Source organism: Pan troglodytes, chromosome 6 (genome assembly GCF_028858775.2).
Source record: "Pan troglodytes isolate AG18354 chromosome 6, NHGRI_mPanTro3-v2.0_pri, whole genome shotgun sequence".
Taxonomy (NCBI): Eukaryota; Metazoa; Chordata; class Mammalia; order Primates; family Hominidae; genus Pan; species Pan troglodytes.
In genome coordinates, this window is record NC_072404.2 from 31900415 (window position 1) to 32044302 (window position 143888).

Sequence of the window (143888 nt, forward strand, 5' to 3'; positions counted from 1 at the left end):
CCTACTTAGAGCCTGGCTCTGTCACCTGTTACCATGTGGCCTTCAACAAGTCACTTAAACTCTTAGATCTCAGTTTCTTCATTTATCAAATGGCAAAAACAAAATCCATCATGCTGGTATAATGGGGATACTTTTCTACAAATAGTAAATGCATGCATTTTTTACTAAATATCTTGTCTATATATATGTATACAAATTATAAACTAACTATAGATTTTCACAGCAAACATACCCAGATTAAGAAAATGTAACCAGCACCTCATTCCCTCCTAAGAGTAACACATCCTGACACTTAACACGATAGACTAGTTTTGCCTCATTTTGAACTTGATCTAAATGGAATCTTACAGTATGTACTCCTTGTGTCTGGCTTTTTTTATCCAGCATGATATTTTCTCTAAGAAATATCCGTGTTGTTGTGAGAAGCAATAGATTATTCCTACTTATTATTATACAATATTCCATTGTATGTCTTTTAAAAAATATATACCATTGTATATGTATATATATATTCCATTGTATGTTTTTTTAAAAATATATACCATGGTATATGTATATATATTCCATTGTATTTTTTTTTAAAGTCTATTTAAATAATATTCCCTTCAGTCTACTTCCTCCAAGGCCAAGTACTGTGTTTTTTTGTTTTGTTGTGTGTATGTGTGGGTGTGTTGTTTGTTTGTTTGTTTTTGGAGTCTTGCTCTGTCGCCCAGGCTGGAGTGCAGTGGCACGATCTCGGGTCACTGCCACCTCTGCCTCCCAGGTTCAAGCCACTGCATTCCAGCCTGGGAGACAGAGTGACACTCCATCCCAAAAAAAAAAAAAAAAAAAAAAAAAAAAGGTAGATATTACTATGAGAGTTATTACCTTACCATCATCATTGTTACGACTACAATAACTCAGATAACCCAAAGCAGCTCTGTTCTCTTGGGCATATTAGGAGAGCACCTCCCAACATATTCTTAGGAGGATCTGTAGTTTCTTCCCCTAAAGGAGCAATTAATGATGGCTGTGCTGATCCCACAGTTCTCCCCTAGACCCCCTCTTCACCATCCCCCTTTCCTTCTCTGCCTTTCATCCTCCACCTTTCTTTACCCATTCCCCCCAACTCCTCGCCTCAAAGCATCTTGGCTGTTTTCTTCTGGGAAATGTGGTAGTCTACAGCGAGACCACCTCAATTAAAGAAGAAACCAGAGGGCCTCCAAGAAAGGGGAGCCAAATGAAATGCTGTTTCCAAAAGCATGTATGTCTGTATGATCACAGCGGCTTCCAGAACACCCAAAACTGAAGAAAAAGTGATGCTTAAATTATGTTTGAGCTTTGATGATACCTGAAACTCAGAAAATCTTTAATCATCCACAGCAAAAAATGAGCTTACTATGTATACTTGCTTAAAGTCCTTGCATATGTAGACTGATTATCCAACCTCCCTCTCGTTTCCATCATTGAGTATCATGAATTTGTATTTGAATTCCTTCTCTTTGTCTAAACTTTGAAGGTCACCATGTTTCTATTCCCCGTCCCATATCACCACCAACTTTTGCTGGATGCAGTATTGTTCACATCAGTAGATCTAAAATATTATCTATTATTATAACCCTCTTAAAGACACCTATACTCCTGTGCCCAGGGTTGCTGAGTATTCAGGATTCTCCATTACAATCTTAATCTTGACTTTCTCTTTCATCGTTCCTATAAATTAACTTATAATTTTTCACACTAGGTGTCCCAATTTGGGGTTCTGAAAATATGGTCTATGTGTCTTTCTATTCTCATTTCAAAAGAGGCCAGAGCAATTTTTCAATATCTTACATACAAAGAGAAAGGGAATGTTTAGGGAAAGATTTCCAGGACCTCATAACAGTTCCCTACTGTTCTCTAAGATGGTTGTTAAAAAGCTCACTTTGTGAACCCAGGTGGCCAGAAAATCAAATCAAGAAACTAGAGTATTGTATTCACCAAGCTGTTACACTAGAGCAGACTGAGCAACTTGGCTCAGCAGGCCATGGGCATCATTCCTCCTTGGTGGCTCCTCTGGAAGTCGTGGACTCTTGCTCCACCTCGCTTTTCTTCTCCATCAAATGGGACTAACAAGGACATTGTGAAACATAATTGCTGTTTATGGAGAGCCTCGGCATCTGAGATGAAAGGCATTTGAACCAGGTAAAGCTTGTTCAAGATGAGTTAATGCTTTGATTAGTGGAGTTCAAGGAAGAAAAGTATACCCCATGTCATCTGAGAATGATCCTGCTGGCTGGGAGAAGCAAGGTTTCACTTTACAGAGGACTTGTGGGGATTTTTTTGTTCTCTTTTAAATGGTGTTCACAATGCTGGAATTTCTTTCCATGCTTGACGTTAGAGGAAATCCTCGAACACGAAGGAAAATCTAACTCGTTAGAACCATGGAGACATTCAAATCATTTTTTCCATATAGCCAAGCACATAGTAAGTGCTCAGTAAAGATTTATTCCATGGCCCAATAAATTATTTGCTCAAATCTGGCCCAATGTCCGGAAACAGGTCCAAAGATTGACATAGCTGGGCGCACTGGCCACACCTGTAATCCCAGCATTTTGGGAAGCCCAGGCGGGCAGATCATGAGGTCAAGAGATCGAGACAATCCTGGCCAACATGGTGAAACCCCGTCTCTACCAAAAATACAAAAATTAGCTGGGCCTGATGGTGTGCGCCTGTAGTCCCAGCTACTCGGGAGGCTGAGGCAGGAGAATCGCTTGAACCCAGGAGGCAGAGGTTCTAGTGAGCCGAAATCACATCGCTGCACTCCAGCCTGGGTGACAGAGCAAGACTGCATCTCAAAAAAAAAAAAAAAGAAAGAAAGAAAAAGATTGACATAACACTTTCAAAAAAAGAAAGAAAAAGATTGACATAACACTTTCAAAAAAAGAAAGAAAAAGATTGACATAACACTTTCATATCAAAAAAAGATGAAGAATCCAATGAAACACATGACATGATGATTTTGAGTTATGAAAAATATTCATGCTCCATTAAGAATCATTTAGAAAGCCACTCACATATTTCCACAGGCTATGCATGCAAACAACAGCAAACTGACACACAGTTCAAGTTATTTGCAGTATTGCGTCCATAGAGAGAGAAACTCTAAAGTTCTGTGACAGATTTTTAAACAAAACATCAGAACTTACACATCCTCATTAGTACAAACCTCAGGAGGCTACATCTTTATTCCAACAATGATATCATTGTTCAACGCATTTTAAAATTCCTCTTTAGAAACACTACACAGAGCTAGCGGCCTGTTCTTTTTAATATCGGCTGTAGTGGCAAATCTTCATATTTGGAGGGTAAATTTGATTCTTGTAGATAACAAAAGGGCATTAGGAATTGGTTGGTGATTGAGAATCCTAGATTATAAACCAAAAGGGAAATGTGATTGCCATGTAATAAGAATTTATTTTCTTACATGGCTTTTACACTGGCTCTAAAAGCAAATCCAGAGAAATAGTTCCAGAAATGATTTTTGAGGGTTGATTTAGTAAATCTATCCACTCCACAGAAGGGACAAAACAAGCAAGAAGAACGCATCATAAGCATCATTACATCTAACATCTGTACATTAGGGTCTGCATTTACAATGTATCTAGCATAATAGTGCCTCATTTACGTTCGCATCTGCCCCCACCTTGGCCTGACCCATGGTTCAAATAACCTCAAAGGTATCTACAAAATACAATACTGAGGGCCGGGCACGGTGGCTCACACCTGTAATCCCAGCATTTTGGGAAACCAGCCTGGCCAACATGGTGAAACTCCCTCTCTACTAAAAATACAAAAATTAGCCAGGCATGGTGGTGCACACCTGTAATCCCAGCCATTCAGGAGGCTGAGGCAGAGAAAATGCTTGAACCTACAAGGCAGAGTTTGCAATGAGCCAAGATTGTGCCACTGCACTCCAACATGGGCAACAGAGCAAGCCTTTGTCTCAAAAAAAAAAAAAAAACAGTTTTTTTGTAGCCCTCTATAATTGATATATTTTTAAATAGTCAATAATAAAAATGTATCAATATTCCTCTATTGTATCAGGAACAGAGAAGTCATCTTTCAACTAGGTGACATTGTAGTGAGTGAAACCTCCTCATCATATACAAAGGCTAAACCAGCAGAGCAAAGGAGGAAAACAGGAAGTTAAAAGGCCACGAGAAATGTGAGATCTTAAATCCAAATCAAATGTCTTTGTTCTTTGTTGTTACCCTTAGAGTCATTTCTTTTTTTTTTTTTTTTTTTTTTTTTGAGACAGAGTCTTGCTCTGTCACCCAGGCTGGAGTGCAATGGTGCGATCTCAGCTCACTGCAACCTCTGCCTCCCAGGTTCAGGCAATTCTCCTGCCTCAGCCTCCCGAGTAGCTGGGATTACAGGCACCTGTCACCACACCCAGCTAATTTTTGTATTTTTTAGTGGAGATGGGGTTTCATCATGTTGGCCAGGCTGGTCTCCAACTCCTGACCTCGTGATCCACCCACCTCAGCCTCCTAAAGTGCTGGGATTACAGACGTGAGCCACCGTGCCTGGCTGAGTCATCATTTCTTAACATTTCTTACAACCAGTCCTTTTCACTAGACTCATTCATTGCATCAGAATATCTACAACCTTGGGCAAATTACTGAACCTGGGTAGGGGAAGAGGGAGAATATCTACAACCTTGGGGTTGAGAGGAGGAGGGAGAATATCTACAACCTATTAAGACAACCAGAAGCAACCACAAGGATTCCTAGGCCAATACTTCTAAGCCAATTCTGGAAAATATCATAGAGAAGGGTCGAAGTGGGGTTTTCTGGTAGCACAGGGAATAGTGGTACACACAGGAAAGAGTCTATGTCACTGGGCTTGTATTGTCTTGCAGAGATAATTCATTCCCCAGTGGTTGTCAAAATAACATACCAAAGATCAAAATCATAGCTGTTTGTGCCTGTGGCTGTTTGCACATGGAGGTCAAATGGTGTTCCCTCATTTACCATGGGTAGTAGGGCATAAATGTCCTCTAACTGTCCCAGTTTGCATGGAACTGTCACGGTTTTAGCACTGGCAGCCCCACGTCCCAGGAAACTGCTCAGTTCAAGGCAAACCAGAACAAACCATTGGTCAGAGGAAAAGGAAGCCCACATGAGGCCATAAGATATATTTCAGCTGCCCATCGAGAATGGAAGCCAGCAATCCTGACATCAGCCATTAGGTCATTTTGTTCTACCTGGCTGGTGTTCACCTCCAAGAACTTTCCCAAGCTTGTGACCCAACATGGTAAGAGAAGAAAATGACAGTAAGCTCTGGGCCCCCCACTGTGGTGTGAAGCTTGAGCTATGCCACACTGCCTTCCTGGGCCTCAGAGATACAATGCGTAGGTGAGGAGCTGCACCAAATCAGTGTTTTCAAACTCCAGACAACAGTTTGATTTTCATGGGCCAGGAAATCAATGTAGTGGCTTGCAAACAGCATTTTAAAATAATAGAATAAAATGGAATATGTGAGAGGGCATTGCACGTGGCAAGGAAATATTGTTTGTAAAATATGTTTCAGCTACATATCTATGTCCATGTGTACTGGGTCTCAGTGTAAAATCTAGTGCTTAGTGCGGGTTGCAAAGTCCATATATGGAACAATCTCCAAACTTTCTACCAGCTCCAGAATTTTGTATCCTACAGAAGTCATCCTAATAATTTCTTCTCTTATACGTGTCACGAGATTTGGTAACTAGAGTGCGTGGGACTTCCTTCACTGGGCATTGGGTTATATTATTTTTATAAACTGTTTTTCTCTTTTATTATTGTAAGGAAAAGTTGTCCTTCACCTATTTATAGCACCCAGCACGGAGTCTTACAGTTAGGTCACTGTCAATAAATGGTTCTTATCTCTTTTTTTTTTTTTTTTTTTTTTGAGACAGTCTCACTTGTCACTCAGGCTGGAGTGCTGTGGCACAATTACAGCTCTCTGCAGCCTCGACCTCCCAGGCTAAATCAATGTGCCTGCCTCAGCCTCCCAAGTAGCTGGGACTACAGGTGTGTGCCACCATGCCCAGCTAATAATTTTTATTTTTTGTAGAGACAGGGTCTCCCTATGTTGCCCAGGCTGGTCTCAAACTCCTGGCCTCAAGCGATCCTCCTGCCTCAGCCTTCCAAAGTGCTAGGATTACAGGCATGAGCCAAATGCCCAGCCAAGAAATGTGTCTTATATTCCAACATACCAACAAGAACACACTCAAACATCATCATTGGTGCCATCTTCCAGCTCCAGCAAAAGCAGAAGTCCCAGGGCTGGATGGTTGTCCCAGACAGCAAGAGCATGGGCTCTTGAACAATTTTGCCTTTCAACTGGAGAGAACTCGGCCCAGTAAAGGCCACAGTGATGCAACAGCAGCCACTGCAGACGCAAGTCTGACCCTGAGGTAAGATGCTGTTTCAGCCAGGTGCGATGGCTCAGGCCTGTAATCCCAGCACTTCGGGAGGCTGAGGTGGGCGGATCACAAGGTCAGGAGTTCGAGACCAGCCTGACTAATATGGTGAAACCCCATGTCTACTAAAAAATACAAAAAAAAAATAGCTGGGCATGATGGTGCGTGCCTATAGTCCCAGCTACTCAGGAGGCTGAGGTAGGAGAATCGCTTGAACCCGGGGAGGCAGAGGTTGCAGTGAGCTGAGGTCGCACCACTGCACTCCAGCCTGGGCTACAGAGTGAGACTCTGTCTCAAAAAAAAAAGAAAAAAAAAAGACTCTTTTCAAGAACAACCTGGTTCAACTGCTGAAGAGATGAACACACAAGGGAAAAGCAAAGGAGAAAAAAGAAGGAAAAGATAGATCTAGAATGAAAAACAGGTACGCACTAATCACACACCAACGATGACTTCCTGTTTTTGTTTTTGTTTTTGTTTTTGAGACTGAGTCTCACTCTGTCACCCAGGCTGGAGTGCAGTGGCACAATCTCAGCTCACTTCAACCTCTGCCTCCCGGGTTCAAGTGATTCTCCTGCCTCAGCCTCCTGAGTAGCTGGGACTACAGGCACGTACCACCATGCCTGGCTAATTTTTGTATTTTTAGTAGAAACAGGGTTTCACCATATTGGCCAGACTGGTCTCGAACTCCTGACCTCGTGATCCACCTGCCTTGGCCTCCCAAAGTGCTGGGATTACAGGCATGAGCCACTGCACCCGGCTAATGACTTCTAGGAGGGTGAAATATGACAGGCACTGCCTGCGCATTGACAGGAAGTATGATTTTATGGATTGTCACTCTATAATGGCAGGGTATAGAAAGAATAAAGGTTAGCAATTTTTACATAACAAATCTATTAGGGAACCCTTTTGTTTTCTATTCTGCCCCGCCACCAAAAGTTATGCAGGAATTTCCATATAATCAGGACTTCAAGTAAAAATTTCTGCATCCTGAAAAGGAAAAATGTCATTTCCTCTTAAATCACACTTATTTCCATGGGTAATTCTGAAGTTTGTTAAAAGGACAGAAATGGAGAAGGTTCATATTTATGGTTCCCAGTCTTTTAAAAAATTAGGAAGTGAAATTGCTTTTCCAAAATATAAGAACAGATCAGAAATTAAAACTTAAGAGGCCCACTGCAGTGGTTCACGCCTGTAATCCCCGCACTTTGGGAGGTGGAGGCGGGAGGATCACTTGAGTCCAGGAGTTCAACACCAGCCTGGGCAATATAGTGAGACCCCCCCCCCCCCACCACCACCGCAATCTCTTCAAAATGACATTTAAAATGTATTTTTAAAATTAAGACATTAAAACTTAACTTTTTACAAGCATAAAATTAGGCCACATCACGAGCATGGCTGGCCATGGGATGGGCTCATGCCCAAATGAGGGTGCCCAAGCCCCTGGGGCCACATCCCACACAGGGGAGGAAACTCCATCCCAGTAAGAGAAATGACGTGATATGGACTTTGCTGGCAGGGGCGAGGGGTCGTCCAGGCGGGTGCGGAGGGACACAGTGTGTGGAGACAGGCAGTTGAGCTGTTCTAGCCAGGACCTGCCGCCTTTGAAAAACAAGACCTAAGGAAACGACCACAGGCTCAGAATCCCAGGCTAAGCTAAACAGCTCGATCTCAGGAAAGAGGAACTGATGCAGTTGAGAACTGGCCGTTCTCTTTTCTGCTGTCTGTACTTTTTATTATGTTCCCTTAAACTACTTGTTACGGGAACTTAATTTTTAACAACTATGTAATAAATCCAACAAAACTATGAAACTAACACCTAAGTTCCTCATGCTTTTTCAGTACCCATCGCTGGACTCCAAATTTCCAAATTCCCAAATTCCCAATGAAGGAACCAGCTCCTCTCTCCCAGCAACACACGCCGCTAGCCTGACCAGGGCGGAATGTTTTGGGGTCAAACTTATCCAATCAGCCGAGGGTAGGGAGAGAAATGGTGCCCCAGGGACCCAGCGTGGCTGCTTAGACAGCGGGGCTGAGGGTAGGCAGGGGCCACCAGTCTGCGTGACCCCTGCAGTTTCAGGAAGTACGACAGCAGGAAACGGGCAGAGCTCAGATGAGACCCAAGTCCTGGGTGCAGCCTGGAAGTCTGATTCCAGACGAACAAAGAGACAAATACCAACATGGATTCTGGCAGAGGGGAACAATACAGGTGCCCAGTGAGTAAAACTGGGGCACAAGAGGAAGGTTTAATTACCAGAAAAAGATAGCAGGTACTGAATGTGGGGCAGAAAGTGAGGGAGGATGGGAAACAATTGCCTCTCTTGCTAAGACCCAGCACAGAGTCCTGCACGTGGGAGGAAATCAATAAAGATTGGCTGTTTCTGTAATTAACTCAGCAGCTTATTCAGCTCAGCCAGGTCTGTTGAGTCTTTAAAGAAACTGGATCAGTGTTAAGGCAGGGCTGCAGCCCTCCTGCATCAGAATCACCCGGTGGGGGTGGGGGATTGGGGCTTGTTGAAAATACAGATACCAGGGCTCTGAAAGAGACTTAATCGTAACCTCCTGGGCCTGGGGCCCAGGAATCTGTATACCACTGGGCTACATGGCTGTACCTGTGGGTCGCCTTGTTCTATTGGAGAAACTTGTTATTGTATTGGGTACTGTTTGCCTTAAATTTCAGGTTAAAATTAATTTTTCCCCCAATTGAGCAAAATAGAGGCAGTGACAGTATTCATATGAATGTATCTGGTGTGATTCGTCCCATTTTTTCAGGTGGAGTTTATCTCATTCCCTGTCTCCACACTGGACCGGTTTGCCCAGATCTGTTTTTACCTACAGGGCCAGCTGCAGGGCTGGGCAGTCCCAGTTTCTGGTGCAATCCCAATGGCAGGAATCTCGGCCCTACCCTCTACACACTGTGCTGATAATTAGGTCATCCTTTCCAGACTTGACATCCCAGGCCCAACCATCCCTGCTCCTAATTGTTCCCTGAAGGTGCCCCAGAGCTGGAGTACCACGGTGAGCCCTGGGGGTCCACAATACCTCTAGATCCCAGCATCTCACCTGCCCCCACCATACTGACCTAACACACAGGAGTGGGTGACTGCCTTCACTTCCCTCATTCGAGTCTTTCCCTAATTCAGAAACAAATATGTACTGAGCACCCACTGTATATATGCCAGGCACTGGGTTACCAAAGTGAGAGAGGATTTGAATTCCTGGGGGTCTCCATTTCTCCACAAGAGTATTGGTTTGGTTTGGTTTTTCCATTTTGATGGTAATCTTTTTTTTTTTTTTTTTTGAGATGGAGTCTCACTCTGTTGCCCAGGCTGGAGTGCAGTGGCATGATCTCGGCTCACTGCAAGCTCCGCCTCCCGGGTTCACACCGTTCTCCTGCCTCAGCCTGCCGAGTAGCTGGGACTGCATGCACCCACCACCACACCTGGCTAATTTTTTGTATTTTTAGTAGAGACGGGGTTTCACCATGTTAGCCAGGATGATCTCGATCTCCTGACCTCGTGATCCACCTGCCTCGCCCTCCCAGAGTGCTGGGATTACAGGCATGAGCCACCGCGCCCAGCCTGATGGTAATCTTTTTTTAAAAAAAATTGATATTCTGCCATATAATTTTTTTTTAATTTTTGAGATGGAGTCTCACTCTGTTGCCCAGGCTGGAGTGCAGTGGCACAATCTTGGCTCACTGCAACCTCTGCCTCCCAGGTTCAAATAATTCTCCCTGCCTCAGCCTCCCGAGTAGCTGGGATTACACGTGCCCACCACCACACCTGGCTAATTTTTTATATTTTTAGTAGAGATGGGATTTCACCATGTTGGCCAAGCCTGTCTCAAACTCCTGACCTCAGGTGATCTGCCTGCCTCGGCCTCCCAAACTGCTAGGATTACAGGCATGAACCACCACACCCAGCCTCTGCCATATAATTTACAGTCTGTATTTATATTCATAAACATTCTCTTCAAGTGAAGGCCAAATGATATCATGTGGTGATGAACCATGAAGAATCCAAAATCATTTAAATAAAGTGCCCAACATTTTGTTATCCAAGCTCAAAGGAAACTTGTAGCAATCAAAGCAACATTCTCGTGTTCATGGACCCCATTTTGTACCTACCATTCTAAAAGTTTGTTATGAATATGGCAGTGAATGAACAATGAAAAATCTTTCTGTTCCTCATTCTAGCAATTATGCAATTAGACACTTCTTAAAGGCAGATTTCCAGCATGTGGCAATGCTAACTTTACTTTTGAGTGAACAAGACAGTTCCTCAGAGTGATCAAGTGGCCTTTCATTAAAATCGGCATTTCAGGAATGCTCAGGGGCAGAGTTTTAATTAACTATGAGGTCGGATTATTCTGAGCTAGCATACAAGGCAAAGCTAACAGGTATTCTCTGCATTAGCACTGAACCCAAAGGCCAAAGACAATAACAATACCATTAGTTTCAGGACAAGAGCATCATCTGTCATATTAAACTAATGTTGTTTTACTTATAAAATACTGGTTTTGCAATGGTGTTTGGGCTTCATTCATACATCAGCTTTGTTTTTATAATAATAGCTAGTACTAATTAGTGCTTGCCACATGCCAGGCACTGTGCTAAACCTTTTTCATGGATTGGCTCTTTAATCCTCAGAACAATCCTATGAGATAGATACTATTTCCTGCGTCTTACCAGTCAGTAAACTGAGGCACAGAGAAATTAACTTACCTGAGGTTACACACCATGTAAGTGACAGGTCTAGGATTTAAACCCAAGTGGGTCTTGCTCCAGAAATTGTGTTCTTAATGCAATGCTATACTGTTTATCATTATATCATTTTATATATATATGATTATATATCACTTTATATATTAAATGATTCCATGATTTCATTTTATATTTTTTACATATTTTTTTACATATTTGAGTAGTTATAAAAACTGCTTAATCCAATATTTAGCTTGTAAAAATTTCTTTTCTGATTTAAGAAAAAGAAAGGTCTATGTACTATTCAAGTGAAAGAAATGCTGTTTTAGGAGAATTTCTGCTCAGAGTAACTGGGACCTGTTCTTTGTTTTGATGTTGTTGTTTTGTTTTGTTTTTGTTTGTTTGTTTTTGAGACAGGGTCTCGCTCTTGTTGCCAGGCTGGAATGCAGTGGTGCAATCACTGCTCACTGCAGCTTTGATCTCAAGCAGTCCTTCCCACCTCAGCCTCCCGAGTAGCTGGGACTACAGGTGCGCACCACCAAGCCCTGCTAATTTTTGTATTTTTTGTAGAAATGGGGTTTCGCCATGGTGGCCAGGCTGGTCTCAAACTCCTGGTCTCAAGCAATCCACCCACCTTGGCATCCCAAATTGCTGGGATTTCAGGCATAAACCACCATGCCCGGCTGGGACCCATTCTAAATCCCAGTGGTGACATGAAGTAGGAAGTGGCTCCAATGCCTGGCTTAGCTCTGTAAGCCTTTCTGATCCTCTCCTCACAGCCCAGCAAGCCCTCCTCACTAGGGAAGGCCTACTGGGTAAGAACTGAGACTCCTGAACTCATCTCCACTTGTCAAGCCCCTGAGCATTCCCAATGCCTAGTTTTCCTGTGAAGTGTTCTGCCGTTAGGTCAGCTCTCCTGCTAGGAATGCAAGCTGGAGTTGCAGCTGACATTGCCATCTTTGAACCCAAAGTATTCCTCATCCCACCCCACTCCGACCTCCAGCCTTCTGCAGGGCATGTGAGTTTCCCAACTCTCTGTCACAGCTGACACCTGACTGTGAGGTCCCAATCAGCACCAGCTTCCTCATCCTCCTTCTTTCCCTTCTCCCTGCCAGACTCATGTTCAGATGCTTCTCCTTTGGCTCAGTGACAGCCTCAACAGCATATGTGATCACACTGACAACTGCCTGGTGCCAACTCCAGTTCACCAGGCCAGTATGACAAAAGTGAATCACACTATTATAACTGCATCAAAATGAGGCAGTAACTCCTTGAAAGAGTGTCAGTAAGATGCAGGTAATAAATGCTTCTGGTCTGCTGGAAGGCCCATGAATTGCAATCCTCCCTCTTTACAATCACAAAAGATATGATGCATAATTACAAGTTAATGGAACTGACTTTTGCATGTGACTTGGGAATTATAAAATTATAAAGCTGAGAGGGTCCTCAGAGTTAGATCACTCCCTGCAAGTTGCATCACTTGTTTACAAATGCTTTTTTGTAGCACAATGGTAAAAAGCACTTTTACCATTGTTTCAGCACTAACAAATGAGCCCCCATAATCTTCATGCTTTTGGGAAGAGTACTGTCCACTGTCCAGTCTCCAACTTCTTTTTTTTTTTTTTTTTTTTGAGACAGAGTTTCGCTCTTGTTGCCCAGGCTGGAGCACAATGGCGCAATCTCAGCTCACCTCAACTTCCACCTCCTGGGTTCAACCAGTTCTTCTGCCTCAACCTCGTAAGTAGCTGGGATTACAGGCATGTACCACCATGCCTGGCTAATTTTGTATTTTTAATACAGATGGGATTTCTCCATGTCGGTCAGGCTAGTCTTAAGCTCCCGACCTCACGTGATCCCGCCTCGGCCTCCCAAAGTGCTGGGATCACAGGGGTGAGCCACTGCGCCCGGCCCAGTCTCCAACTTCTTGAGTGATGAGAGGTGGTTAAGTAGAAGCCAAGTGGCTTCCTGGTCCCTGGATCACAGCTGTGGCATTGCATTCTTGAAGTCAATCGTCCTGTGATGGTCTACATACAATCTTCCTTCCCGATGATGGCAAAGGAGGCAGCTCCCAGCAGGCCAGTTGGGAAGCGTGCTCCAGAACCCATTCCTGCAGCCTGGGACCCACTTCTCTAGCCTTCCATTGGTTTTTATGTTCCTAGTTCCATGCATCAATTTGGTTCTGCTTAAAATACTCTGAATGGATCCTATTTAAGAGCCCTGGCTAATACACCTGCACTAATCATGTCACAAGAACCCTATGAAGGAAGGACTAGTATTCCCTTTTACATTCTGAGGAAAGTGGCACAGGAGGTTAATAAGGTTGCCCCAGGGCTTACTTAGTAAGTGGCGGTTTCTTTAGTAAGTGGGTCTCTGGCTCAATCCATCCCAGTCCAGCTCCACAGGCCACACTCCAAAGGCTTCACTGCCTCTGTCTTAGCTGGGGCTGCTCTAACAAAGTACCATAGGCGAGGTGGCTTAGAAACAACAGAAATTTATTTCTTATAGCTCCAGACGCTGGAAGTCCAAGATGAGGGTGCCAGCATGATCAGGTTCTGGCAAAGACCCTCTTCTGGGTTGAGAATCCAGGTTAATTCTCGAGTCTTCACATGGCAGAAAAGAGCAAGAGAGATCTCTGGGGTCCCTTTGTAACAGCACTAATCCCATTCAAGACGGCTCCATCTATCACCTGAGTATAGGAGTTCAAGACCCGCCTGGATAACATGGCGAAACCCCGTCTCTACTAAAAATACAAAAATTAGCCAGATGTGGTGGTGCACGCCTGTAATCCCAGCTACTGGGGAGGCTGAGGCAGGAAAATCACTTAAACCTGGGAGGTGGAGGTTGCAGTGATCCGAGATCATGCCACTGCACTCCAGCCTGCGTGACAGGAATGAGACTCCGTCTCAAAAAAACAAACAAAAAAAGAGGTCTCCACCTTAACAACTTAATAACCTCCCAAAGCCCCCACCCTAACACCATCACACCGTGGGTTAGTCTTTCAACATACAAATTTGAGAAGGACGCATTCAGTTCATTGCAGTCTCTTCACTGTGCTACTTGACGTAACAGGAATTAATGATGCTTTGTTGAACTTGAATTATTTTTCCAATCTGATGTCATTCCACTCATGATCAAATTCCCTGAAGAGTCTGACTGGCTTGCCATGGGTCTCAGATCTCACCTACCCAAGGCTCCTTGATTGACAGTTCCCTCAAGACTGCAGGCAGTGGAGTCAGGGTAGTTCCCCGAAAGGAAAAGCTGGCAGCTGTTTTCCAATGGCAGGGAAAGGGATGTTGGTCAGACCAAAACAGATGTCCACCACAATTACCAAAACTCGTCTGAGTCTGGCCATTGCTCAAAAGCATCATGGGACAAATAGACAAATGAAAAATGCCCAGATGTTAAGTGGAAACTTGCCTCTCTTCGGTCACGAAATTGTCTTATATGGACCTTGAAGATGGCTCTTGAAATGTGAAGACTTTTGTAAAATGTGGGCGTAGCCTCAAAGCTGCCATGGGGGAAGCCAGGCACTCTGGAAGGGAAGGTAGGAAAGAGAAGACACTGAGGAGCATGACTGGGTGCTGCGCTCAGCCAGCCTCTCACCCCCACCCACTCCATGAGGACCACTTGGAGCACTGGTTGAAACCCCGGCAAAGCTTGGTGACGGCATTTCTGCCACATACTGACACCATAACTAACTAATGTCCTTGGGCTAGAATTGAGAAGGCCTTAGAGATGCCCAGAAACAGCCTGCTGCTTGGACAAATGAGAAACCTGATGGTCAAAACCCCAAATCACAATTTATCCCTGGGCACCTGGTGGATTCTTCCGTTTCCTGGAGACCGGTAAATTGATTTCAGGGGTATAATTCATGTGCACTTGAGTGGTTTCAACTCCTTATCTAATGATTTTAAGTTTTTGTTTAAATATTTTTTTCCAGAATGAAATAAAAAATACCTCTTCTCTCTCTACCCCACACACACACACACACACACACACACACACACACAAAGGGTCTTCAAAAAGTTCATAGAGGCCAGGCACGGTGGTGCACGTCTGTAATCCCAGCAGTTTGGGAGGTCAAGGCAGGAGGATCGCTTGAGCCCAGAAGTTTGAGACTAGTCTGGGCAACATAGGGAGGGCCTGTCTCTACAAAAATATAAAACTTAGCCTGGCATGGTGGTATGTTCCTGTAGTCTCAGCTACTTGGGAAGCTGAGGCCGGGGGATCCCTTGAACCAAGGAGCTTGAGGCTACAGTGAACTATGATCATGCCACTGCACTCTAGCCTGGATGACAGAGCAAGATCCTGTCTACCCCCCGCAAAAAGTTCATGGAAAATGCATATTATGAAAAAACTATGCATAGATTTCAAAAATAAACTGGACTAACGTTATGTGTCTGAGCAGGATCTAGTTTAAGGCACTAAAATGATGAGACATAAGTTTGAAAAGAGCCTCTGTCAGAGAAACATGAATTCTGCTAAAACTGAAGCAAGGACAAATATCAAATTTATGGTGAAGCTTGGGTGGAAGAATGGTGAGATCAATGATGCTTTACAAAAAGTTTATGGAAATAATGCCTCCAAAGAAATCAGCAGTTTGCAAATAGATAACTTAGTTTTTTTGTTTGTCTGTTTGTTTTTCAATTTGTAGAGAGGGGGGTCTCGCTATGTTGGCCAGGCTGGTCTCCAACCCCTGGGCTCAAGCAATCCTCCTGCCTCAGCCTCCCAAAGTGCTGAGATTACAAACACAAGCCACCACACCCAGCCTTGTTTTAAGAAGGGATGAGATGATGTTGAAGATGTAGCCCGCAGCAGCAGACCATCCATCTCAATTTGGAAAAAAAAAAAAAATTCATCTTGCTTGTGCCTATTTAAAGAGGACTGACAATTAACTGCAGAAACAATAATCAACACTATAGACATCTCAACTGGTTCTCAACTAGAAAATACTAAACGAAAACTTAAAGTTGAGCAAACTTTCCATTCAATGGATGCCAAAACCATTGCACCCAGATCAGCTGCAGACAAGAGCAGAGCTTTCAACAGAAATTTAAACAAGTGGGACCAAGATCCTGAAGAATTTCTTTGAAGAATTGTAATAGGAGATGAAACATGGCTTTACCAGTATGATCTTGAAGACAAAGTACGATCAAAGCAATGACTACCAAGAGATAAAAGTCCAGTCTAAGCAAAAGCAGACCAGTCAAGAGCAGAGGTCATGGCAACAGTTTTTTGGGATGCTCAAGGCATTTTGCTTGTTGACTTTCTGGAGGGCCAAAGAATGATAACATCTGCTTATTATGAGAGTATTTTGAGAAAGTTAGCCAAAGCTTCCACAGAAAAACACCCAGAAAAGTGTCACCAGAGAGTCCTTCTCCACCAAAACAGTGCTCCTGCTCATTCCTCCCATCAAACAAGGGCAATTTTTCTAGAGTTTCAATGGGAAATCATTAGGCATCCATCTTACAGTCCTGATTTGGCTCCTTCTGACCTTCTTAATTTTCTAATCTTAAGAAAAAATTTAGGCCAGGTGTGGTGGCTCATGCTGTAATCCCAGCACTTTGGGAGACCAAGGCAGGTGGATTGCTTGAGTCCAGGAGTTCGAGACTAGCTTGGGCAATGTGGTGAAACCCCAACTCTACAAAAAATACCAAAAACATTAGCTGGGTGTGGTGGTGGGAGCCTATAGTCCCAGCTATTCAGGAGACTGAAGTGGGAGGATCACCTGAGCCCGGGGGGCAGAGGTTGCAGTGAGCAGAGATCATGCCACAGCACTCCAGCCTGGGTGACAGAGTGAGACCCTGTCTCAAAAAATAATAAATAAATAACAATTTAAAGGGCATCCATTTTTCTTCGGTTGATAATGTAAAAAAAAACAAAAACAAAAAAAACAGCATTGAAATGGTTAAATTCCCAGGACCCTCAGTTCTTTAGAAATGGACTAAATGGCTGGTGTCATCACTTACAAAGGTGTCTTGAATTTGATGGAGTTTACGTTGAGAAATAAAGTTTATAAAGTTTATATTTTTCATCTTTTAATACCACTTTTCTACGAACTTTTTTTTTTTTTTTTTGGAGACAGAGTCAGCTCTGTCTCCCAGGCTGGAGTGCAGTGGTACAATCTTGGGTCACTGCAACCTCCATCTCCTGGGTTCAAGCCATTCTCATGCCTCAGCCTCCCAAATAGCTGGGACTATACAGGCACATACCACCATGCCTGGCTAATTTTTGTATTTTTAGTGTAGACGGGGTTTCTCTATGTTGGTCAGGCTGGTCTCGAACTCCTGACCTCATGTGATCTGCCCACCTCGGCCTCCCAAAGTGCTGGGATTACAGGCATGAGCCACCGAGCCCTGCCTAACTGGTTTAATTTTATAATCCCTTTCTCCCGAGGAAAAAAAAAAAAGAAAAGAAAATTCAGATTTTTCAAATTTCAGACAAGTGCTCTTTACTGCTTTTACTGAGATTTTTCCTTGCCAATCATTTCCTGGAATTTCTCCATTGATGCCTTTCATTGCTAGTCTCAGCTTTTTGCTGAAGGTTGATTATGTGACTAAAAGTTGGTTGCAAAAAATGTCCCTACATATCACATTTTCCCAAAGTTCTGCTCTTTTTCCAATTCAACCTTCATGGTTTTACTTTTCCCTGCAATATAAGTAATCTCTCAGCTGCTAATTCACAAAACCTCAGAGTTGGTGACTTCTCTCCCCATCTAGTCATTCTCTGAACTGACCAAAGTAGGAAGGTTTCAAGTATCATCTTATGAAGACCCACTTTTCCCAAAGGACACTGTACAGGTGAGACAAGAGGATGTGTTCTAGTCGAGGCAAGGCTTCTGCAGCAGTCAGCAAAGCAGCAGAGTGGTTTAGCACTAGCCAAACGGATGATAGTGCTTTATCTACCTACGTAGACAAAGTCACACCTGGAAAGAGGCAGAAATAGAATAACCCCTGGGCATTATTTATTTTAGAATAGGAAAAAAGAAATTGAGGAAGACTGGGCCTTACCTGATATGCCTGGCAATTAATGAGCAGAGAGCAGTGCTGGTTACCATATTAGCTGAGAGATAAAATGTGTAAGGGAATGAAAGGAGGCAAATCTGCTCCCAACAATGGTCACCAATCAGATTTCCCAGAGTCCAAGCTCTCTGGACATTCAAGGAGAATTTTCTAAAGCTTTCCCTAAGTTGCTAAACCATTGTCCCCCAATAACAAATAATTTATATCAACCTAGAGAATAACTGGGCCTTGTATCAAGACACGGTGAGGCAGGGCACTTGTAAATGATGAATGAGCAGCAGGGCCAGTCACGCTGATATAAACTCAAACCATGGTGGCCACCATCCATTAGGAAGTTCCTGGAATCCCTCCATAATGGGATTTTATACTCATAGTTGTGCCCAACCTTGCCATGGCAGAATCCCCATTTGTGTGCCCAGAAGTGCAATCAAAGAGTCATCCCTGCACTATGATCCTGTCTTGAATTTCTTAGCTATGCGTGACCTTGAGCCTGGGCACTTCCCTTCTTCATATCAGGACATTAAAGGGAAACAAGAAAATATATTTTCTTTTTTCATATTAGGATCTCACAATTTTTACCGCTTCCTTTTTAACTTTTTAATACAATACATTCATGTAATGCCAAAATTAAGATAATGTTTGGGAAAAACCCAAATACCCAATTTACCAAATCACTCTAAAAGCTGGCTGATCAATATGTCCCCCTTTTGTTTCTGCAAAATTAGATTCATAATGTATATGTGATCTGTTCATCTGCTGCTTTCATTTATGATTATGGCAGGTATTTTCTCCTATAAGTTTCATAATCACAATTTTTTACAAAGGGTATATCAGCGTATTGTTGGCCCTAATTTAGTAAATCATTTCCCCATTGTTCATCCAGGCTGAAAGAGTCTTTATCAGCACAAGACCAAAGAAGCTTCCATTTGCTATTAAGTTTTGAGTTGGGAACTCTATTCGGAGAACAGTTGCTCCGAAAGCTCTACGTGACTCCTTCGGATGCAAGAGTGAGGCCAGCTCAGCTGGGATAAGCTCCTACTACAGAAAGATAGGGGGAAAATTCCAGAATCTGGTGGTTCATCATAGAGCCAGCACTAGCATGAAAGGATGAGGTTGCCACCTCAGGGACAAAATGAAAAACAAAACAAGAAAGCCACATCAAAGAACGAAAATTTTACCCATAATTAGTTGTGTTGAATATTGCTTGTTTTTCCCCTTTTAGTTACTGGTGTACAAACTTGTAACATGAACAACAACAACAAAAAACTTTAATCATTCCTTTTTTTTTTTTTTTTTTTTGAGGCAGGGTCTCATTCAGTCACCAAATCTGATCGCAGCTCACTGCGGCCTCAACCTCCCAGACTCATGTGATCCTCCTACCTCAGCCTCCTGAGTAGCTGTTATTACATGCTCACAACACCATGCCCAGCTAATCTTTGTATTTTTGGCGGAGATCAGGTTTTGCCATGTTGCCCGGGCTGGTCTCGAACTCCTGGGCTCAAGCGATCTTCTTGCCTCGGCCTCCCAAAGTGCTGGGATTATGGGTGTGAGCCACCGCACCCACATAATGATTACGTTACTTTTTTTGCTGTTCTTTTTTTCACTGGAAAAAGGAATAAATGCACAAGATTTTTAAAAATCCAGACACAGTATATTGTCTCAGATCTTGACCTCTATCCTTCTGGAATTTTTCTTTGTATATATATGTATATTTACATGTGATGTCCCTTTCTGTTTACACAAATAAGAACACACACTGTATTGCACTTGCCATTTTTATTTGACCTCAGGTCTCAGATTGGTTCATCTTGGCATAGATAATCTACTTCATTATTTGTTGTAAGAGCTGCATAGTTTTTCACTACATGAAAGTGCTATAACCATTTCCCTAGTGTGAGACATTTTCATAGTTTCTAGGGTTTCTTCATATTAAAAATAATGTTGTAACCGTAACATTTTTTGACAGATTCAAGGCAATCGAAAGTCCTAGATTTCCTGAACAGTCTTAAATTAATGTCATAAATGATTTTTAATAGAATAATTTATATAGATTCCAAAAAGGCATTTGATAAAACTTAACATTTTATTCCTGATTTTTTAAAAAGAAATTTCAGTTAAGAAAAAATTCTTTTTTTAATTTTTATGCTTAATGGGGAAATAATGGAAGCTTTTCCATTAGAGGCAGGAAAAAGACAAAGATACCCATTCTCACCATTATTGGTTAAATTGCTCTAGAATTACTAATGCAAAAGAAAGAAACAGAGGTATTAAAATGGAAAATAAGGAGGTAAAATTATCTTGATCTGCAGATGACTATTATATATCATGAAAAACACGCAAAATCAACAGAAAAGCTTTTAGAGGGCCAGGTGTGGTGGCTCATGCCTGTAATCCCAGCACTTCGGGAAGCTAAAATAGGAGGATCATTTGAGCCCAGGAGTTCCAGACAGGAGTTGGAGACCAGCCTGGGCAACCTAGTGAGACCCCTATCTCTAAAAATAATTTAGAAATTAGCTGGGTGTGGTGGCATGCACATGTAGTCCCAGCTACCTGGGAGGCTGAGGTAGGAGGATTGCTTGAGCCCAGAAGTTCAAGGCTACAGTGAGCCTTGATCACACCATTGCACTCCATCCTGGGTGTCAGAGCAAGACCCTGACTCAAAAAAAAAAAGGAGGGTCTGGCACAGTGGCTCATGCCTGTAATCCCAGCACTTTGGGAGGCCAAGGCGGGAGGATCACCTGCGGTCAGGAGTTTGAGACCAGCCTGGCCAACACGGTGAAACCCCTTCTCCATCAAAAATACAAAAATTAGCCAGGCGTGGTAGCACACACCTGTAATCCCAGCTACTTGGGAGGCTGAGGCAGGAGAACCACTTGAACCTGGGAGGGGGAGGTTGCAGTGGGCCAAGATCACACCACTGCACTCCAGCTGGGCAACAGTGCAAAACTCCATCTCAAAAAACAAAATGCTTTTAGAAACAATAAGAACATACAGCAAAATGACTTTCACACCATTGATGAGTGGTAAACTGGCACAAGCCCTTGGGGGCAATTTGGACTATCTATCAAAACTCATTGAGCCTGTAATCTTACTTCCCAAAATTTCTCCTTCAGATATACTGCCCCATGGTTCAGAGACACAGATACAGGTATGTATATGTATACATGTTCATTAGAGCATTTTTTATAACAGCAAAAAGGCTGGAAACAACTGGTTTTATAAGGGGATGCCTATATATGTATGAGCTAGTATTTGATATGAGTACAAAACATTTTTCAAAGAATAGCCAAGAAAGTGGTATCAGTGAGTGTCTCTAAGGAATAAAACCTAGAAAGGATGAGAAGGAGCTTGTTTTTTACCATATGCCTTTTGTGTGGTTGGAACTAGCCATGTGCTCCCAAAACGCATGCCTTAAAATGTTTTCGTAGCGCAGGTAAGACTTTTCTAACAGATAAATTTATTTTCATAAAATCCCAGATTAAACCAGAAGATTAACTTTTAGTTCAAGATAGATGGATCTAGACTGGGAGTGGTGACTCACGCCTGTAACCCCAGGCACTTTGGGAGGCGGAGGCGGGTGGATCACCTGAGGTCAGGAGTTCAAGACCAGCCTGGCCAACATGGCAAAACCCTGTCTCTACTAAAAATACAAAAATTAACCGGGCTTAGTGGTGGGCACCTGTAATCCCAGCTACTCGGGAGGCTGAGGCACAAGAATCGCTTGAACCCGGGAGGCAGAGGCTGCAGTGAGCCGAGATCGTGTCACTGCACTCCAGCCTGAGCGACAGAGCAAGACTCCATCTCATAAATAAATAAATAAATAAATAAATAAATAAATAAATAAAATAGATGGATGTCCTTCGTGCAATACAGGAAAGCCTCTCATTGGCATTAAGAAGACAGAAACAACACCTAAGGATTTTTTTAGAGTTTTTGTTGTGGTTTTTTAGACTTGATGGCTTTGAAATGGTGAAACTATGTCTACTCATCAATCAACTTCACTGGTCAGTGTTTTTCAAGTCCTGTGCCCAGATAACAATTCACGTCACTGAGCAAGGTGAATTCAGGTTGGGATGTAACCCAGGACCAACCTCACTTTTTTGAGGGCTTACAGTGACCCAGTCGAATAGGGCAACACTGACTCAAAAAGTTTGGGACAGGCTAGGCCAGCAGGAAGGAGAGTGAGAACCTTATCTGGGGTCTGTTCTGTTTGCTTCTGCTGGCTCCTCTGGTCACAGTGACCACCATCAGTGACAACACGGTTCCACTCCAAACCTTTCTCATCTCACGTGTTCTCCTCCTCTTATTTCTACTTCTAATATAGAGAGGGAAGCTTGGGCAATTCTGGTGAGTGGCAGGAGGAAAAGAGACAAGGGCATGTGGTGTTAGCAACAGAAAATTCTACAGCTAATAGCAATAACATTTTACCCTAAAATCACACGAAACTAAACTATATTGATCAGTTCCCAAACCCTCGTCCACTAACTAGGCTGCTACACCTAAACCACTAGGGAGCATCTTTTAATGCAAGAATTCTCGGGTTGTACTCTGCTTCACTGGATCTGGGGAAGGACCTGGAAATCTATATTTTTAAGACATTCCCCAGGTAACTCTGATGGGCAGCCAGGCTTGGCAAACATGGACATAAATTATTCAGTTACACCCAAATAATTGTGGCCCATATAACAGTCTAATAAATTTGGATGTGACCCCTTGGGGGAAAAATATCCCAGGAAAAATTGCTATCATAAAGGAATTAAATTAATCCTCAAGGGTGTGTAAATTAATCCCAGTAAACATATTATAGTCACTGCATTAAGTAAAAAATTTTGTCTGCCTACTCAATAATGAAATAAGCAGAGAGAGGACATTTTAAAGCCTGCAGGAGATATTATAATTCAAACACTAGCCTAGAGCTGATAAATATTTTATAGACAATCAATTTTATTTCATTCTACTTGAGAATGAATAAGGGCGTACGTTTTTATTTGGCAACATCAGGGTTTTTGAATTGAATTGGAAGCTTATAGTGTTGGTGAAACTCATGTGAATTTCTCCCTCAAGATGAGTATTGGCAACTTCATAACTAAAAGACACCAGGTCATTTTTTCTCCTCACTGTAAGCCACTTCACGTGACTTGGTCTTTTGACTCTGCTCTGAAGTACAGTGCTGCGAACTGTCTTTTGTAGAGTCCTGTAAAATGTACTTGTTCTCTAGAAACGGACAGATCTATAGATGTCTGGTCCTGGTCCTCCTTAATTTCCTCCTGCTGAGAACCTTGCAAAACCTCACTACAAAGTAAGCCAAAGAAAGTTGGAAAAGTAGGTTCTTTTCATTCGTCAACTTACAGGACCACAACAAAAAGTCTCTGCAGGCGGTAGGGGAGTTTATGGTAAACACCCATGGGCAGTGAAAGTTTGTCATGGGTTTGTTTTCTCATCCTAAATTGAGTAAGATGTTTTGTAAAGGATAAAATCATACAAGCCAAGAAAGCCTTCAGGGTTTGACAAACATATGGAGAGATTCTTTTAATACAAACAGGGAATCTGGACTGTGAAAATTAGGTGTTCTCTGTTCTCAAAAGTGGGAGGACAAGTCTGCCCAACTTCATGTGAAAATGTACTAGAGAAACGGGAGTTGACCAGAGAAACTGGTTGTCAGAGTTTAAACTGAGATTTTTCTTCTAAGAGAAATGGTAACTTTTAAAAAAGATTCTTTCACCCATTTCCAGACCCACTTCATGGCAGGATGCTTACCTTGGATGCTTACATTTGGTGTCAAGATGAAGGGGGGGCCTTTCCTGGATGTCACTGGGATGCCACAGCAGGCCTGTAGAAGTCACATTGCAGGAAAGATGTTGGGCTTCCCAGGAGGAAAAGGGAAAGGGCTGGGGATGAAAGATCAAGCTCCCAGACCATGAGGTTGAGACCTCTGAAAGCCGCCCTTTTGGAAACAATGTCCCCAGAAGACAGAAAACTAAGGAAATTCAAAAGTTGCATGCTTTATTTCAAGACCAAAAATGAAGACTGCCACACAGGGATGTGTCATGCGAATGCCCCCAGCCCAGCCTCCCAGGAACTGCCAACCTGCTTCTGGGCAGCTGTGATAATATTCAGTGCAGACTGTCCACTGCTGGCTGAGGGCATTTTGCTTGAAGAGGGTGTCCTTTTTGGGGATGGGAAGAGAACAGTGTCTAAGCAAAACATTTGAAGAGCGGTAATGCAGAGCCTCTGCCTCAGAGTACAGCCACAGTGGGGCAATGACAGGGACAGCCACCAGAAGCCTCCAGACCCATTCACAACCAACAAGGAAGGGGTTGGGACTGAGGATGACAACCCCCCCTCCCATCAGCACGTGTGCACATAAGAGGAGAGGACACCAGCCCCCAGTGGAAACTGCAGAGATTAGCATCCCAGTACCAACAGCTTTTTTATGATAATCTTGGCTTCTAATTGTCCCTCCTTTGGAGTGTGCGTGTGTTGAGGAGAAAGGGGTAGATATAGTTTGCTAATGAATTTCACATATTTCTGTATATGTGAAATGTGAAATCGAATATAAAGAATGCATGATTCTTTGAAAATTATTTAAGAATTCATATATGAGAATTATGAAAATTCAGAGCCTTTGCTCTTCACTAAGCAAGAAAAATTACAGCAGCTGGGCATGGTGGCTCGAGACTGTACTCTCAGATACTCAGAAGGCTGAGGCAGAAGAATCGCTTGAGCCCAGGAATTCAAGACCAGCCTGGGCAACATAGTGAGACCCTGTCTCTAAAAAAATAATAATAACAAATAAAAATAAAATTAGCCAGGCATGGTAGGTAGCGCACAACTGTAGTCTCAGCTACTCAGGAGGCTGAGGTGGGAGGTTTGCGTGAGTTCAGGAGATCACAGCTGCAGTGAAGTATAACCATGACGCTGTACTCCAACCTGGGCAACAGAGCAAGACCCCATCTCGAAAGAAAAAAGAGAGTACCTCAAGCTAGTCAATGCAAACTCCTTTTGTTGTTGTTGTTGTTGTTGTTGTTGTTGTTTGAGACAGGTCTCACTCTGTCATCCAGGCTGGAGTGCAATGGCTCGATCACAGCTCATTGTAGCCTCAACTTCCTGGGCTCAGCTTCCTGAAGTAGCTGACACTATAGGCACCTACCACCATGCCTGATTTGTTTTTTGTAGTTTTTGTAGAGTTTCACCATGCTACCCAGGCTGGTCTCAAACTCTAGGGCTCAAGAAATCTGTCCACCTTGGCCTCCCAAAGTGCTGGGATTACAGGCGTGAGCCACCACGCCCAGCTTGGCAATGCAAACTTCTACCTCCTTTTCACGTATACAGGTTTTTCCTGCAGTTACTAGAAGCAAAATATTGACCCTGACCTCCAAGAGTTTTATTTTAGATGAGATGACAAAATGCCCACGTAATGATTAAAAATCAGTATAAAGCAGAATGTAACCAGAACCTAAATGGGGCAGGTGTGGATTAAAGCCATAACAGTAATCTAGAGAAAGAAAACATCTCTGGAAGCTAAAGCTACTGCTACAGTGAAAGATTTCATAGAAATGGGACTTCAGTTGAGCTCTGAAAATAATTTAGTTAAATGTATATGGGAACTATGGCTGGGTACAGTAGTTTATGCCTGTAATCTCAGCAATGTGGGAGGCAGAGGCTGAGGTGGGAGGATTGCTTGAGCCTGGGAGGTCAAGGCTGCAGTGAGCTGTGATCACACCACTGCACTCCAGCTTGGGTGACAGAGTGAGACCCTGTCTCAAAAAAAATAAATAAATAAATAAATAAATAAAATGAATATGAGAATGAGATGGAAGTTTATCTGAGAAGAAGTAACAGCAAAAGTTCAGCGGTCAGAACAAGAGGGACTGTGTGCAGGACCAGATTTCTGCCTGGTGCTGTCCACCTTCCATGCGATGGGTAGGAGCGTGCCCCATGTTGCCTGCTCACTATATGCCAGCCCCTGTGCCAGACACACTCACTTATTACCGTGTTACATCCTCACAGAAGCCTTTCCACACCAGAAGGGAAGGAAGGGCTCATAAGGGTTCAGTAATTTGTCCAAGGTTGCATGTTAGTAAGTGGCAGAGCTGGGACTCTAACTGAAGTCAACCAAGTCCAGAGCCTATGCTGTTAACTCCAACACTTTTATATGAATCCATGGTTGGGTGGCCAGTTGGCAGCAGTGAGCAGCATAAAGCTTAAAGATATGTGTTTTTGGCCAGAACAACGTGTAGAAAAGCAGATTGACTTGGCTGGGATAGGCTGGCTGCCCGATCAGCTTAATTCCTGTTTCCCACCCTCCCAGTTTCACATGCTCATGCTACCTGTCCAAGAAATCCTGCCTAAGGTGCCCAGCTGACACTGAGGGAGGTGAGGAGAAATGGAAAAGAAAGAGCCTGTTCTTTTTTTTTGAGACAGAGTCTCATTCTGTTGCCCAGGCTGGAATGCAGTGGCACGACCTTGGCTCACTGCAACCTCCGCCTCCCGGGTTCAAGCAATTCTCCTGCCTCAGTCTCCCAAGTAGCTGCAATTACAGGTGGCCGCCACCACGCCTGGCTAATTTTTATAATTTTTTAGTAGAGATGGGTTTTCACTATGTTGGTCAGGCTGGTCTCAAACTCCTGACCTCAGGTGATCCACCGGCCTTGGCCTCCCAAAGTGCTGGGATTACAGGCATAAGCCACCATACCCTGCCAGAGCCCATTCTTGAGATCCTTCTAAAAAAGGAATTTGAAAGCAAAGACAAAGAAAGGAAAGAGTTAAAGACTTAAGTCTATAAGGTTTTTCACAGTGAATTCTCCAGCATCAGAATTCCCTTGGGCAGGTTGGGGGTGGGGTGGCATGGGGCACTTGTTAAAAATTCAGAGCCCTGGGCCCACAGCTCTCCCACCGAGTCTAGGGGATGGCCAAGGAGCCTAAATTTGCTAGCAGGCTCCACTAAAATGTGAGAGCTATTGGATTGTACTTGTTCCAGAACAAAATCCCTCATACTCACCTAGTTTTCCCTTCTTACAAATATAACTCTTAATCACATTTACTCTAAATGAGAAAGAGTGTTCACTGTCAGCCTGTAAAAATACTTCACATATGTCTTAGGAAAACCTTTAATCACAACTTTCTTTTCTCTGAGCACTTTTTTTCTAATCTTTGGGATTTGGAGCACCGAATTAAAGTCAGTCCTAAATCCTTTTCTAATCAACACTTACATCAAAAAGACTTCATTGCAATTCAATTTGAGCCATTTTCGCCATTCATGTTCAGCCTATTATTACCAAGGAGCTGACCAATGGCACTGAGAATTTTTCACACTGACCAAAAACTGGGGTTCACTGAGTGCCAAGACATGTTTTGGGAGCCACAGGCAGTCACTCGGCTTCCTTTTCTTGCCTGTCTCCTGGGAAAGGTGGGTAAGAAAAATCCCCCTGAAGCCTCTGGGCAGTGAGGAGTACTTTGCCCTTGCCCCTGACTTTGGGAAGAGCTTTCCCCATTCCAGGCCTTTTCCTCTGAAGTTCAGAATGCCTGAATGACCTTCCCCTCCTGCCACTCCCCCAGAAACTCCTAATCATCCTTCAAGTTTTGGCTCAGAAGTAGTGAAAATAATAATCATAAATCACATTTCCCTATTCAACTCTGTCTTAGCTTACTATATAATTTCCCTTTATAGTTCTCATCAAAGTCTTTCATGATCTAATTGTGTCATTATTTGATGAGCACCTATCTATCCCACTGAAAACTACATGAGTGCTGAGACCATTTGCTTTGCTCAGACTTGTATTTATGCCTATTACCATGTCTGGCACATAGCAGGTACTCAGTATTATTGGATGAATTCAGAGGTTTATGTTTACTGAGCACTTAACAATACGTCACGTACTGCTATGTGCTCCTGACACATGATGTGTTTTAATTTTCCCAACAACCTTCTGAGGTAGGCACTATTATTACCCCTGTGGGATAGGTAAGGATGTCAAGGCTCATCGGGGTCTCAGGGATTTGTCAGAGTCACACAGCTAATGAGTGTGGGTGCTTGGATTCAAATATGAGTTTGTCTACCTCTAGATCTCAGCTCTCACCCATGATATTATACACCTACTGTTTGACATAGTCAGCTTCCATAACTGTTACCTTCTTGGACACTCTCTTCCTAGAATTAATTGTTTCCTTCACTGTTTTTTTCTCATAACATTTCAAATATTCTTCCATTGCCACACTATTACATTGCATCAGGATTTAAATATGTGTCTGGGAGCTCCATGAGTGCATGGACCATGTTTTATTAAGCCAGCGGGCCAATTCTAACCACACAGTCCATATGCAGGTGTGATTACAGTACGGGATAAGTGCTTGATTAACCCAGCATCAGTCCCTCTTGATCCATCACTATAGAGGGAGATGCCATTAACCTAAGTGGACAAATTGAGTAAGGGAACAGATGGACAGCTCAGAGGCAGACCCACCAGATACAGAAACCTGGCATGTAAGAGGTGCACTGGGAAAAGGATGGAGCCAGCACACTCAGTGGTCCGTGTAACAAAGGAATGAAAGTAGACCCCGTATCATACACGATACATAAAAAATAATTCTAAATGGGCTGGGCACTGCGGTTTATGCCTGTGACCCCAGCACTCTGGGAGGCCGAGGCGGGCAGATCACTTGAGGTCAGGAATTCGAGACCTACATGGTGAAACCCGTCTCTACTAAAAATACAAAATTAGCAGGGTGTGGTGGCTGGCGCCTGTAATCCCAGCTACTCGGAAGGCTGAGGCAGGAGAATCACTTGAACCCAGCAGGAGGAGGTTGCAGTGAGCCCAGATTGCACCATTGCACTCCAGCCTAGGCTACAAGAGGGAAACTCCATCTCAAAAATAATAATTCTAAATGGACCAAAGACTTCCATGTGAAAAATAAAACTTTCAAACGTATAAAATGAGGAGTAATCACAATGATAATCAAGGAAATTAAAATCAAGGCTATCATAAGATATTCATTTTAAAGCCACTGAATTGGCAAAAATAAAGAAATCTGATAATACTCAGTATTGGCAAAAATATGGATCACTAGGAATTCTTAATCCACTGTTGATGGTTATATATATATTAGCAAACCACTTTAGAAAAAAGTTTGGCAATATCTAAAGAATTATATTTATACTATAAAATATATGTAGCAAAAAATGAATTAACAGGTACAGCTGCTGTAGAAAATAGTATGATTCTTCAAAATTTTAAACATAGAATTACCATACAATTCCACGTCTGGGTATATACCCAAAAGAAGTGAAAGCAGGGATAAGAACATATATTTGTACACTTATGTCACAGCATTATTCACAATAGCCATAAGGTGGGAGCAAACCAAGTATCCATCAATGGATGAATGGATAAACGAAATGTGTTGTGATGTGTGTGTGTGTGTGTGTGTGTGTGTGTGTGTGTGTGTGTATAATGGAATATTATTCAGCCTTAAGTTAAATGGATGGACCTGAGGACATTATGCTAAGTAAGATAAGTCAGTCACAAAAGGACAAGTATTTTCTATGAGGTACCTAGAATAGGCAAATTCATAGAGACAGAAAGTAGAATAGATGTTGCCAGGGGCTGGGGGAAGAGGAGAATGGAGAGTTTTCTTCTGCAGATAACTACTGTCCTTTTGAGTGACAGTTCTTGGCCTGTTACTGGGCCTGGGTGGAAACTGAACATTGGCTATGGGTCATCAAGTCACCATGTAAACCTGAACTGCCTGTCATGAACTGGGTGCTTTCTGACCCATCTAGCCATAAAGTGGGTGGTGCACAGCAGCATTCCATCAACAAATGGAAGTGGTATATACGTAACCGGGCTCGAGCAGGTCCTGATGGCACAAGTAAGTTACATAAGGAAGTGGCTCAAATGCCCATGGTCTCCACTCCTGCCACCCTGCCTTCTCTCCCTCAGCGTGCACCGATGGCCTCATGGGGAATTCCCTATGATCAGTTGACAGAGGAAGAGAAGACTAGGGCCTGGTTCACAGATGGTTCTGCATGATATGCAAGCACCACCTGAAAGGGGACAGCTGCAGCACTACAACCCCTTTCTAGGACATCCCTGAAGGACAGCGGTGAAGGGAATTCTTCCCAGTGGGTAGAATTTTGAGCAGTGCATCTGACTGTGCACTTTGCATGGAAGGAGAAATGACCAGATGTGTGATTTATATACTGATTCATGGGCTGTAGCCAATGGTATGGCTGGATGGTCATGGACTTGGAAGAAACATGATTGGAAAGTTGGTGACAAAGAAATTTGGGGAAGAGGTGTGGATGGACTTATCGAGTGGTCAAAAACTGTGAAGATATTTGTATCCCATGTAAGTGCCCACCAACGGGTGACCTCAGCAGAGGAGGATTTTAATAATCAAGTGAATTGATGACCGTTCTGTGAACACCATTCAGCCGCTTTCCCCAGCCACCCCTGTCATTGCCCAATGGGCCCATGAACAAAGTGGCCATAGTGGCAGGGATGGAGGTTAAGCATGGGCTCAGCAACATGGACTTCCACTTACCAAGACTTATCTGGCTATGCCCACTGCTGACTGCCCAATTTGCCAGCAGCAGAGACCAACACTGAGCCCTCGATATGGCACCATTCCTCGGGGTAATCAGCCAGCTACCTGGTGGCAGGTTAATTATATTGGACCTCTTCCATCATGGAAAGGGCAGAGGTTTGTCTTCACTGGAATAGACACTTACCCCAGATATGGGTTTGCCTATTCTGCACGCAATGCTTCTGCCAAGACTACCTTCCATGGACTCACAGAATGCCTTATCCACCATCATGGTGTTCCACACAGCATTGCCTCTGACCGAGGCACTCACTTTATGGCTAAAGAAGTACAGCAACGTGCTCATGCTCGTGGAATTTACTGGTCTTACCATGTTCCCCGTCATCCTGAAGCAGCTGGAATGATAGAACGATGGAATGGCCTTTTGAAGTCACAATTACAATGCCAACTACATGACAATACTTTGCAGGGCTGGGGCAAAGTTCTTCAGAAGGCTGTGTATGCCCTGAATCAACGTCCAGTATACTGTACTGCTTCTCCCATAGCCAGGATTCATGGATCCAGGAATCAAGGGGTGGAAGTGGAAGTGGCACCACTCACCATTACCTCAAGTGATCCACTAGCAAAATTTGTGCCTCCTGTTCCCACAACATGACATTCTGCTGGCCTAGAGGTCTTAGTTCCAGAGGGAGGAACGCTGCCACCAGGAGATACAACAACGATTCCATTAAACTGGAAAGTTACAAGTGCCACCTGGACACTTTGGGATCCTCCTGTCTTTAAGTCAACAGGCTAAGGGAGTTAGTGTTGGCTGGGGTGATTGACCCCGATTATCAAGATGAAATCAGTCTACTACTCCACAGCAAAGGTAAGGAAGAGTATGCATGGATACAGGAGATCCATTAGGATGTCTCTTAGTATTACCACGCCCTGTGATTAAGGTCAATGGGAAACTACAACAGCCCAAGCCAGGTAGGGCTACAAATGGCCTAGACCCTTCAGGAATGAAGGTTTGGTTCACTCCACCACGAAAAAAAAAAAAAAAAAAACACGACCTGCCGAGATGCTTGCTGAAGGCAAAGGGAATACAGAATGAGTAGTAGAAGAAGGTAGTCATCAATACCAGCTATGACCACGTGATCAGCTGCAGGAACAAGGACTGTAATTGTCATGAGTATTTCCTCCTTCTTTTGTTAAAAACATGTTTATGCATGTATACACTTATACTAATTTTATTTCACTTTATTTCCTATTTTCTTTACCATGTGACATAAGATTTGTTGACCTCATATCAGAATTTAAGTATTGTTAATTTTATGTAATAATATTTGGGTTGATGATTGGTGTGTTTCTGGTTGTATGAAGGGTAGTTGTATTATGTTAGGCATAACTATGACCTTATTATTGTCTTTATTTGAAGACTATGTATGATCTCAGGAGATGTGTGTGGGTTCAAGTTGACAAGGGGTGGACTTGTGATGGTTAATACTGAGTGTCAACTTGATTGGATTGAAAGGATACAAAGTATTGATCCTGGGTGTGTCTGTGAGGGTGTTGCCAAGGAGATTAACATTCGAGTCAGTAGGCTGGGAAAGGCAGACCCACCCTTAATCTGGGTGGGCACCATCTAATCAGCTGCCAGCATGGCTAGAATATAAAGTAGGCAGAAAAATATGAAAAGACTAGACTAGCCTAGCCTCCCAGACCACATCTTTCTCCCATGCTGGATGCTTCCTCCCCTCAAACATTGGACTTCAAGTTCTTCAGTTTTCGTACTCGGACTGGCTCTCCTTGCTCCTCAGCTTGCAGATGGCCTATTGTGGGACCTTGTGGTCATGAGAGTTAATACTTAAAAACATATATATATATATATATATATATATATATATATATATATATATATATATATATGAAGGGGATTTATTACTTCAGACAGGCAACAAGAGACAACAGAAGCCCAGGATTCATGGTGAGCTGGTTTCCCAGGGCTCAGGAAAGCTGCCCAGGTGGATGGAGTCTTCCACAAGTGCTTCACTTGCACAGCAGCTGAAGGTCCCCCAAAAAGTGACCTACCTGGGTTTTATACCCCAGGGAACATGAGTTGCTAGGATAAAGCATTGAAGGACATCCTGTTTCTAGGGGGGAGCTGGAGAGAATTCAGGTTGTTCCAGTCAGTCCCTCCCTATCTCAGGATGTTGCACTCCCAGCACATTCTACAGTTATTCTTGAGAACTGCAAGCAAGAAAGAGGGAGAGAACTGGGCCAGTCCAAGGCCACCCAGAGAACTGTCCCGCAGGATGGTGAAAGGTCTGGAAACTCTGCCAGGGAGGAAGGTGTGCTGGTCTGGAAAAGTACATGTGGGCCTTTTGGAGAGCCTGGTTCAGAAGCATGGCTACTGCTATTGCTTGGCTGAAGCACTGCTCTATGGGAAGTTCACCCTCTTTGAATAAGTGAGCCACTTCAGAAGCACCCCGATCTACAGAACTAGCCTGGAAAAGGAAAAGGGAGAGTATGGGAAACATAAGACCTAACTTCAAATCTTAGAAAGCCTGTTTTATAGAAGTGAGATTCACTGTGAGAAGTTCCAGAGATCAGGCCTCATGGTTAGAAGCTACAGGAGGACTTTACAAACTTTGGGCAGGGCAAGTGCCCAAGAGCTAGGCTGCCTGTGAGGTCCTGGACATGTTCAACCATCTAGATTGTCAAAGAATCAATTGCAGGACTGGAAGCAGGGGAAGCTGGAGGAGATGCCAGCTAAGGTCCTCGCCTGCTCTGTGACAATGATTCAAATGCATCCAGGTGGTAGACACCCCACCTGCCAGGAACAGCTGTCAGTCTTGAAACCACTCAGTCAACACTTATTTTGAGTTGGATTTTCTGATTATTCTAGAACTCATTTGGATCTTGCCATGAACCAAATTAGCCCTTTTCACATTAGCTGCAGTCCCTGGAGTATTAAAAATGCTGCCACGCCTTAGGTTTTACCACTTACGGAGTAAGCCTTGAGTTCTAATAAAACGATGCTTAAAGCAGATACATACATCTTTTTTTCTATATCCTAAACTGTTCATAGTTTGCCACCTCTCCTATAAATGGGTCTACCATCTTTTCAAGATTTTCTCCCATAAGCACTTGAAAGCACTTCTGTAAGCCCCCAAGACACTGAATTGAAAGATTTATATAAACACCTGCAGGCAAATCTCTTTTGAACTTGTCCAAGGCAGAATCATGAGGAAGGGACCACAAAATAAGTCAGCTAATTGCATGTCACTTTAAAACCACTGGATGTAGACTAAAGGCTGCTGAAAGGTTTTGATCAATACTGACTCTGCCTTGGACACCATGAGTAATGTGATGCACGCTGCTCATGTCTTTTCCTGGGCACCTCAATCTGGCAACTTCTTTTCTAAGCAGTAATTAAATCAGTGAAAATTGTATATAGTCATGTGAGTGGCAAAAATTTTTAGCAGCAATCATGAAACCAACCCCCGCCCCACCCCCCACCGCTCAATACACTTTAAAAACCTACAATTGGCAAATTTGAAATGTCAGATCCATGCTAATTTGTTTTGCAAGCTACTCCAAGGAAGCCAGATATCAGCCCGTCCCCTGCTGTTAGATGGAAGGCTCCAGAAAGTCTTGCATAGCTGATGGCAGGACGCAGTGGGCTCTCTCCTCCCTTCCCTGGCACCATTTGGGTGGCATCATTGTGAAATGCTCTTTCTGCCGCTGGTACTGGCATCCTGTTAAATCTCAATTTGACACTCTGGTGTGCGCTGAGTCACAGCAGGTGCAAGACTTAGGTAACTGCTTTGTGCCCACATTTGAATAACTCAGCTCATGAGCAAGTTGGCTCAGGTGTGCTTCCTCCTCTCATTAGCCATGGTTTTCTCAACCCAAGAGCAGTTGACTACCCAGCGTGACCTGAACTGGCTGCTTCATCAAATATTGACAGCGTGTTTGAAGTTCTCCTTTTATTCTTACAAGGCAATTTCCTTCTGTGATACTTTCCTTCAGAAAGTACTGTTTCAAGCAGTGCCCAGACCTGGCCCTGAAACCATGTCTGCAGACTGTCATGGAAGGGAGGCAGACCTTGTATTTGGCCTTAGTAGCACCTCGCCACCTTGCTCCTCACCCAGACTGCCAAGCACAGAGAAGCACATACCTCCTCTGTGAAGAGGGAAAATAACCAGCTGACTCAGATTCACCAAGAACTTAGCAACAAATAATGAGAGCTTTAGCATCTCATGCTTGCTAAATGGGCAGGACCAAGTAGATACTATACCACTTTTTTTGTTTTTAGAGACAGGGGTCTTGCTATGTTGCCCAGGCTGGAGTGGAGTGGTGCAGTCATAGCTCACTGCAGCCTCGAATTCCTGGGCTCAAGCAATTCTTCTGCCTCAGCCTCTCGAGTAGCTGGGTCCACAGACATGTGCCACCACTTTGTCTGACTTGTACCTACTTTTTAAGGTTAACAATGATTATGAATTGGGAGGTAGCTCTCAGACTGACACAGGGACTGAGGCTGCTAATTAGAGAAAGCCAAAGCAGTCTGTTAGAAACAATCAAGGCTTACTAGACACCCATGAGGTTTGCCTTTAACACACCAAGCTGCTGTGTGACTTCACAATGGAATCAAGGGTGAATCAAGGGCTCAGCTTCACTCTACACCTGGCTGGACTGGCCCAGAGGTGCTGCTGAGAGAAGACAGAGGGACATAGAAGTGAGAGGTGGGAAGAACTAGAAGCCCCATAACCATGATGATTTTGTGCAGAAGCATAGAGCTGGGGAATGACCCAGAGGATGTGAGACCCTGTCTCTAAAAATAAAAATAAAATAAGGAGTGCAGAGGCACAATCATAGCTCACTGCAGCCTTGAACTCCTGGCCTCAAGCCATTCTCCCGCCTCAGCCTCATAAGTAGCTGGGACCACAGGTGCACACCACCATGTCCAGCTGATTTTTTTTAAATTTTTTGAGAGATGAGGTCTCAAACTCCTGGGCTCAAGTGATCCTCCCACCTTGGCCTCCCAAACTGCTGGGATTACAGGCATGAGCTACAACGCTCAGCTAAAAAAAAATTTTTTTAAAACAAAAATCATCAGTATATTTCTAGAGCCACACGTGTAAGGGGCCAGATTTTTCCAAGACAAAAATGAAAATGAATGGTGTCAGGAGGGGGGCACTAGTAGTTGCTTGGCCCGGCATTAGAGCCCCAGATCACCATGGGAGGGGAGGAAAGTGGGGCTGGAGACACTGCGCTAGGCAGCTGGCATGGGGCTGGCAGAGAAGGCCGGATTCCTGCCCTGAAAAGCTGGGGCAGTGACTGCACAGAGCCCCTGGTGCAGACAGGCCAGGCAGCTGGCTGCCACAGAAGCTTCTGAACCCCTGCGACTTTGAGGCACTTGGCACTCTCCCCACCCCACTTTCATCGAACTATTATCAAGAGGAAGGAAAAATGTATTTCAGAATCCCAAGAAAACTCCAGAATGAGCCAAATCTTCTTTTCTTGTGTAAAAAAGAAAAAGCAAAAGCAAGCTGAGTGATCAGAAAATGAAAAATTATAAACTGACATTAAGTTTGAAACTTTTGTGAGTGACCTGAAGAGAACAGGTTGGGAGATACATGAGGGCCTCTAGAAAGGAGGCCACCAGGGGAAATCAAGTAACCTAGGGACACAGATATGAGCCTGGCCATCACCCCCTTCTTACCCGGGAGAGAGCAGCAAACCATGACCTGGGCCCATGAACCTGGGAAGGGGGCCTATGATCCTCCTTATCCTCGAAATAGCTGTGTCTGTGGGGACAAGGACCACAGCTTTCCCTCACTGTCTCACTGGCGGCTATGTCTGCTCCCTCCCTGCCTCGGCTCCTGTCCACCTGCCCTGGAGCACCCCCTCCTTACCACAGCTTATCCAGCTTGCATTCAGCTCTCAGACACCTTATTTAAGTTAGGGTCCTTTCCTCAGAGTGCACCAGGCTAACATCACTGATCTGTCCTCTACGCCCACAATTTAATAATAACAGGTGACACTCAGCATTTGACCTTGTGCCAGGCACTGTTCTAAGTGCTTTACATATCTCAGCTCCTTTAATCCTCATAACAACACTATGAGGGAAGTATTTGCCTTCACTTTATAGATGGGGAGCCTGGGATACAGGGAGGTGGAGTGACTTGCCTGAGGTCACACAACTGGGCTAGGATTTGAACCCTGGAAGGCTGGCATCAGCGTCTATAGTTTTAATCACTCCATTATCCTGACTCTCAATTCCAACCTGTCCTATAGTGTTAGATATTAGGATGTGACAGTTAATGTTTAGGCCCTGCTATTTTTTCTTTTTTTTTTTTTTAAGACAGCGTCTCACTCTGTCGCCCAGGCTGGAATGCAGTGGCGTGATCTTGGGTCACTGCAACTTCTGTCTCCCAGGTTCAAACGATTTTCCTGCCTCAGCCTCCCAAGTAGCTGGGATTATAGGCGCCCGCCATCACGTTAATTTTTGTATTTTTAGTAAAGACGGGGTTTCGCCATCTTGGCCACGCTGGTCTCGAACTCCTGACCTCATGTGATCCACCCATCTGGGCCTCCCAAAGTGCTGGGATTACAGGCGTGAGCCACCACGCCAGGCCGGGTCCTACTATTTTAGCCAGAGAAGCCTCCCACAAGTATACTCAACCCTGCCTAACTTCTGAGCCCATCAGAACCAAGGCAGTTCATGGCTGGGATCCTGGCACCCTACCCAGCTCTTACCAGGTCCCTTCCCCAGGGGCTTGGCCATAACTCTGTATCTCCAGCTCCTGGCTGGGGTCCTATCAAAGCAAACCTCTTACCTGGGACCACAGTGCTGCTCCTGGGCTGACTTTGAGTCCCATCTCTATGTGGAATCCTGGTTACTTCACAGCAGTCACAGGACTGGACCCTCTTAATGGTAAGTTGGCCCAGGATCCCCACTTTCCCTCACACTGGACTGCTCTCAACTCATCTTCTCCCCAGCTTCCTCCCACTCCCCATGAGCCCCTGCTTCCCTACAGAACCCACCTGAATTATGACAAGCTCAGATGTCCTATGAGGGCAGGGCTCTCATCCAAGAGGTCAGCACTCTGCACAGCTAGTGGACTGGTCCTGGCTCTTTAAAAGCAAGCTGGTAAATAAAACACAATGAGAGTGGACGCTTCTTACTAAAGGCCACATGAAAGGAGCACTATGAAATCCCTGCCTTCAGAAAGTCAGTCAAGGGCCAGACGCGGTGACTCACGCCTGTAATCCCAGCACTTTGGGAGGCCGAGGCAGGCAGATCACGAGGTCAGGAGTTCGAGACCAGCCTGGCCAACATGGTGAAACCCCATCTCTACTAAAAATACAAAAATTAGTTGGGTGTGGTGGCGCGCATATAATCCCAGCTACTCAGGAGGCTGAGGCCGGAGAATCGTTTGAACGTGGAAGGCGGAGGTTTCAGTGAGCAGAGATTGCGCAATTGCATCCCAGCTTGGGGGACAGGGCGAGACTCCTTCTAAAAAATAAATAAATAAATAAATAAAAGTCAGTCAAGGCCTCTGCTATATCACCTCTCCAATATCTCATTTGCTATCAGCTAACCACACTGTGCAAGCGGTGACAGAGTTGACAGCAGTGTTACTTAGGGAAACAGAAGGGGAATGGTCCGCTAGGTATGGTTTGGAGATTGTGTGGAGGAAAGCAATGAAGACAGAGAGTAACTATATCTAGTACTAGCGTCCCTGGGTGCACCCCAATGTGGCATTTCTTGAAAGTTTATCACAGGGGCTACCGGCAAGCACTGTAAGATTGAGGTGATACGTGAAATTGATATTTTCTTCTTTGCCTCGGGCATTCATTCTCAGGGATACAATGTCAATTCGGAGTTTCCAGGTGAAGCTTTGCCAGAAATATTGCCAATGCTGCCATCCTGGGCTTTTATAAGAACGCATTCAGCTTATGGCCACTAGTGAACACAGCCTTCAGAAGACTGTCAGATTGGTTCCAGACAGCTAAGGAACACATGCGTATATTAATAAGTGGCATTATTTTAAGTAACCTGGACACTAAAATAGTATTCTCCAAAGCTTACTCCAATGGGTAGTAAAAAATATGATAAAGAATGTTGCAGGTAGCAACTAGCTGGGGCTGGTGGCACATGGGTAAAGGAATTTACCAAGACAATTGTAAGTAAAAAAAAAGGCAGAATAATAGGAGAAAGTATGAAAATACATTGCAAGGGTGCAATGGGCAGATCAGCAAGAGAGGAGCTGACTGCAAGGAGACAAAAGTTTGCTGGGGATTTTATAAGAGGGTGCTTGTGCTAGAGAGGGCTATGTGCTGTACTGATAACACCAAGATTGCAGTGAGCTAACTTGCATTTTTCTATCAGCCGAGGATCTGGTGATAAGTCAGTGCAGGAAGATTGTGAGTTATTTGTGCAGGAGGGCTACGTGTCCTGGACCATGAAGAAAGGCAGCCTTAAAGCTTATCTTCTTTTTCTTTTTACTTTCCCCTGCTCCCACCAGCCTAACTCCCCTTCCCTTATTAGGACTCCACATAGAATAAAATGTTCGTAGTCAAGTGAACTTGGAAAATACAGAATCAAACAAAGCTAAATGGGCTTCTTTCCTGCAGAACTTCCCAGGGGAAGTGGCATTGGAGTCTGTGGCAAGAGGAGGCCATCAGAAGCAGCTTTTTCCTCACTTTTTGGTCACCAATCCCTCCTTCACTTCCATCCCCATTTTTTCCCCTCAGAGAGTCCCATGAACTTGGTTGCCCAAAACAGAGCAACTTTAACGTTAACTAAAAGCAAAATGGTCAGAGCACCTCACCTCTATGAAAAGCACACTATAGGAACCCTACTGCAGTAGGCAGTGACTGTCAATGGCAGCTAAAGCTGTTAGATGAAAAGTCTCACAGGGAACTTAATCATAAATGAATCAGGCTGATGCCAACTGAACCCACCCATCAATCCTAACATCACAAAAAGAGAGGCAGCGAGGCAGGATGCCTCCTGATGAGATGCAATGGGAAGTTCCTAGCACCTCCTATGAGGTTTTCTTGCCAAAAAATCCCACCTGATTATGCCTCTAGAGCTGACTACTATCTCTAAGAAATACAGAGGGAAGTGAAATATATTCACCAATGTCATGGGAATGCATTCAACAAAATCCAAAATCAGGGACATCTAAGGAACAAATGGCCAAGTTTCTTCAACAAATAAATGACAAGAAAGAAAGAAAAAAAAAAAAAGGCAGCCTGGCCAACATGGTGAAACCCTTTCTCTACCAAAAAATACAAAAATTAGCTGGGTGTGCTGGTGTGTGCCTGTAGTCCCAGCTACTCAGGAGGCTGAGACACAAGAATTGCTTGAACCCAGGAGATGGAGGTTGCAGTGAGCCAAGATAGTGCCATTGTACTCCAGCCTAGATGACAGAGTGAGACCTTGCCTCAAAACAAACAAACAAAAAGGACGGTAGGGTAAATAATCAGATTTAGTCTTTTTAGATTTATAAGGCCTATCAACCAAATGCAGTATTTGAATCTTGATTTAAACAAATCGACTATTTTTAAAAACACATTAATGAAACAACCAGGGAAATGTCATAACTGGCTGCATTTTTGATTGTATTAAGAAATTATAGTTAAACTTTTAGGTGTGATTATGGTATTGTGGCAATGCAAAAAGAAAAGATTTTATTTTTAGAGATACATACTGAAGCATTCATGGATGAAAAGATATGTCTGGGATTTGCCTCAAAATAATTCAGTGTAAGGAAGGGAAAGAAAATGGATGGCAGAATAGAAGAAACAAGAATAGCCTTGAATTCATAATTGCTTGGAGATGGCTGTTCTATCTAATTTTATATTGAATTTGAAATTTTCCATAAGAAGAAGTTTTTTAAAAAAAATACATTGCTAAGCAGCAAAATGTAGAGAAGGACCTAAAGCCTTGGACATGGGGTCTTAATTTTCTAATAATCCAACCTTTGTAGATGTAGGATGTGGAAATTTCACCTAGAGATTATAAGACCAGGATTTTTATATTTGCTTTCCATCTTTTCTGTCAGTTTTAGAAAAGACAATACCATTAGAAAACAACAATACCATTTTCATAAAGCAGAATAGAGAGCTCCTTTAGAGTCAAGGAAAAATAAAAATTAAAGATAGGCTTTTTTCAGTACTCACTATGTGTGACATATTGTGTTTTGTATGTATTAATTTCCTGTTCAAAATCCTCTAATAGGCTGGGGACAGAGGCTCACGCCTATAATCCCAGCATTTTGGGAGGCCCAGGCAGGAGGATCACTTGAGGTCAGGAATTTGAGACCAGCCTGGCCAACATGGTGAAACCCTGTCTCTACTAAAAATAAAAAATAAAATTAGCCAGTTGTGGTGGTACACATCTGTAGTCCCAGACACTCAAGAGACTGAGGCAGGAGAATCACTTGAACCCAGAAGGCAGAGTTTGCAGTAAGCTGAGATCACGCCACTGCACTCCAGCCTGGGTGGCAGAGCAAGACTGCATCTCAATAAAAATAAATAAATAAAATCAAAACCCTCTAATAGCTTCCCGCCCTTCTCAGAGTGAAATACAAATTATTCACCATAGCCTGTGATGTTCAATATGACTTGGTACATAATACAGCTTTTCCTTCCTCCTACATTGGCCTCTTTCCATTCCTCAAACATGGTTAGTACTCTCCTGCCTCAGGATCTTTGTACTTGCTATTCACACTGCTTGAAATTCTCTTTCCCAACCACCAATAACTGTGTGGCTTTCTCCCTCTTTCAGGTCAGACTTTCCCTGCCCACCTCCTTATGTAACACAGGTAGATGATCCCATCTACATACCATCACTCTCCTCCCCTTCATTCTTTTGCCCCTGTTTTATTTTTCTTCTTAGCACTTAGTATCCACTGAAAAAAAAATCTGTTGTCTGTCTCTCCCAAGTGGATTGCAAGCTCCATTAGATCTGGGGCTTTGTTTTATTCATGGAACAATGTTCTCAGATCAATGCCTTAAATATAGCAGGTGCTCATGAGATATTTATTGAATTAATTAATTAACTTAGCACATACAAAAACCTATTTGGTAAACATGCCCATGTATCTTTGGAGGCTGGAATTATGTGTTTCCATGGTGGCCAAGGTCCTCTAGATTAGCTATGTCTAGTTAAACTGCGCTAAGATGTCTGCAGAGCAGCTGAATGCCTTGCAGTGGAAGAAGACCACACTCCTGGCCTATACCAACCTAAGGGAGGGACAACTGGCCTAGGGCCCTGGCTGAGGCTGGGATGACTGTTCTTTTCTTGGGAAAAGTGAGATTCAATGAAGGTGTAAATAAAGGGTGGCAGTACCTGTAGAAAATAAATTGGGAAGGAATGGCATAGCTGGATGGAGTGTTTGGGGGCTGCAAGAATGCTGTGGAGTCAGACTCTACAGATGGTTTGAGGTTTCCAAATTAATTCATTTTCAGGGAGAGTTAGAAGAGACACAGATGGACAGAAATTCTGAGTGGCAAACATCCCACTGAGCAATCCACTGTAGGAGAAATGGGCCCTGAAAACTGTCTAATGCATTTTGAAGAATTTCACTCTGTTGAACTCAAATGAAATATACAGACAAATCTCTGAAATTAAAATGTTTTATTTGGGAAGGAAGAATTGCAATTTGGGCCATACACACAGACCAGGTGGTCTTCAGTATGTCTGAAGAACAAAGAGAAGGTCAGAAGTTTTCTTTAAAAGGAGAAATATTACATATTGCTCTTTGAGAAAGTTCATTGGCACTAGTAAGGTTTTAGGAAGCTGGCAAGTTTTGCTTGGTAAATGATGGCAATGGGTAAAATAATTCTTAGAGTCACAGGAGGTAGTTTCGGTAGCTAGTAGATAAAACTGGCTTTAGGCTACAGCAGGCAGTTTCAGCAGCAGGGCTTGCAGAGAATTACATTCTTGGAGCAATGTTATGTGCCCTGAGGGCCTTCTCCCAGTGGCCTCTCGTTTTAGTTGGGTAGAACAAAGATGACCCAATTTATTGATCAACTTTCACAACTCCTACCTGAGATGACCTTTTGAATTACTCTTCAGGTTACTATTTGAAGGAATCTTGAGTTTTCTCCAAAGGAATTCAGGTAGCTAAGACCCTCCTTTGGAACTCAAGTCAGATAACTGACCATACTCAAAAGCATGTTGAACACGCTTGCCTCCTAAAAAGAAAGGCTATTGATGATGGGGGTGAGGTACCAGCATAGACCTGGGAACTGCAACACTCTGAGGTGCTAGATTTTGTGTGTTATACTTCAGCCTGAAAACTGCAACAAAACTGTGTTTCCATCTGTAATAGGAGAAAGTAGTGAGTTTATTTGCTTCAGAGACAGCATAGTTGAAACAATAAAACCATGAGAAGGGCCTTGTGTTTTACCTATCAATTGCTTACTTTCTAAAATGTTGTACAACAAAATAACTTGTTAGTGAATTGAATGTTTAAATCAATTAGGTATCCTGCTGTTTAAAAGCTTCCTATGGGAAATACTTTGGTAAACAATCTCTAATTTATACTTTCAAAAATGAAACACATTACCATACTTTGAGTTTTCACATAACAAAGCAACTCTTTATTTATTTATTTATTTTAGATGGAGTCTCGCTCCGTCACCCAGGCTGGAGTGCTGTGTTGTAATCTTGGCTCATTGCAACCTCCACCTCCCAAGTTCAAGCGATTCTTCTGCCTCAGCCTTCCGAGTAGCTGGGATTACAGGCATCCGCCACCACGCCTGGCTAATTATTTGTATCTTTTGTAGAGACGGGGTTTCACCATGTTGCCCACACTGGTCTCGAACTCCTGACCTCAGGTGATCCACCTGCCTCAGCCTCCCAAAGTGCTGGGATTACAGACGTGAGCCACTGCACCCGGCCTATATAAGCCAGTTTCTGATCTGTAAACCATCTTGCTGAATGTGTGTCAGTTATGCCAAATAATCATCTCTTGGCTGGGAAAAGATTTTTCGGCAGGTCCTCAAAGACAAGGACAGACGGCATTCTATTGGGGGTACTCTTTGTTTTAACAAATATTGACACTTTTGTAGGAAACTGATCCAGATCCTGTTTCTTCCTAACTCATCTTGGCAATCTTGAAGGTTTGAAGAGGTGTAGTTCAATAGAATTGTGAAAATGCACTTACCATTGAATTATAAAAAGACATACATCTTGAAGAATAATGTTCTTGGTTAACTGCTGCTTGTAAAACTCACAAAGTAATAAATAATACTGGGACACTGTGATCACAAAGCACTTTCAAGCGGAAATGAGACAGGAAAGAAAGGGAGAGAGGAGAGGACAGAAGAAAAATGCTTCCTAAAAATTCAAATTGCTATATGAAACTTTTTAAATTTTTATTTTTATTGTTTTTGCGACAAGATCGGCTCTGTCACCCAGGCGGGAGTGCAGTGGTGCAATCTCAGCTCACTGCAACCTCTGCCTCCAGGGCTTAAGTGATCCTGCCACCTCAGCCTTCTGAGTAGCTGGAACTACAGGTGCGCACCACCACACCCAGCTAATTTTTGTATTTTTTGTAGAGATGGGGTTTTGCCATATTGCCCAGACTGGTCTTGAACTCCTGGACTCAAATGATCTGCCCACCTCAGCCTCCCAAAGTGCTGGGATTACAGGCGTGCGCCACTGCCCCCAGCCTGAAACTTTTTTTTAAAAGACCCTTTTCAACCTAGATGTTAGTAATAGCAAGGTAACGGTAGTGTGCCTAGAAAATCAGGGAATATTTACTGTAATTCAAAATTCGCATGTACTGTTTTTCTTGTCTGTTTGTTTTTGAGATGGAGTCTTGCCTTGTCGCCTAGGCTGGAGTGCAGTGATGCAATCTCGGCTCACTGCAATGTCCGCTTCCTGGGTTCAAGTGATTCTCCTGACTCAGCCTCCTGAGTAGCTGGGATTACAGGCGTGTGCCACCACCCCAGCTAATGTTTGTAGTTTTAGTAGAGACGGGGTTTCACCATGTTGGTCAGGCTGGTCTCAAATCCTGACCTCAAGTGATCCGCCTGCCTCAACCTCCTAGAGTGCTGAGATTACAGGTGTGACCCACCATGCCTGACCCAATAACTTCTGTTATAAAAGCCTTAGGTTTGTGTTTTGCTGCAGCCTTGTTGGGAGTGGGAGGAGAATGATAAAACGAAGATGGCACAGATCAACCTTGAAGGTGAGACAGGGACAGAAGAAAGGATTCAAGTGGTTTTCTCAGACAAGAACCCACTGTCAGTGCCAAACCGTCTCCTGTGTTCATGCTCCATCATGCTGGACAAGTGCTGGCCCAGAGTGGCAGTATCTCAATGCCCTGCTTCAGCAGTACTCCCTCCTGTACCTTTGCTCCAAGGCTACCTTGAACTCAGCGGCACCCAGAGTCCCCCAGTTTTTACTCAGGGAAAGAGTTCATTTTTTTCCCAGCTTTATTGAGGTGTAATTGACAAATTAAAATTCTATATATTGAAGGTATACAATATGATGTCTTGATATATGATATACATTGTGAGATGATTACCACATCAAATGAATAAACACATCCATCACCTAACTAACGCAATTAGTTACCATTTACGTGTGTGAGTGTAGTGAAGACACTTCAAATCTATTCTCAATGCAAATTTCAAGTAAACAATACAGTATTATTAACTATTATCATCATGCTGTACATTAGATTCTCAGAACTTACTCATCCTATAACAACGTTTGTACCCTTTAACCAACCTCCTAGCCCCTGGAAACCACCAATCCACTCTCTGCTTCTATGAGTTTGACTTTTTTTTTTTTAACGATTCAACACATTTAGCTGGGTGTGGTGGTGTACGCCTGTAGTCCTAGCTACTCAGGAAGCTGAGGCAGGAGGATCGCTTTGGGCCCAGGCATTTGAGGCTGCAGTAAGCTATGACTGCACCACTGCACTCCAGACTGGGCAACAGAGTAAGACCCTGTCACTCAAAAAAATTTTTTTAATTAAAAAAATTTTAAAGATTCTACACATAAGTGAAATCATACAGTATCTGTCTTTCTGTGTTTGGCTTATTTCATTTGGCGTAATGTCCTCCAGATTCATCCATGTTGTGCCAAATAACGGGAGTTCCTTCTTTTTTATGGCTGAAGAATATTCCAAGACTGGACATGGTGGCTCATGCCTGTAATCCTAGCACTTTGGGAAGCTGAGGCAGGAGGATCGCTTGAGCCCAGGATTGGAGACCAGCCTGGGCAATATGGCAAAACTTTGTCTCTACCAAAAATACAAAAATTAGCCAGGCATAGTGGTGTGCACCTATAGTCCCAGCTACTTGGGAGGCTGAGGTGGGCCCAGGAGGCAGAGGTTACTGTGAACAATGGAGATTGCTCCATTGCACTCCAGCCTGGGCGACAGAGCCAGAACCTGTCTCGAAAGAAAAAATATATGTATGTATAGATACACACACACACACACACACACACACACACACACACACATATATATATTCCATAGAAATAGTTCTTATGTAGGCTGGGCACAGTGGCTCACGCCTGTAATCCCAGCACTTTGGGAGGCCGAGGTGGGCGAATCACGAGGTCAGAAGTTTGAGACCAGCCTAGCTAACATGGTGAAACCCCATCTCTACTAAACATACAAAAAAATCAGCCGGGCATGGTGGCACGCGCCTATAATCCCAGCTACTCGGGAGGCTGAGGCTGGAGAATCGCTTGAACCCAGGAGGCAGAGGTTGCAGTGAGCCGAGATAGCACCACTGCACTCCAGCCTGGGTGACAGAACAAGACTCCGTCTCAATAAAAAAAAAAAAAAAAAAAAAAAAGAAATAGTTCTTATGTAATAACAAGAACAAAACAAAAAGGGAAGGAAAATAAAAAACATATCTGTATTAGTTTCCCTGGAATGCCATAACAAATGACCACAAACTTGGTTGCTTAAGATAACAGAAATGGGCCGGGTGTGGTGGCCCACGCCTGTAATCCAAGCACTGTGGGACGCCAAGGCGGGTGGATCACCTGAGGTCAGGAGTTCCAGGCCAGCCTGGCCAACATGGTGAAATCCTGTCTCTATTAAAAATACAAAAATTAGCTGGGCATGGTGGCATGCACCTGTAATCCCAGCTACTTGGAAGGCTGAGACAGAAGAATTGCCTGAACCAGAGAAGTAGAGGTTGCAGTGGGCTGAGATAGTGCCACTGCACTGCAGCCTGGGCAACAGAGCAAGACTCTGTCTCAGAAAAAAAAAAAAAAGACAACATAAATGTATTCTCTCATAGTTCCAGGGCCCAGAAGTCTGAAATTAAGGTGCCAGCAGGGCTGAAGGCTCTAAGGAAGGATCCTTGCTTGCTTCTTCCAGCGTCTGGTGGCTCCTGGCATTCCTTGGCTTGGGACAGCATCACTCCAATCTCTGCCTCTGTCTTCATATCACCTGCTTCTCTGTGTCTTTGTGTGAGTTTTTCTGTCTCTTATAAGGCACTCTCATTAGATTTGTGACCCATACTAATCCAGTATGATTTTATCTCCATCCTTACCTTAGGGTTATGTCTGCAAAGACTCTATTTCCAAATAAGGTCATATTTTGAGGTTGAGGTGAATGTGAATTTGAGGATGGGAGGTATATTCAACCCACTACAATAGCATAGACACATTTGTTCAGCAAACTAAAATTATAACTAGCATTTATCTTTTTAGAAAGCAGATAGAAGGCAGGCAGAGGTTGAGGGGGCTCAGAAGTGGGCCTAGATGGCTGGGGAGTCTCACCTTCTGTTCTGTTCCTGCCTTCTGACAATCAGAAGGCTGCTGCCTGGTTAAGATCAGATAGAGATTCCACAGAGCTGATCATAAAACTAGGAATTAGATAAAGCCAGCAAGGACAAAGAAACAGTTGAAAAGGAATTGTTTAATGATGTGAATTACTAAAGAGAGTATTATAGCTGCTACCAAAAATATAAATGCGCTTAAGGGAGATGATTAAACAATTGAGAGAATTCAGGTGCTAAATTAATGGTCAATTCAAATATAAAAACCCATCAACTTTATTAAATACTGATCAGGGTCACTGGCCTCAAAACTTAAGTTTTTTTCTAGCAAAGGAGCAATAATTAGGCCCTCTGCCAACTGTGCTTCTGTTAATTTTCAGTTATGGGTGCTTGGTTTTCTACCTTGTAAATAATCAGCGACTTTGCCCACAGTCCAACTTACTTACGTGCAGCTTTCCTACTATCAAGTAGTGTGCAATTAGGGAATGAAGATCAATATGAGTGTCACACGTTCACAACGTCATCCGGCAGATACATGTACTGACAAAAAGAGTAAGATGCATCCCAAAGCCAGACAGAGGCCTTTCAAATTCTTCCTCCATCTGGAGATTTAATCAAGAGTACAGCAAAATATCTTCTGCTTTCTTTTCCAAATCTATGTGGTGGTGCTTTTAGGGCTGAAAGCCACAGAGTTAAGCAAGAACACCAGAGTTTGGTCATTATCTAGCGTAATTCCTCACTTGTTGCCAGGGCTTTCAGAGACGCTCAAGGTGCAAAGGGAACTTAGAAATCTGTCCAGTTCAAGTCCTCACTGTGAAGGTGAGCGGCTCTGAGGTCCAGAGATGTAGTAGGTGTTCCTTCTAAAATGACTTGCTTGTGCCAAACTATGATGAGACCTAAACCCCAAGCTCTTTCCACAATATGCCCCACTTTGACCATTCTCACCAGGCAGCATTTCCTAAACACCTAGACTGTCAGGGCAAAGTGCTGCTCTACCATGAACAAGTCATTGAGGTTTGTGTTAGTGTATTAATTCACTATGAGCAGCTAAAAGAATATGTTTAGTCAAAAAAAAAAAGCAAGATACCCAGTAGGTGTTGAATAAGTGGTTTTCAAATGAATGGAATACAGAATAAAATCCAAGGACAGTAACTTATCACATGTGGCAAAGATAGCCATCTATGCTCTCTTCTTGGTCTTGAGCAGAGTTAGGGCTTCCTTGCAGCCTCCCTTTGTTACTAGCAGTGAATCCATAAGGGTCTGCAGCAACCTCAATTCTTGCCTCCTCAGAAGAAAGAATGCAAACAAGGGGGAATAAGACAGAGTGAGAGACTGAGGCAAGTTTTAGAGAAGGAATGAAAGTTTATTAAAAAGTTTTGGGAAAGGAATGCAAGGACATAAAGTATACTTGGAAGAGGGCCAAGCAGACAACTTGAGAGATCAAGTGCATGGTTTGACCTTTGACTTCAAGTTTTCTGTGTTGGCATACTTCTGAGGTCTTGCTGGTACTTCTCCCCTGATTATGCCCTTGAGGTGGGCTGTCAGCATGCGCAGTGGTCTGCCAGCACTTGGGAGAGGCTGCGGGAGCAGTGTGTTTACTGAAGTTGTATGCGTGCTCACTTGAGGCCTTCCTAGAGGAAGATCATATAGCAGTTAAATGCTGCCATTTTGCCTCTTAGCGCACATGCGTGAGCCCACTCACTCAACTCCTGAGATCGTATTGGGAAGCTGCTGATCACCGGTTTCAGGTTTTCCTATCTGTTGGGAGACGGCCTTTCCCTGGTGTCGGCTGTGACCAATTATTATTTTAGAGAAACAGTTAACCATCACCTGATGGCCACCTGACATTCCTCGTGTGGAAAGGGAAGCCCTCTCCTGCCCTGTTCATGTCTGACTAGCTACCTACTATAACACCTCGTCACTTAGGTGTGGCCCTGTGGCCTGGTTCTGGCCAATGAAGTATGAAGTGGAAGTCATGAACACCACTTCCCAGCCTGGCCCATACAAACCTCCTGAGCTTGATTTTCACTCGCTCCATCCACTGGCTGAATGGACAGGACTCTGAGGATCCAGAGGAGCCCAGAGCCACAATAAAAAAAGAGGCTCTGTCCTCAAACGACTTTAAAGGACACGGTCTCCCTTTATTTTACACCCTTTTTCTGAAGCATAAAATAAGCAAGAGGCCAGGTGCGGTGGCTCACGTGAGCTTGTAAACCCAGCACTTTTGGGAGGCCAAGGCTGGAGGATCACTTGAGCCCAGGAGTTCAAGACCAGCCAGGGCAACACAGCAAGACCTTGTGTCTATTGAAAAATACAAAAATTAGCTGGGTGCGGTGGTGTGTGCCTATAGTCCCAGCTACTCGGGAGGCTAAGGTTGGGGGGCATGGCTTGAGCCTGCAAGGCAGAGGTTAGAATGAGCCAAGATCGTGCCACTGCTTTCCAGCCTGGGTGACAAAGCCAGACCCTGTTGGGTTAAAGCACTGAGATTTGGGGATTGTTATAGTGGCTATCCCGTCCTGATTAGTGCACTACGCTTGTGTGGGTTGTTAAACAGAACCAGATCCAGCACTTTGGATCTGATGGACAGGACAAAAGTTGCCAATGGTAGTTCCCCTTTGCTTCCACATGATGTATGCTGTAACCCCCACTGATCAGCCTGACTCCGAGGTCCCCTAGACCCCTTTTCTTTATTCCTTTTCCATCCTCTGCACACACACACACACACACACACACACACAAACACACACAGAGAGAGAGAGAGTGCAATCACAAACCCTGGAACCTTAACCTGAGTGTAAGAATTCCAGTTCACACCAAAGAGACTAGGTGGGAGTCAGCAAACCTACTTAGTTTGTGATTTCCCTGGGACAAGCCTGGTCCTAAATATGTTTCTCATATGAGGAGTCCCAGACTCCTCAATCAGTGGCATGCATTTCACCCTCTACACATCCTGCTTCCCTAATAAGACCACAAGCTCTTGCCTTGACAGTCTTTGTATCCCAGGGACTGTCACCAATGGATGCTTAAAATATGTCTTTGAGAGTAAACAAGGCTGGCATGAATCAATAGGAATCAAAAGCATGCAGGAATCACCAAAGAGCCAAGCAACAAGATAAAGTGCTTTAAATACAGTTAGTTGTTTTTGTGTAAAAGATCAAGAAAGGCATCGTATGAAGGGGCAAAATCCAATACTTCATTTCTTCTGACACTTTGCAGAGAAGAGATTTTGGCAGATTTTACACTTTCCAAAGCTGTGGAAAGAATGCTTGGTTGAAGAAGGGCATTCCCTCTTGCAAAAGGAGGAGGCTGAGTCATGAACAAACAAGCAAAACAGTGCAGAGGAGTGGCGGACGGCAGCAGAAAGTTGACGGATTGTGAATTTCAATTCTGACTCTGCCATTTATTGAGGGCATTTCCTTAGGCAGAGGGTGGCGTGTCCCTGAGCCTCAGTGTCCTCATCTAGACTATATGAAATGGAGATAATTTTAGGAACTCTGGCCAGAGCTCCTAAAACCCTTGTAACTTCCTAAGTGATAAGAGTGATAAAAGCGGCCAGGCGCGGTGGTTCATGCCTGTAATCCCAGCACTTTGGGAGGCTGAGGTGGGTGGATCACGAGGTCAGGAGTTTGAGACCAGCCTGGTCAATATGGTGAAACCCTGTCTCTACCAAAAATACAAAAATTAGCCAGGCATGGTGGCAGGCGCCTGTAGTCTCAGCTACTCAGGAGGCTGACGCAGAAGAATCGCTTGAACCCAGGAGGCAGAGGTTGCAGTGAGCTGAGATTGTGCCACTGCACTCCAGCCTGGGCGACAGAGCAAAACTCTGTCTTAAAATAAATAAATAAATAAATAAATAAATAAATAAATAAAGTGATAAAAGCATCTTTTGTTATGATATTTGGTTTTTATCCCTGGCTACCCTACTTCACAAAGATGCTGTAAGGAATAAATGCACAAAAAGGGGCCAGCGCAGAGCAGGGTTCAGTACATCGTAGCTGCTATTGTGAATACTATGTGCAAGCACTTAGTGATCATCGTCATCATAATGTCCAAAGCAACTTTAAAGTCAAACTTTCGGAAGATTATAAACTAACCAGAAAAAAGCATAAACTCATCCTCTGCATTAAGTATCAGTTGATTCTTCATCACCAAGATCGGTATTACACAGCAAATCACTTCATTCATAAAGCTATTCTCTTGCAAAAGCCTTTGGCAAAATGTCCCAAGAATTTTAATTCTAGTGACTATGCCTGTTTTAAAATTAGCTATACTTAATTCTCCCTCCTAGATGATACAATGTATATCTTAATTTATGTCTTGGAATTTAACAGGCTATTTTGATTAATCATGGAATTTCTACCACAAATTTAAATTTCCTGTGGCTAATATTAACAGACACTTTCTAAAAGAAGGATGTCAAGGTTTTGACCTGTTTTCTTTCTTGCTGATTTGGATAGATGCTGTGATCTTGTGATATAATGAGAAATATATCTTTGGCTGGGTGCCATGGCTCAAGCCCATAATCCCTGCACTTTGGGAGGCTGAGGTGGGTGGATCGCTTGAGTCTAGGAGTTCAAGACCAATCTTGGCAACACGGAGAGACCCCGTCTCTACAAAAATTACAAAAATTAGCCTCATGTGGTCCCAGCTACTCAGGAGACTGAGGTGGGAGGATCTCTTTGGGAGGGTGTCTTCAGCCTGGGAAGCAGGGGGTGCAGTGAGTCAAGACTGCACCACTGCACTCCAGCCTGAGTGACAGAGAGAGACTCTGTCTCAGAAAAAAAAAAAAAAAAAGAAAGAAAAGAAAAAAGAAAAACTCCAAACCCACCATATATACATAGGTCTTTGGTCTTTGTCTCTGGCTCCCGGCCAGAGCGCCTAAAACCCTTATAACTTACAATGTGATAAGAGTGGGAGAGGAAAGGGGCTAGAGATTGAGTTCAGTCCCCAAAGACTAATGAATTAATCAGTCATGCCTGCAAGACTGGTGTGGTGGCTCATGCCTCTAATCCCAGCACTTCTGGAGGCCGAGACAAGCAAATCACTTGAGGCCAGGAGTTCGAGACCAGCCTTGCCAATGTGGCGGAACCCTATCTCTACTAAAAATACAAAAAAAAAAAAAAAAAAAAATTTAGCCTGGCATGGTGGTACATGCCTGTAGTTCCAGCTACTAGGGGAGGCTGAGGCATGAGAGAATCACTTCAACCCAGGAGGTGGAGGTTACAGTGAGCCAAGATTGTGCCACTGCACTCCAGCCTGGGCAATAGAGCAAGACTCTGTTTTAAAAAAAAAAAAAAAATCATGCCTACACAATGAAGACTTCATAAAAAATAAATAAACAGATAAATAAAAGGACAGGGTTTGGAGACCATCTGGGTTGATGCACTCATAGAGATGCTGGGAGGGTGGTGCACCTGGAGAAGTTATGGAAGCTCTGTGCCCCTTCCCCATACCTTGCCCTATGTGTCTCTTCCACGTATTGTATCTTTTATAACAAACCTGTAAACATGAGTAAATGTTTCCAAGTATTGTGAGCCATTCTAGCAAATTATTGAACCTGAGAAGGGGGTTGTGGGAACCCCCAGTGTATAGCCCATCAGTCAGAAGTTCAGAAGGCACAGATGAGATTGGCATCTGAAGTGAGGTCTGATGCTAACCCCAGGCAGATAGTGTCAGAATTGAATTGAGTTGGAGGACACCCTGTTGATGACCCCAGATAACTGGAATCAAAGAATTGCTTGGTATCGAAAACCCACACTTTGGTTGTTACAAGTGTTGTGTGAGAGTATAGAAAGGAGGAAAAAAATTTTTCTGTTTAGAGGTCTACAAGAAATTGCCATGTTTTGTTCATCTCATACCAGGTAGGGGTGGCCATGTTTTAGTGGTTACTATCTTTCATGGCAAGTTATAATTTCACGTTTAAAGGGTTAAGCCCTTTAAATACATCTAGGGACTAGAATGTACTACTGTAAAGTTACTTCCTAGTTATAAATTATTCATTGACTATATCATTAACTGTATGGCACAACTGCAGTTACCTTTTCAGCTTTTCCTTCTACTTGACTGATGTCTACCTCTTTTTCTTTTTTAAATAGAAACAGGATCTCACTATGTTGCCCAGGCTGGTCTTGAACTCCTGGACTCAAGACTGGAGGTCCACCTCTTTTTTTTTTTCGAGACGGAGTCTCGCTCTGTCACCCAGGCTGGAGTGCAGTGGTGCAATCTTGGCTTACTGCAACCTCTACCTCCCGGGTTCAAGCAATTCTCCTGCCTCAGCCTCCAGAGTAGCTGGGACTACAGGCACATGCCACCACACCCAGCTAATTTTTTGTATTTTAGTAGAGACGGGGTTTCACCGTGTTGCCCAGGCTAGTCTCGAACTCCTGAGCTCAGGCAATCCACCCGCCTCAGCCTCCCAAAGTGCTAGGATTACAGGCGTGAGCCACTGCGCCGGGCGAGGTCCACCTCTTACACAAGGTATACAAGTTATCTATGACTATGTAGCAAATTACTCAAAAATGTAGTGACTTCAAACAACATTTATTATCTTAGGTTTATTTCTGGGTCAGGAATCCATGTGCAGTGTAGTCCTCTTGCTCGGGGCCTTTCACAAAGCTGCAATCAAAGAGTTGGCATGGGCTAGAAGCCAACTTAGTCACTTCAAGCCTCAACTGGAGAAGGATCAGCTTCTAAGCCTACTCAAGTGGCTGCTGGCAGGCCTCAGCTTCTCTCTCACTGGATATTGGCCTTGCCACATGAGCCTCTACATAGGACTCCTTAAAACATGGTAACTTCCCTGCTGGGCATGGTGGCTCATGCCTGCAATCCCAGGACTTTGGGAGGCCAAGGTGGGTGGATCACCTGAGGTCAAGAGTTCAAGACCAGGTTGGCCAACATGGTGAAACCCCGTCTCTACTAAAAATACAAAACAGCCCTCTCCCTCCCCCTCCCCCTCTCCCTCCCTCTCCCCACAGTCTCCCTCTCCCTCTCTTTCCATGGTCTCCCTCTGATGCCGAGCCGAAGCTGGACTGTACTGCTGCCATCTCGGCTCACTGCAACCTCCCTGCCTGATTCTCCCGCCTCAGCCTGCCGAGTGCCTGCGATTGCAGGCGTGCGCCGCCACGCCTGACTGGTTTTCGTATTTTTTTGGTGGAGACGGGGTTTCGCTGTGTTGGCCGGGCTGGTCTCCAGCTCCTAACCGCGAGTGATCCGCCAGCCTCGGCCTCCCGAGGTGCCGGGATTGCAGACGGAGTCTCGTTCACTCAGTGCTCAATGGTGCCCAGGCTGGAGTGCAGTGGCGTGATCTCGGCTCGCTACAACCTCCACCTCCCAGCCGCCTGCCTTGGCCTCCCAAAGTGCCGAGATTGCAGCCTCTGCCCGGCCGCCACCCCGTCTGGGAAGTGAGGAGCGTCTCTGCCTGGCCGCCCATTGTCTGGGATGTGAGGAGCCCCTCTGCCTGGCTGCCCAGTCTGGGAAGTGAGGAGCGCCTCTTCCCAGCCGCCATCTCATCTAGGAAGTGAGGAGCGTCTCTGCCCGGCCACCCATCGTCTGAGATGTGGGGAGCGCCTCTGCCCGGCCGCCCCGTCTGAGAAGTGAGGAGCCCCTCTGCCCGGCAGCCACCCCGTCTGAGAAGTGAGGAGCCCCTCCGCCCAGCAGCTGCCCCGTCTGAGAAGTGAGAAGCCCCTCCGCCCGGCAGCCACCCCGTCTGGGAAGTGAGGAGCGTCTCTGCCTGGCAGCCGCCCTGTCCAGGAGAGAGGTGGGGGGTCAGCCCCCGCCCAGCCAGCCGCCCCATCCGGGAGGGAGGTTGGGGGTCAGCCCCCGCCCGGCCGGCCGCCCCGTCCGGGAGCGGGGGCGCCTCTGCCCGGCCGCCCCTTCTGGGAAGTGAGGAGCCCCTCTGCCCAGCCACCACCCCGTCTGGGAGGTGTACCCAACAGCTCATTGAGAACGGGCCATGATGACAATGGCGGTTTTGTGGAATAGAAAAGGGGGAAAGGTGGGGAAAAGATTGAGAAATCGGATGGTTGCTGTGTCTGTGTAGAAAGAAGTAGACGTGGGAGACTTTTCATTTTGTTCTGTACTAAGAAAAATTCTTCTGCCTTGGGATCCTGTTGATCTATGACCTTACCCCTAACCCTGTGCTCTCTGAAACATGTGCTGTGTCCACTCAGGGTTAAATGGATTAAGGGCGGTGCAAGATGTGCTTTGTTAAACAGATGCTTGAAGGCAGCATGCTCGTTAAGAGTCATCACCACTCCCTAATCTCAAGTACCCAGGGACACAAACACTGCGGAAGGCCGCAGGGTCCTCTGCCTAGGAAAACCAGAGACCTTTGTTCACATGTTTATCTGCTGACCTTCCCTCCACTATTGTCCTATGACCCTGCCAAATCCCCATCTGCGAGAAACACCCAAGAATGATCAATAAAAAATAAAATAAAATAAAGTAAAATAAAATTTAAAAAAATACAAAACAGCTGGGCTGGGCGTGTTGGTGGGCGCCTGTAATCCCATCTACTCAGGAGGCTGAGGCAGGAGAATTGCTTGAACCTGGGAGGCAGAGGCTGCAGTGAGCCAAGATCGTGCCATTGCACTCCAGCCTGGGCAACAAGAGCAAAACCTCATCTCAAAAAAAAAAAAAGAAAAAACAAAAAAAAAACAACAACCATGGTAGCTTCCTTCCCCCAGAGTGAGGGCTCCAAGAGGGAGAAAGTGGGAGAGAGGGTAAGCAAGATAAAAGCCACTCCATCTTTTTATAATCTAAACTCAGATATGAAAGCCCACCATTTTTGCCATATTTTGTTTATTAGAAGCACATCACCAGGTCTAGCCCACACTCGAGGGAAGGGAATAATCACTGGACATTATCTTGGGAGTTGCCTACCCTGCCAGGATGCCATTTAAGGTGGTGCTTCTCAAACTAACCCTTTGAAGAATCAACTTTAAAAAAAATTTTTCAATTTTTTGCAAGTCAGCACTTTTGTCAAATAAAATAGAAATTCATTTCTAGAAAAATGAAATTACAAAGGCATTTAAAAAACCCAAAACCTCAGCTCGTCTGTTGATTTTGTAATGATGTCAAATTGCTATAAAAATTTCTTTAGGCCAGGCATGGTGGCTCACACCTGTAATTGCAGCAGTTAGGGAGGCTGAGGCAGGAGGATCGCTTGAGCCCAGGAGTTCAAGACAGGCCTGGGCAACACAGCAAGACTCCATCTCTACAAAAAAAAATTTTTTTTCTTTAAATTCTCAATGCTATTACTTATCTCATTTGGATCAGAAGCAAATCGTTTACACATGAGCATCAGTTTCAGGTCAACCTTTGAGTAGCACTGATTTCAGGATTTTATGAATGCAGATGACTTTTCAAGGCTTTTACAAGACAATGGTTTGGACTTTTCACTTGGCTATTCCTAGATGGAGGATTCTAGAAATAAACCTAAAGAGAAGTTTTTCCTTCTAATTTCATTCCATTCTCCCCATGCTCCTAAAAGTGGGACTTTTTATTGTGAGTAAAGTCAAGGGTATGTAGGATTGTCTCCTGGTTAACACTTTACTGCAAGGTCTTTTAGGTACCCTTGTTCCCACCAGTCAAGAGCCAGAGTTAAGCTATGCTTTTGAAGTGTATAGTCTGAAAGATATTTAACACTATGATTACCAATTCACATTGTAAAATGGTGAGGGGTTAGCCCACTTCCCAACAAATGTTAGAAGTTTGTATGTGCTTCCTGTTCCCAGTCTATTCAGATTTCTCAAAATACATCTCAAGTGTAACCTCCTCAATTCAACTAATAAATATTTTTTTTGAGCATCAACTGTGTGTAAGATTCTGGAGGGCACCACCTTGAAGAAGGCACCGCCTCTACTCTCAATAGTTTTAGAGCTCCCTATATAAACCTTGAAGTAATTTACATCTAAGTATTTTGGCAATTGAGTACATTATTTCTCTTGTTTCTTAGTGTCCCACAAATTTTTATCTCATCTCCCTAGTAAAACCATAAGCTTACGGAAGGAAAGAACTCCATTTCATATCCTTCATGCCTCCAGCACAGCCTCAGGCAGTTAGTAGGTTCTCAGTAAAAAGCTGAAGGCAGCATTTACTAAGCTGAGACTCTAAATCCGCTGTTCAGAGACTAAATGCTGTGAACGGGGTCTTGATAACCTGGCAATCACCTTTCTTCATCCTCTTTGCCACCCCAACCCATCTTCCAAGGCTTAACACAGAGGAAGCAACTTTCCTCTGCTCCCCTGGTCCCCATTCTTTTCTCTTCTTACTACACTAGCCCAGGAGAGAGACGAGAAAGCCAGGTGGAGGGAGGGGCCTTTTAAAACAACTCTTGCTCAACTTTTTACACAACTGCCCATTCTCAGTTGGGCATCCCCTCCTGTCCCCTTTTCTTCCAAGGAAGGGAGCTAAGGTTAGTAAAACCTACCCTTGCAAGGCCCAGTGCTGGGTACTGTGCATGGACAAAGGTGAACCAAACAGGTTCCTTGTCCTCAAGAATTTACAATGGGCAAATCAGACCGATTCTCATCTACAACACAGAGTTGAATGGGCCAACTGTTACAATGTTGGCAAACGGAGAAAGCACGGTGGAACAGATGGGGGAGAGATTAATGCCAACTGGTGAAAATTCAGAGGATGTAGCTTTGGAGCTAAGCCTTGAGGGTGAGTAATACAAACAATGGGTAGCAGGGAGCACTTCCTACCTATGCAGTGCTGTGGTCGGTGGTTTACATGCGTTATCTCATTTGGGGCTCACAAAAGGTCTGCTGGGGAGGTGCTATTATTAGTCTCATTTTACAGTGAGAAAACTGAGGCACAGAGAAAAGGAGAGATTTGTCCAAGGTCGCCCCTCAAGTGGAGGGGGGACTTGAACTCACTGAGGGTAACTGTAGAGCTTGTGCTGTCAACCCTCAAGGAAACAACGGATAAGGAGCAAAGGATACCGAGAGGAGGTCTAGCACTATGCAGAGCACGCCCAGAGAAGAGAGAGGGGTCTGTGAGGCTGGGACTGGGGTGTGGAGAGTGGTGGGATGACTGATCCCAATGGCAACGGTGGAATTTATATGTGAAACTCCGAACTTTACACGAAATATTTCATCTGACCTCAACACATCCCTGTTTGACAGGCTCTATGATCCCCATTTTACAGACAGCGGAACTGAGACAGAGAGGTTACTCTTGCCCACTCTGCCCGCCAAGTGTCCTCACGTTGGGGTGGAAGCCCGTTGCAAGCTGCCAGGCCCCTCGTAGCTGCCCAGTCACTCTCCGCCCAGTCTACACATCCTGTCCCTTCCCACCCAGCTACCCACCACCTAGCCCTCCACCCCAACTCCCGCCCTTGGCTTTCAGCAAGGATGGCCCAGCTCACGGCCACAGGGTGGCAAGGGGCCACTTGGTGCCCAGAACAACTTCTGCTCCCAGAAAACCTTGCGTTCCCCGGACATAAAGAGGCTTTGAGCTCGGGGAGTCCCGCCCCGCGCGGCCCCTCCCACGGGCGCGGGCCCCGGGCGGCAGGGGGCGTGTTCCCGTCGGCTGCGCCCGCGGCCGGGGGCGGAGCTTGGCCACCGCGCCGGGCTGCGGGCGGCTGGGCGAACGGGCTCGGCGCTCAGGTGGCTCCTCTTTCGCTTCTCCCGATCCCCGGCGGTGCCAGGCACGGTGCTGGCTGCCGAGGGAACGCCTTTGTGCCCGGTGCTGGGAACCCGCGACGGCCGCCGCGCGCCCCGGTCCATTGTTTCGCTTATCTGGGTTCCAGGCAGGTGCGGGCGGCGCGCGGGGTCCGCACGTGTCACCCCGGCGGCTGCTGCGCCGGGACCCGCGGGCGCCGGCAGGGGCGTTCCCGGGCGCGCGGCGGCGATGAAGCACCTGAAGCGGTGGTGGTCGGCCGGCGGCGGCCTCCTGCACCTCACCCTCCTGCTGAGCTTGGCGGGGCTCCGCGTAGACCTAGATCTTTACCTGCTGCTGCCGCCGCCCAGCCTGCTCCAGGACGAGCTGCTATTCCTGGGCGGCCCGGCCAGCTCCGCCTACGCGCTCAGCCCCTTCTCGGCCTCGGGAGGGTGGGGGCGCGCGGGCCACTTGCACCCCAAGGGCCGGGAGCTGGACCCTGCCGCGCCGCCCGAGGGCCAGCTGCTCCGGGAGGTGCGCGCGCTCGGGGTCCCCTTCGTCCCTCGCACCAGCGTGGATGCGTGGCTGGTGCACAGCGTGGCTGCCGGGAGCGCGGACGAGGCCCACGGGCTGCTCGGCGCCGCCGCCGCCTCGTCCACCGGAGGAGCCGGCGCCAGCGTGGACGGCGGTAGCCAGGCTGTGCAGGGGGGCGGCGGGGACCCCCGAGCGGCTCGGAGTGGCCCCTTGGACGCCGGGGAAGAGGAGAAGGCACCCGCGGAACCGACGGCTCAGGTGCCGGACGCTGGCGGATGTGCGAGCGAGGTAGGTGCAGAGCGGGAAGCGAGCGAAGTGCGGCGTCTACGCCGCCCGGAGCCCCCGAGGCTTGTGTCGGATCTGGGCAGGGGCCACTCTCGCTGTGTCCTGGCACCCTTAGCCCCTGGGCTTTGCGGGTTCGCAGATGCTGCTGCTCTGATTCCGAATGAAGGGCTGCTAGTGCTGTCGCTGTGGTTTTTAGGTGTTTAAGGAAGAAGTGGACAAAATCATCCGTTTGGTTATAGAGAACACCTTTCCCTGTGTTTGATGGCTGGCAAGAGTAGTTCGGGGATGGGGAGGGGAGAAGCAATGCCCACTGTCTTCGCTCAGTACCTCATGTACACTGGGATGTCGTTCTCTGGGACCCGTGCCCGACCTGGACGATGTGAAGGAGGCCGTGACCTCTGGGAGGATGCACGTTTTTAAGAACGACTCTCCCGGCCTAACGCAAGGGCCTTCGCCCTCATTTCAACCCAATTGCTGTTCGTTTTTGCTGCTTCCCTGGATTAAGGAGCCATGGTCAGGGTCTATTCAGAGGCCAGCCGGCAGGCGGTCCCCCTGTGACCTAACCATCCCCTGCACCTAGCAATCCTCCTTCCTGGAATTTGTGTAACCTCTTATTAGCATAAAGAAAACAGGTACCTTGACAGTCACTTAGTGACTAACAAGTTCCCTTTGGTTTATGGGTCCAAACCCTTCTCTGGCTTAACTTCTTTCTGAAACCAAGTTTACCAAGATCTGTTGCTTGAAATAATCTGGTGCTCCCCGTGGAACGTTTGAGTTCAGTCTAACGACACTTTAACACCAGTTTCCACAAAACCACTTTACCCAAAGTTCCTTCCAGGGGACTTTTAAAATTCTGTCTTGGCTCAAACTTTAGTGTTTGCAACTGGTATCGATCAACCAGTGGTGATCAACTAATGTTCTTCGGGTGTTGTTTTTGTGGGGCGCATTCTTATGCAAAATGGGAATTGGGGTTAAACTGGTTTGTTTGTTGCTCTTCAGAATTGCCGTTTGTGTAGGCAGTTGCCAGACAAGCTTCTCCACCCTCCTGGAGGGGTCATTGTGTGGAAGTGCTCGGTGATTCACTGTTATGCTGATCTGAGTCCTTCCTCTTCCTGGGGACCGGAACCAATGGGGTGGGGGCCAGTGAGAGTCTTGGAGGGATCCTTCTGTGTTCAGGATATACTGTGGGAGGTTCTTCCCCGCTCACTCATCCAATCTGGACCCCATGGGGTCTGTCTCACCTAAATGCTCTGCCCTCTAATAAGTGAGTACTTGCTGCACTACCACCATTCCTGGTTCTGTAACACAGAGTTGAAACCTACTGCTGGATGCTGTACCAGATGGCACTCTGCCACCCACACCCGAATGCCAACCTGTGTGCAAAGTGCACAGGGACCTGGAGGGAGAAGAGAGGAAGCTGTTCAGTCCTCGGAAACTTCCCTCCCGGCATCACCTGGGAGACAAAGTGGCCTTCCCTTGGCTGTTTTTTTGTTTGTTTTGTTTTAAAGACAGGGTCTTGCTCTGTTGCCCAGGTTGGAGTGCAAAGGTGCAATGACGACTCACTGCAGCCTCAACCTCCCCGGCTCCAGCAATCCTTCCACTTCAGTCTCCCAGGTAGCTAGGAGAACTGGCGTGCACCACCATACTGGCTGATTTTTTGTAGAGACAGGTCTTGTTATGTTGCCTAGGCTGGTCTCGAACTCCTTGGCTCAAGTACCCATCCCATCTCAGCCTCCCAAAGTGCTGGGTTTACAGGCATGAGCCACCATGGGTGGCCTAGACTGGCAGGCCTGCCTTGGAGGCATTTTTTGAGCCTAGGCCAGGCAAACCACTGTGGAGGCTCTGAATCCAGCTTTCCTAGGGGAGAGAGTGAAGTTCCCCGAGAACCATTCTCCTGGCAGTGCCTTCCTGGTTGGGCTGGCATGTGTGCACCATGTTCACTGCTGGGATGACCTGGTTACATTCAATCAATCTGGCAAAAATCAGCTGTCCAGCTCCTTACATTTGTCACGGCCAGTTCACTTTTGTTGCCTTTTACATCAACCTTGTGTGGTGCACTGGCCAGGCACCCTTATATACAATTTGTACTTAAGAAAAATAGGGCTGAGTGTGGTGGCTCACACCTGTTATCCCAGCACTTTGGGAGGCTGAGGCAGGCAGATCACTTGAGGTCAGGAGTTCGAGACCAGACTGGGCAACATGGTGAACCCCATCTTTACTAAAAATACAAAAATTAGTTGGGCGTGATTACACATGCCTGTAGTCCCAGCTGCTCGGGAGGCTGAGGCACGAGAATCACTTGAATCTGGGAGGCGGAGGTTGCAGTGAGCCGAGATTGTGCCCCTGAACTCCAGCCTGGGTGACAGAGTGAGACTCTGTCTCCAAAAGAAAAAAAATGAAGAAGAAGAAGAAAACTAGAAGCCTAGGTTAGGGATTTGGCTAAAGCCACATGTCAGTGCCAAAAGAGAGACCAGAGCCTGAGTCTCTTGACTCTCAGACTGGCACATTAATTAAGTACCTACACTGTACTCAAGCTCTTGGGACATCTGGGACATCTCAGTGCATCTGGGATGGGGTGACTCAGCCTCCCACTGCCCAGGCTAATCACTCTCCAGTGCTAGATTGTGCCATTCATAATGAAGAGGTTGCAATTTGGAACCACGACTTTGGGGAGAAAATGGGCTGGAAAAACAACACTGGTCTTTGCAGTCAGCTAGACCTGGGTTTGGGAGTATCAACTGCTAGTATGCCCTCCCATAAGCTGCTTGAATCACTCCAAGCCTCAGTGTCTCATGTCAAGTGGGAGAGGAATGTGTACTCCAGAGGGAGGTGTGCTGATTAAGTGGGAAAAGCCCATGGGAAGAGCAGCATGGTGCCTGGATTGTACCTGCGCTCTTCTGCCCTCCGTCCTTAACCCACCCTCCTTCACCTGTCCCCACTCACTGGATTCCTTTTGGCTTGTCTGCATATCTAGTTTGGTTGGTTATTGAAGAAGTGGGGTATGCTAGACCCAGACTGCCTGGTTTTGAATCCCAGCTCTACCACATCTGTGACCTTGGACAAGTTGCTTATCCTTTCTGTGCTTCATTCTGTGTGCATTCCCATGCACAATGGGAATCAGAAGGGGCTTACCTCAGAGGGTGGATGTGAGAATTAAAAAGTTCATTCCATGTAAAGGGCTTAGAACTTGCCTGTCACTTAAGTGCTTAGTAAATGTTAGCTACTGTTAACTTCAAAGAGACGAAGTGCTTTGTCCCATAGGAACATAATTTTTAATTTTAAAAAATAGATAATTCCGGTGGCTTACATTTGAGTTGCAGGAGTTTTATAGTATAATTTTCCATAATTTATGTACATATGCAAAAATATTTTGGAGTAGGGGATTTTCCAAGTATCAAAAGGAGTACTGTTTTGGTTTCACTTCTTACTGGGGCTTATCATGATCTGAAAACTGACTCTGGAATTCCCCAGGGCTGACACGCTTCCCTTCATAACCACAGTCATTCACAACGGATGAAGCATGCATTCTTCCAAGTACCACAGAGGTTAAACAAAGAAATGAACAGTTTTTGTAGAATTGAATGTGTAAACGTATGGAACAGCTGCCTACAGCCAGCTTCAGTATTTCAGAGAGCTGTTGCCACTTTGAAACTGAGAGGGCTTGTAGTCGTTTTGATGTGGTTTCCTATCCTGGTACAGAGACCCTCTGCTGGGTGAGGGGTCTGGTAAGACCTCTTGATTAACTGCCTGAAGAAACTGTTGGGCTGGGCCGGGTGTGGTGGCTCACACCTGTAATCCCAACACTGTGGGAGGCCGAGGCAGGAGGATTACGAGGTCAAGACATCGAGACCATCCTAGCTAACACGGTGAAACCCCGTCTCTACTAAAAATACTAAAAATTAGCCGGGCACAGTGGCACGTGCCTGTAGTCCCAGCTACTCGGGAGCCTGAGGCAAGAGACTCGCTTGAACCTGGGAGGCGGAGGTTGCAGTGAGCCGAGATTGCTCTACTGCACTCCAGCCTGGGTGACAAAGCGAGACTCTATCTCAAAAGAAAAAAAAAGAAAAGAAACTGTTGGGCTGGTTTCTTCAGGGCACAGAGAGAATCTGATCCAGTCAATATTTAATTTTTTTTGAGACAGGGTCACTTTGCCTCCCAGGCTGGAGTATAGTAGTACCATCACAGCTCACTGCTGCCTCAACCTCCTGGGCTCAAACGATTCTCCCACCTCAGCCTCCCAAGTAGCTGGGACTACAGACGCGCACCACTGCTTCTGGCTAATTTTTTTTTTTTTTTTTTTAATAGAAATAAGGTCTCTCTGTGTTGCCCAGGCTGGTCTCAAACTCCTGGGCTCAAGTACAGGCATGAGCTACTGCACCCGGCCTCAATATTTAATTCTAAGAGTAAAGGAAAGAGAAAGAAGGTCCTCGATTGTTAAAGTAAAAATTGTTTTTCATTTCAGAATAAAAAATAGTCCCTAACTCCTGGGCAATTGGACAAGAGATGAAATTTCAGACATTTGCCTGTTTTTAACTCACAGCTATGTTACGGAAATAGTCTTATAATTACTTACATTGCGTTTATGACAAGCGTTCACAGTGGGATTTTCATTTTGTTTACTAAAGGAAGTTGTAAAGGTGCACTATTGTCTTTGTATGGGAAAGGATGTCATAAGGTACTGTATGAATTTGCTAGGGCTGCCATAACAAATACCACAGACTGGGTGGCTTAAACAGAAATTTATTCTCTAACAGTTCTGGAGGCAAGAAGTCCAAGATCACGGTGTCAGCAGATTGGCCCTTCTGCGGGCTGTGAGGGAGAAAGTGTTCTACAGCTCTCTCCTGCCTTTTGGTGGTTTGCTGGCAACCTTTGGCATTCCTTGGTTTCTTCTCCATCACCTGAGCTCTGCCTTCATCTTCACATGGCATTCTCCCTATGTGCATGTCTGTATCCAAATTTCCCTTTTTTGTTGTTGGGGTTTTTTTGTTTTGTTTTGTTTTTTATTTTTGAGATGGAATCTTGCTCTGTCTCCCAGGCTGGAATTCAATGGCGCAATCTCGGCTCACTGCAACCTCTGCCTCCCAGGATCCAGCGATTCTCCTGCCTCAGCCTCCCAAGTAGCTGAGATTACAGGCGCCTGCCACCACGCCCAGCTAATTTTTTAATTTTTGTAGAGACGAGGGTTTTGCCATGTTACCCAGGCTGGCCAGATTTCCCTTTTTATAAGGACATCAGTCAGTCATTGGATAAGGGTCTACCTTCCTTCCTATCTTAACTTACCTAGTTACATCTGCAATGGACCCAGTTTCCAAAGTATGGGGGTTAGGAGTTCAACATGAATTTTGGGGACACAGTTCAATCTATAACAATCACCATCTTCCTTCCATCAATTCTTGGGGTGTTCAGCTTGCTTATGATTAAAAGCTAACTGAGCTGTTTCTGAAAGCAGCTGGTCTATATGGAGGATCATTTGCATAGGACTTGGTGTGTGCTCCTGAGAAAATCTGGGGTTTTGCTGGCTTGATGTGCAACCCTGGGGAAGCTTGGCTCAAACCATCTTTTTCCAGTCAGTGTTTCCCCTCCATTAGTAGGTTACAGAGAAATCATCTTTGCCAAGTCTCTTGTATCATTCTCCTTTCCATGACCCCTACTTCTCAACCCACAGTGGGAAATGAGCATGCAGGGCCCAAGCCCTGACTTGAGGCAGGCTGGTCTAGGGGTCTTGTGTGCTGGCCCTGGAGTCAGACCAGCTGGGGAAGATCCCAGTGCCACACTGGCTGTGTGATCTGGGGCACACTTCTTAAGTGCTCTGAGCCTTGGTTCCCTTATCCGTAAAATGGAATAGTAAGAGCACCTTAGGGAAGTGGTGGTGAGGATTGAATGAGATAGTGCAAGTTGAGCAGGGTTGATACACTATTAATAATTCAGGTGGGGCTTGTACCGCTTCTTCCCCAATTTACTCCCGTCCATTGTGTTGTCAGGTGCAGGTTTCCAAAGCACACCTTGGTTCGTCTCTCTGCGTTTTGTGGGATGCCTCCTCTAGCTCGCCATTGCCTACTTATTCAGTATTTTGTCATTCAGGGCTGCCCTTGTGGCTTATGTGACCCAGCCCCCAGCTGCTCTTGCTGGGCCTCTCCATGTAGCCTTCTTTCCAGGAGAAAACTTTCTGCATCCCTTTCCCCAACAACCCTATGATCTCCTGCCCTTTAGTCTGTTCTTACCTTTGCCCGGAATGCCTTCCTTTCATTCCTCTCAAGTATTTTATGGTTAAATTCTCAAACTCAGCTCAACCATCACCTCATCCATAAAACATTTCCTGTTCTTCCCTTTGAGCCCTATTGCACTCTGTAACATTTCTTCTATAGGACTTGGCATCCTCTCCTTTGAGCTGCAGTGGCTGGAATGTGGAGACTGGGTCTTGGCTTTCACCTGAAATAGCACCCAGGGACAGGGATAGGAGCAGAGGTCAGTTCAGCCAGTGTCTGTCTGTTGAGCACTTACCATTCATGACATTGTGTTTGCAGAACTTCAAAGATACCACGGGTGTGAAGGTGTCTTGGGTCCTTCAAGGCCCGAGTCTCAACTAGAAAGTAGGTCAGATCTGAAATCCTGATGGGCCATCTGACTATTTAATGCCAACTCTCTGAGTGGATGAGGGCAGTGGAAAGCAGACTTTCAGGCTAGCATTATAATTAATCAAGTGGCGAAACTTGGGATTGCCTAATATAGCAAGTTAGTGACCTTGCTAGGAATAGAACAGGTCACTGTTCTTAAGCACTGAGTAAACCATACCTTCTGCTCACTATAAAACTTCAAAGGTAGAAACAAAAGTCTGTCTCATTCATGGCAGCCTTGTGATAGGAAGAGTTTATTCTTAAAATCTTGTTGCTTTTTTTTTTTTTTTGAGAGATAGGGTCTTGCTCTGTCACCCAGGCTGGAGTGCAGTGGTGCAGTCATATCTTACTGCAGCCTCAACCTTCTGGGCACAAGCCATCCTCCTGCCTTAGTCTCCCAAGTGGCTGGGACCACAAGCATGCACCACTGCACCTGGCTAATTTTTTAAAAATTTGTTTGCAGAGACAAGGTCTTGCCATGCTGCTTAGGCTGCTCTCAAACTCCTGGGCTCAAGCTATCCTCCTGCCTCTCCTCCTAAAGTGCTGGGATTACAGGTGTGAGCCACCGCACCCGGCTGGATCTATGTTAATATTCAAATACAATTCCAGGCAGCTGAAGCCTGCCTAGGCTGAGGTACATCCCTGAGTTGTTTTTGGTGGAGTTGCAGATGGTGGTTGGCAGAATGTGGGCAAGTCACAGAGGCAAGACGTGATCTTTTGAAATTGGGGAGAACTGGGTTCCTGTCTTTATCTGTCAGAGTTCTCCAGAAAAACAGAATGAGTAGAATGTGAATAAATAAATACACATATACACACAGATTTATTTCAAGGAATTGGATGATATAATTGGGAAGGCTGGCAAATTCAAACTCTCTAGGGCACCCAGAAACTCTGGAAGCTCCGCAGGAGCTGCGATGCTACAGGCTTCAGGGAGAATTTCTTCTTTATCAAGGAAACCTCAGTTTTGCTCTTAAAGCTCTCCAATTAATTGGATGAGACCCACCCAGATTATTGAAGATAATCTCCTTTACTTAAAGTCAGCTGGTTGATTGTAGATGCTAACCACATGTACAGAATACCTTCAGAGCAACACACAGGTTAGCACTTAATAGAATGACTTAAGAACAATAGCCTAGCTCCTTGACATTTAAAACTGACCATCACGCCATCCAGCTCCACCTCTTCCTGGGAAACCATGATTTCCAAATTGGTAAATGGAGAAAATTAACATCTTTCTTGAAGAGTTCTTGTGAGGATTAAATGACACTGTATGTTTAAGGGCTGGTACAGTTCCTGGCATAATAATAGATCGTCAACAGATGATTCGCTTTTATTGCTTCTGAGCTCCAGGTCAAACCTCCAGGACACCCCTTGTCTTCCAGAGGAAATTGCCAAAGACTGGAATCCACTTCAGCATGAAAGGAACCCTTACCTCCCCAAGGGGGAGGTCATACTGGAAATGGTTGAATGAATTGGGGCAGTTCCATGCTGAGAAGATCAGACTGAGGAAGGATCATGATCACCAACTTCAAATATTTGAAGAGCTGTTATGTGAAAGAGGCCTTGGACTTGTTGAGGAGGCAGAACTCTAAATGCCAACTGAAGTTCTGCTAAAGCTCAACCGCAGGAAGAACTTAATTTCTTAGCTTCTCTCTCTCTTTCTTTTTTTTGTCCTTACCTTTCTTTAGAGTTTCTCCAAGGGTCTAAGGGCAATCCAGTGACAAAATGAGAGCCTCCTGGGGCACTAGTTAAAATGCAGATTGCCAGGCCCACCCATCTACCACCAGGCTGAATGAATACCTCTGGAGTTTTCCAGACCCCCAGGTGGTTCTTGTGCCATCCCAAGCTTAAGGTCCTCTGCCTTGACGCTCCTCCCGCAGGGCTCCTCAGTGTCCAGCAATACCTGAATGGAAGGAGTGTCTGGCTGAAAGCCCTTCTATGAATTTAAGGCTCAGAGCAGTTAAACAACTGGGCCAAAGTGACCAGGTACTTAAAAGTCAAAGCCCAATTTCCCTAGCTCCTTTTATTATTTTCTAATATATTCTAAAGAACATCTCTCTGGATGGGGGTGGAGGTAGGTTGGGGAATGGGGATCTAGCATGCAAAAACAATGAATGCAGAATTAGCTTGCACATAAGTGCAGTTTAAAATTCATGCTTAATGCCAGGCGCAGTGGCTCTTGCCTGTAATCCCAGCACTTTGGGAGGCCAAGACAGGAAGATCACTTGAGGTCAGGAGTTTGAGACCAGCCTGGCCAACATGGCAAAACCCCGTCTCTACTAAAAATACAAAAATTAGCTGGGCATGTTGGCACACACATGTAATCCCAGCTACTTGGGAGGCTGAGGCACGAGAATCGCTTGAACCCGGGAGGTGGAGGTTGCAGTGAGCCGAGATCACGCCACTGCACTCCAGCCTGGGTGACAGAGCTGGACTCCATCTCAAAAAAAAAAAAAAAAAAAAAATTCGTTCTTCAGTTCTAGAACAGGCAAAGCTGAGCTAAAAATATTAGCGGGGAGAACTTTCTGAAAAGTTCTGTATCGTGGTTGGGGTGTCAGTTTACATGGGTGCCTCCATTTGTCAAAGTGTGCACCTAAGGTTTCTGCATTTCTGCGTGTATAAATCCTACCTAAAAACTGTTAAAGAAGAATTGAGTGGGGAGGGGTGAAGGTATTGATGATAAGAGTGCTGATCATTGTTGAAACTGGGTAATAGTTACATGGAAAGTGCACTGTATAATCATACAGTGATTCTGTATTCTGTTTACATATGTTTGAAATTTTCCATAATAAGGAAAAATACAAAAAACATCATGTATTTTGAGGACCAGTTGGCCTATTCTGCCTGCTGGGATAATTTAACACTAAATAAATGAATCATAAATGATACTCTTTACTGCCGCCCCCATGGAACATGGGCCTCTTATGTCTTAGCTTCAGCTACCTAGTGGATATCTGCCAAGTTTTTCAGCTGTTTCTCTGCCTTCTCCAGGGGACTTTAGAAGTACGTTTAGACTATTTCTTTTTTTTTTTTTTTTTTTTTTTTTTGAGACAGGGTCTAACTCTGTTGCCCAGGCTGGAGTGCAGTGCCATAATCAGGGCTCACTGCAGCCTTGACCTCCCAGGCTCAGGTGATCCTCCCACCTCAGCCTACTGAGTACCTGGGATTACAGGTGCGCACCACTACACCTGGCTGATTTCTGGTATTTTTGTAGTGATGGGTTTCACCATGTTGCCCAGGGTGGTCTCAAACTCCTGGGCTCAAATGATCCACCTGCCTTGGCCTCCCAAAGTGCTGGGATTATAGGTCCATATCACATTTTATTATGGAAAATATCAAGCATTTATTACTAGTGGAGAAAATGGAGGTGGATAATGCCCCCCTCCCCATCATGTTGCTTCAACAGTTACCAATTCATGGCCGGTCGTGTTTCATCTTTAACTCCTGCCCTCTCTGTCCGCCCCTCTATTCTTTTGAAACAAATCCCAGACATTTCTTAGCAAGGAGAAGAGAAAAACCAAGCATTGTTCCTTTCTTACTCTTCCACTACCTCCATTAACTCAAAACCTTCTGTAACTATTTCAGTATATATCCCCAAATCATAAGGACTCTTCTAAACATAACCACAATGCCGTTAGCACACCTAAAAGAAATTCACAAGGATTCTTTTTTGTTTTTTTGAAACGGAGTTTTGCTCTTGTTGCCCAGGCTGGGGTGCAATGGCACGATCTCAGCTCACTGCAACCTCCACCTCCCGGGTTCAAGCAATTCTCCTGCCTCAGCCTCCCAAGTAGCTAAGATTACAAGCGTGCGCTACCAAGCCCAGCTAATTTTTGTATTTTTAGTAGAGACGGGATTTCACCACGTTGACCAGGCTGGTCTTGAACTCCTGACCTCAGGTGATCTGCCCGCCTCAGCTTCCCAAAGTGCTGGGATTACAGGCGTGAGCTACCACACCCGGCCAGGATTCTTTATTTATTTATTTTATTATACTTTAAGTTTTAGGGTACATGTGCACAACTTGCAGGTTTGTTACATATGTATACATGTGCCATGTTGGTGTGCTGCACCCATTAACTTGTCATTTACATTAGGTATATCTCCTAATGCTATCCCTTCCTCCTCCCCCGACCCCACAACAGGCCCCAGTGTGTGATGTTCCCCTTCCTGTGTCCATGTGTTCTCATTGTTCAACTCCCACTTATGAGTGAGAACATGCAGTGTGTGGTTTTCTGTTCTTGTGTTAGTTTGCTGAGAATGATGGTTTGCAGCTTCATCCATGTCCCTACAAAGGACATGAACTCATCATTTTTTATGGCTGCATAGTATTCCATGTTGTATATGTGCCACATTTTCTTAATCCAGTCTATCATTGTTGGACATTTGGGTTGGTTCCAAGTCTTTGCTATTGTGAATAGTGCCACAATAAACATACGTGTGCATGTGTCTTTATAGCAGCATGATGTATAATCCTTTGGGTATATACCCAGTAATGGGATGGCTAGGTCAAATGGTATTTCTAGTTCTAGATCCCTGAGGAATTGCCACACTGACTTCCACAATGGTTGAACTAGTTTACAGTCCCACCAACAGTGTAAAAGTGTTCCTATTTCTCCACATCCTCTCCAGCACCTGTTGTTTCCTGACTTTTTAATGATCACCATTCTAACTGGTGTGAGATGGTATCTCATTGTGGTTTTGATTTGTATTTCTCTGATGGCCAGTGATGATGAGCATTTTTTCATGTGTTTTTTGGCTGCATAAATGTCTTCTTTTAAGAAGTGTCTGTTCATATCCTTTGCCCACTTGTTGATGGGGTTGTTTGTTTTTTTCTTGTAAATTTGTTGGAGTTCTTTGTAGATTCTGGATATTAGCCCTTTGTCAGATGAGTAGATTGCAAAAATTTTCCCCCATTTTGTAGGTTGCCTGTTCACTCTGATGGTAGTTTCTTTTGCTGTGCAGAAGCTCTTTAGTTCAATTAGATCCCATTTGTCAATTCTGGCTTTTGTTGCCATTGCTTTTGGTGTTTTAGACATGAAGTCCTTGCCCATGCCTATGTCCTGAATGGTATTGCCTAGGTTTTCTTCTAGGGTTTTTATGGTTTTAGGTCTAACATTTAAGTCTTTAATCCATCTTGAATTAATTTTTGTATAAGGTGTAAGGAAAGGATACAGTTTCAGCTTTCTACATATGGCTAGCCAGTTTTCCCAGCACCATTTATTAAATAGGGAATCCTTTCCCCATTGCTTGTTTTTGCCAGGTTTGTCAAAGATCAGATAGTTGCAGATATGTGGCATTATTTCTGAGGGCTCTGTTCTGTTCCATTGGTCTATATCTCTGTTTTGGTACCAGTACCATGCTGTTTTGGTTACTGTATCCTTGTAGTATAGTTTGAAGTCAGGTAGCGTGATGCCTCCAGCTTTGTTCCTTTGGCTTAGGATTGACTTGGTAATGCGGGCTCTTTTTTGGTTCCATATGAACTTTAAAGTAGTTTTTTCCAATTCTGTGAAGAAAGTCATTGGTAGCTTGATGGGGATGGCATTGAATCTATACATTACCTTGGGCAATATGGCCATTTTCACGATATTGATTCTTCCTACCCATGAGCATGGAATGTTCTTCCATTTGTTTGTGTCCTCTTTTATTTCGTTGAGCAGTGGTTTGTAGTTCTCCTTGAAGAGGTCCTTCACATCCCTTGTAAGTTGGATTCCTATGTATTTTATTCTCTTTGAAGCAACTGTGAATGGGAGTTCACTCATGATTTGGCTCTCTGTTTGTCTGTTATTGGTGTATAAGAATGCTTGTGATTTTTGCACATTGATTTTGTATCCTGAGACTTTGCTGAAGTTGCTTATCAGCTTAAGGAGATTTTGGGCTGAGACAATGGGGTTTTCTAGATATACAATCATGTCATCTGCAAACAGGGACAATTTGACTTCCTCTTTTCCTAATTGAATACCCTTTATTTCCTTCTCCTGCCTAATTGCCCTGGCCAGAACTTCCAACACTATGTTGAATAGGAGTGGTGAGAGAAGGCATCCCTGTCTTGTGCCAGTTTTCAAAGGGAATGCTTCCAGTTTTTGCCCATTCAGTATGATATTGGCTGTGGGTTTGTCATAGATAGCTTTTATTAGTTTGAGATACATCCCATCAATACCTAATTTATTGAGAGTTTTTAGCATGAAGGGTTGTTGAATTTTGTCAAAGCTGGCTAGGATTCTTTAATAATCATCACATATCTAGTCACTGTTCAAATTTCCTGTTATCTCATGAATAATTTTTCATAGTTGGTTTGTTTGAATCACAATCCGACAAGATCCATACCTTGCATTGTATCCAGCTGTTTTTGCATGATAAAGTAATATTCAAGCAGACAGGTGCTTTACTGGATTTGTATGCAGTCAGCTTCTGCCAGCACTGCTGTTGTAATCTGTGTGATGCAGTGTGAAGCGAGCGGGTGGGGTGGGGGGAAAGAATTCACCCTGGATGGCTCAAAGGAAGAGACTTAAATGAATGACTTCTTACAGCCATGTGGTCAGGGGCAGACAGGGACGTTGGAGTGCCCAGAGGCTCCCGGTGAGAAGGGATGGAAGGAATTGCTGGAGCCCAGGATGAGGGGCTGTCATCGTGGATCATGGAGGAAATGCTCTGACCTCCCCCTTGGCTATACCTGTGTTCTGCTCTAGCCTTCCCCTGGTGAACCCAGCTGGAAGCCAGCCAGCACAGGAGCCCTAGAGTTTCTCAGGGACACACATGGACCTGGAGGGGCAAACAAGAACCAGTACTGTGGCCAAGAGCTGGCTGTGAAATAAAAATGCCTGCCGCCAAATCCTGGTTCTGTCATTTACTAGCTGTGTGACTTAAGGCAAGCTGTTTAACCTCTCTGTGTCTCAGTTTCCTCCTCTGTAATAACAATACCTACCTTACAGGGATGCCGAGCAGCTTCAATGAGATAATGTACATAGGGCCTGGCCTACAGCCAGTGCTCAATCAACACAAGCTGGAATTATTACAAACCACTATTAAAAACCACCCAGGCCAAACAGGACACAGTCTCTCTTTATCTGGCTCCATGTTTCTCTCTAGCCCTGATGACTCTAGCTTGCCTTCAGCCTAGAGACAGGCCTCAGAGTGCTTTGGCCTTACCACTCTCCCTCTGACGTCATCCTTCTCATAGGCACCACACTGTTCTTTGTCTTTGAAGGTTCTTCCAACCCTAGAGGTAAAAGCAGGTCTCCATCCCTCCTCCTCCAGATGAATAAATGAAAGGCCTAGCTAAAGCAGTCGAGGCTGTTCACAAAGGGTATTTTCAGGGGCAAACCCTCTACCACATGACTCAGATCCCAGTACAGCATAAGCGGCACACTTGCCAGTTGACATGGGCTTCAGAGACTTTGCAAGGAGAAAAGAAAAGGCCACCTTTGCTCCTTTCTTCCCCTTTCCACTACATTACTGATTCAGAAAACCTTTGCGCAAGACTCTTCTGCTCTGCTCCTTACCCGGGTGGCAAAGGTGAATGGCTGGAGGGCAGGTATCATGTTTACAGCCAGTAGGAAAGAAAAGACCCATATAATTTGTGATTTTAGATAGAACAGGATAAGTGCCATAAGAGAAAACCTAGAAGACATGGGATTTTAGAGACAGGAGCACCCAGTTTTGGTTAAAGGGCCCAAACTGAGAACATTCTGGATCCTCACAGAGCACAGATGGGTCAGTTACCAGCCAGAGGGATGTGGTAGGGCAGGCCTTTCCAGCAGGTGCCAGTTCTGTACAAGTCAGTAGGTGTTTAGTTGTGACTAAGGGCCCCAGCTCACAAGTTTACGATAGCTTCCTGTGTGGCAGGTGTGAAAATGTACTTTTTTTTTTTTTAATTGTCCCAGCCCCACAAGGGTAAAAGTCACCTGCTCACAAATGAAAAGTAACTTAATGATGGGTTTAACTTGTCTATTCTTTAAATAAAGAGCATGAACTATAAACCTCAAGACTATGCAACAGAACTAGTAAAACATACTCTGTATCTCAGCTCCATGTCATTGAGTTGAGAAGAAAAACAGAAAAAGAAAGCAGAGATAATAATTACTGGCTACTAGGGCTAGCTGGTTTTGCCTTCTCTTGAAATCCGGATTGAGTTATTGGCAGTTAATCATTAATTGCAAATCTTCAGAATCAAAAAGCAGTAGCAAGGAGTAATTCATGTTTATATAGCAGCTTACACATATGAAGGGGCTATTTTTAAAATGAATATCTGATTTTTTAATTTTTTAATTATTTTTAATTTTTTATTTCCAAACAGGTGGTGTGTGCTTACATGAGTGAGTTCTTTAGTGGCGATTTGTGAGATTTTGGTGCACCCGTCACCCAAGTAGTATACACTGAACCCAATTTGTAGTCTTTTATCCCTCACCCCCCTCTCTCCCTTCCTGCCTCCCCCCAAGTCCTTGAAATCCATTGTGTCATTCTTGTCTTTTTTTTTCTTTTTTTTTTTGAGACAGAGTCATACTCTGTCACCCAGACTGGAGTGCAATGGTGTGATCTCGGCTCACTGCAACCTCCACCTCCTGGGTTCAAGTGATTTTCCTGCCTCAGCCTCCCAAATAGCTGGGACTACAGGCACACGCCACCACACCTGGCTAATTTTTGTATTTTAAGTAGAGACAGGGTTTCACCATGTTGCCCAGGCTGGTCTCAAACTCCTGACCTCAGGTGATCCACCTGCCTCAGCCTCCCAAAATGGTGGGATTATAGGCGTGAGCCACTGTGCCCGGACATTCTTGTCATTCTTATGCCTTTGTATCCTCATAGCTTAGCTCCCATTTATGAGTGAGAACATACCAAACATGTTTGGTTTTCTCTTCCTGAGTTACTTCACTTAGAATAATAGTCTCCATTTCCATCCAGGTTGCTGTGAATGCCATTAATTCGTTCTTTTTTATGGCTGAGTAGTATTCCATCATATATATATTATATGATTATATACATATAATATAGAGATTATATATAATATATAATCTATATAGAGAGAGATTATAGATATATTTCTATCTCACAATTTCTTTATCCACTCATTGATTGATGGGCATTTGTGCTGATACCACATTTTTGGAATTGCGAATTGTGCTGCTATAAACATGCGTATGCAAGTATCTTTTTTGTATAATGACTTCATTTCCTCTGGGTAGATACCCAGTAGTGGGATTGCTGGATCAAATGGTAGTTCTACTCTTAGTTCTTTAAGGAATCTCCGTACTGTTTTCCATAGTGGTTTACATTCCCACCAGCAGGGGAGAAGTGTTCCTGAAGGGGCTGTTTTCAACTAATTCCTTAAAATATGAATTAGATATTATCTTCTCATTTCACACATGGGGAAACTGAGGGTCAAAGAGGTTTAGCAACTGGCCCAATGTTACCCAGCTACTGGGTAGGATAGGTCTTTTTACTCAGCTGTTTTGAACTTGGGACCTCCTAGCCACTAGGCTATTTTGGGCTTTGCAGACTGCACATTATATTACACTTGATTCTAGCCAAAAGGCCAAGAAGCAATTGCAAATTATATTACAAATTCCATAGGCCTTTTTTACTTTGTAAATATTACAGTAGTAAATCCTCCACTCCTCCCTGCCTTGAGATTCTCCCTCTCTCTCCCTCAAGGTAGAATAATTGCTAACTGTTACAAGTTGGGTTCTCTGGGAAGCAGACTCTGAGACTGCCTTTAGTGTGAAGGAGGTTTATTAGGGGGAGCCATTGAGATCAATAACTGGAGACAGGCAGGATTAGACAGAAGCAGAAGTCGAACTGTGATGCAGGCTGGCAGAACCCAGCACCTGGGCTGACATGGATGCATCAGACTTGTCCCACATTGGGCCAAGATGGCCTTGTCTGTTTACCCTCGCCTGACAGGTCATGGGATGTGGGCACACTGGGATGGGTGTGACCTTAGGGGAGGCGACTCTTGGCTGCTGGAGGCTGGCTGCCCACAGGTATGTGGGAATAGCCACAAGTCCTCCTTTGAAGGGGACCTGGGCTGCACATCTCCACATGCATCCCACTAGCCCTGGAGGAAATGCTTCCTCTCATTTATCACTTACAATGCTTGTTGTGTTTATTATATTTGCTTCACAATAGGCTCTCAAGAAAGAAAAGTTGAATGAATACAGGAAGGACCATCTAAGAAGATACTTATTCAATACCTAAGTCTGTGCAGGTTGAAGTATTTTTCTTCCCTCAGTCTGTGGAATTCAGTCTGCCATCCAGATTCTTGAGAGTGGCCGGGCGTGGTGGCTCACGCCTGTAATCCCAGCCCTTTGGGAGGCTGAGGTGGGAGGACTGCTTGAGCCCAGAAGTTCAAGACCAGCCTGGGCAACATGGCGAGACCCCGTCTCTACCCAAAAAAAAAAAAAAAAAATGCTTCTTAAGAGCTATGCAGTCTCTTCTTCCCCTTCTTAAGAGCTATGCAGTCTCTTCTTCCCCTGTGGCCTCAGGTGGGTCACCATATGGGATAGTCCTGGTTTATGCTTGTTGCCCAGCCTAATTGTTAATAGTACCCTCTTACCCTCTCAAAAGTGGATGGGTTTGGTGATAAATTATACGGTCACTTATTCATAGACCTTTGGAGTGTCAGAGCTGGAAGGGGCCCTCTAAGGGAACCAGGTTTTCAAGACTGATGTGACATGGCCCCCAGGTCTTGGTGTCTTCCTCTCCCTACCCGGCTAAAGAAGAAATATCCACTGTAGCCACTACCTTCCTTCCCTTGGCTCTTTCAATTGCTCATCTTTAAGAGCAGGCAGGCACTCTAACATTTCGAATCTGTCCCCACCTCAGTCCAGAGTTGTGCCCCTACTATCTTCATATTCACCCCTCGTTTCCTATGTACGCTGATACCTGCAAGACTGTCCTGCTAATGAGCTGTTTCTCACCTTTTAATTAGCAAATATTAAGAAACAAACCCAAGGTAGGTGGGGTGTGAGGAAATGGGTTTGCTCACATACCAGATGGCAGTGTAGGTTGGAACACCCTTTTTGGATGTCTGTTGGTATATCCCATGAAATAAGTTTAAAAAGTTGTCAGAATAGTTTCTTCAGAAAAACAAAAAACTCCTGGCACAGACAGAATTCAAGGGGATTTCTTTCAAATATTCCAAGTATAAGGAATTCCAATGTTAAATAAAACTTCCCAATTCTTTTTTCAAAACCAGGATAACAATGATACCAAGGCCTAAAAAAGCACATCAAAGAAGACCCTGACTCGCTCTTGGCCTGCGTGACTCAGTCCTTTTGGAAGGCTGAGTGGAGAGGATCACTTGAGCCTAGAAGTTTTGAAACCAGCCTGGGCAAAACAGCAAGACCCTTATCTCTACAAAAAGTAAACATTAGCCAGGCATGGTGGCATGTTTCTGTAGTCCCAGCTACTGGGGAAGCTGAGAGGTGAGAGGATCACTTGAGCCCAAGAGTTTGAGGCTGCAGTAAGCCATGATCACCAGTTTTCATCTATCAGATTGGCACTTTTATCCATTGTTGGTAGGAATTATAATTGGCACAAACTTTTTTGAAGGGCTTTTCAGTAGAATCCATCAAATAAAAAACACACATATCCATTGACCCAGCATAAATTCCAGGAATGTATCCTACTTGCACACGTGTGCAAAGAAGTATGGATGAGGAGATTTTAATATCTGTTATAAGAAAAGATTAGAAACAACTATGCACCATTAAGAAGCCAGTTAGGCTGGGCGTGGTGGTTCATGCCTGTAATCCCAGTACTTTGGGAGGCTGGCAGGTGGATCACCTGAAGTCAGGAGTTTGAGACCAACTTGTTCAACATGGTGAAACCTCGTTTCTACTAAAAATACAAAAATTATCTGGGTGTGGTGGCAGGCACCTGTTTCATTAGTTCACTTGTATTTTTGGTTCCCTCTCTCTTTAGAATGTGAGATCTGGCCAGGAGTGATGACCCACACCTATAATCCCAGTGTTTTGGGAGGCCAAGGAGGAAGAATTGTTTGACTAGCCTGGGCAACATAGCAAGACCCCATCTCTACAAAAAAAACAAAAATAGAATGTAAGATGTGAAGGGGGCAGGGTCTGATTGTATTTTTTTACTGTCGTATTCCCAGCACTAGTGTTGTATTTGATACTCAATTTAAAATGACTGACTGTATCTCAAATACAAGTCATCCTTATTGGTGAAGCATTCTCATTAAATTCATCAGCAACAATATCAGGTATCACCATTATTATTTAGCATTATTTGGGAAGCATAGCTAAAGCAATTAGATAAGAAAATGAAATAAGAAATTTAAATGTTAGAAGAGTTGAAAATATTAAAGTTTATATGTCTATACCCTTGGGGGCAAAATACAAATAAACAGAAAATTTAATGGGAGAAATTCTGGGCTAACCCTTTGCTGTTGCCTTAGCCAAAGTGATTTTGCTATGTAGGCATTTTTAGGTGAACCTTTTAGCTAAATATAATTTCAAACTTTTAAAAATGGCATATATATACCCTTTACCCAGATTTACCTATTTATGTCTTGCCTCATTTAGCTATATTAATAACGATGTCTCTCTGTATACATATGTGAATTGAAACCATTGCATCCCTCATCACCCAGATACTTATTAGTGTATATTTCCTAAGAACAGTGATTTTCTTTTCTATACCCAGTTATCAAATCAGGACATTTAATCTGAATGTAAGGCTACTATCTAATCTACAGTCCATTTTCAGAATCTGTCAGTATGTATTTGCCGAGTCTCTTTAGTCACCTGTAATGTGGAAACACTCCTCTCTCAGTGTTTCTTCACCTTTAGATTGTTGAAGGGCATCAATCAGTTAGTTTGTAAAAATGACCCCCAATGTTGATTTATCTGATGTTTCCTCAATGATTAGATTGAGATTATGAATTTTTGGTGAGAAAATCACAGAAATGGTATTGTGTCCTCCATATCAGGAGACCACGATGTTGGTTTAACTTCGTATTTTGATGATAGAGTTGACCATTTGATTTAGATGGTGTCTGCCAGATTTCTCCTGTAGTGTTATTATTTTTCTTTTTGTAATTAACAAGTAATCTGCAGAGCGATACTTTGAGACTATTTAAGTATCTTATTTCTCATAAAATTTTCACTCCTTAAATTAAGCATCCATTGATGGTTTTCTAATTCATCATTCTCCTTTTTGTATTCTATTATTTGTATTCTACTATAAGAAAGATTTCCTTTTTCCTTCATTTATTTGTTTATATTTGAGTGCACTCATTGATTCTTTTATTCAACTCATTTTATTCAATGAGTTATGATCCATTATTATATTATACCTAATTTTGGCTTCCTGTAGTGTGAATTTTGATCATATAGAATTTCTCTGCCTCCAGTCCTTCTCTTCCTGAGTTTTCAGACAAGACATCTTACATACCTTTGTTACCAATTCATTACGCTCAAAAAGTTTCCCCTACAAAAAAAGCCTTCCCAGACTAAAGTTTGCTTGATCAATTTCTCTATGGGCTTGATCTATATCAACCACTTGTTTCCCTGTTATTATTTGTGTAATATAGGTGATATTCTTGTGTTTGCATGTTTGTGTGTGTCCATGTGTGTTGTATTAATGCACATATTACAGATTGAGGGGACTTTGCTTCATGGTTCTAAAATACATCATTTGATTTCGAGATTAGAAGTTTCTCTCTCTACCACTAGCAAGTTTTTAAACAAAGTTAGCTGCCTCGGGTATCCAGAGTTTTTAATTTAATTATATTCAGATTTAACAACCACAAAAAACCTTACCTTGGCAAAAGATGAGAGGTAAAAAGTGATCAGTCACCTTTTCTTCCTTCCCCAGATTTATACAGGAATCAGTATTGTTGCAGGAAAGAACAATCTATCAGAAGTAAGATCTCTATCAAAGTCTTAGGATATTGTGTCTAAGAGTTCAGCTATTCAACAAATATGTAGCAAGGGTCTGTTATGTGCCAGAATCTGGGTTACGAAGTGGCCAACAGCAGGAACCAAGCAGACAGAGCCCTTGCCTTCAAAAAACTAGCATTCTAGTAGGACAAACAGCAAACAAATAAACATGGTAATATATCAGCTGGTGCTAAATGCTATGGAGAAAAAATAAAGCAAGATAAGGGAAAAAGATTTTGATGTAGTTTTTTATATAGAGAGATTAAGAAAGAAAACTGAGATGGTAAATATTTGAAGAGACCTGGGGTCAGGAGGATAAGAGGGTTGAGAGAGCTTACAGGCAGAAAGGGCTGCAAATACAAGGGCTGTGAAGTGGGAGAGTGCTTGGTGGACCTGAGAACTGAGCCTTGGGACATTGCTATGTTTAGATATCAAGGGGATGAAGAATCAGCAAAGCAGAAGAAGTTCTTGATGAGGTAGGAGAATAGAGAGGTACTTGGATGCCAGGTGAAGAAGCTGTTTCCAGGAGGAGATGGTAACGAAGTCAAATTTTGCTGATGGGTGAAGAGAAAATACACTAAGTACAGATACTCTTTGGAGGTTTTTGCTGTCAAGGGGAGCAAAAAATGGGATGGAATCTGAAGACCAGTGTGGGACCAAGGGAGGGGTTTTTAAAGGTGGGGGTATTCGTGTATGATAGTAGGCTGATGGGAATTGTCCAGTAGATGAGAAAGAACTGTTGATGCAGAAGAGAGGGGAGAGTAGCAGGAGCAATATCTTGAGCACGTGAGCAGGGTTGTAACAGAATGTGCAAAGGGAGAGACTGATTGAGCTAGGACTAAACATCATCTACAGTGTCTAGAGGGAAGGCACAAGTGTCAGAGTTAGGCACAATCAGACAGAGAAGCCAGTAAACCAAGTGGACCAGCAGAACATCAGCCTCCTTTTTTCTTATCTTGCCTTGATTTTTATCCTTTCTTCTGGCATCTGTAAATTTCCATTTCTTCAACCTTCACTTAAAAATGTTTTTCTGTGGTTTGGTGGGAAAAGGATGTGCCAGTGTGTCCTGTTCCTGGAAGAAACAGAAATTGTGAAAAAGTTTGACAAGCTTTAATGTTATAGGGAAAAAATACATCCAGAGAGCTTTTAACATGATAGTTGAAACTATCTGAATATGCAGTACACTCTAATGGTAACCATATTTGAATGTTTAGAAGAATTCTCTAGCCTTTTAATTATTTAGGTCTCCTTATTTATAAAGTAAATTAAGGTAGAAGGACTTATCTGGGTAAATAAGTATAGATCTGTGGAGATGTTTTACATTTATCATTTTCCTGATTATAAAAGGAATATGGCGGGGCGTGGTGGCTCATGCCTGTAATCCCAGCACTTTGGGAGGCTGAGGCGGACGGATCATGAGGTCAGGAGATTGAGACCATCCTGGCTAACACGGTGAAACCCCGTCTCTACTAAAAATACCAAAAAAAAAAAAAAAAAAAAAATAGCTGGGCGTGGTGGCAGGCGCCTGTAGTCCCAGCTACTCGGGAGGCTGAGGCAGGAGAATGGTGTGAACCCGGGAGGCGGAGCCTGCCGTGAGCCAAGATCTCGCCACTGCCCTCCACCCTGGGCGACAGAGTGAGACTCAAAAAAATAAATAAAGCAATATGTGTTTGTTGTAAAATATTCACAGTTATAGACACGTATAAAGTGAAGTAAACTCTTCCCCACCCTGTTGCCAACCTTCAGAGAGAACCAGAATTAATAGTTTATAATAATAGTTTCCGCCAGGTGCGGTGGCTCATGCCTGTAATCCCAGCACTTTGGGAGGCCGAGGCGGGCGGATCACGAGGTCAGGAGATCGAGACCATCCTGGCTAACATGGTGAAACCCTGTGTCTACTAAAAATACAATAAAAATTAGCCGGGTGTGGTGCCGGGCGCCTGTAGTCCCAGTTACTGGGGAGGCTGAGGCAGGAGAATGGCGTGAACCCGGGAGGCCGAGCTTGTAGTGAGCCAAGATCATGCCACTGCACTCCAGCCTGGGCGACAGAGCAAGACTCTGTCAAAAAAAAAAAAATAGTTTCCATATTTGATCAGTGTTTGCTTCCAACTTAGCTGTTTGATCAATTTTCTTTTTTTTTTTTTAGTATTTATTGATCATTCTTGGGTGTTTCTTGGAGAGGGGGATGTGGCAGGGTCATAGGATAATAGTGGAGAGAAGGTCAGCAGATAAACACGTGAACAAAGGTCTCTGGTTTTCCTAGGCAGAGGTCCCTGCGGCCTTCTGCAGTGTTTGTGTCCCTGGGTACTTGAGATTAGGGAGTGGTGATGACTCTTAACGAGCATGCTGCCTTCAAGCATCTGTTTAACAAAGCACATCTTGCACCGCCCTTAATCCATTTAACCCTGAGTGGACACAGCACATGTTTCAGAGAGCAGGGGGTTGGGAGTAAGGTTATAGATTAACAGCATCCCAAGGCAGAAGAATTTTCCTTAGTACAGAACAAAATGGAGTCTCCTGTGTCTACTTCTTTCTACACAGACACAGTAACAATCTGATCTCTCGTTCTTTTCCCCACATTTCCCCCTTTTCTTTTTGACAAAACCGCCATCGTCATCATGGCCCGTTCTCGATGGTCACTGTCTCTTCGGAGCTGTTGGGTACACCTGCAGAAAGGCTGTCACTTCACACTTGGAAGATTGCACAGCAGCCAGGCAGAGGCGCTCCTCACTTCCCAGACGGGGCAGCCAGCAGAGGCACTCCTCACTTCCTAGATGGGGTGGCCAGGCAGAGACGCTCCTCACTTCCCAGACGGGGTGGCCGGGCAGAGGCGCTCCTCACATCCCAGATGATGGGCGGCCGGGCAGAGGCGCTCCTTACATCCCAGACAATGGGCAGCCGGGCAGAGGCACTCCTCACCTCCCAGACGGGGCGGCCGGGCAGAGGCGCTCCTCACATCCCAGACGATGGGCGGCCAGGCAGAGATGCTCCTCACTTCCTAGACGGGGTGGCAGCTGGGCAGAGGGGCTCCTCACATCCCAGACAATGGGCGGCCGGGCAGAGGCGCTCCTCACATCCCAGACGATGGGCGGCCGGGCAGAGGCGCTCCTCACATCCCAGACGATGGGCGGCCGGGCAGAGGCGCTCCTCACATCCCAGACGATGGGCGGCCGGGCAGAGGCGCTCCTCACATCCCAGACGATGGGCGGCCGGGCAGAGGCGCTCCTCACATCCCAGACGGGGTGGCCGGGCAGAGGCGCTCCTCACATCCCAGACGGGGCGGCCGGGCAGAGGGGCTCCTTACATCCCAGATGATGGGTGGCCAGGCAGAGACGCTCCTCACTTCCTAGACGGGGTGGCGGCCGGGCAGAAGCTGTAATTTTAGCACTTTGGGAGGCCAAGGCAGGCAGCTGGGAGGTGGAGGTTGTAGCGAGCCGAGATCATGCCACTGCACTCCAGCCTGGGCAACATTGAGCATTGAGTGAGTGAGACTCCCTCTGCAATCCCAGCACCTCGGGAGGCCGAGGCGCGCAGATCACTCGAGGTCAGGAGCTGGAGACCAGCCCGGCCAACACGGCGAAACCCCGTCTCCACCAAAAATACAAAAACCAGTCAGGCATGGCGGCGCGTGCCTGCAATCCCAGGCACTGGGCGGGCCGAGGCAGTACAATCACCAGAGCCCGAGGCAGGGAGGTTGCAGCGAGCCGAGATCACGGCAGTAGAGTCCAGGCTCAGCAATGGAGGGAGACCGTCGAAAGGAGGGAAGGAGGGAGGAAGGAAGGAAGGAAGGAAGGAAGGAATCAATTTTCAACAGAAAACTAAAACTGCCTGCTGGCATCATTAATTTCCAAATCTAATCTAACTCATGAGTATTTTAAATTCAGGGGCTTTATAAGTGCATGTTAATTTAAATTGCACAGATTAGAACAGCCTGTCTCAGGACAGGATGTAAAACTGACCTTTGTTTCTGAATTAAATGTTTCTTTGATACTGAAACAATGAAATGCCAGTCTTAGCTTTTGACTTGTGGGTTTTCATGGTCCCTGAACAACAAGCACAATGCAGTTTTAAAGACTGTTTGCTTATTTGATGAAATTTCGTACTTTTATAGGAGAATGAGGTACTAAGAGAAAAGCACGAAGCTGTGGATCATAGTTCCCAGCATGAGGAAAATGAAGAAAGGGTGTCAGCCCAGAAGGAGAACTCACTTCAGCAGAATAATGATGATGAAAACAAAATAGCAGAGAAACCTGACTGGGAGGCAGAAAAGACCACTGAATCTAGAAATGAGGTAAGCCTGTCAGAATATTCAAGCCTTGCCATTTTGGTTTTAATGTAGATTTTGTGGCATTGACAGTTTGTGTCAAGAATGAGCATGTAAAACAGTATGCTCTCCTATTAACAAATATGATATATGAAAATACGTATGTCTTTAAGTTATGGGAGTAGTAATTTGATTTATAAATGAATTAGCCCATACAATTGTTTTCTCTGGTTAAACTCAAGATTTTGTGTGTATGTGCACATGCCCCCTTCCAGGACCTTGCTAGCAGGTTTTGCTAGTTATGTTTGCCAAGGCAAGTGATGAAGAAATGGTGAACCTAGGAGTCCTCAACCAGCCACATGAACAGGTAGCCAGGCTGGCCTAGTCCAGGAGAGCAAGCCGAGGACCAACCCTACAGCCAGTCACCCATGATGTCAGCTAAGGCCTGGGCTGAAATCTTTGTTCAGTCTCCTGGCAGGCCTGGCTGAACCGTTGGGCATCCATGGTCCAGTGGGACCACCTCCTTAACTCCTCATTGCCTAACCTTACTCTTTGGCTGTGAGAAGAGGTGTACAAAGATGAACTCCCAGAGCCAGGCTGAAGGGATGGATGCTTTCTGCGATCTGTGCTTCCTCCTCCTTTCATTTGGGCTGTACTCTGATTTCTCTTCAGCCCTGCTGAGGTCCTGCCCACAAGCATGGCAAACAGGCACTCTAGAGATATTTAATAACCACGTGGCACTTCCACCTGGAAGGCATACCCTCACAGGTCTTGCCCTGATGGTTTTCTTAGGCATCACCTGCTTTAGCATGTCCCCTTCCCAGAATGTGGAGTTTAGGGCTGTGTTTTGAATACCTTGGAGGATGGAGAGTACCATGCCCTGACCCTTCTCAGACAGCTGTCATCATGGTAGCCCTGGCCATGTAATATTACATGGAACATTACTTGATTATTTTGCATGAAATCAGAAAACAGGTTTGTTCTCTTTGCCTGCCTACCACTCCCTTGCCCCTCCAGCTTCCACCTAGAGCCCCTTGGTGAAATCTAGGGCAGGTCCCATAAATTCTAGATACTAATGAAAATCGCTCTGGCCATCCCACTGCAGCAAGTGATAAGAATAACCCAGTGTGTCCATGTACAGTTGCTCACACCTATAATCCCAGCACTTTGGGAAGCCAAAGCAGGCAGATCGCTTGAGCCCAGGAGTTGGAGATCAGCCTGGGCAACATGGCAAAACCCCATCTCCACAAAAATTACAAAAATTAGTTGGTGTGGTGATGTGTTCATGTACTCCTAGCTATCCAGAAGGCTGAGGTGGGAGGATCACCTGAGCCTGGGAGGTCGAGGCTGCAGTGAGCTGTGATCACACCAGTGCACTCCAACCTGGGCAAGAGAGTGAGACCCTGTCTCAAAAAAAAAAAAAGTATAACCCAATGTAATTTTCAAGAACGCTGAACCAAAAGTTAGCTGGGCGTAGTGGTGTGTGCCTGTGGTCCCAGCTGTTTGGCAGGCTGAGGTGGGAGGATCACTTGAGCCTGGGAAGTTGAGGCTGCAGTGATCCGTCATCACACCACTGCACTTCAGACGGGGTGACAGAGCAGGACCCTGTCTCAAAAAAGAAAAATCCAAAACAAAACACACTGGGCTAAAATTCAGCATCTTCCCTCAGTTTTGTGTGGCCTGCCCTGCTGATTTCTCTGGGGTTGAGGGTGTGGGGTGCTAAGAACATAGGAAATTGTTTCTCTTGACCACGCGATACATTTAAATATTATACAACTCTTTGTCACGTGGGCACCTTTTCGTGTATAGGTTCTTTGGAGACCCCTGGCCCCACAGCTGGGAGTCTTCCTCTTGACAGGGGCAAATGCATCTCCACTGCAGCTGGTCCTTTAGGACTCTTCCCTGAATGTTCTGTGGTATACATGCATCTCACCTCTCCAGGTGGCCCTCTCAACCATTTGCTGGCCGCCTAGCACCTGGAAACATGCCCTTAGACCCTTTTTCAGTTCCCTAACTATGGCTCTTGCATGGTTTCTCATCGTTTATATTTCTCAGGCAAAAGTGGGACACTAAGCTTCTGTGTCCCCAAACTGGGGAAAACACACACTAAGTTCTAAGTGGTCTCCTTGAGGCCCTTTTTGACATTCTTCAGATGAAGGGGAAGGGGGTAGAGAGCACACCCCAAGGAACCCTCCCATTTTCACTCTGACCAGTGGAGCTTTAACCCTTTTGTAACCCTCAATTGCAGCCTGGCATTTGGCAACTGCCTGTTCTTTTTTCCCAGCTGGTATTCTCCCCAGCTCCTCTGACTTATCTATTTCCTAATTCATGGATGCATTGTATGGTTTTACCACTCTCCCCACAGCATACATACTGTATTGTCAAATCATTACCCATGGACTTTTATATTAAAATACTGACAGAACCATATATATGTTGAAGGGGACAACATTTCTGCCCACTTCCCTGAGTATTCACAGCTCTGTTTGAGGGAAAAGATGTTTTCACTAGTCTTTCACTTATTTAACACTGAATTGTATATTGCCTTTCTCCCAGGTATGTCTTCGTCTTTACTCCCTCACTGGGCTTCCCAGAAAAGCAAGAACTGTTTACTTCTACCTGTAACAAACTAATTCACTGCTAGGCACAGACTAGGCACTTACTAAATATTAATGAGGAGACAAATGAAGTAGGGAGCTTCCTTGGAGAGAATTTAAAATGTAATTTGACATAGGACAAACATCAATTTGGACGAAACTTTTCAGAAACATATTAATCATTCAAAGCCAGGCATTTGTGCCTAATTCTTATCAGGCTTGGTTCCTCATTGTGTTATCTCCATGTTCCTAGCCTGAGCATTTACGTCACATCTTCGTGTACTTAACACTTTTTTTTTTTTTGAGGAAGGCGGCGGGGGAGACAGGATCTCACTCTGTCACCCAGGCTAAAGTGCAGTGGCGCTCACTGCAGCCTAAACCTCCCTGGCTCAGGTGATCTCCCACTTCAGCCTCCCAAGTAACTGGGGCTATAGGTGCACACCACCATGCCCAGCTAATTTTTTGTATTTTCAGTAGAAGTGGGGTTTCACCATGTTGCTCAGGCTGGTCTCAAATTCCTGGGCTCAAGCAATCTGCCCACTTTGGCCTCCCAAAGTGCTGGGATTACAGGTGTGAGCCACTGCACCCAGCCACATTTCTTATAGTAGCTCTGACAAGATATTTCTGTTCTTTTATTGGGCTATTACTTAGTAGGTGCTTTTAAAGCTTGTTGAAATAAAACAGAAATGAGTTAGACCAGTGAATCACTGGCATTTCCATTCTTCCAGATGACAACTCTAGAAGAATATCTAGGAAATGGGGACTGGTACAATTCTAGCTACCCTTTAGAAATCAGAACCCCAGTGGGGGCCCCAAAGCTAGATATAAGATCTGAATGCACACTACCATCACCATCAAGAATCCTCGGCCAAGAGAAGTACAGTCTGGAAAATGATATAAACACTGGTTCTTGAAAAGAAAAATGCAAAACTGCTTCCCAAAATGCTCACCTTTTAAGAATTAAAAATGACATAAATAGCCATGAGTCAGCATATGCAAAAGTCAGGATTCCTAGTCCTCTGAAAAAGACTCTAAATCAGTGTTTAAATTGTTCATAGGAACAGAATCTATAAGGCAAGAACAGACTATCATGAAAAAAGAAAAAGATCTAGAAAAGAGCCCAAATGAAATTCTAGATATGAAAAAAGTCATTTTCATTGAAAATTCAGTGGAAGTGATGTGAACAGCTAAAGAAAAGGGTAAGTTGGAAGAAAGATCTAAGAAAATTATCTAGAATATACCACAGAGAAGATGCAAAATATAAAAGCAAAGTTGAGACAATGATAGAAGAGAAAAATCTAAGTTACTTCTAATAGGAGTCCCAGAAGAAACTATAAAATATGAAAGAGAAGCAATATTTAAAATGAGTTTATGGCAAAATATTTCCAGAAAAGTCCTCAGATTAAAGGACTACACAGAGCTCCTAACGAAAACAAATTAAGTCCTAGACATACCAGATTGAAACAGAACATCAAGAACTAAGAAGAAACATTTTTTAAATTACCTGAGATAGAAAAGTTTCATTATAAATAACACTGAGAGCAAACTTACCAGTAGTAATAAATGCCATAAGACAGAGTACTGAGGGAAAACATTAAACCTTATATTTTTACCAGTTAACTCATCATTTAAGCATGAAGGCAAAATAATTCCATGTAGGCCGGGCATGGTGTCTCATGCCTGTAATCCCAACTCTTTGTGAGGCCAAGGCGGGTGGATCACCTGTGGTCAGTAGTTCAAGACAAGCCTGGCCAACATGGCAAAACGCCATCTCTACTAAAAATATAAAAATTGGCCAGGCGCAGTGACACATGCCTGTAGTCCCAGCTATTCGGGAGGCTGAGACACAAGAATCAATCACTTGAACCCAGGAGGCGGAGATTGCAGTGAGCTGAGATCTCACCAGTGCTCTCCAGCCTGGGCGACAGGGCAAGACTGTCTCAAAATAATTCCATGTAACAAAAATGGAATTACAGGTCCTCTCTAAAAAGAACTCTGAAGAGTTCTTTCAACTAGAAAGAGGCTAAAGCATAAAGGCCAGGAGTGAGATGAAGCATCGATAAATTGGTTTTAAAAAAACAAATTGGAGTAAATGTAAATAAGTATTGACTGTAAAAATTATTTTTTGAGACGAGATCTCATTCTGTTAGGCTGGAGTGTGGCAGCGCTGTCACGACTCACTGCAGCCTCAACCTCCTGGACTCAGGCAGTCCTCCTGCCTCATCACCATCCCGGAGTAGCTGGGACCACAGGTGCACACCACCACACCCAGCTAATTTAATTTGTAGAAACGGTCTTGTTATGTTGCCCAAGCTGGTCTCCAACTCCTGGGCTCAGGCGATCTGCCTGCTTTGGCCTCCCAAAGTGCTGGGATTACAAGCGTGAGCCACCACACCTGGCCAAAATTATATAATTGTGTAACCAACTGGGAGGGCTGGCTATGGAGGGGCAAAATAAGCTGAAACTAACAATTAGCCAAAAATTACATGGAAGTTGTTTATGGTAGGAATAGAAATACTGATTAGCTTTGGACTTTTAAGTATGCATGTTGAAATACTGAGTACCATAAGAAGAGAAATAGGTCAGCTGCAGTGGCTCACATCTGTAATCCCAGCACTTTGGGAGGCCTAGGTGGGTGGATCACTTGCGGTCAAAAGTTCGAGACCAACTTGGCCAACATGGTGAAACCCTGTCTCTACTAAGAATACAAAAATTAGCCAGACGTGGTGGTGCACAGCTGTAATCCCAGCTACTCCGGAGGCTAAGGCAGGAGAATCCTTTGAACCTGGGAGGCAGAGGTTGTAGTGAGCCGAGACTGCACCACTGCACTCCATTCTGGGCCAGAGTGAGATCCGTCTCAAAATATAATAAAAAGTAGAACTTCCAACCGAGGAACATAATAGCATAAAAATCCAGTGTGGAAATAAGACCTGGTGATCCTTTAAAGATAAAGCCTAAAGCCCCAACCAGTTCAGTCTTTTATGTGAAGGATGCACCTTTTGTGTTTCTCTACAGAGACATCTGAATGGGACAGATACTTCTTTCTCTCTGGAAGACTTATTCCAGTTGCTTTCATCACAGCCTGAAAATTTACTGGAGGTAATTGGAACTTTGGCTTTTATCCTTGCAGAACATATCTGCACTGACCTTTTGGTGAATAAATACAACTCCTTTACTTGGATGACACAGCAGTTTAAAGTAATGCTTATTTTTACAGAAGCACTTCAGCTTAGAATTAACCAAATATGTATAGCATTCCTCTTTCCAAATAATCCCAAAGGTATAATCAAATTTAGACTGGTCATGGAAAACAGCGTGGAGATTTCTCAAAAAACTAAAAGAATTATCAGGTATTTATCCAAAGGAAAGGAAATCAGTGTATCAAAGGGACACCTGCACCCCCATGCTTATTGCAGCAATATTCACAATAGCCTTGTAGTTTTAGCGCTTAGAGGCATTTAAACGGCCTCTCTCCTCCAGACTACTTCACTGTAGTTTATCCCTGACCCTCCACAATGTGATTACCAACCGCTAGGATGAGTTGCATCTTATTATAAAGTAGCAAATTACAAGATTGTAACATTAGACTTTTTAAGAAAATCCAGTTCAGCTTTTATACTAATCCATCTTAATTTCTAGGTTACTCAGAATTCCAGGTATTCTGATTTGGACTCACATCTCGTATTGTATTGCCTGTATTTTAACTGGGAAGTTACTGCCAACAGCATCTCTCTCTATTAAATGTAGAGGAATTGACAAAAGAGGGGAAAGAAAAGTTGTTAGGTAATAGAACTGCTTCAGAAATAGGGCTATTCATGTTTAAAGTGTTTCTCCTTCGTTTTTCAGGGCATCTCATTGGGAGATATTCCTCTTCCAGGCAGTATCAGTGATGGCATGAATTCTTCAGCACATTATCATGTAAACTTCAGCCAGGCTATAAGTCAGGATGTGAATCTTCATGAGGCCATCTTGCTTTGTCCCAACAATACATTTAGAAGAGATCCAACAGCAAGGACTTCACAGTCACAAGAACCATTTCTGCAGTTAAATTCTCATACCACCAATCCTGAGCAAACCCTTCCTGGAACTAATTTGACAGGATTTCTTTCACCGGTTGACAATCATATGAGGAATCTAACAAGCCAAGACCTACTGTATGACCTTGACATAAATATATTTGATGAGATAAACTTAATGTCATTGGCCACAGAAGACAACTTTGATCCAATCGATGTTTCTCAGCTTTTTGATGAACCAGATTCTGATTCTGGCCTTTCTTTAGATTCAAGTCACAATAGTACCTCTGTCATCAAGTCTAATTCCTCTCACTCTGTGTGTGATGATGGTGCTATAGGTTATTGTACTGACCATGAATCTAGTTCCCATCATGACTTAGAAGGTGCTGTAGGCGGCTACCACCCAGAACCCAGTAAGCTTTGTCACTTGGATCAAAGTGATTCTGATTTCCATGGAGATCTTACATTTCAACACGTATTTCATAACCACACTTACCACTTACAGCCAAGTGCACCAGAATCTACTTCTGAACCTTTTCCTTGGCCTGGGAAGTCACAGAAGATAAGGAGTAGATACCCTGAAGACACAGACAGAAACTTGAGCCGTGATGAACAGCGTGCTAAAGCTTTGCATATCCCTTTTTCTGTAGATGAAATTGTCGGCATGCCTGTTGATTCTTTCAATAGCATGTTAAGTAGATATTATCTGACAGACCTACAAGTCTCACTTATCCGTGACATCAGACGAAGAGGGAAAAATAAAGTTGCTGCGCAGAACTGTCGTAAACGCAAATTGGACATAATTTTGAATTTAGAAGATGATGTATGTAACTTGCAAGCAAAGAAGGAAACTCTTAAGAGAGAGCAAGCACAATGTAACAAAGCTATTAACATAATGAAACAGAAACTGCATGACCTTTATCATGATATTTTTAGTAGATTAAGAGATGACCAAGGTAGGCCAGTCAATCCCAACCACTATGCTCTCCAGTGTACCCATGATGGAAGTATCTTGATAGTACCCAAAGAACTGGTGGCTTCAGGCCACAAAAAGGAAGCCCGAAAGAGAAAGTGAGAAGAAACTGAAGATGGACTCTATTATGTGAAGTAGTAATGTTCAGAAACTGATTATTTGGATCAGAAGCATTGAAACTGCTTCAAGAATTGTATCTTTAAGTACTGCTACTTGAATAACTCAGTTAACGCTCTATTTTGAAGCTTACATGGACAAATGTTTAGGACTTCAAGATCACACTTGTGGGCAATCTGGGGGAGCCACAACTTTTCATGAAGTGCATTGTATACAAAATTCATAGTTATGTCCAAAGAATAGGTTAAACATGAAAACCCAGTAAGACTTTCCATCTTGGCAGCCATCCTTTTTAAGAGTAAGTTGGTTACTTCAAAAAGAGCAAACACTGGGGATCAATTTTAAGAGGTATTTCAGTTTTAAATGCAAAATAGCCTTATTTTCATTTAGTTTCTTAGCACTATAGTGAGCTTTTCAAACACTATTTTAATCTTTATATTTAACTTATAAGTTTTGCTTTCTATGGAAATAAATTTTGTATTTGTATTAAAAATTAACTTTTCCCTTTTATACAGAATCTGAACCAAATTTACCTTACTTTCCTTCCAAAATATCCACATTCAGGAATATAGGTGAATAACAAATAAGGCAGCATAGCAAACTGCTCAGACTCAAGCCAAATTGAGGTCAACATAGTATGCCAAATTCATAGTAAGGCAAATCCACCCCCCTACCCCAATACTTTACTTAACACACAGAATACTATGTGATGTAGAATGCATTGAAGACCTACAGTCAATGGTAGTTTAAGCCACAGGCCTTCTTCATGTAACCAGAGACAGAATGGGCTACTTGGGCTACTTGCAAAACCGTAACTCCTTGTGTGTATATTAAATCCATAAAATCTCTGGCAGTAAAGCCAGCCTGAAGGGATGGCCTCACCATCTTAGAATACTGAGATCTCACCAGAACATTGTAAGCCATATAAACAGTAGGGAAAGAGTCAGCAACAGTGAAACCAGTAGGGAAAGAGTCAGCAACAGTGAAACTATCTGTTTAAAATGAGCAAAAGCGATTAGGGGGAAAAAAACAGGTGAATTTGAAAATAAACCAGGGTAAGGTAAATTCTAGAAATAATAGCATTTGAAATGAAAACCTCACTTAAGCTCACTAGAACAGTAAACAGGAGATTGCTGAATTTTCTAAAGACAGCAATGACCTCACCTAGATGACTCAAGTTTGGGGAACATCAAGATTTTGACGGGTACTATAATGCTTAACATGTCCAAATTTTCAAAATGAAGTTTCTCTCTGATATTATTTCTGCCATAGGAGCTACAGTGTAGAGTATCACATAAATATCTTGGGCTAGAGAAATGCAGTTTATATATACCGTTGGATTTTTATAATAAAGTTTCCCAAGACCTGTTATTTTGCCAGAAATGCTTCTAGTATGCTTCTAGGTAAAATTATTGCCCCTTCAGTGACTCATGGTGTTCAAATGATCATTTTAGTCTGTTGCTTTTTACAAGGGAGTATTTCAAATGTCTTAAGCTTTGGTAATTATAATTTAAGAACACACATAAAACATTTCAGTAGGAAATCCTAGTAAGTACACTCAAAAGAGTGCCTGCTTATCAGATAGCATTCTTTTCAAACCTCTAAAAATAAAGGGAAAGACAGTGGAGAGCAGAATCGGTAATCATGGTGACTCGTTACCCAGGCTGAAGTGCAGTGGCCCCAATAAAAGATCCAGCCTCAAACTCCTGGACTGCCTCAGCCTCCCGAGCTGCTCAGATTATGCACCGCCATGCCTGGCCTGAAGTTTAAACTCTAAAAACCGTTAAATATAGCACACACGGATCTAGTTAACTGCAAACTGAGTTAAAGATGGTAGTGTCTGTACTGAACTTTATTCCCCATACATAATGGAGCATACCATTTACCTAGCTTCTACCTTGGATTAAATATTGGGTAACCTAGACAACTCAAGTGTATGAGATGTGCTTAGGTCATGTGCAAATACACGTTTCATACAACGGGGCTAGAACATCCACATTTTGGTATTGTGGAGGTTCCTGAAACTGATGGGCCCCTCTCCCATCAAGGGACTTTTAATCCGCGCATTAAGCAGCCAGCGTCACAAGCTCTAATTGGCTATGGGCTGGCTTCCTGACATAACCCTGCCTCCATCTTAACATGCTGGATTCAAGGTATATAAACTGGAACTGCTTTTCTGACAGTCCAGTTTTAGAGGCAGAAGGGAATTCCACATTCGGTTTCCAGTGCAAACCAACTAGATTACAAAGCCAATGCCCGAAAGCTGACCATTGCCTAGGACCCTCCACATTACCTACCTAGTTGAGCAGTCTTGATTGCATCATCTAACGTCTTAATCAGAATGAGGAAGACAAGAACAAAGACAACCCAAGTGGGTTGGACATCTCCTTTTCCAATTAAAACTCTCACTTGAGCATCTTCACAAGTGTGATCAGATTTTAGGCCAATTGCATGGAAACTCCAAGCAAAAAAAGACCTAGATTTCTAGTGGTCCCCTGGTCTCAAGGCAGGCTTCGGTTCAGCAGAGCTTCAGAACCAGTATACAGAGTTTTGTATGGTAATATTAACGTCTTTTAAACGCACTCAAGTAGCTAAATCATTCCCCATCTCAGTCTTTGAACGATTTGTTCTCTGTTAAGTCCATGCAACTCAACTGATTTGTTACCAATTCCCCTCCACTACCCCAAAACAAGCCAGTGTTAGTACATTACTAAATAGTGGAAATGTCAAAAATTATGTAGGGCCTGTCAACGTCTCAGTATATTAGTTCCAAACCTTAAAGAGAGCGAATTTAAGTAACATGCAGTCCAGGTGTCCTGATAGATGTTTTCTACTTTTGCACTTTTCAACCATCAGTGACAAACTGAGACTTGTTGCCTTACATTGTTAGCTCCCAATACCTAACTAGTATTTATTAGGTCAAGCAATTTGGCATCTACCAAATTGGGCTACATGGAAAAGCTTACACATACAGAAATCTGATTTCACACTAGTGAATAAACTGAGTAAGGGCACCCCCTTGAGTGTGACAGCTGGCATCTAAGACAGTTCCCAATGCTCCCTGCCTGCTTGGTAATTGTACCAGGGAAAAGAACCCTCCCACCACATTCTGTGACCATAAAGGATGCAAGATAGCACGACTACTTCGTAGAGTGTGTTCATTTTACAGCTTTTCTTGCTCAAATCACTCGAGGGAAGATGACAACCAGGATTAACTTTACAGCTGTTAGTATGCCACTCTGGATATTTAAAAAAAATTCTCCAATCCTAGTTTTCTGTGATTGGAACCTTGAGCTTTACCCAGAATCAGTTAAGTTGCTCCCAATTGCTGACCCATAGATGCTGGTTTGTTTCTCTGAACTGCTCTAAGTATTGAGGCAAGTTGTTACACGGCAACAATATAAAGCCTTGGCCAAAAAGCAGCCTTTCTTCATTTAGGGCACTGTCTCAAAGATACACAAGAACTACCTTAAACTTCAATTTCTACAAGAGAAACAGCTCAACACAACATATACACACAGGAAATAAGCCTATGTTGAATATCCAACATTACCCCATGCTTCAGTAAACCCTCCTTCAATCAGTTCATTTCAGTCTATTGTGCAATTACCTAATTCTCCCCTATTTGTGATATTCCCTTGACCTTGCTGGATAGGAGTTGGTATTTTGAGGTTATGCATATCAACCTGATGTATTTCAAAGTTCAACGTCTTTGTACATCCACACATTTTTAAACCTTCAAAATTTTCTTAAAGTTGGGATATTTGTACGTCTATAATTGACGAACTCAGCTATTTCAAACAGAAAGCTGCTATGTGTTACCTGCTGTTAAATTTGACTTACCTGTTAGATACCTCACATTATCAAAACCAAAACAAATTATCATAGAAACAAATTAACCTGGTCCTTTTTTTTGGTTTTCTTAATTCAGATAAATGTCCAAATAAACACATTTAAAAAACAACACTGATATTCATTTACTCAGTGTAAACCACAATAAAACTAATTGACATTTGACAATCTAGTACATATTGTAAACCTCAGTGCTTCTGCAAAGCCACTTAATCTGGACCACTCCAGCCGGTTAACCTTTAAAATCCATGATTTTCAAAATGCCACCAGTATTGCTAAACATAAAAGGTAAAGCCAGAAACTTTAGGAGTACTCAAACGCTGAATATACAGTGCATAATGAACAGCATTTTATTGGGGACAGCCAATAACGTCCACAATGCTCTTCTCATTTATCTGTTAATATTAAAATATGCATAGCTTTGTGAAACTGCTTTTAAAAATTTAGGGGATGGTGATCTTTTAGACAACCAAATGTTTATAGAACAAGATTCACACATTTTATGTGTAAACATTACACCAAGTATTTGGATACAAAAAGTATTTATTTTATAAACTTTATATTTAAAATAGAATTGTAATCTGTCTACTCACAAAACCTAATTTAAAACATGATACATTTATCTCTCTAGCCAATTTGATGTTACTGTTTTACAAACAACACTCATTTTGTAATTGTTTTATATCAAGAACCTCAACTAAATGTTTGTTTTATCAGAAAACATTTCCCTTTTATTTTAAAGAGTGCTTTTTAAATGAAGGCACCAACAAGAACTACTTTCAGATGGTACAGAATTTCTTATTTCTTGAAGACTCTGTGGTTGACCACTTCTTCATTAGTTACCTGCAGCAAGACACCTTCCTGCCAAAGGAAAAAAAAAGTATCTGAAGAAGTTTATCATGTTTGTCCAAAAGAACCTAAACAACTTCAGTGGTGGTCTTAGGATCAAAGAAGACTCATTGGTGTATAGAGTAAGCCCTGAGTATCACATTCCTGTAAAGGCAATAAAGCCGGGCAATCAAACTCATCATATCTAAGGAATGAATTTCAACAGCCAACCTACAACTTTCTCTTCAGGGTAAGACACTGAACTAGAATTACCACATTTAACCCACCTATTTAGTACTGGATACATACCAGGCTTCATAATGTAGACAAGACACTTCACTCAAGTATGAACTACTATCTGAAAATAGATTCAACCATTTTTGCCCTACCTTCTTTCAGTCTCATCCTGATAAGCATGTACAGTTACAACCATAAATACAACAACAAATGTCTTTAATAAAAACCCCTAGTTCACTCAAAATGTTTGATCCAAGAAATGTGAATACACAAGGGTGTAACGATGGGAAATCTCATGATTTATTGAACTTGCAGCCTAACTTTTACCTACCATTTTACTACCAACACCACTGAAGGAACCAAGAAAAGCTTTATTAATGATCACTTGGCTTGCCTCAGCTGTTGAAATGAAGCACTTTACAGTCTTTGTGGCAGCAGAATATACTTGTCCATGGTTCATATCAATGCTAAAATTCCGGCAGGGAAAAAAATGATATGTTAAGCACCCAAATCTTCACACGGAGGGGGAGGGGGTGGGAAAAGAAGGAAAAAAAGGGAAAAACAACCAAAATAATTTAAGTAAATGACAGATTGGAAAACAGGGTTTATAAAAATTATTCTCTTGAGTTTATAAATTGTTAAACTCAATTTATAGCTATGTTAAACTACGTAAGAACCACTATACTGAAAGACCATTTAAGAGTATTAGTTTATCTTTTAGGGAGGAAAATTAAGAAAGGAAAAGTAAATAAGATCTTACCTAAAGAAGTTTAACTGAAGCTTAGAACTATTTTGCTCTACACCCTCAGCTTTCGTTGGCATCCTTATAAACTACTGTAGTTAAAGTTTTGTAGAAACAGCACAGTTTTTTAAGACTGGCTGAACTTAGTAGCCGTCAAGAGTTCTCTTGTACTAGACCTGTGTCCCTGAAGAGTACCTCGCTGGGGTTATTTCCTTTCCTTGCATTGAAGAAGCAGCATCTAAAAGATCTAAAAAGGTGTTTCTCCTTGCAGAGATATCCCTTAAGTTATCTACATAATTTAATCCTGATGAATTGCAGACAACACACTTACATCTGACCAGCATTTATCTTATACAAATATAACAACAGCTTTGCAACGGACCTTAATTATACTACCCACTCCTTAACTTATTTAAAATAAAAAGTCTATAATTACACAATTTCCTTTAGAATTATTTTATTAAATCATAAATGTACAACAGCTTCTTAACTCTACACACGCACTTAAATTTTTTAAAGGAAAAACGTTATGTCTTATTACACCATGATCCTGGCTAATAGCTTTTCAAAACTTTGAGAAAAATCTTAAAAAAGGTTTCACATGTCACCTGAAACTTACAAATTTAACATTATCAAAGAAGGAATGCTTCTACACTCTTACAAAGACCACTAGAAAGAAACAACAATTAAAAAGCTAAGAAACTGTCTCAAAGGCATTTTTTTTTTTACAATCCTTCCTCCACAGTAAGGTAATGTTATTAAATAATCCAATCCATTCACAAAATGGCTCTCTGCATCTGCTCTGGTGTCTTCTGCCATATCACTGCATATTTATGCATGACTGAGATAAGAGTTTCCTTAACATTGTTATTTCGATAACCTGAAGCTGTTCTGTTACCTCTGGGCTCTCATCCTCTCCTATTTATACAGTGAAGCCTGTTTCAACAGAAGTAAAGAGTAAAAAAAAAATAGGTTATGAAATTATCCATCTAACCAGATTTTAAGGAAAGATAACATGATCCTAAAAAGCTTTTACTCCTGCAGCTATGTCTCCCAAGATAATAATAATTGTAAAACTCAAAAGCTACTTACCCATGGCAAATAGGAAGAAGCTCAGTATCGGCTCCTCCCACCATAACCCCCACTTCCTCCACTGCCTCCTGGACCATAGTTTCCTATAATTGTTGGAACAGCAAGAGAAAACAAACTTACTTTGATTTCCCATGATCAGCCTAACACTACAGTTGATTCTATTTTATATCCATCCAGTCTTTTAAACAAGCAGATCCTAATCCTTTGCAGCCAGTTAGCAGAATTACTCAGGAGATAAATTACTCGGGTTCATAGACATTTTTATTTCGTGGCTGACCCTATTCTTTTAAATAAAGGGTCCTTTCACCCTCTCATCCTCATTTGGACTGAGTAAGGGATTTTCTTAAAAGTACATCAAGCCCAAGACAAAGCTAGTTTACTCCTAGCTAAAAACCTCAAAAATAAGCTAAGCAATGGTTTGAATCATGGTTTAAAGATTTAACTTCAAAGACCCTCATTCCAATGTATACCACTTGCAATGTGGGTTGCAACTGTATTTAGCTGTTTATGAGTCCCCACCAGAAATTAAACTACTGAACATCCCCACCTCCAACACCCCTAATCCCAATTTGATGTCATAACTGCTTGCTGAGTACTTCCCGTGGAGATTTATGCAAAATTTCTTTATTTTCACTAAGACCGTACATGGAGCACTGCCCACAGTACAAACTACTTAGTATGTTATCTTCCCTTCAAGTCACAAAAGGCTAATCCTTTAATCACAAAAATCTGAATAACCTCAATTTTTATAAATTACCTCCACCATATGGTCCCCCCATGTTCCTGCTACCACCAAAGTTTCCACTCTTCATTGGACCGTAGTTAGAAGGTTGCTGGTTATAATTTCCAAAATCATTGTAATTTCCACTTCCATAATTTCCTATTAAAAAATTGGAATACTCAGAACAATACAAACATTAAACCAAGGACTTAGGACAAAGCTCCCATAAAAACAAATAAAAGCAAACATTTATCCACAAATTTTAAGGGCATCTAGTGACAAACATGGAAACAAAAGATCAAGTGTTACAAAGACATTAATTCCAAATTCCCACAAAGGTTGCAGGTGAATTTATTACCTCCTCCATAGTTGTCATAACCACCTCCGTAGCCCCCACCCTGGTTGCCATATCCAGGTCCTCCACCACCATATCCTCCTCTTCCTCCTCCATAACCGGGGCTACCTCCAAAATTGCCACCTATTATAAAATAAGCCTTTAAGTAATCACTTAATATTTTCAATACCATTTTGAACTGTCTCCTCACATCCATTTCCAGCTTTCCAAGTTTCCATGTGAAATATTTAATGAAATTCCTCTAAAATAGCTTCAAGGACTGAATAACTATCCTTGGTAAACATTTGGTGGCTGGGGTTACTTAGCCAAATGGATAACACCATGTGCACACAGTTAAATACCTGTAATTCCACAGCTTTCCCTCAAAACTAAAAATCTTAAGTATCTTGAAATACTTCATGTATACTGTGGGTAAGGACTGTGAGGCTAGACTAGTAGTGTGGGCTAGAGGGAAAGTAAAAGAGCACTTCCTCCTACTGGCCCAAAAGATAAAGTTTCTATTATGTCTCTCTACGAATTACATATCTTAAAACAATGTTCTCGGTTGGGCACAGTGGCTCATGCCTGTAATCCCAGCACTTTGGGAGGCCGAGGCGAGCAGATCACGAGGTCAAGAGATTGAGACCACCCTGGCTAACACGGTGAAACCCCATCTCTACTAAAAATACAAAACATTAGCCAGGCATGGTGGCAGGCACCTGTAGTCCTAGCTACTCGGGAAGCTGAGGCAGGAGAATGGCGTGAACCCGGGAGGCAGAGGTTGCAGTGAGCTGAGATCACACCACTGCACTCCAGCCTGGGCGACAGAGGGAGACTCCCTCTCAAAAAACAAAACAATGTTCTTGGCTGGGCGCAGCAGCTCACACCTGTAATCCCAGCAGTACGGGAAGTTGAGGCAGGTGGACTGCTTGAGCCCAGGAATTCAAGACCAGCCAGGGCAACACAGCAAAACCCCCACACCTCTATAAAAAAAACACAAAATTAGCCGGTCATGGTGGCACACCCCGTAGTTCCAACTACCCAGGAGGCTGAGGTGGGCGGATGGCTTGAGGCTAAGATTGCAGTAAGCCAAGATCACACCACTGCACTCCAGTCTGAGCAACAAAGCCAGACCCCATTTCAAAGAAAAAAAACAGACCCAACACTCCACACAGTATGCTCTTTACTGTAAATAGAAGTGGGGGACATAAACAAAAATTTACACTTTCACATACTGCAAAACAAAAACAAAAACAAAAAAAAGGCTGGGCATGGTTGCTCACGCCTGTAACCCCAGCGTTTTTGGGAGGCCAAAGTGGGCAGTTCACGAGGTCAGGAGTTCAAGACCAGCCTGACCAACATGGGGAAACCCCGTCTCTACTAAAAATACTAAAATTAGCTGGGCATGGTGGTGCACGCCGGTAATCCCAGCTACTCAGGAGGCTGAGGCAGGAGAATCACTTGGACCGGGAAGGCAGAGATTGCAGCGAGCAGAGACGCGCCACTACACTCCAGCCTGGGTGACAGAGCGAGGCTCCGTCTCAAAAAAAAAAAAAGAAACCATATTAAAAAAAAAAAAAAGCTTGTGGGCTGAGTCTCTAACTTGTAGTTAAATACGAGAATTCAGCTTCCTCTAAAATTTTAATTATAAAAGGTAGAACAGTGAGATACACTATTTAGTCATGCCTATTGAGTGGCAACACCAGAAATCAAGTCTATTACCAGCTCACAGTTTTAAATGTCCCTTGTTACAAAATCTGTCAGTGTGTATCAGCCTTTTCTGTACGCCAATGATATATTTAATATATCACACTTCATGTTTAATGGTAGTTCACAACCTTATCTGCAGCCAGGAGCACACTAAACATTTTGGAAAATTTCCGTAGGTTACGCTTTTTGAAAGTTGTCCTGGGATGCTTCCCATCTAGTTACGGGTTTAGGCATATTTCACATTTTTTCCTATATATACCACCCCCTTAGGCACTCTATTCCTTAGGCTATAACAGCTAAGATGACAAACTACTTATAAAAGAAATAACTGGACCACTATCACCCAAGCCATTTATAGAGACTAATATAAAATGTTTAAAAACTCAAAATATAAATGAAGTAAATATACGATATAGTTAAGTATTAGTCACATAAACAAACCAAAACGTAGAGGAAAACTGACCTCCAGGTCCTCCTCCATACCCATTATAGCCATCCCCAAATCCACGTCCACTGCCATATCCATCTGTTAGGGGCCAAAAAAAGATTACGTTTACTATAAACTGTTCAGCATTATTGCTAATATTCATTTTTTCAGTTCTCTTACTACCTCAGCACAGTAATTAAGAACCGCAGAAAAGGACACACCAGTGCTACCAGTTTACCCACAAAACATGAAAGCATATAATTAAATCTACCGCCTAAATTTTGGACTCTTAAGTCTCAATCTTAGAGATTCCATCCTATTTATACATAAGAATGACACTTGATGGGGGTCAAAGCTTTTCGGATGACACTTCATGTTACATTATTAATCCAGATAAATACAACTGTTATTAATACAACCCTATTAACTTCTTGTCTGGCCAAATCACAAGAGCTTGCCAGGATACAATCTATTTGAAGTCTTAGGAAAATTGACTTAGGTTGGATTTCTTGATTCTACTAATGAAAACCTAAGCATATTTAAAATAAAAGCACACATCCTTTAAACACGTAGAACTTGAAACTCACCAGATCCTCCTCTAAAGTTACTTCCTGGTCCTGGTCCGAAATTTCCACCGCCACCACGTGAATCCCCAAAGCCGAAGTTGCCTACAATAAATGCCCCAGTTAGAAGCAAGCCCTTATATATGAACAAAAATAAAGAAGAAACAGAATTAAAATTACCTCCTCTTCCACTCCTAGAACTCTGAACTTCCTGCATTTCTTGTCTAGACAAAGCCTTTCTTACTTCTGCATTATGACCATTGATGGTATGGTATTTCTGCACTGGAATGAAAAATTCAGACTCCTTTTAAATTAAATCAACATTAAGCAGCTTTAAAAGTTTACCTTTCAATAAAGTTACAGATGTTAACATACACAAAATTGAATACATGATAAAAAACAATACATTTGTGGTTAGACACTTACATACGATTTTATCCACAGGATCATGGTCATCAAAAGTAACAAAGCCAAAGCCTCTTTTCTTTCCAGACTGCCTATCAGTAATTATCTCAATGGTATCAATTTTTCCATATTCCTCAAAGTAATCTCTAAGGTGATGTTCCTCAGTATCTTCTTTAATTCCGCCAACAAACAGCTTCTTCACAGTTACATGAGCCCCTGGTTTTCCAGATTCCTAAAATAGTGGTGGGGTAAAAGTCATCCAAACAGAAAAAAACACAAGCATGATTCAAAGCACCCGACCGGAGTACCATACTTCGCTTGTATCCACCTTAAAACTACCAGATATAAAATAGCTTTTAGGGACCTAGCTTTTGAAAAATAAGCTAGCTTAAGAAAATGGTCCAGAAACCCAACACACCTTTAATAAGGGAAAAAATCGAGTTAAAACTAAATTCAGAAATACTTTCTGATGTTCAGCAGGGCACGGTTCTTCATGTTAACGCACAAGACAGTCATCGTTTGCTTACCTCTCTTGCTACAGCACGTTTTGGCTCAACTACTCTCCCATCAATTGAATGAGGTCTTGCAGCCATGGCAGCATCAACCTCAGCCATGGATGAAAAAGTTACAAAACCAAATCCTCTTGATCTTTTGCTTGCAGGATCCCTCATTACCTTTCAAACCAAAAGGTAAACTTTAGCATTTAATCTCATTATAGCTTATAAGTGAAGTCATAATAGAATTTTTTACTATGCTGATAGTTATTTCCTCCATGATTCACTTAACATACAGCTAAAAGACTAATATCCAGTAACAATTCAGTAATTTACGTACCACACAGTCTGTAAGCTTTCCCCATTGTTCGTAGTAGTTCCTCAAACTTTCTTCTGTGGTTTCAAAGCTTAAGCCACCAATAAAGAGCTTACGGAACTGTTCCTTTTCTCTCTGCAAAGGAAAATACCATTTCAATTTTTATTTACATTTTCCTCTTTGTATGCAGGAAATTAAATTCTTAAATATGAGGTGACCTGCTGGCAGAGTACCTTTTTCCTCTCCAAAGGAACAGTTTCTAAAGTTTTCTGGGGGGGAAAAAAAAAACTTACATCAAATTTAAACCATATGTTAAACTGCATATTAGTTGTGTTACACCAAAAAAATTGCCTCAGCTGATCTACACAAGTTTCAAAGTCATTAATGCTTGATCTAAATTTACTCAACATTAAATTATCTTAAACAAATTATTAATTAAAAAAAAACTTTCTAAGGAAAAATAAACAAATGTAGACCGTGATTATCAAAGGATTATTAAAGAATCTTTACCAAAAATTTCAACCCTACAACCTAAAAACGCAGATTTCTATTTTTAAACATCAGAAAATAACTCTTGGTTCGTTACTTATGACCCAAAGTTTTTATTTCACGATTCAGTATCTGAAAAGTATCATTTATTTTCCCTTAACTGCCCCCTCTGGTGGTGATTCTAAGTATCTCAGCCAAAAAAACAAAACTTTTTACAACAAACACTAAGTTTCTCCATATGACTCTCAGTTACGAAAGTATTTAAAGATATGCATTAGAAATAACCTTAAAAATTACTCTTATAACCAGGACAAATTAATTTTTATGACCAGCAGCACTCGAAGCTTAAAAAGTTTAATTTTTGGTGGACATGTCTATATTTGATATATGACAATACAGAATATGAATTACTCAGCTTAACCATATGTACAATAAAATATTCACGTGGCATAATCTCTAAGATAATAATTACTGAAAGCTGAAGCTTACTTGATTGGCCATGTGGCAAGCGACAGGCACAAAACAATTTTCCAAGTCAATAGGAAAAACCTCAGAGCTGAAATCTTTATATGCTGTACTACACAGCTGTATTTTGGGCACTTAAGAATGTTAAGGAAACCTGTCTTAAAAGTTAACTAGGTTAAAAAACCTCAAACGAGAGGAAGTGATATCCAGGACCAACTGCTACAAACGCATAATGCAAACTAAAAAGTCACACGTAATTTTCAATTATTTTTTGTTCCTAGCAAGCAGCATTAATTGCTGCTCTCATCCCAGTTCTACGGAGCTCTCCCTCCATTCGCATGCTCCCAACTCCTAAAAAGTAGTGGTAAAAGCCAGTTCAGATTTTTTTCCTGTAGTTTTCATGACTCGTAAAAATTAAAGAAAAAATTAACTGAAATGATCAAACTAGCTCCTATGAGACACAAAGCAGTCTTTTGAAATGGTTACTTGTCACGACAGGTATTTTCATTTTTTCAGCTAGTTTTTATTCTTAATTGTCAGCACATAGGTGTCTCTAAACTGAAATTACGGATAATGTACATTTATAACAAGTCTTACAAATCACTAACAAAAAGCAAAAACTCATTACTTACCTCACAATTTATCCAAACTTACCCGATGTCCACTATCGATTTTAAACAATGTTATTTTATAAACGTGCTTAGGGTCAAAGAAAATAACCAGGTAGACCCCCTTCGCTTGAGACCTTACGCTTATCAATGTAATGTTCAACCAAGATTGCAAACAAAATGAGAAAAGTAACAAAGTTCAAATACAGAGCGGCCCAGGCCCAAAACAGTTTTGCACATCAATCCATACGCATTACAGGAAGGAGCCTCTGAAGCCATGTTTTAATCGAAGTATAACTAAGGACAAAATCGTTATTTCACTTTCCTCGTAATCATCTAATTATCTATAAAGGTCCATGGATCTGTCCCGTAAGGATTAAACTTCTCAGTAACAACATTACTTAAAATGAGTCAGCTCTACAACTTAAACGGAATCCTTGAGAACAGTAAAGGATTCTGACGCGAATATCCCTCCCCCGCCCAGAAAACCACCTTCGTCCCTGCCCCTCGTGGCCGATGGCTTCCAATTTATGTTTATTTTGCTGCGGTTCATCTGCCGTTTTACCGACTGCAGACCCAGATAAAACCGTTACTCAAAGAAAAAAAAGACAGGAAAAACATAAAATGGTTTCTTTGTCCTATGGCTCGCATTGAACCCGGCCCGACGCCCTGGGTGGTGAGATCTTCTCTGAAACCGGGCCCGCAAACCCGGAGCACCCCCCCTCCCCGCTCTTCGGTGTGGCTTCCGAACGCAATGGCGCCATTTCATCGAGGGGAAGGCTGAGCGCCTTTAATGAGGTGCGCAGGACTCTAAAGATCCAAGCTCACAAAACACTCCAAATCCACCTCGAAACGATATGAAAACAGCCCGAGAAGAAAGAAAAATAGTTAACCGCTTCTATTTCTTGATAGAGAAAGCACACTAAGGAAATAAGAGAGTTATAAGAGAAACGCTGAGAGGAAGGCGAGCCATGAAAATGGCGGCCGCCAAATCCGGTTCCCGGGAAAGAGGGGGAGGGGAAGCTCCGCAGCCTCGCTCACGAGGACCCGCTGCCCGCCGAAACGCTCGCCGAGGAGACGCCGTGGCCCCCGAAGCAGCGTGCTTTAGAAAGGGAATAAGAATTCCCGCCTCCGCGCCCCACTTTCACTCCAGCGGGGCAGCGTCCGCCATGTGAAAGCTCCCCATCCCCCACCCCCAGTGAAGGGAAATGGCGCCGGGAGGCTGAGGGTGGGGAAGCTGTTTGTACGCTCAGGCCTCCGCTCAAGACCCCGTTCGTAAACCTTAAGCCCCACTGCTACTGAAGCGGTCGGATTTCCTGCCTCTCTCCCACGGAGGCGGCTGGCCGACTTCCACTGAGGCGCCAACGGCCTCGCCATGCCCTTTTCAATAACTCATTGATTTCAAACCCGTTACCTCCATCGCGGACTCAGTCGCTTCAGCCCGATTTCCCGCAGCCGAGCGAGATGAGAGAGATCTCCGCGGACGAACACGAACCGGACTCGTCCTGGCGCTGTAGTGAGAACTGCCGCTGCTCGAGAAACAACTCTGCGAGGAGCACCTCCGCACGGGACCCGGCGCTGCTGCTACTGCCGCTAGAGCCGCTGCCGCCGCTTTTCTAGAACCTTCCCCCCACTGACGCGTCTTCCTTACGTCAGGCCGTCGCGTAAACGCCCTATCCGCCGCCAATGGCGGGAAGGCTCTACGCCCCACCTTACGCCAAATGCGTACTCCTCCCACCCTTGCGGCCAGAGACAGTACCCGACGTTACTTCCGTAAATGCGCTCAATGAATTGCGGAAGGCTCAAGTCCTGCTAGTTACTACCTCTCGGAATAGGGTCCCGCCCCCCGGCTTGGCGCAAGGCAGGTGAGAAACGGTCGCGCAGTTTGAAATTAACGCCGACGGGAGGAGCTTAATCCGCAGCCCGGAGATCCAGCCCCCTCAACCCGGGAGGTGGTCCCTGCAGTTACGCCAATGATAACCCCCGCCAGAAAAATCTTAGTAGCCTTCCCTTTTTGTTTTCCGTGCCCCAACTCGGCGGATTGACTCGGCCCCTTCCGGAAACACCCGAATCAAGTTCTAGTCAAATTATTGTTCACGCCGCAATGACCCAACCCTGGCCCGCGTCTGTGGAACTGACGCCTGGCGTACAGGAGAGTTCGCTGCTGAAAGTGGTCCCAAAGGGGTACTAGTTTTTAAGCTCCCAACTCCCCCTCCCCCAGCGTCCGGAGGATTCCACACCCTCGCACCGCAGGGGCGAGGAAGTGGGCGGAGTCCGGTTTTGGCGCCAGCCGCTGAGGCTGCCAAGCAGAAAAGCCACCGCTGAGGAGACTCCGGTCACTGTCCTCGCCCCGCCTCCCCCTTCCCTCCCCTTGGGGACCACCGGGCGCCACGCCGCGAACGGTAAGTGCCGCGGTCGTCAGCGCCTCCGCCCTCCCCCTAGGGCCCCAATTCCCAGCGGGCGCGGCGCGCGGCCCCTCCCCCCGCCGGGTGCGCGCCCGCTGCCCCGCCCTTCGTGGCCGCCCGGCGTGGGCGGTGCCACCCCTCCCCCCGGCGGCCCCGCGCGCAGCTCCCGGCTCCCTCCCCCTTCGGATGTGGCTCGAGCTGTAGGCGCAGGGCCGGAGACGCTGCAGACCCGCGACCCGGAGCAGCTCGGAGGCGGTGAAGTCGGTGGCTTTCCTTCTGTCTAGCTCTCGCTCGCTGATGGTGCTTCAGATGCCACACGCGTCCCGGGGTCCCGGTTCTCCGCTCCCCTCCCCTCCCTTCCTCGCCGGACCCCGCGCCGGGAGCTGCGGGAAGGAGTGGAGGGTCGGGCGGTGGCCTCGCGGCTGGCCTGGCGCGGGGCCAGCGCCGGTAGTTAGTGGGGGGACTGCTCTGCCCTCGAGGGGGTAGGGAGCTGTGGCGACGGTTGCCCCATTTCGAGACAAAGCGCATTTTCCCCTCCCCTCCCCCACCCGCGTTCCGGCGGAGGCGCCCCCTCCCCCAGCCGCCACGCGGGGCTGGGTCGAGACTTGGGCCTCCCGGAGGGCGGCGCGTGGTCCCGCGTCCGCGAGGCCTGGCGGCGCGCGGCCCGCTGTCCCGAGGCTGCGGCGACCGCCCAGTTAACGTGGCCGCCGCGGGGGTAGGCGCGTGCGGTGTGGCGCAGTGCCCTTGAGCCCCCGTGCCGCGGCCTTTGTTTCTCCCCGCGGATGCGCCGACCACGAGGCCCGCGCTCTCGGGTGGGGGCGGGCACCCGCGCTTAGGCCTCTGGACGCCGGGCTTCAGCGGCGGGGGTCGGGAGCGGGTGTTTGCAAGAGGTGATTCTTTTTTCAAAGTGTCACGAAACGGGATTGAAGCATCTTAAGTTTTTTCCTTTTGTTGTTTAATTACCGATTGGAAAGAGGGAGGGTTTCTGAGCAGAAACCAAGTTGGGATTGCAGAACAGAGAAGATTCACAGTGGTTTACCGTTGTGAGTTGTTTGGGTAATCGTGCCTGGTTTTAAACCGAAAGGATTGTCCTTTAAAAATGGAACATGGACTTTATTATAAATGGGACTTAGATTGGAAAAGACATTGGTCCCCTATTTTAAGCCATGTGAAGCTGTTTTAGGTACCAGGATCCCCAGTAAAGTCTTTCTAGACTCACATGGTTAGGACACGTACTTCTGTGCATCATAAGCAATGTAGGTAGGAGCGCAGATCTACTCTGGATTTGTATTCACGTTTGAAATGTGCGCTCCCTACTTGGGGGTTGGAATCCAAACAGAATTTGTATTTAGTTACCTTTTTTGTGTCATGCAAACTTACCTTAACTGTCATGCATTTTTCTAGTAATAGCTCTTCAAGTCTGCAATAAAAAATGGCCTCCAATAAAACTACATTGGTAAGTTAATGAAAACCTAAAATATGTAAGGATTTAACTCAAGTTTTTTTCCCCCACAGTATAACTTTGCATCTCTGTGGCTGAGAAATTTACATCCACATATTTCCCAGCTCTCCCAGTGTAAATTACAGGGGAAAATTAAGAGCAAAACGAATTCATTACAGGGAGATACTGGCTTGGCTTAATAGTGTCTTAACTAGTTCAAAGAAGGCTAATCTTTGAAGGACAGTGCAATGTGGATTTTGCTGAGGATTTTTATCTTCAAATAGAAATACACACATTTTTGCAGCGTTGAATAAATGTTACATAAAATGGTAAAGCCCTTGTTGGTTGGCATAATTTTTCTTAAATCCCCAGAATTCTGGAGAAGTATTTTCATTAAAGCCCAATTTAAAGAACAAGGTACCTTGTGCACCTAGGTTGGAGCAAAAGTCATTGAATCTTTCAAATTACTTTGGTCACTTTATCTTGTTTTAACTTACTCTAAAACATAGAAGAATATTAAGTTTAATTCATTGCAATGTTTTGTTTTTTAAACAAAGTGATCGAAATCGCAAATATGAGCCAGAAGGGAGAAAAGGCTAGATTTTTTGTATCTTATTCAGCCATGTCATGTTACAAGTTTTTTTAAACCCTGGAATATTCACATAAAAATCATGAAATTCAAAGTTACAGTTTTCACAATATTTAACATTGCATTAATCTTAAGCATGTAAAGGTGAATGTTAATGTCTCCTAGGTAAAATAAAGCATTTGTTTTTGGCTTGTATGTGCTCTCTCTGGGTTTCACACTAAAAAGGGCACGTTGGTGATTTTTAATTTGTGCCATCATTAGATTCTGCATTAAGTCTGTTTACCCTGCATTAGATTCTGCATTAGATTCTGTTTACCCTGGAAAACAGAAGTTGTTTTTGCACGCAATTGATAGTCTTTGGGGTCTGTTATTGTATTTAGTTTATTTTGTGAAGGATCACAGGTTGGCCACTTTAAAAGTTTTTAACTTTCCATTTTAAAAATTCATTAGTGTTGTGAGATATGTGTGCTGTTAATTTCACTTAAATAATGGGAAATTTATTTTGACTCATCCACTTTTGGAAAAAAGTGTTGGGTTAAGGCAAATATATACTATAAAAGAAAATAGTGAGCATTTGAAACTAGCTTATGAATGCCATAGTAGTGAATGAATACTGTATGGCATTTTGTCTGCCTTTTTTTTTTTTGTAAACCTTAGTGTGTATCCTTTTCATTTTCTGTATTTATTGTTGACTTCATTTTGTTAGCCTTCTCCCTTTGTGGCAGTAGCTGTTTTGTTTTTCATGTAGTATAGGTATCTGATACACTTCTGTCTATTACAGTTTGTCTTTGCTCCTCCCACCATTATTCCTACCTTCTTGTACTGTACAGTGGCAGAAAGCTATTTGGGCCCAGTACTCAAGTATCTTGACTAATGAGAATCATAACACCTGACTTAGAAATGGTATCCAAAAACGTCAGGTGTTTGCTGCATGTTTTTGTATTTCAGGGGATTTTTATTTTGTGTGTGTGTGTGTGTGTTACCTATATGCTTGCATAGCTTGAAATGTCGTTTTGCAGTCTTGAGGCCTTTCTTACATATCTGTCTGCACACTTCATATGCCTGCATAGCTTGAAATGTCCTTCTGTAGCCTTGAGGTGTTGTTAACTTTTTTCTGCTTGCTGCTTTACTTGTGGGATGGCTTTAATGACTGGGCAATTAAGGTTTATCTTTTTTAAATAGTATTTGGGTTTTCTGTTTTTGTGTTTTTTTGAGACAGAGTTTTTCTCTTGTTGTCCAGGCTTAGAGTGCAATGGCGTGATCTTGGCTCACCGCAACTTCAGCCTCCTGGGTTCAAGCAATTCTCCTGCCTCAGCCTCCCAAGTAGCTGGGATTACAGGCATGCACCACTATGCCTGGCTAATTTTGTATTTTTAGTAGAAACGGGGTTTCCTGTTGGTCAGGCTGGTCTCAAACTCCTGACCTCAGGTGATCTGCCCACCTCGGCCTCCCAAAGTGCTGGGATTACAGGCATGAGCCACCGCGCCCGGCAATAGCATTTGCTTTAAGATGAAATGTTAAGATGGATTCCTTCTCAGCCCATAGGATCTTCCGATTAACCATTTCAGGGTTTTTTTCCCCCCATTTTTAATCCTCTCATAAAAATTTTCCCCATTTTTAGTCCTCTCATAGCAAATCTTGAGCCATTGGAAAGAGCTGGTTCACGTTGGTTTCCTGCTTCTCTTAAATAGTGTCATACCAAAGAAAATGCCTGTTTAAAGTGAATTTGATTACCAGTATAGACTTTCTCTTGAGAAACCAGGAAGGAAGGATTTTTTTCACCTTAGGGAATTAAAATAAATTTGCCATGTTGGTCTCTTGAAGTGATAGCTTTATAGTTTTGTTCTAAGCGGTAGGAAATATTATCTACAGAGGTTATGGAAGAATAATCTTGTCCTTTAATTGAACCTCCTAGTGGTCTCTATAGTTGACCCTGCAGTTGGTATCAGGATTTTGAACCATGTTTTCATTCTGCATTTATCTTTTCTCTGTATCATTGATGCTTTTGACATTAATATTTGAATTGAGAAGGGGGCTGGGGCTTTTACCATCTGGGGGTGGATACAAGGTCTGTCATAGGTTCACCTAAGACATGTCACTACTACTTGCTTCTCTGTATCACCCTTTAAGTACTTCCTGCATAGTTGTTTGTTGCGGTGTTGTTAAAATGAGTGAAAATTAGTAAACTTGGTCTTTTAAGACTACAGGGCCGGGCACAGTGGCTCACGCCCGTAATGCCAGCACTTTGGGAGGCCCAGGCTGGTGAATCACTTGAGGTCAGGAGTTTGAGACCAGCCTGGTCAACATGGTGAAACCCTGTTTCTAATAAAAATACAAAAAAAATTAGCCTGGCATGGTGGCATCCCCCTATAATCCCAGCTACTCCGGAGGCTGAGGCATGAGAACTGCTTGAACCTGGGGAGGCGGAGGTTGCAGTGAGCTGAGATCACGCCACTGCACTCCAGCCTGGGCGACAAGAGTGTGAGACCCTGTCTCAAAAAAAAAGACTGGAAAAAAATAACTGTTTCCAGATAGTGTTTTTTTATTGTATTATTTTGGTGGTGGGTCGTAAGTTTGAACTAAATCAACAAGATAAAGCATTCTTTTATTTTATTGTCTGTTGACTTTTAATCTTTCCAGAAGGTGTCTGCCCTGGGATATAGAAGTAAAAATTTATGTCGAATGTGATGATAATATAAGCAATTGAGCCTTGAAAATGTGCTCAAAATTCAAGAGGAATATTTCTTAATTTCTCTTTTGTTTTATTTTAGCAAAAAATGGGGAAAAAACAGAATGGAAAGAGTAAAAAAGTTGAAGAGGCAGAGCCTGAAGAATTTGTCGTGGAAAAAGTACTAGATCGACGTGTAGTGAATGGGAAAGTGGAATATTTCCTGAAGTGGAAGGGATTTACAGAGTAAGAAACTTTAGTGCATCTTTACTATATGTTTAACTGCAGCTAAGTGGTTTTAGAATTTGTTTTTAACCTGGCTCTTTTACCTGCTTTCCTGTAGGTGTCTTTAAATGTAAAGACACCTTGAATTTTAGGTGTCTCATTTGAGGTCTATTTCAAAAGAACCAAGACTTTATTGTACAGTTGAAGCTGAGCAGACTAGAGACTAGTTTATTACCCTGGGGAGTCAAATTTATAAAATTATGGAGTGTAGTTTACTATGTAATATATTTTAATGTGGTTAGATATTGTACTAATTAGAATAATCTGCATTATTTTCCTCCACACAGAGGGTGCTAAAAACATTGAAGCTTTACAATATAGACTAGTGGGTCTCATACAGGATTACATATAATCTAGGCTTTATACTGGGTTTATTATGTCCTTATACCTAAGAAGTAGAGCCTGGGCATGTTTTAAGCTCTCTGGTTCCTTGTGTTCTTTGATATGGATTGCTCTCATTATTCTTGATAATGTTATTCACAAAATGTGAATAACTTGAACATGCAACAATTACATACTTTAACGCTTGAGGTTTGTTGGGCTTATCTGCTTTGATTCTTCCCCCTTACACCACAAAGCTCCATAGGCAGTGACAATTAAAAATGGATAGGTGGAGATCAATTTCCTGAGCACGCTGGAGATGGAGCATATGATAGTCGAATGATTGGGCTTCACCTATCTGTAATCTCCTACTTCCCCTGCTCTTCACATTTAATTCATAGCAGTTTGGGAATTATGAATTGAATGGGAGATTTACGTTTGCCTGTTTTATCCTTCAGTATTCTTAGTTTAAATTAAGTATGTGTCGTAAGTCCCTTCTTTATTAAGCCCATGAAACATGAAAAATTATTTTTACCCATCAAAACATTAGGAAATGAATGGGCTCCTCCCTCTTCTCCCAAAACTTAAGGCCACTAGCATGATTATAGCGTACTTGCCATGTGCAGTGTAACAGGTAATGTAAAAGACTTTTTTGTTTGTTTGTTTTGAGATGGAGTCTCACCCTGTTGCCCAGGCTGGAGTGCAATGGCATGATCTCAGCTCACTGCAACCTCTGCCTTCCGAGTTCAGGCGATTTTCCTGCCTCAGCCTCCTGAGTAGCGGGGACTACAGGCGCCTGCCACTATGCCCGGTTAATTTTTGTATTTTAGCAGAGACCGGGTTTCACCATGTTGGTCAGGCTGATCCCAAACTCCTGACCTCAAGTGATCCACCTGCCTTGGCCTCCCAAAGTGCTGGGATTACAGGTGTGAGCCACCGTGCCAGGCCAAAGAAGACTTTAATGAAAATAATACTACAGAGCAGAGACTCTTATATTGTCCTCTACCCAGTAATTTGGGTTTACTAATTTGGAGTCTCAGGGTAGCAAATTAGAATATAGGGCCTGGGTGCAATGGCTCACACCTGTAATTCCAGCACTTTGGGGCTCCAAGGCTGGAGGATCACTTGACACCAGGAATTCAAGACCAGCCTGGCCAACAAAATGAGACCCCTTCTCTATTAAAAAAAAAAAAAGTGTGTGTGTTTTAAGTTAGCTGGGCATGGTGGTGCATACCTGTAGTCCCAGCTACTTGGGCTGAGGTGGAGGATCGCTGGAGTCGGGAGTTGGAATCTTCAGTGAGCTATGATTCCACTACTGCACTCTCGTCTGGGCAACAAAGCAAGACCCTGTCTCTGGCGGAGGCAGGCTGGGGGGTGGGGTAATGTAGGGAAGGAGGAAATGATTAGTATCTGCAGTACAGAGGACTTTTTATTCCCCCAGGTGTCTATTAAAATAGATGTGGATAATGGTGATGAATCATATTTAATTTAATCACCTTTTTTTTTTTAATAAACTAAACACAGTGCTGACAATACTTGGGAACCTGAAGAAAATTTAGATTGTCCAGAATTGATTGAAGCGTTTCTTAACTCTCAGAAAGCTGGCAAAGAAAAAGATGGTACAAAAAGAAAATCTTTATCTGACAGTGAATCTGATGACAGCAAATCAAAGAAGAAAAGAGATGCTGTAAGTATAAAATATTGCCCACCAGCTTGTCCTTTTGTAAAAGGTTGATGGCTTGATTTCTTTTTTGTTTGTTTGTTTTTTTGAGATGGAGTCTTGCTCTTGTCGCCCAGGCTGGAGTGCAATGGCATGATCTTGGTCACTGCAACTGCCGCCTCCTGGGTTCAAGCGATTCTCCTGCCTGAGCCTCCCAAGTAGCTGGGATTATAGGTGCCCACCACCACGCCCAGCTAATTTTGGTACTTTTAGTAGAGATGGGGTTTTGCCATGTTGGCCAGGCTGGTCTTGAACTCCTGACCTCATGATCCTCCCGCCTCGGCCTCCCAAAGTGTTGGGATTGTAGGCATGAGCCACCACGCCCGGCCTTTTTTTTTTTTTTTTTTTTTCCTGGGAGACAGAGTCTCCCTCTGTCGCCCAGGCTGGAGTGTAGTGGTGCAGTCTCGGCTCACTGCAACCTCCGCCTCCAGAGTAGCTGGGATTACAAGCGTGTACCACCACACCCAGCTGGTTTTTGTATATTTAGTAGAGACGGGGTTTCACCATGTTGGCCAGACTGATCTCAAACTCCTGACATCAGGTGATCCACCCGCCTCGGCCTCCCAGAGTGCTGGAATTACAGGCGTGAGCCACCACACCAAGCCCACCTTTGACAACTTGCTTTTTTAAAATTCAGATACTTTTATAAAAGGCCTCTTAATCGTATTTTAAATATTTTAATACTTAGGACAATAAGGATGGGCGTGGTTTAGCCTACTTTGTGTAAATGTGCAGTAAGTGCTTATGCCACTTAGGTTGTGCTAGTGCAATTTTTCTTAGTTTCATGGATTTGATCCCTGATCAGACCAATTACCTGTGATCCAAGGCTAGCAATCTTAAGTACAAACAATACTAAGATTGGATTATTGAAAGCCTTTGCACTACAGTAAGAACAACGCAAATAGAACTTTCTGATTATAGTCCATCAATGGCATTGACCACCAAAAAGTACTTGCATGTCATCTTTGTATTGCCAAACAATACCTTGATTTTGAAGTCTGTAATCTTTGATAATAGTTAAACACTTTTCTCGGCATGAATTGAGACATTCAGTTCATTCACTCTACATGTGTTTTGGTCCAGTCTTTGCTTTACTTATGTCTCTGTGGCGTCAGGCAAATCAGGTAACTTCTTACTTACACCCTTGATTGTAAAACAGATTATACTTGTCTTGCCTACTGACCTAGTGTGACAATTTGGGGAAACATCTTGGTGCTGAATTAGGTTCTAGGCTCAGGCACTAAACATGATTTAAAACTTGATCATTTGAACTAGAAGCCAAGAAGTACAACCTTCAAGACAACTCTGTATAAGGTCATAGGTATAATCACTATTTTACAGATGAGGAAACGAGATTGACTACAAATTTGGTTTTGAAAATAAATCACATGCTCAACAGAAGCAGTTTTGGCCAGGCACGGTGGCTCGCGCCTATAATCCCAGCACCTTGGGAGACCAAAGCAGGAACATCGCTTGAGCCCAGGAGTTGGAGGCCAGTTTGGGCAACATAGTGAGACCCCATCTCTACAAAGAAAAAAAAAAGAATCAGCAAGACGTGGACACCTCCTGTAGTCTCAGCTACTTGGGAAGCTGAGGCAGAAGGATTGCTTGAGCCTGGGAGTTCAAGGTGCAGTGAGCTGTGATCATGCCAGTGCACTTTGGCCTAGGCAGCGGAGCAAGACCTTGTCTCAAAAAATAAATAATAAATCAGGCACAACTTTAACGACACTTATTGAGCCCTTAGCATGTGCTATACTGTGTGCCAAATTATTTGCTTTTAATGTGCTGTGAAATATCTGTGCAGTAGATACTAAAATTCTGTTTTATTAACCTAAACCACAAAGAGGTTAATTAACTTGCCCAAAGCCACACAGCTCGTAAGTGGGGTAGGTCCATCATTCTCACCCAGGCAGTGTGATTCCAGAGCTTGTGACATTGATGTAAAACTCTGACAGGAATAAAGGATTTATTGATATCATTGGTTCTCAAACTTTTTTTGGTCTCAGGGCCTCTTTATACTCTAAAAAAATTATTGAGGATCCCCAGAGAGCTTTTGTTTATATGGGTTATAACTATCAATACTAACAGTAGAAATTAAAACAAATTTCTAAAATGATTTTTCTAAAAAAGCTGAGAAGAGTAGCATTTTACATTTTTACAGATATTCAACACGTGTCTTAAGGCAATTTTACTTAAACACATTTGATTGCTGTGGCTTACCATTTTGGTGGAGGTATATGAAGACAATCCAAAGTCACAAATAGATTTAAAAAGGGGGCCTTACACAACCCCCTCCCAAAAAGGACTCTGGAATCCCCAGTGAATCCGTAGACCACATTTTGAGAGCCACTGGTTTATATTAAGTACTTTCTAGTGCAGGGGGTCCAATCTTTTGGCAGCCCTGGGCCACATTAGGAGAATTGTCGAGGGCTACACATAAAATAGACTTAACACCAACCATAGCTGATGAGCTAAAAAAAAAAAAAAAATCGCAAGAAAGTTTCAATGTTTTAAGAAAGTTTACAAATTTGTGTTGGGCCTCCTTCAAAGCCATCCTGGGCCACAGGTTACACAAGTTTGTTCTAACATTTCCTATCATTTAGAATGATTACAGATAGTTGGTATGAGTTTTAACATTTTTAATATTTCTTACTGTTTGTGTTTTGTTTATGCTTTTAAAATGTGTCAGTAATTCAGCCTAATTCCTGGAAGTAATTTGAAATATATTAACTTTCAAGACTTTATTATTACCAGAAATAAAGAGGTTAGTTTTTCTGTATGCCCACTCTGACTTTGGCGTCATTGAACGCAGTAATTTTCTTGACTTTTTATTCTGAATGTTTTCAGAAATTTTAAGTATTCTACGTTGAGTATCAAACTCAGGTTTTTGTGCTTGTAAAGTTAATGGAAATCAGATGTTTTTAATTACCAAATATGGGTTCTTGCTCTAGTCATTTCCATCTCACTATTGGAATGTTTTTATTTAAAATACGCCATGAAAACAATTTAATACTCTGAGTTTGCTGTATGAAAAAATGTCTTCTAAACAGGCTGACAAACCAAGAGGATTTGCCAGAGGTCTTGATCCTGAAAGAATAATTGGTGCCACAGACAGCAGTGGAGAATTGATGTTTCTCATGAAATGGTGAGTATGCAGAGATTGTTACATTTGAAAGTAAGAGTAGCTTTTTTTTTTTAATTTGTGAAATGGTTTTTCATCATTAGGTAGGGAAAAACTATCTGCTGAGAGGATGATTCTGGTTACTTTTACTAGTAGTGTTTTAAAGCAAGGGTCAGCAAACTGTGGCCTGTTTTGAAAATGAAGTTTATTAGAACATAGCAACAAGTAACATAACTCTTCTGGAGCACTTCAATACCTTTTGTTTGGACTATTATTTCTTAAATGAATGGCTGTCAGTTGACATGAACAACTTAGACTTGTAACTGAATTTTTCTTTTTCTTAAAACAGGAAAGATTCAGATGAGGCAGACTTGGTGCTGGCGAAAGAGGCAAATATGAAGTGTCCTCAAATTGTAATTGCTTTTTATGAAGAGAGACTAACTTGGCATTCTTGTCCAGAAGATGAAGCTCAATAATTACTCACATTTTTTTATATATATTTATATATATATATATAAAAATTGGGTCTTAGATTTTGATTTACTAGTGTGACAAAATAACTACATCCTAATGAAAATCAAGTTTGATATGTTTGTTTTGAAAGTAGCGTTGGAAGAGTTGTTGGGGGTTTTTTGCATCCATAGCACTGGTTACTTTGAACAAATAAATAAAAGCTTTCTGTAGTTGCTTCCTTTATCAGAAAAGAACATTTGATACCATGGTATATCATTTCCTCTTCATTAAAGAACAGCTTTTCTAAATGTTTTGGGAAATGTCCATAGTCATTACTCAGTCAAAACTTGTGTTCTCATAAGCCTAAGGACCATTCTAGATTTATTACGTGTTTTTTTGTGTGTGTGTGTGTATCCATAAAATGCATATGTAAATTTTTTTTTGTTTTTAAGCATTCACCCAAACAAAAAAATCACAGGTAAACCCATGTTTCTGAGATGCCATTATTCCAAGCAAGAGATAATCCCTTCAAGTTAAATTGAAAATTTTCCTGAAGCCATATATTTCAAGTGAAATAAGTAATCCTAGATAGGGCAATTTAAATTGGATAATTTTAAAGTGTCTATAATTGCAGTGGTTTATTTGCAAAATTCCTAAAAGGAAAAATTTTATCACTGCCATCACAGCAGGTTTCCTCATCCAGATGAGGAAACTAGACAAATGCTAGTGTGTTTTAACTAGCTAAACAAAACTAAGTTAAATGAACATTTAAAAGTTTCCCTAGCGGGCCATTCCTTAGCAAAATGTTGGAATCCCTGTTGCTACATTGACTAAAAGGTCATGATGAATGGAATATGTAAGACTTGGCTCATAGAAACCTAATCAGATGGTTAGAGGTGTTGGCAGTTTAGGACCTGCTGTCATAAATGTGTGAACAACCTTTTGTAACCTAACCTATTGACCTGCATGTTTTTTCTTTACCCCAATTCATTACATGGAGGCTCAATCTTGAGTTTGCTTTACTGGTTCAGCAAAAGCCAGGAAGATCAACTTTGTAGTAATCAAAATGTTATCCAACTGTATATTGTTTACTTTATTGTAAATACTGGTGAACAGTGGTTAATAAATAGTTTTATATTCCTTTATGCAATTATTAGACTTTTTTCTTTATTCGATATGCCTTTACAGTAGAAATAGAAATGCCCACACTCATTGGATTGTCTTTGTTTATAAGTTAGATGATACCAGTAAGGCATTACAGTACATATCCTAGATCTTTTGAGCTTATGAGTTTTAAACTTGAATATGTATTTCCACAGGAATGTTTCCACAGTTGGGAAATAAAAGTTTCATGTGATCCCTAGGGTCAATTGTCTCATTAAAATGAGGTTTTAAAATCTGGTTTGTTGTAACTGTCTTCTAAAGAACGTAAAGTATTCTGATAGGGCTCAGTGTGATGATAGACACATTTTAATTGATTTCCAAAATCCATACAGAAAAAGGGAAATAACTGATGTTTATTAAGTACCTCCATATATATATATATATATATATATATACCTACCACTGCTCTCAGCGGTGGGTTCACAGATGATAGAGAACCTTCTATTCATATTAGTAGTTGGTGGCCCTACATTCAACTTTACTAAGGGCATTTCTGAAAACAATATATTGTCCTTTGGCCATGCATGGTGGCACACACCTGTAATCCCAAAATTTGGGGAGGCCAACGCAGGAAGATTACTTGAATCCCAGGAGTTTGAGATCAGCTCGGGCAACAGTGAGACCCCCCACCTCTACAAGAAATTTTAAAATTAGCTGGGTGTGGTGGCTTGCACCTGTAGTCCTTGCTACTTGGGAAGGTCCCTTAAGCCTAGGAGTTTAAGGTTACAGTGAGCTCTATGTCCATGCCACTGTGCTCCAGCCTGGATGACAGACTGTTTCTCAAAAAATTTGAAAAATACTGTTTTTTTATATTCTCTAGTGTTTGTATTAGTCTTATTGGTGCTTTAACAAATTACCACAAATTTAACCCATTTATGGCTGAAAATAGTTCTGTAGGTCAGAAGTCCAAAATTAAGCGAGCTGAAGTCAGGTTATCAGGGGAATTCCTTCTGGAGGCTTTGATGGCAGAATCTTTCCTTCTCTCTTCCATTTCAAAAGGCCACGTGTATTCTTTGGTTCCTGGCCCTTTCCATCTTCAGAATCAGCAAGCAGTGGAGCATCTTGCATCATCTTTCTCCCCCTTCCTCTCTTCCTCTTTCCATCTCTCCTGTCTACCACGGTGTATTATGGAAGGATTGAGCCAAACCATTCATTCAAGTTCTTGAATTCCTGGAGCTTAGATCTTTAGCTGAGGAGAAAACCCTTTTTCTATCATTTCTACCCTCTGATGTTTATGTAATAGGCTTTTTGTAACAACTCAGATGCTACAGAAGTAAGGCCACCTCATCAATTTCCGTGCTTCAAACCCAAAGTTCAATTGATACCCATATCTCTGGATTTCAAGACCAGCCTGGCCAACATAACAAAACCCCCTCTCTACTAAAAATACAAAAATTAGCCAGGCATGGGGGTGTGTGCCTGTAATCTCAGCTGCTGTGGAGGCTGAGGCAGGAGAATTGCTTGAACCCGGGGAGCGGGGGTTGCAGTGAGACAAGATTGCACCATTGCACTCCATCCTGGGCGACGAGTGAAACTCTCTCAAAAAAAATAGTTTTTAACAAAAAATGTATTTGCAACTTATATTTCACCCAATTCTTATCTTGGGTCATCTTACTTAATAAATACACTAAAATATACTCTATTCTAGCATAGCTGCTAGCCACTCCAGAGAGGTTACCTGGGTTGGAATCTGCTATTTGATTCTGAACAAATTAATGTACTTCACCTCTCTGTGTCTGAGTTTCCTCATCTGTTATTCATGGGCTCCTATAAGGGTGAAATGTATGCATGTGAGACAGAACAGTGCCTTGTGTTTGTTTAGTAATCAAGATATTTTATATCTTTTTTAATAGGGACATAGTAGGGTATCATATGGCAGCTCCCCAACTTAACCAATTGCTGGGTATGAGTACTCAGGTGGTTGGTAGTTTCCTACTATTAGACTAATGTAGTGAGGCCGGGCGAGGTGGCTCACGCCTGTAATCCCAGCTCTTTGGGAGGCCAAGGCAGGCAGATCAGGAGGTTAGGAGTTGGAGACCAGCCTGGCCAACATGGAGAAACCCTGTCTCTACCAAAAATACAAAAATGAGCAGGGCATGGTGGCGCGCACCTGTAGTCCCAGCTACTCAGGAGGCTGAGGCAAGAGAATCACTTTGGAACACTGGAGGAAGAGGTTGCAGTGAGCTGAGATCATGTCACTGCACTCCAGCCTGGTGACAGAGTGACAGAGCGAGACTCTGTCTCGAAAAAAGGATTAATGTAGTGCACATTCTTACATATAGTAACACTTAGCAGACGGATTCTCAGAAGTCATCAGAGAAGTCAAGATTGCAGTGATTTACTCTTCTATCAATAACCATTACCCCATTTCCTCACTAGGACTACAAATTAACAACATTGATCTTACTAATTTTTAATCTTTTTTAGGGATGGGGCCTCACTATGTTGCCCAGGCCAGTTTCAAACTCCGGGGCTCAAGTGATCCTTCCACCTCAGCCACCCAAAGTGCTGGGATTACAGGCATGATCCACTTGCCAGGCCGATTTTACTAATTTTTAGTCAATCTGATGGCATCTTGGTTTAATTTTGCATGTTTGATTTTGTTGAGAATTCTTTTCATATTTAACTTTGCATTTCCTCATATGTAGATTAGTCATGCTCTGCATAACAAGGCTTTGATCAATGATGGACAGCATATACGATAGTGGATCCCATAAGATTATAATATCAGTATTTTTACACTACCTTTTTTATGTTTAGATCCATGAATGCTTACTGTTGTGTTACAGTTGCCTACAGTGTTCAATATAGTAACATGCTGTATGGGTTTGTAGCCTAGGAGCAATATCTGGCCTAGGTGTGGAGTAGGCTGTACCATCTAGATTTGCCTAAGTACATTCTGTGATGTTCACACAGTAATGAAATTGCCTAATGATGCATTTCTCAGAACATCCCTGTCATTAAGCAATGCATGACAGGAAATCATGCATTTGAGTTTGATTATTACTAGATCTTCCTTTTCTATTTCTGTCACACAAAAAACAGCCCAGTTTATTTTATCTTAACCACACGACCCTCAGGCTCCTAGCTGGACTCATATGTATGGCTCTATTCCCCCAGAAGACTAATGAAGACAAATGTGTTTTAATGGGAAAAACTCATAGGCTATCTTACATTTGATCCTTACAGTAGGCTTTTTTCTCCCCTCCAGAGATGGGGGTCCTCGTCTGTCATCTGCACTGGAGAGCGGTGGGACAATCAACTCACTGCAGCCTCAAACTCCTGAGGGCAAGTGATCCTCCCACCTCAGCCTCCTGAGTAGCTGGGACTACAGGCACATGCCACCATGCCTGGCTACTTTTTAGAGCCAGGTCTTACTATGTTGCCTACGCTGATCTCAAACTCCTGATCTCAAGTGATCCTCCTGTCTCAGATTACAGGTGTGAACCACCATACCTGGCCCTTTTTGTTTTATTAAGCCAATATGGACATTGAATATCAAGAAAAAAAGAGACCGGGTGTGGTGGCTCATACCTGTAATCCCAGCACTTTGGGAGGCTAAGGCGGGAGGATCCCTTGAGCCCAGAAGTTTGATGCTGCAGTGAGCTATGATTGTGCCACTGTACTCCAGCCTGGGCAACAGAGCGAGGCCTCATCTCAAAACAACAACAATAAAACAATCTCTAATATGAAGTGAAATGTGAATATTTTGTGTCTGTATTTGTATGTTACCTATACAATAGAGACCCTTTTATCCTTTGTTGAATCAAGTGAATTTATGCCTTGAATATTCACTGAACAAGAGGAGCAATTTTAACAACTTAAGAGCTCCAATAGTCGATCTGCCTGTAATCCCAGCTACTTGGGAGGCTGAGGCAGGAGAATTGCTGGAACCCGGGAGGCAGAGTTTGCAGTGAGCTAAGATTGCGCTACTGCACTCCAGCCTGAGCTACAGAGTGAGACTCTTTCTCAAAAAAAAAAAAAAAAAAAAAAAAAGATAAAGGAAATTCCTGGCCTAGAGACAATAACAAAGTAGTTCAGAGCACTGGCTCTGGAGCTTGACCTCTTCAGTTTAAATCCGAACTCGCTATTTATTGTATGAATTTAGGCAAGTTACTTAACTTTCTTATGCCTCAATATTTTCATCCGTAAAACAGGCAGGATAATGATGGTACTTATCTCATGAGGTTTTCAGGATTAAATGTGAAATGTGAAAAACACCTAGAGTTGAATATCTGGTATATAATAAGAAGAACCAGATCAGTGTTATTGCCAGCCTCCACTGTGTGCCTCAGATGTCTGGAACCTTGACCTAGCACAACCCCAAGACTCGCCATCCCTGGTTTCTGCTGCTTTCCTTACGTTAGCTCTCTTCTTTGGGACTGATTTCCACAAACCGAAAACAGAGCTGCTAGCAACTCCCATATCCCCAGGTTTGTTCTAAGGAGACTGAGACTCACTCTAGTGTCCAGTTTAAAAATCTTCTGGCTGGGCACGGTGGCTCAAGCCTGTAATCCCAATACTTTGGGAGGCCGAGGTGGGTGGATCACGAGGTCAGGAGATCGAGACCATCCTGGCTAACACGGTGAAACCCCGTCTCTACTAAAAATACAAAAACTTAGCCGGGCGGTGGTGATGGTGCCTGTAGTCCCAGCTGCTCGGGAGGCTGAGGCAGGAGAATGGCATGAACCTGGGAGGCGGAGCTTGAAGTGAGCAGAGATCGCACCACTGCACTCCAGCCTGGGCGACAGAGTGAAACTCTGTCTAAAAATAAATAAATAAATAAAATCTTCTAGACGGATGCCTTGGCTCACGCCTGTAATCCCAGCACTTTGGGAGGCCCAGGCGGGTGGATCACCTGAGGTCAGGAGTTCTAGTCCAGCCTGGCCAACACGATGAAACCCTGTCTCTACTAAAAATACAAAAAATTAACTGGGTGTGGTGGCGGGTGCCTTCAATCCCAGCTACTTGAGAGGCTGAGGCAGGAGAATTGCCTGAACCTGGGAGGCAGAGGTTGCAGTGAGCCGAGATCAGGCCACTGTACTCTAGCCTGGGCAATAGGGCGAGACTCCATCTCAAAAAAAAAAAAAATTCCTCTGAAAGATCTCTGATTGTGCTGGCTTGCATCAGATGTCCTCCCTGGAACTATCAAGCATAAGGAGATGTGTGGAGTACTATGATTACATCAATCAGCAGAAGAGTGCTTTCCAGGAAAAGGTGGATATTTGCCCTATATAAACAAAATGTATAACTAACGTATGGAATTTCAGCCAATTTGCAAATGCTTTCTTATTTATCTATTTATTTATTTTTTGAGATGGAGTCTCGCTCTGTCACCCAGGCTGGAGTGCAGTGGCGTGATCTCAGCTCACTGCAACCTCCACCTCCGGGTTCAAGCAATTCTCCTGCCTCAGCCTCCCATGTAGCTGGGACTACAGGCGCCTGCCACCATGCCCGGCTAATTTTTTGTATTTTTAGTAGAGACAGGGTTTCACCATGTTAGCCAGGATGGTCTCGATCTCTTGACCTCAGGTGTTCCACCTGAGTGCTGGGATTATAGGCGTTAGCCACTACGCCTGGCCGAAAATGCCTTCTTAAAATACCTTTTGTTCTTGCTTTTTAGATTTTTTTTTTTTTTTTTTTTTTTTTTTTTTTTGAGATGGTCTTGCTCTGTCACCAGAGTGGAGTGCAGTGGCATGATCACAGCTCACTGCAGCCTCAACTTCCCAGGCTCAAGCAATCCTCCCATCTCAGCCTCCCAAGTAGCTGGGACTACAGGCACACACCACCACATCTGGCTAATTTTGTTTATTTTGTAGAACGAGGTCTCACTATGTTGCCTAGCCTAGTCTCAAACTCCTGGGCTTAAGCAATCCTCCCGCCTTGGCATTCCCAGAGTAGAGTGCTGGGATTATAGGGGTGAGCCACTGCACCCGGCCACTTTTTAGAAAACTTAAGACCATAGACTCCCTTTTTTTATTATTATTTTATTTATTTTTTATGTTTTTGAGACAGAGTCTCGCTCTGTCGCCCAGGCAGTGCAGTGGTGCGATCTCTGCTCACTGCAAGCTCCGCCTCCTGAGTTCACGCCATTCTCCTGCCTCAGCCTTGCGAGTAGCTGGGACTACAGGCGCCTGCCACCACGCCCGGCTAATTTTTTGTATTTTTAGTAGAGAAGGGGTTTCACCGTGTTAGCCAGGATGGACTTGATCTCCTGACCTCGTGATCCGCCCGCCTCCCAAAGTGCTGGGATTACAGGCGTGAACCACCGCGCCCTGCCCGTAGACTCCCTTTTATCCTTATTCTAGAAGTTTTGCATTTTAGCTCCTTAAAGGAGAAAATAATATGACACTAAAACTAATATTAAATAATCTTTCATACCAACCTTTTTCCTTATATGTCAATTTCTTTTTTTTTTTTTTTTTGAGACGGAGTTTCACTCTTGTCGCCCAGGCTGGAGTGCAGTGGCGCGATCCCGGCTCACTGCAACCTCCACCTCCCGGGTTCAAATGATTCTCCTGTCTCAGCCTCCCAGGTAGCTGGGATTACAGACATGTGCCACCATGCCCCAGCTAATTTTTGTATTTTTAGTAGAGACAGGGTTTTCATCATGTTGGCCCAGGCTGGTCTCGAACTTCTGACCTTGTGACCTGCCTGCCTCAGCCTCCCGAAGTGCTGGGATTACAGGCATGAGCCACCGCACCTGGCCATATTTCAACTTCTACTATAAGGATCAGTCAAGCTCAATGGTATCCAACAACTACCTATTTCCCTGATGCATTTTATTAGACACTAACAACACCCTAATTTAATATCCTGAATTGGTCATTCTTACATATTAAGCTAATATTTTTAGTGCTCTAAAGTCACTTAGTGTCTGTATGCTCTTATTCATTTTGATGAAAGTAGGAGAGAATCAAGTGAAATGAATCAAGAAAAATGAGGGGCAGACATCAAGGTGAAAAGTGTAGGTGAGAATGGGCATTGGGAAGTTTAAGAATGAAATTAAGAAACCAAAGAAGATATATATTCAATATCCATGCCATCACTTAACAAGGCCTTTTTGGTATTTCAGTAACTGAACACTTTTGGATAGACCCCAAGATGGACACATTTTAAAGGGAAATTAAAACAGTGTTGCAGTGGATTTCCTTCCTCTTAATTCTCTAGTCTCTTTGTTTAGCTTTCATGAATATCTGATTTCTTTGCCCCAAGAAAACTTTCTAAGTAATATTATAGAAAGCTATCTCTGACCTGATGAAAACGATAAAAATTGGGACATTTTGCAGAGAGAATGCTGTAGCTTTCTTGCAGTTTGTTACATAGAGTGGCAATACAATGAAAAACTCAGATTTACTCTGAAATCCCAGTTGTTCACCACAGAAAGCCATAGTCAACCATTTTCTAGCACCAAAACATGACATCTAGTAGGACGGAATTCTTAAAGCAAATTATACTGCTCCTTTGTAGTATCATGAAGAAATAAGATACTGATCTTTCCACAGGTGGTTGTTAGGCAAACCAGGGCAGAGGAGGACTGAATCTTTTGCTTTCCCCTCTTCTAGAACATGGGAACAAGTACTTGTCTTTTTCACTGCTGTATGCCTAGCACCTGCAAGAGAGGACCTAGCATCTATCTGGGGAAAGGAGTGTTGGAGGAAGGGCCCGAGATTTAAATTTGGGCTGGAAGTATAGTGGTTCTACCTTTTTTTTTTTTGAGACGGAGTCTTGCTCTCTTACCCACGTTGGAGTGCAGTGGCGTAATCTCGGCTCACTGCAACCTCCACCTCCCAGGTTCAAGCAATTCTCCTGCCTCAGCCTCCTGAGTAGCTGGGATTACAGGTGCCCGCCACCGTGCCTGGCTAATTTTTGTATTTTTAGTAGAGATGGGGTTTCACCATGTTGGCCAGGCTGGTCTCAAACTCCTGACCTCAAGTGATCCTCCCGCCTCAGCCTCCCAAAGTGCTGGGATTACAGGCGTGAGCCACTGCACTCGGCCAGTTCTACCATTTAAAAATGCAATACAGCAAACTCGACATATGGATTACATATTAAGGCTAGACAGCACAGAATTTTATATATATATATATATATATATATATATATATATTTTTTTTTTTTTTTTTTTAACTTAAAAGTGCTGCCGGGTGCGGTGGCTCATGCCTGTAATCCCAGAAGTTTGGGAGGCCGAGGCGGGCGGATCACGAGGTCAGGAGTTCGAGACCATCCTGGCCAACATGGTGAAACCTCGTCTCTACAAAAATACAAAAATCAGCTGGGCATAATGGCGGGTGCCTGTAATCCCAGCTACTTGGGAGGCCGAGGCGGGAGAATCACTTGAATGTGGGAGGCAGAGGTTACAGTGAGCTGAGATTGCACCATTGCACTTTAGCCTGAGTGATAGAGCGAGACTCTGTCTCAAAAAAGAAAAAAAAAGTGCTATAGTTTGGGTGAGTCAAGTGCCTGAATGCCTGAATTAATAAGATAGTCCTAGCAATGAACACTATTTTTTTTTCCCTCTCTAAATCACGAAGCCTGCTTTAATTGACCCCACATAATCTACAATGGCCTTCCTTGTGTTTATCATTCTTTTTTTTTTTTTTTTTTTGAGACAGAGTCTTGCTCTGTCACCCAGGCTGGAGTGCAGTGGCGCGATGTTGGCTCACTGCAACCTCTGCCTCTCGGGTTCCAGTGATTCTCCCACCTCAGTCTCCCGAGTAGCTGGGATTACAGGCGCAAGCCACCACATCCTGCTAATTTTTGCATTTTTAGTAGAGATGGGGTTTCACCTTTTTGGCCATGCTGGATCATTGTCTTCTATACTGTTAATAATTTCTCCTTCTATTCTCATTTATCTAACTAAAAGCATAAGTATTTTTCTTCGGTAGCAGAACAGTGGACTAATATGGTCCCATACCCTATCATTTTGCTATCAGAAAAGAGGGAAGAACAAGGGGAAGTGAGAAGAGTTCAGGGATTTCGAGTACATGGTCATTTTCAAGGATGAATTAAATCCATGATGAAAATTACTATTCTTCAAACAAGCAGCTTAAATTTAAAATGGTACTATTATTATAAAACAAGTTTTAACCATTCGCTCTATACTGAGCTGGTACTGTACTAGGTTTGGACCCAGGTCTATTCTACACAGCCATATTTCTTTTCCTGGTGGCATTTACATTTTAACATGGATGCTGGTGAGAACACTCAATCAAACTGGATTGAAATACAGGAGTGAGTAAAGCAGACATATGCAATTGGGACACCTTGTTCAGCCAGCCAAAAGAAAGAACATGCCACATATGAATCATGCCTCTGGTTGAACAAGCTTTATACTAAGATATTTAATTGTACATTATAAATGTGTAAATAGTATGTTATGTGAATTATATTTCAATAATTCAATGCTTAAAGAAAAAGCTGGCTGGGCGTGGTGGCTCACGCCTATAATCCCAGCACTTTGGGAGACCGAGGCGGGTGGAACACCTAAGGTCAGAAGTTCGAGACCAGCCTGGCCAACATGGCGAAACCCCGTCTCTATTAAAAATACAAAAAAATTAGCCTGGCATAGTGGTCTGTGCCTGTAATCCCAGCTACTCGGGAGGCTGAGGCAAGAGAATCGCTTGAACCTGGGAGGCGGAGGTTGCAGTGAGCCGAGAGCGCACCACTGTACTCCAGCCTGGGCGACAGAGCAAGGCTCCATCTCAAAAACAAAAAAAAGAGAAAAAGCTGCAGTATGAGAAAGCAGTTAGCTGATAAAATACTTTTAAAAATCATTTTTTAGGCCAGGTGCGGTGGCTCACGCCTGTGATCCCAGCACTTTGGGAGGCTGAGGCAGGTGGATAACTAGGTCAGGAGATCGAGACCATCCTGGCTAACACCATGAAACCCCGTCTCTACTAAAAATACGAAAAATTAGCCGGGCATGGTGGCGGGCGCCTGTAGTCCCAGCCACTCGGGAGGCTGAGGCAGGAGAATGGTGTGAACCCGGAAGGCGGAGCTTGCAGTGAGCCAAGATCGTGCCACTGCACTCCAGCCTGGACAATAGAGCGAGACTCCGTCTAAAAAAAAAAAAATCATTTTTTAATCTGGTTATTATTTTTCTTGCTATTGAATTGTTTTGAGTTTCTTCGGTATTTTGGATATTAACCCCTTATCAGATGTATGGTTTGCAAATATTTTCTCCCATATCAAAGAGACAAGAGTTATATAATAAAATGCTTAACATAATTAATCATCAGGGAAATGCAAATTAAAGCCACAATCAGCTATCACTGCATACTTGTTAACGATGGCTATTAGCACAAAAACAAAAGAACGTAGTGTTGGCAAGGATGTGGAGAAAAAGAAAGCCTTGCACACTGTTAGCGGGAATGTAAATTAGTACAGCTATTATGGAAAACAGAATGGTGGTTCCTCAGAAAACTAAAAATAAAATCACCATATGATCCAGCAATCTTATTTCTGGATATATATATATATGTAAAGGAAATGAAGTCAGTGTGTTGAAGAGATATCTGCACTCCCATGTTTATCGCAGGATTATTCACAATAGCCAAGATATGAAATCAACCTAAGTGTCTGTCAGATGAATGGGCAAAGAAAATATATACATACACACACACACAGTGGAATACTCTTCAGCCTTTAAAAAGAAGGAAATGCCATCATTTGTGACAACATGGAGGACATTATGCTAAGTGAAAAAAGTGAAAAAAGCCAGGCACAGAAAGATAAATACTGCATGTCTCACTCATACGTGGAATCTGCAAAGGTTGACCTTGCAGAGAGTAGAGCTGGGTGCGATGGCATGTGCCTGTAATCCCAGTTACTCGAGAGGCTGAGGCAAGAGCGTCACTTGAGCCCAGGATTTTGGGGCTATAGTGCCCTGTGGCCACTGCACTCCAGCCTGGGCAACATAGCAAGACTCTGTCTCTAAAGACAAAAAAAAGTAAAAGCAGAGAGTAGAATGGGGGTAAGGTGGTTATATCAAAACATTACATTGAAGCCTCACGCCTATGATCCCAGCAATCTGGGAGGCCCAGGGGAGTGGATAGCCTGAGCCCAGGAGTTCAAGACCAGCCTGGGCAACATGGTAAGACCCTGTCTCTACAAAAAATACAAAAACATTAGCCAGGAATGGTGGTGCATGCCTGTAGTCTCAGCTACTTGGGAGACTGAGGTGGGAAAATGTATTGAGTCTGGGGGGGTCAAGGCTGCAGTAAACTATGATCCCACCACTGCACTCTAGCCTGGGTGACAGAGTGAGACCCTGTCTCAAAAAAAAAAAAAATCACGTTGAACTTTGTAAATACATACACTTTTTGTCACTTATGCCTTATAAAGCTGGGGGAATTAAAAAATAAAATTAAACTAAATTTTTAAAATGTCATGCTTATTAATTTTCTCCTTCATAGACTCTTTGATTTGATCATGCCATCATTTTCTGTCACCTTGAAACTTTCTCTCCTACTTTTACCTTCATATCTTCCTTTGCTCACACTTCTATGGTGTGACATCAATTTTAAAAACTCATATTATGCATCTTACAGTGTTAACAGGGAAATTACGAAAGTGTTGGTATATAGTGGCCTGAATTGGGTAAACGCCTAAATCCTGGAATGCCCTGTACACCCACAAAGCTGGGCTGGGGCTTCTTACAGGTAGATTTCCCAGTCAACTAGTAGGGAAATTAGCCGAGCATGGTGGTGTGTGCCTGTAATCCCAGCTATTGAGAGGCTGATGCCGGAGGATCCCTTGAGCCCAGGAGTTGTAGACCAGCCTAGGCAACATAGTGACACCCTATATTAGTACATTCTCATGCTGCTAATACAAACATACCTGAGACTGGGTAATTTATAAAGAAAAAGAGGTTTAGTGGACGTACAGTTCCACATGGCTGGGGAGGTCTCTCTGTCATAGCAGAAGGTGAAGGAGGAATAAAGTCATATCTTACATGGCAACAGGCAAGACAGCATGTGCAGAGGAACTATCCTTTATAAACCATCAGATCTCATGAGACTTATTCACTACCACCAGAACAGCATGGAAAAACCCACCCTCATGATTCAATTACCTCCCGTTGGGTCCCTCCCATGACACGTGGGGATTATGGGAGCAACAATTCAATGTGAGATTTGGGTGGGGACACAGCCAAACCATATCACACCCATCTCAAAAACAAAAGAAAAGAAAAGGAAAAACTATTGGGGAAATGTATTTTGCGCTGTGTGGTGGCTTATACCACAGAGAACCCAGATGCAATGTATAAGTACTGGCCAGCAGACTCTGAATTTTGTTTCATAATCTGCCACATCCTCAGCTATTGCCCCTGGAATTCATTACTATGACTTCCATGTTAAGTCTTTTGGGGGTCCCGCATACATTGTTCTGACCCTACGGGGGTTGCAGTGATTCTCCTCCAGACTAGGAACCCAAGTGTCAGTCAAGAGAAACTAATCAGGATGAAATGTACCTTCCAAACAATTCCTGAACTTTGGCTGACTCTCCAACTTTTTGACAGAAAGCAGTTATAACTGTTTTGTTTTTGTTTTTTTTTACTATTTGCTTACTGGTTGATTCTTATTGGTTTGTCCCTGCCCCCCAGAAAATAAAGAATACTTGCTAAATTCCAAAATAAAAATGCAAAGAAATCTGTAAGGTAACCCAAGTGAAAACTTCTAAAATAAATTACTAAAGAACTGGTGGGTTTTTAGAATAATTTCTCCTACCATGTCAATTTAACTATTATTGCCAACTTGTTTTTATTCAGCAAAAAGCCAGCATTTTAATTCTCAAACACAGGAAACAAATATCTTTAAGATAAAGACTCTTATTAGAAGATTGTAAATCAGTGTCTCCTGCCTGTAATTCCAGCACATTGGGAGGCCAAGATGGGAGGATCACTTGAACCCAGAGGTCAAGGCTGCAGTGAGCTGAGATCACACCAGCGTACTCAAGCCTGAGCGGCACAGCAAGACCCTGTATCAGAAAAAAAAAAAAAAGACTCTTTAGAATTGGATAGAAGTTTTCCTGAGAAGCCTCACATTTCATGCTCATAGAAAGGACTCTTGGACTATAGTGGTCAACTAAATATTAGGAGAAAAACAAAACCTTATATAATCATCACAGTGCTTTCATTTGTAGCATAAAAGATACAAAGATGCTTAAATAAATAACTACCCTGGTTGTATAGCAGAATGGCTATACGTCCCCACCAGTGAACAGACAATTACACTAAGGGTGTAAAAGATAGGATGCGAAAAATATAATAAAATTATATCTCGATTTTCATATCATTTGTCCCCTGTACTTTAAATAAGGTATCACCCTAGATTAATAATTTATGTGCAGACTTATTACATACTTTAAGTTATCTTAGCTTTAGTGATATGCTTCCTAAGAATATTTCTTGCTTGCTTGCTTTCTTGCTTGCTTTCTCTCTCTCTTTCTTCTTTTTTAAACTAGGGTCTTTCTGTGCCACTTAGGCTAGAGTGCAGTGGTGACATCGTAGCTCACTGTAACCTTGAATTCCTGGGCTCAAGTGGTCCTCCCACCTCAGCCTCCTGAGTAGCTGGGATTACAGGAGCATGCAACCATGCCCAGCTTTGATGGTTAATACTGAGTGTCAAATTGATTGGATTGAAGGATACAAAGTATTGATCCTGGGTGTGTCTGTGAGGGTGTTGCTAAAGGACATTAACATTTGAGTCAGTGGGCTGGGAAAGGCCGACCCACCCTTAATCTGGGTGGCACAATCTAATCAGCTGCCAGCACAGTTAGAATATAAAGCAGGCAGAAAAACGTGAAAAGAGAGACAGGCCTAGCCCCCAGCCTACATCTTTCTCCCATGCTGGATGCTTCCTGCCCTCGAACATCAGACTCCAAGTTCTTCAGCTTTGGGATTCAGACTGGCTCTCCTTGCTCCTCAGCCTGCAGATGGCCTATTGTGGGACCTTGTGATCGTGTGAGTTAATACTCATTAAACTCCCATATATATATATATATTCCATTATTTTAGTAAGTTATTTATATATATATACAGATATATATTCATTCCATTAGTTCTGTCCCTCTAGAGAACCCTAATACGCCAGCTAATTTTTTTTTATTTTTCAATTTTTGTAGAGAAGAGGTCTTGCTATGTTGCTCAGGCTGGCTTCCTAAGGATTAATATATACGTCATACTGTAGGTGAGATCTTTTTAAAAATTTTTCTCTCCTCTAAGTGATGTATAAGAAATGAACTGATCTGTTTTTATGAAAATAGTTATTCTTTGATATTAGCCCCAAATAACCAACACTATCACTTAGGTCTTTTGATGCCTACTAGCTTTATCCTAACACAGCGGTTGGCAAACTTTGAAGGACCACATGATGATATTTTAGGTTTTCATGGGCATTATGGCTTCTGTTGTAACTACCAACTCTGCCACTAGCACAAAAACACCACAGATGAATGAGCGTGGCTGGTGTTCTAATAAAACTTTACTGACACTGAAATTGAAATTTCATACAATTTTCATATGTCATGGAATATTATTCTGTTGTTTATATTTTTCAGCCACTTAAAAATTTAAAGATCCTTCTTAGTTTTTGGATCACAATAAAACAGAGAGCTGGTCATATAGAAATAGGCAGAGGGCTGATTCGGCCTGAAAACTAAAGTTTGACATTATTCCACAGCAGAGGACCCCCCCACCAAACCCAGGGCCTCAGTCTGTGGCCTGTTATGAACTGAGCTGCACAGCAGGAGGTGAGCAGCAGGGGAACGAGCATTACTGCCTGAGCTCTGCCTCCTGTCAGATCAGCAGAAGCATTAGATTCTCATGGGATCAAGAACCCTATTGGGAACTGAACATGCAAGGGATCTAGGTGTGAGCTCCTTATGAGAATCTAATGCCTGATGATCTGATGAACTGATGAACAGTTTCATCCCAAAACCTTTCTCCCCGTCCCCCAGTTCCATGTCCATGGAAAAATTATCTTCCATGAAACCAGTCCCTGGTGCCAAAAAGTTTGGGGACCACTGTTCTACAGGATTAAGGTGTGTAGGTAAACCTTTCCTCTAAAAGAATCTCTACCTGGCTGGGTGTGGTGGCTCATACCTGTAATCTTAGCATTTTGCGGGGAGGAGGTGGGCAGCTCACTTGTGTCTAGGAGTTCGAGACCAGCCTGGGCAACATGGTGAGACCCCCCCGTCTCTACAACATGGCATATCTACTTTTTTGGTTTTGTTTTGTTCTTTTTTTTTCCTTCAACTTTTAAGTTCAGGGGTACATGTGCAGGATGTGCAGGTTTGTTACATAGAGAAATGTGTGCCATGGTGGTTTGCTGCACAGATCATCCCATCACCTACATATTAAGCCCAGCAATCATTAGCTATTCTTCCTGATGCTCTCCCTTCGACAGGCCCCAGTTTTGTGTTGTTCCCCCAACGTGTCCATGTGTTCTCATCATTCAGCTCCCCCTTATAAGTGAGTGTTTGGTTTTCTGTTCCCGAATTAGTCTGCTGAGTTAGTCTGGCTTCCAACTCCATCCATGTCCCTGCAAAGGACATGATTTTATTCCTTTTTATAGCTGCATAGTATCCCACGGTGTATATGTACCACATTTTCTTTATCCAGTCTATCACTGATGGGCATTTAGGTTGATTCCATGTCTTTGTGTATGTTCATTGCAGCAATATTCACAATGGCATACCTACATTTTATCATAGTACGCACCATTACCTTCCAGGGCCGATCATTGAAAAAATTGTGAAATTTCTTTTTTAGTTCCTCCTCTCTTCCAGAGATTTCCTTTCCCCTCTCTGGTTTCCCTACAGCTGTCTAGGGTCTCCTCACATGGCATTCCACTGGAGATTGTCCACACCTATACTTCAAAACAGGAGTTCTTAACCTGATGCAAGAGGCTGCATGAATTTAATGCAATACTTCGGGGGAGAAATTTCAAGCCAAATGGTCCAAAATTGCAACATATTCTCAAATAATTAATTCATCACAAAAAAAAATTGACTTAAAACTAAAGACCTACTTTAGGTCTTTTCCGCAGTTTTTATTTTTTATTTATTTATTTTTTTTGGAGATGGAGTCTCACTTTGTCACCAGGCTGGAGTGCAGTGGGGCAATCTTGGCTCACTGCAACCTCTACCTCCTGGGTTCAAGTGATTCTCGTGCCTCAGCCTCCCAAGTAGCTGGGATTACATGCACCTGCCACCATGCCTGGCTAATTTTTGTATTTTTTGTAGAGACAGGGTTTCACCATGTTGGCCAGGCTGGTCTCAAACTCCTGACCTTGTGATCCGCCCGCCTCAGCCTCCCAAAGTGCTGGGATTACAGGCGTGAGCCACCGCACCCAGCGTTCTGTAGTATTCTTTAAACCCATCTGTCCTGTTTCCCACCCCTCACAACCATGGATTCTGCTTTCCAAGGTAAAATCAGTAAGCTAAGAAATTACTTTGCCCTCCTTCCTTCCCCATCCTTTTAATATATGTGCACTCTAACAGTGTCCTAAAAATGATGCTCAAACACAAAGTTTCACTGTTGGAATTACAGGCGTTCTGGTAAGCTGAAGTTTTCCTGGTGCCCCTCAGAATGCTCATGTACAGTCCTTTGACATGCCCCGCCATTCTATGATCTCTCCTTTCTTTTACCTACCCCTTCCAACCTCCTACCAACCTCCTATTGCTTTCAATTACCCTCTACTTGCTAATTTACATTTTTCCCCCAAAAGAAGTTTATGAGTTAGGCCTCCTCCCAGGAGCTTCTGTCTCTACCCCACCACCTCTTCCCTTGTGGTATTGTGATTGCTAGCTAATTGGCCTGACTTCCCTGACAAGCTCCTAGGAGCAGGCACTATGTTTTGTTCACTGTTTTAGCCTCTGTGCCTAGCATACATGCATCTAGTTTAGATTAACTGTTCTATGAGGATATGTATAAAATCTCAACCAGTTGGCCAGGCGCACTGGTTAACACCTGTAATCCCAGCACTTTGGGAGGCTGAGGTGGCTGAATCACCTGAGGTCAGGAGTTCAAGACCAGCCTGGCCAACATGGAGAAAGCCCGTCTCTCCTAAAAATACAGAAATGAGCCAGGCTTGATGGCAGGTGCCTGTAATCCCAGATACTCAGGAGGCTGAGGTGGGAGAATCGCTTGAACTCAGGAAGCGGAGGTTGCAGTGAGCCGAGATCGCCCCATTGCACTCCAGTCTGGGCGACAGGGCAAGACTCCATCTCAAAAAAAAAATCTCAACCAGTCACGTATCTAAGTACCCCACACATCCATGTGCTCCCAGACCCTAAGGGCCATTTTCACCTAAGCTCACAGGTTCACCTAAGCTCACAGGTTCATTCTTTGCAATGTCCTTACCTGCCATTCACCAAAAATTCAACTAACTTCACAAACCAGACACTTCCAGTCCTAGACAGATGCAGTTAATATGTGTATATGACATCTCATGAAAGTAGAAGTATCTCTAATGAATGGTTTATCTGTATCATACAGTATTACTGTACCACAGCAACAAAGAAGCACTAGTCTGATTATTTATTGACTTCATATCAATAATTCATAAACCCCTTGCTCCTACATACAGAATCCATTGTTCAAGTAGAGTCATCATCTATAAAAACGAGATGGACTCCAAAAAAGCTTTTTTTAAAAAATCCACTCTTCAATAAAATAAATTGGAAGGCAGGGAAAATTGTTTAAATGTGTAATATTTTTAACAAAATGGCTAAAAGCCCCATGACATTCTTATTTCTTCATGGCATTTCTGGAGCACATTAATAGTATTTTTAAAGCTCAAGTAGTTTCGGGACTACATTATCCGATATCCCAATCGTTCTCAGCCCCTTTCTTTTCTTAATTTTTCCTTTCTTTAAATTCTGTGCTTGCTGAGGTTGATTACTGCACTGATTCTGGAGGGAGATATGAATTTGAGTCATCAGAAACCAAGATGCAGGCCAGACACAGTGGCTCATGTCTGTAATCCCAGCACTTTGGGAGGCCGAGGTGGGTGGATCACTTAAGGCTAGGAGTTTGAGACCAGCCTGACCAACATGGTGAAGCCCCATCTCTACTAAAAACATAAAAATTAGCCAGGCGTGGTGGCAGGTACCTGTAATCCCAGCTACTTGGGAAGCTGAGGCAGGAGAATCACTGGAACCCAGGAGGCAGAGGTTGCAGTGCTGAGATCATGCCACTGAACTCCAGCCTGGGTGACAGAGGGAGACTCTCAAAAAAAAAAAAAAGAAAGAAAGAGAGAAACCAAGATGCAGCCTGTGAACGGGATGACTGTTTGGATGTCAGGGGAGGAGGTGTCTATGCAGATCACAGCTCTGAAAGTGACTGCAGTCTTTATTAGGTGGATACTTTCTTCTCTCCCTCTATCTACCTGACTGTTGACTGCTAGCCCCCACCAGAATGTAAACTCCAATAGAGTTTCACTGTTTTGTTCTCCACTGTATCTTTGCTGCCTAGAATAGACCCAAGTAGAGCAGATGCTTAGTAAATATAATTACTGGGGAGATGACGTCTCCAGTATATAATTAACCCAGTTTCACCTTTTCCTTCCTATCTCCCATGAGTTGGATCAAGTTGGATTCAAGGTACAAAAAATCATCTATCCTCAGGGATTGGAGTAAGGGTTTCTTAGTGCATAGAACATGTTTATCAAACATTTTGATGGCAAATATTAAGAAGAAATAAATTCTGCTGGCCAGTCACAGTGGCTCACACCTGTAATCCCAGCACTTTGGGAGGTCGAGGCAGGTGGATCGCTTGAGCCCAGGAGTTCAAGACCAGCCTGGGCAAGAAGGCAAAACCCTGTCTCTACTAAAACACAAAAATTAGCTGGGCGTGGTGGCGTGCGCCTGTAATCTCAGCTACTCAGCAGGCTGAAGTGGGAGGATCACTTGAACCCAGGAGGCAGAGGTTGCAAGATGGCACCACTGCACTCCAGCCTGGACCACAGAGTGAGACCCACTCTCAAATAAAATAAATAAATTTATTTTACATTAACATAGAGCATATACTCTACCACACGTATATCTGAAACTAAAGTTTTACCAAACGATATTTCTATATGTTTTCTAGTCTTTCTTATCTTGTATTATTACAATTGCTGTGGCTGTTGCTATTTTTGCTGGTCACAGATCACCACTAATTTCACGCATAACCCACGAATAAATCAGAAGCTACAGTTTGAACAACACAGTCATGCAGCAGCCTCAGTGCTACCCTAGCTGCTCCTGATTGGCAGTCAGTAGATGCTTCCACCAAGATGGAGGTGGTGGAAAAAAGAGCAGACTCTCTAGGCAGAGTCTTGAATGCAAATACTAGTTCCACCCAGGGAGCTAGGGAAAATAGTCTCAGTTTTCTGGAAAAGGAAACTGAGGAAAGCAACAGCCTCTTTATCTGGGAAAGGAGGTTATCAGATCCTTGTGGGGCTTTTATAAAGACTAAATAACACCGATCGCAGTGGCTCATGCCTGTAATCCCAGCACATTGGAAGGCCGAGGCAGGCAGATTGCTTGAGGTCAGGAGTTTGAGACCAGCCTGGCCAACATGGTGAAACCCCATCTCTACTAAAAATACAAAAAATTAAACAGGAGTGGTGGTGCATGCCTGTGGTCCCAACTACTCAGGAGGCTGGCAGGAGGATGGCTTGAACTGGGGAGGCAGAGGTTGCAGTGAGCCGAGATCGTACCACTGCAACTCCAGCCTAGGCGACAGAGCGAGACTCCATCTCAAAAAAAAAAAAAAAAAAAAGAAGAAGAAGAAGAAGAAGAAGGCTGGACACAGTGGCTTATGCCTATAATCCCAGCACTTTGAGAGGCCGAGGCTGGTGGATCATGAGGTCAGGAGTTTGAGACCAGCCTCACCAACATGGTGAAACCCTGTCTGTACTAAAAATACAAAAATTAACCAGGCGTGGTGGCACTTGCCTGTAATCCCAGCTACTAGGGAGGCTGAGGCAGGAGAATTGCTTGAACCCTGTAGGCAGAGGTTGCAGGGTTGCAGTGAGCCAAGACTGAGCCACTGCACTCCAGCCTGGGTGACAGAGCAAGACTCCGTCTCCTAAAAATAAAAAACTAAATGAGCATATAATCAGGGTTTCTCAACTTCGGAACTATTGACATTTTGAGTTGGAGAATGTTTTGTTGTGGAGACTGTCCTGTGGATTGCAGAATGTTAAACAGTATTCCTGGACTCTACCCACTAGATGCCAGTAGCGCCCCCTCCAGTTGTGACAATGAAAACCATCTCCTGACATTGCCAAATCTCCCCTGGTAGACAAAAATCACTGGTATCTGTAAAGCATCTGCCACAGTCCTTGGCCACTGTTATTACCCTAATGCTTCTTACTTTGAAGAAACTAGAATTCAGTCTATGGGAGAGGACATACAAGAAGCATAGTGCCAAGCTGTGTGTCCACCATCATAAGTGAGGACATGAACACTGTAATGGCTGAATGATAGGCATACACTTTGTCAGCAGTGGCCATCTTTAGGGGCCAGATAAGTCTGGAGCTGGAGGAACATGACGCAGCAAGAACACTGTATGCAGGAAGGTGCGTTACAATGGGGGCTGTGGGAAGAGGAAATGAAGAGCTGGCTTAGACTCTGATTGTTGGAGATAGGAATGGGTAAGCAGAAGCAGGGCCTGCTGATGACTGCACGTAGAAGGTGAAAGAGACTAGAGCAAAAGTCCAGCAAGCGTCCCTACTTGGACGACTTGGTGGCACAGAGGGGCAAGGACACAATGTGAATGGGGACAGTAGAAATGAGGTAGCAGAAGAAAGGCTAAAAGTTGATAAGTGTGCCAGGTGCAGAAAGTGACACACTCCTGGCTAGAAGGCAGAACTCCAGACCTAGGACACAGCTCATGGTTTCAAAGGATATCAGAAGTCATTTCTCCATCTGCATAAAGGCAGAGAAAGGAATCTCTTGAGTCCTGCAACAGTGGGTGTATTTCCTTAAAGAGTATGCAGTAGTACTCGAATTGTGCAAAAATATTGGTGAGGAAAAGATGAGCAAACTAAACCATAAATCAAAAATTATTTTATGTATAGTTCTTTTTTACTTTATTATTTATTTTTTGAGATGGAGTTTTGCTCTTGTTGCCCAGGTTGGAGTGCAATGGCACGATCTCAGCTCACCGCAACCTCTGCCTCCCGGGTTCAAGTGATTCTCCTGCCTCAGCCTCTTGAGTAGCTGGGATTACAGGTGCCCGCCACCACGCCTGGCTAATTTTTTGTATTTTGAGCAGAGACAGGTTTTCACCATGTTGGCCAGGCTTGTCTTGAACTCCTGACGTCAGATGATCCACATGCCTCAGCCTCCCAAAGTGCTGGGATTACAGGCATGAGCCACCGCACCTGGCCTTGTATAGTTCTTTTTTAATTGGAAAGAGCAATTACCCAAGATTGCATTATTAACATCACAGATAATATCCTTCATTGGGCATTCATATCCTTTATTGAGAAACAGAATGCCTGGGACCATATGCTACAATGTGGAAACAGAAGTGTTATTTTTTTCGGGATTTTATATCACTTTTTGTAGAATATTGGTTGTAAATGATTCTTATCCAGATTTTTAATTTACATTGTGAGTTAGCTAATAGCAGCTTTTATTTAGGCATAAGTGAATTTAAGAATAAATTATATATATATATATCTGCATTCTTTTTTTATTTTTTACTTATTTACTAATTTTGAGACAGGATCTTGCTGTGTCACCCAGGCTGGAGTGCAGTGACACGATCATGGCTCAATGCAACCTCCATCTTCTGGGCTCAAGCAATCTCCCACCTCAGCCTCCTGAGCAGCTGGGACTGCAGATGCATGCCACCACACACGGCTAATTTTTGTATTTTTCTGTAGAGACAGAATTTCACCATGTTGCCCAAGCTGGTCTCAAACCCCTGGGCTCAAAGGATCCTCCTGCCTTGGCCTCCCAAAGTACTGGGATTATAGGCATGAGCCACTGTGGCTGGCCTGTATTCTAATATTCACTGAAATGCCCACAATAGTTTGCTGATACGGTTTGGATCTGTGTCCCCACCAAATCTCATGTCGAATTGTAATCCCCCGTATTAGAGGTGGGGCCTGGTGGGAGGTGACTGGATCATGTGGGCATAGTTCTGATGAATGGGTTGGCACCATCCCCCCAGTGCTGTTCTCATGATAGTGAGTGAGTTATTGTGAGATCTGGTTGTTTAAAGGTGTGTGACACTTGAGAATCTGAAATAAGTATAAGAAAAAATAATAAGTAGGCCGGATGCGGTGACTCATGCATGTAATCCCAGCACTTTGGGAGGCCAAGGTGGGCAGATCACAAGGTCAGGAGTTTGAGACCAGCCTGACCAATATGGTGAAACCCCATCTCCACTAAAAATACAAAAATTAGCCGGGCGTGGTGGTGGGCGCCTGTAGTCCCAGCTACTCAAGAGGATGAGACAGGAGAATCGCTTGAACCCGGGAAGCAGAGGTTTCAGTGAGCTGAGATTGTGCCACTGCATTTCAGCGTGGGTGACAGAGCAAGACTCCATCTCAGAAAATAATAATAATAATAAATAAAAATAATTTTTTAAAAAAGTGCATGGCACATCTCCCTAGCCTCTTGTTCCTTCTTTGGCCATGTGAAGTGCTGCCCCACCTTTGCCTTCCGCCATGATTGTCAGTTTCCTGAGGCTTCCCTAGCAGCAGAAACTGCTACGCTTCTTGTTCAGCCTGCAGAATCATGAGCCAATTAAACCTTTTTTTTTTTTTTTTTTTTTTTTTTGAGACGGAATCTCACTCTGTCACCCAGACTAGAGTGCAGTGGTGCAATATTGGCTCACTGCAACCTCCACTTCCTAGCCTCAGAGTAGCTGGGACCACAGGCTCATGCCCCCACGCCTGGCTAATTTTTGTATTTTTAGTAGAAGTGGGGTTTTGCCATGTTGGCCAGGCTGGTCTCAAACTCTTGGCCTCAAGGAATCTGCCTGCCTTGGCCTCCCAAAGTGCTAGGATTATGCTAGGATTACAGACGTGAACCACCGTGCCTGGCCTAAACCTTTTTTCCTTATAAATTACCCAGTCCCAGGTATTTCTTATAGCATTATGAGAATGGATTAATACATATGTGTATGTCTTTTCTCATACATGCTGAAGTATGTGAATTTAAGCCCAAACTAACACAAAGACTCTATGAAAAGTTACCATATTTAAGTTGGCAACCCTCAGGGAAAAAAATATTTAATGTTAAAAAGCCCAGTAATTTTATAAATAGAGAGCTGGTGGAATTTTATATAAAGTTAGTTACTTCAGTGGGGAAATGAAGACCTATTATGAAGACCAGACAAACATAACAGAAAATGTGGCAAAATGCTAATTAAATATCATTGAGAGAGCAAAGAAGTTTCCACTCCCTCCAACATATGCCTCTACAAACCACACAGGACTTGGCAAACCATGGGTAAGTTTCCAGTTTCCAGAGTGACTAAGCGGGATGCTCATTGTTAAAGCGTGAAATTGTGTTTCCCTGTTTCTACTGATCCTCAGGAGGTAAGAGTGGTTTGTAGAGGCAATAGGGCTTGGCTGGATGCTGTGATAGCCAGCTTCCAAGATCTCCCTCAATGATTCCTCCTCTAGGTATTCACAGCCGTGGGTATTCCTTTCTCACATTGTACCAGCCTTGGTCTGTGTGACCAAAAACGTGCAGCAGAAAAGATGGTATGTCACTTCTGCAAGAGTAGGTTATAAAAGATTGCAGCTTCTGTCTTGCGTGCTCTCCCTGCTTCCACTCCCAACCTCAGATCACTTGCTGTCAGGGAGGCAAGCTGCCATGTGCTAAGCAGTCTTATGGAGAGAACTACCTGTTGAAGAACTGAAGGCTCCAGCCAACAGGCAGTGAACAAACCATGCCTGCCAGCAACTGTGTGTGTGAGCCTAGAAGCTGATTCCCCAGCCCCAGTCAAGTCTTGAGATGATGGCAGCTCCAGCCAATAGCTTGACTATAGCCTCATGAAAGACACTCAGAACCACTCAGCTAAGCCACCCCTGGATTCTTGACACTCTCAGAAACTGTGTG

The 143888-nt window shown here is 43.5% G+C and overlaps 3 protein-coding genes and 1 long non-coding RNA gene across 34 annotated transcripts in view; 2 read left to right on the forward strand and 2 right to left on the reverse strand.

Moving 5' to 3' along the window:
- The first annotated feature begins 58981 nt into the window (after positions 1 to 58981).
- On the forward strand, positions 58982 to 92853 carry NFE2L3 (NFE2 like bZIP transcription factor 3). 2 transcript variants are annotated; one of them, XM_519002.9, is made up of 4 exons: positions 58982 to 59884; positions 84505 to 84684; positions 90270 to 90353; positions 91101 to 92853. In XM_519002.9, exons 1-4 carry the CDS (start codon positions 59315 to 59317, stop codon positions 92343 to 92345), a joined length of 2079 nt encoding a protein of 692 aa, XP_519002.2. In that variant the 5' UTR covers positions 58982 to 59314; the 3' UTR covers positions 92346 to 92853. The 2 variants fall into 2 exon arrangements, with proteins under 2 accessions (XP_519002.2, XP_009451071.1); XM_009452796.5 differs by lacking the exon at positions 90270 to 90353 and having other exon boundaries at positions 59020 to 59884.
- Positions 92854 to 96539: 3686 nt separating this feature from the next.
- Positions 96540 to 107521, reverse strand: HNRNPA2B1 (heterogeneous nuclear ribonucleoprotein A2/B1). Of its 26 annotated transcripts, none has more exons than XR_008548940.2 (14): positions 107058 to 107515; positions 104315 to 104350; positions 104106 to 104216; positions 103799 to 103945; positions 103293 to 103503; positions 103047 to 103148; positions 102891 to 102971; positions 102340 to 102402; positions 100191 to 100310; positions 99869 to 99991; positions 99112 to 99194; positions 98038 to 98266; positions 97672 to 97744; positions 96540 to 97073 (listed from the first exon to the last, which is right to left on the reverse strand). XR_008548940.2 is itself a non-coding variant. In XM_016957196.4 (12 exons), the coding sequence occupies exons 1-11, from the start codon at positions 107061 to 107063 to the stop codon at positions 99133 to 99135; spliced, it is 1062 nt and encodes a 353-aa protein (XP_016812685.1). In that variant the 5' UTR covers positions 107064 to 107515; the 3' UTR covers positions 96540 to 97073; positions 99112 to 99132. The 26 variants fall into 26 exon arrangements, 9 of the variants coding, with proteins under 9 accessions (XP_016812685.1, XP_054543416.1, XP_063670205.1 ...); XR_001719140.4 differs by having other exon boundaries at positions 97609 to 97744; XR_008548942.2 differs by lacking the exon at positions 104315 to 104350 and having other exon boundaries at positions 97609 to 97744; positions 107058 to 107521.
- Positions 107522 to 107910: 389 nt separating this feature from the next.
- On the forward strand, positions 107911 to 119796 carry CBX3 (chromobox 3). Of its 5 annotated transcripts, none has more exons than XM_009452798.4 (6): positions 107911 to 108045; positions 109453 to 109504; positions 112850 to 112992; positions 114877 to 115039; positions 118123 to 118217; positions 118543 to 119796. In XM_009452798.4, exons 2-6 carry the CDS (start codon positions 109481 to 109483, stop codon positions 118667 to 118669), a joined length of 552 nt encoding a protein of 183 aa, XP_009451073.1. In that variant the 5' UTR covers positions 107911 to 108045; positions 109453 to 109480; the 3' UTR covers positions 118670 to 119796. The 5 variants fall into 5 exon arrangements, with proteins under 5 accessions (XP_009451073.1, XP_016812689.1, XP_009451072.1 ...); XM_009452797.5 differs by lacking the exon at positions 107911 to 108045 and adding an exon at positions 108168 to 108308; XM_001161276.8 differs by lacking the exon at positions 107911 to 108045 and adding an exon at positions 108921 to 108938 and having other exon boundaries at positions 118543 to 118954.
- A 12753-nt stretch (positions 119797 to 132549) lies between these two features.
- LOC129144531 (uncharacterized) overlaps positions 132550 to 143888 on the reverse strand; it is an 18501-nt gene continuing 7162 nt past the window's right edge. Inside the window, exon 2 of the long non-coding RNA XR_008548949.1 lies at positions 132550 to 132791. This is a non-coding gene — a long non-coding RNA (uncharacterized LOC129144531). The remainder of the gene's footprint in view (positions 132792 to 143888) is intronic.

What these genes read in the sequence shown, in the direction of transcription:
- CBX3 (XM_009452798.4), top strand. Translation starts at nt 109,481, where the DNA reads ATGGCCTCCAATAAAACTACATTG. An exon ending in CCTCCAATAAAACTACATTG is followed by an intron (nt 109,505 to 112,849) that starts GTAAGTTAATGA and finishes GTTTTATTTTAG; the next exon opens with CAAAAAATGGGGAAAAAACA. An exon ending in CAAAGAAGAAAAGAGATGCT is followed by an intron (nt 115,040 to 118,122) that starts GTAAGTATAAAA and finishes TCTTCTAAACAG; the next exon opens with GCTGACAAACCAAGAGGATT.
- NFE2L3 (XM_519002.9), top strand. Translation starts at nt 59,315, where the DNA reads ATGAAGCACCTGAAGCGGTGGTGGTCGGCCGGCGGCGGCCTCCTGCAC. An exon ending in CCACTGAATCTAGAAATGAG is followed by an intron (nt 84,685 to 90,269) that starts GTAAGCCTGTCA and finishes GTTTCTCTACAG; the next exon opens with AGACATCTGAATGGGACAGA. An exon ending in AGCCTGAAAATTTACTGGAG is followed by an intron (nt 90,354 to 91,100) that starts GTAATTGGAACT and finishes TTCGTTTTTCAG; the next exon opens with GGCATCTCATTGGGAGATAT.
- HNRNPA2B1 (XM_016957196.4), bottom strand. An exon ending in GTATGGAGGAGGACCTGGAG is followed by an intron (nt 100,311 to 102,339) that starts GTCAGTTTTCCT and finishes ATTTTATAATAG; the next exon opens with GTGGCAATTTTGGAGGTAGC. An exon ending in TTATGACAACTATGGAGGAG is followed by an intron (nt 99,992 to 100,190) that starts GTAATAAATTCA and finishes ATTTTTTAATAG; the next exon opens with GAAATTATGGAAGTGGAAAT.